Below are 144,179 nucleotides of genomic sequence, written 5' to 3' on the forward strand. Positions count from 1 at the left end.
GAGAACACAAGCTGTTGTCCACTGTGTACAAAGATGGTACTATTGACAGAGGTATTTTCTGGGCTTGCTTTAGTGTGAACTCTTATTTTGCCTTTTTTTTTTTTTTTCCTTTTTGCCCTCATCGATAACTTACATCACACTCCTATGCCCTCAGTCTTGAGTCCTGTAAATAGGAAGCAGATGAATGAAGAGAACACACTCCAGGAAAAAGGAATGTAAAGGGGTTTGGTCGACTTTGAGAAAGATATGGCTGTGGTTGCCTCTTCTAGATTACACTGCTTCCTAGGCAGTGGGGGGTGGTGGTGGGGGGGGTGTCTCATTGTCAGGGCACAGGCTCCCTCTCAGTTGAAAAGCTTGTTCTCTTTGCCCCAAGAAAAGAAATTCCTAAAGAGTTGGTGGGAATCAATGATAAAAAACACCCTGCCATGTAGAACGCCCATGCTTTGGCCAGGCCAAACTTAATTTGGGTCATCTCTACTGATCACTTCTTCATGGAACAGAGACCCCTGGGTCCCTCCATTTTCCTGAGGTCTACCGAGTTCCTAACACACCGGAATGTCCCTTCAAGACCCCTGTAATGGCAGTTGTTGTAATTTCCCGGCAGGGAACTGAGGCAGAAAATGGCATCCAACAGGCTCTGATGTGAACGATTAAACAGATTCATGTTCTAGGCGTGTTCTCATTAGGTGCAACCTTCATTAAAAGTAATTAAAACTTGGCAAATATTCTTTTTGGATGATTAATAGGCCATCTCCTCTTCTCCTTTTGGGAGGTCAGATGCCAGTTACCAAAAATGAAACACCTGCCTTTACATCAACGTGGCTGCTGCCCGAAATTTAGCAGCATGCAGCATTCCCAAAGCTGTTAAATACGCCCATCGTGCCAAAAATAATGGGGCCTTATGTTTACCTAAGTCCTGAATAAATATGGTGGATTTTGGGACACAAATCTGATTAAAAACTTCTCCCTAGGCCAACATGAAAAACTAAATTAGCTTACTTAGTTAGGTATATGTAATTTTAAAAGAATATAAAATTGGATGGTAATGAATGGTCATTTGGTGGTATAAAACATGTCTAAAAGAAAGCGTCTCTCAATTTGAATTCCAATTAATGCAATTAATATTTTCCATGCCAGTTTTAGGGAGTACCAACTCCTCATGACTTTTGAATGAACCAAATGAGCATTATGTATGAAATTTACCACTGAAGGGCTTTAGGAACAGATTGCTGATTAGACCCATGGTAGGAAGATGAGGTTATAAGATAGAAAACCCTGCTTAACACTTTATGACTTTTTTTTTTTTAGATAAAGCATCTATCAAGGAAGACATTATATTACCCAAGCATCTTATTCAGTGTAGGGTCCACAGAGGTTCCAATTCTTTCAGTTGACTCTTACTGTCCCCTCTGGGCCAGACCTCATCACAACCATCACAGCTTTTGACCTTCAGATGTCTGTAAAGGATATGCGTTATCTTTAGTTTATATACGGATGAGGAAAAAGAAGCTCCAGGGTTTCAAGAGAATTGCCCAGGTCAGAGTTGGTCACCTGTATGTAACCCTCTCAGCAGGAAGGGTGGATGAGGGTCTGAGGCCTACACCCTCCACTGAGGTCCTGCCCCACAGCAGTAGTAGAGCACCAAAAAGGATTTCCTCTCTCTGGCCTCCCAGACACAAATGCAGTTGACAGGTCTCCTCCACTGTTTCCCAGGGATGAACATGCGTTTTTGCGGAAAGACCACCCAGAGGAGTTGGGATGTCTATGCTGTTTTCAGATCTGGCCTGCATTGGCTGTGTAGCCTGAGTCGAATAATAGAACCATGGTCACATTCAGCTGGAAGGAATTTAGGGATTGCCTCTGCTCGTTCATCAGAACTATGGACAGCTGGTTAAAGCACAATTCCTGGCCTCACTCCCAGGACTCAGTAGGTCTGGGGTGGCAGTGAAAGTTCTGCTTTTCTAGAAAACTTCCAAGACACTCCAATGCTGCTGATCCATGAGCCCCACTTGAGTATCATCGGCCTAGGACGACCCTATCTTAAAATGGATCGGCAAACTCTTTCCCAAGGGCCACTCGGTAAATTATTTTAGGCTTTGTAGGCTGTACACTTGTCACAACTACTCAACTCTGCTACTGTAGCTGGAAAGAGGCCATAGGCAGACAATCTGTATGTCAATGGGTGTGTCTGTCTTCTAATAAATTTTTACAAAAACAGGAGGAAGCCCATGGACTGCAGTTTGCTGACCTCTCACCATGTGTTTGTAACAGTTTGGGTCTTGAGTTCTTCCCCACCGCTCTTTGCTTTCAGATCGCTACGATATTCCTGGTCTTATTTTTCTCCATGGCTCTAGTAAAGATGGGATGTAATCATATAAACATTCAGAAGAAAACATTCTAGATCAGGTTCAATCAGTCCCGTATCGTCAGCCCTCCTATTTAAGTATGGCACCTCCATTTATTTTAATAGTCATCAAATTTATCTTTATAAATGTTCCCTCTAATTATTAGGCATCACAAAGATGTTAAGTGATGAGGAGGGGATCACTTTGAGTGGTAATTGAGGAACTTTCTCGGTGTCAGAAAATAAAAACCTAGAACTTTTCATATATCAACAATGCCTCCATGAGGTAGAACAGGAAAGGATTCTTTAGCAATGTTACTAAGACAAATCAACAAAGTTTATGATGGTCTGACGTGCTGCCTACATAAAACACTGTAATAAAAAACATTCCATTAACAAAGACATAACCAACAAGTTATATTATTTTTTATTCATGTTAGAATTTCTATCAGTGTTTGAACATTAATATTTAGAGAGTTTGTACATTTTTGCCTTCCAAGGTTTAAAATGAGAACCACACTAGGTCACAAATGGTAACTAATACACAATTGCATGAATATTTACTCCATCTCACTCTCTTAACACTGTTAAGCATTTTCTTTTCCTTGCTGTACTTTACAATGAAAAGCGTGCCCCACTCATGTCTCAGCAAAGTTCCAGACATCATGGATTCATCACATATAAATTCTTTAAAAATATACTTCTGTCAAAAGACTCGATGACTACTATGTACACTACAAAAATAAATTTTCATATAAATAAATTATATGGCATACTTTTATCTTTGTAATTGAAATGACACAAACCCATTTCTGCCAAAATTGGCAGACAATGAGACCCAGTTTGAATATTTATTTCCTTTAAACTCCTTACACTAAAACCTACCATGAGTCTTTAATGAAGATGTTATATACTCTGAACTATTTAACATTAGTAAGCACTCTATACAAATAAAAATTCTGTTCAAAAGTAAAACATAGCTGTAATAGTGTTTCCAATAGAAATAAAATCCCTGCATTTTTTGTTATAAACTGGCATGACAAATACTGTAGGAAAACATTCTTATGATACAAAATTATAAATATCAGCAAAGATTTAAAAAAAATTAAAACATCCAAATGAACAAACAAGACAGACAAAATAAAACTATTTTAAAGAAAGAGAGAGAGAGAGAGAGAGAGAGAGAGAAATTCTAGTTGCCTGCCAGCCCCCGAGTTCTCCCTTTGCCAATGTGACTACGGGAGAAAGTTCTACACTGTGCAGAAAGCAGGGCTGTGCAAACTGTCATGCGCCACACAAGCTGGGCTCAGGAAAGGAGCGAGGAGGGCATGCCACGAGCCAGAGGGAAGCAGACCTCAGAATTTTGCATCATCTCTCTCCTGAACGCAGGACCTAAGTTTTCTGAGCAGAGCTGGCTATTAGGTGGACAGACAGTGTGGCTGACAGAGGCACCAAACAGTAGACGTGGGCCCGTCGGGGCCCCTGGCACATTAACACACACACCTGGCGGCCACAGGTGGCTTACAATTAGTATCTTACAGTTTTGTGGCAAGTTTTAGGGTCTGAGGTCACTATACTGCTCGGTACTACTGGGAGCCCATTGACTTTTGACTGAGATTTTCCGTGTAAAACAGGAGGGCACAATGGAAGCTGCCATTTTTGTGCTCCTACAGTAGCTTAGTCCGGGTATCCACTGCTTCCCCGACAGTTGCTGGTTTCTGGCTAAGAGCTGAGGAAGACCAAACCTCAAAGCAAGACAACAGAATCGATACAGAAGCAAATCTTTAAAAATAATGCCTGGTTGATAGATCTGCCTCCATATACATTCTTCAGTGGGGTGTATGCAATTAACATCTCCCTGCTCTTCGATCAATGTCACATTGAAAGAACACTAATAAGGTTGAGAGGAGGGACACAGTTTATTTAGGAAGCGTGTACTCATAATGTTAACATTAACGCACTGAGAAGGATCCTTCTGAAGCTCTCATCCTGTAGAACTTCCAACTCCATACCACCACACTGGATGCTCACTACTTATTTTTAAAGAAGATACAAAGAGATCTAGAAAGCCCCACCAACTGTGCAATTTAGGAAGAGGGGAGTTTAAATTGTAGGAACTCAAAACATCACCTCCAGGTTTATTGTGGACCCAGAATCAACAGGTTTTTCCACTCATAGCAGGATCATTGTCTCCAAAAGATTTCCAATCTGCTCTTGAACGTTTGAGGGTGTGTGGGCGTGTGTGTGTGTGTGTGTGTGTGTGTGTGTGTGTGTGTGTGACGAGAGGTACAATGATGCTGCCTACTCTAGAGTAACATTCATGGCTCAGGTGAGGCTCACCACTAAGCACGTTCTAGAACTCTTTAACACCAATGAAGATGAACAGATGTTAGCTCTAAACCCTGAGGTTCCAACGTCCACCACAATGACCCACACAGCGGAGCCCATCTCCTCTGAGGCATGAGCTAGGAGTGTCTGGATAGCAGCCAATGATCGTAAGAGACGCCCTGTACCTGAAGCAAGTCGGGCAGAGGGATAAGGCGACATTCAGGGCTAGCTTTCCACCAGCACCAAGCAATAAAGATATCCTGACTCTTCCAGCCTAACTAGGGCGGAGCCCACGAAGGGTTACAGACAGTAAAAAGAAACAAAAAAAGAAAAAAAAAATCACAGTACAGTACATTGGGAAACCACACACGTGTTCACACGCACAGCCAAACAGAATCGCATCCAACTACACCTGGAGAAGCCACCGGGGTTAACGTACTTTCTTCATATCTGCTCATTAAACAACAAAATTATCACGCATAGCGTGTTTGAAAGTTAACAGTAACATTTCATACTACCACAGGGTTGTGATATGCAAATTTAAAATATTTTAAACAGAAACCTTTACAAAATAATCCTATTTCATAAGCAATATTTGCATAGAATTATACAGGTAAATTATACAATATTTAAGCAGCAGCAACATATGCTGAAATTTAAGACTAAGTTAAGCTTGGTTGTGGCACAGAGACCAATGTACAAATCAGGAGGGGCCCCGCTGTGGCCTCCCCACCGCCCACTCGGGGGGTAGGAGTGGAGAGAGCCCAGATCTCACTACTTTACATCGGTTCCTTCGTATATTACATATGTGTACACCTCTTAAATATTTATAGAACTATTTCACAAAATAATACAGTCGGTTACAGTAACACTGAACTGCTCTCCCGGTGCGCACATCTGTATAACTCTTAGCAGTTCTCTTCAAGCAGTTCGGGGGGGTTGGGGGGGGCTTCCAATCTTTGGCCTCTTTGCTTCAGATTTTACTCACCCTTTGAAAGAAAAAAAAGGAAGTCAAACTAAACAATGGGTATACGAGTCTGTATATCCAGAAAGCACAGAAGTAGGCAAACTGCTCAGTGGTATTAGAACTCAGGCTGGGGGTGCTGGGTGGAGGGCATGAGAGGCTGATCTGGGGCCTGGCGACACGGATGTGTTCACTGTGTAACCGACGCATCGAGCTGTATGTGTGGCATACATACCTGTGGCGGGGCTTTATAAAGCCTGAAAACCAGGTGAAAGGTGCAGCTGTTAGCGTCTTTGTTAACTTGCACTAACCCTCAACAGGTGAGCAGCGAGGTGAGACACCCAGCTTGGGGCTCCATGGGTTCCCCGAGGATGGCAAAGCTTGGACATGGCATCCTTGCCAGGGAGATGAGAGGTCCCTGGGGCTCAGTGTGGGACATGCCAATGCCGAGGGGCTCACCAAGGATGCAGCCTAAAGAACCCCCAGGGAGCTCTGCCCTCCGTGCCCCTGGGTGCCCCTCCATTGCTGCCGAGGCCCACCCACCGGCCGCACATACCTCAGTTGGAGCTCCTGCCCCGGGGCCTCTCCTCACATTCCACGTCCTGCAGCTCTATGACTTCCACCTTGGAATCCCTCCTCTCGCACCGGACGTTAAAAGGCACGTGGGGGTCCTCAAACAGCCCGTGGTCAGTCTCAGAGTAGTCCCCGTAGCCCGGGCAGAGACCCCCTCGGGGGTTCCGACCGGACCCGGGCCCGGGGGCAGGCGGTGGGTGCACGGCAACAGTCACAGACGCCGAGGCCGTCACAGTGGTGATGGGCTGGCAGTAGCTGGGCGCAGAGCTGCCCATGGCAGTGAATGCTGGGTGCCGAGGGTTGTTAGAACGGGCTCCCCGGGGGCCCGCACGGTCCCTATTGCTAGGGCCAGAATGCCCGTCAGTAGAAATTTCAAAAGCGTCTCTGCGCGGTCTGTAGGGGGGTGGCCGTGAGCCTTCTCTGGGGGGTTCTCTCCGGGGTTGCTGGCCTGGCCGTCCTGGAGGCAGGGACTCTGAGTCCAGGTGGGGCTGCTGTCGAGGGTTTGAGGGTGGGTGATGTCTCGCTTCGGGATGGACCACCTGCAGAGGGCGAGGGCAGGTTAAAACAGGCGGGGTGCTAACCCCAGGCAGGGCATCGCCCCCCGCCGCTCCCAGCCTTCCCTTCTTGGCTCCAGTTCCCGCCGGCCACCCACACACAGCTCTTCACCAAGTGCTCAGTCAGCCCCACAAATGGCTGGGAGAGGCCCCCGGGAGCCAACTGGGCCTTCCACCCACAAAAGAAAAACTTGTTCTTTTAGAACCTCCACGACGTGGCAGAGGCCTTATTTGGACCCTATGTCTAGGCTTTCTGTAGCACAGCTGGCCAGACACATACAGCTGCTGCCCATAAATGCAGGGCTGTGGTTGGAGAGCACCCGGGCTGCCCCCCTCTCGGTTTGCCACTCCACCCTGTGCCGCACAGTCAGATCCCAAGCTCGTCCTCTTTGTGAACTGCTGAGCATCTGGCTCCGGCTCGCGCAAATGCAGCACGTCGGCAGGACTGTCTATACCTATGCTGTTGAGGGCGGTAGCCATTAGGAGCATATGCCTATTTGCATTTAAATTAAGAACAATTCCAAATTCAGTCCCTTCGTGGCACTAGCCACATCTCAAGTGCTCAACAGCCACATGTGGTGAGTGGCTACTATACTGGCAAGCACAGAGGGAGCGTTTCCATCATCGCAGAAAGTTCCATGGGGCAGTGCTGCTCTGTCCGGTTGTTAGGAATCTGGTTTCTGGGTCTCTATACAAAGCATGGAGCAACACAGTGGCCACATCAATCAAAAGGACCGTGACCAACTTCAAAGTCGTTCAGCTTGTACCTATTTTTAGGCTCCCGCTGAACAAAACCAGATTCACACTGCAGCTCAGCAGGCATCGTCACGGGGGGTAAGAGGAGGAAAATTTAGGTTATTTGGTTGGCCTCTCTCTCTTTCATGGAAGGGCTGCTCTGGCCTGGGACTGGAATACCCATTTCCTGGAGGGACAGCAGGAGGCCCTGAGTTGGAGCAGCACGCGCCTTAGAACCTTCCTCGGGTTTTGTGTGCTGTGCTCTAGGCCTGGGGGGCTAAGGACATCCTAGGGAGCATGGCTGCGGCTCTTAGAGCCTCTGAGAAGGGGCTCCCAGGCTGCTTATGGCTGTCCTGAATTACTGAAGGCTAAGCTTCTCTGCTCCCTCCAGCTCCTTCTGGTAAAATCTTGGACATTAATAATTGAAATAATTTTGTACCAAGGGCAATTAAAAGTAACAGAAGTGAGAGGAAAAGAAAATCATTCTGTTGGCAATAAAAATACCACTACATTAAAAAAAAAAAAAGTATTATTCTAAAATGATATACGGCTTAAAAAAAAAAAAAAAAGCAAAGCATGCTTTACCTCTGGCCCTTAAACTCAAATTATACTTAGCCCAAACAAGACACATACCAATGCTTTTTGTAGCTACTGTTACTGACCCCTGCCCTTTTTAACCTATATGAGATAGAACCACACGCAACTCATGTTTTTATAGTTGGAGTCAAAGATCGGCAATTTCATAGGATTCTACCTAACCTATACTTTATTTTTAAATCCTATCCGTCTGGGATTTGCTGCATAGAGGAGGCAGGGGCTGGCCTCTAGGGTGACTTACTGTAGAGCGGGCAAACACAGGGTTTTCTGTGGCTTCCACGATCACTTGGTGGGCAGGGCCCCTGGTGCCCTGCTGGGCCTCATAGTGCCGAAGCTCTTCGCTGATGCCCGACACTGTCGTCTGAGAACTGTACTCTGAGTCAGAGGAATCGGACCCATTGTTTGCATGACCGGGGGGCACGGCAAACCGGACCACGCTGGGGGGCGGCTCAGGGGAAGGGGTGGGCAGTCGGTTCAGCCCATTGGCTGGAGACACCTATTGAAGGAGATTCCATGTTAAAAGTGTGATCATCCATTTACCTGCTGGTCACACTTAAAGTGCAAAGCACAGTATTTGTTCAGGGGTCTCTGCACCCATCCCCCGACTGCCCCAGCCTCTCCTGCTATCCCCTCCCCCACTCTGCCACCTCGAGGACCATCAGGCCTGACAGCTGGAGCAAAAGAGCTGCCCTCTGCTTTTACACTTTGGAAAGGCAGGCTGTGCCCCTCTTCCTTTGATTCAAGCCCAGATATTCATCTTGAGTGGAAAATGTTTCACTGATACCGAACTACACGACTCAGGCCGCCAATCAGTTGGTTTAAAAAACCCAAACAAAACTAGTCCTGCATCTCCCAAACTATTAAATTGAAGAGGAAAAAAGCCATAGTTTTTCTATGAAAAACTTCATAATTACTGAAATATTTTGAAAAAGTAAACAATCGGCAATGTGGGTCTGCCTAAAGATCTAAACGAACAGTGACACAAGGAAAAACAGCATTCAGGTGGCCTGGGGACTGTCCATTACAGCCCGGCATAATTACTGACCTCAGGATACGGTCCAAAGAAGGACAGCAGGACTGGAAGCAAAACCAGTCCATTGAGAACACCCAGGATTGTTAGGATTGCCAGGACAGCAAAGAAATACCTTGAAGATAAAAGGGACACAGGAACATTCACTGTGGCAAAAGTAAGAGCAGCAAGCCTTCACGTGCCCAAATATTACACAGCGCGTCAAAACCCAAAATTGACAAAACCCACACAGTTTAAAAGACTGTGGTTCAGCACGACATTAGTTTTTTTTTCTCTTTTTACCTTGTGACTCTCGAGGACTACATTCCACAACCCAAAGTGTTAGTTCGTGAAGGGAAGAGAGAAAAATTAGTTTGTTAATTTGCTGAAATCTCCTGGCATGTAATGTTATTTATGAATGTGTTACACAAACACAAAAATATGGAATGTGAGCTGAATGGCTGAGCAGATTGGAAGCACAAATACAATGCAGAGGGGCCCCGTCCGTGAAAACCCAGCAGAAGCAAACAAATGAAGTGAAGGGTGTAGAATTTAAACAATTTAGCTCAGGAGGAAAAGCAGCCCACTTCTGCAGGCAGCTAATCCACTGTGAAATGCTTCAGCATCTTAGAGCAGAATCTCTAATTAAGTCTCTAGCGTATCAGGTAAGGCTTTCCCTGGGCTTTCATTAATCACAACTTTCTGCCTAGAATTCTGTGAGTTCCAGTTTTACCAAACAGCTCCAATTGCAACCTTTTTAGAACACAAGAACCAGCTTTCTGCAGAGAAAACGCTGCCCATTCTGTGCGGGGGAGGGCGGTCCACAATGAGGGGGCTGCTCTGCGGGCCAAGCTTTTGTTGAACAATTTAGCATCTCTGAATACTCTTGTTTTGCGTCAGCCAATTCAAACATAAAGGCCGCAGCACCATGAAGAAGGGGAGAGTGCGCAAGTGGCCCTGCTTTCCCACCATTGAGGGCTAAGGTCTGGGATCCTTCATGAATACCAAGGTAAACCTGTCAGCCCGGGAGAGCTGCTGGAGGACACTCCACACAGCTGGAGGGAGTGGGCTCCACGCAAACGTGCATTTCTGGAACTGAGTGTAGGGCGATTTTGCTGCAAGGAGGGGCTGCGGTGGGGGGCGGAGAGCTCAGGATGTTCTGGGAAGAGGGAGGGCAAGATATCTATCTGTTAAGGGTCCTCTTGATCATAAAACAGAACAGGCACCAAACTTTGCCATGACTATATATGTTTCGACATTAGATGAAAGGAGAGAGATTCCCTATAAAAACACAAATACCTTGCAGCTATTGTAAACACTAGAAACTTCTGAACTGCATTAGTAAAAACCAAGCCGCCAATGTCTTGCTCTAATGTAAACTGCTGGAACTTTCGGCTGAAGCATATATCAGCAGCAGGCATTAAGACATTTGCATCCCATCCATCTAACTGTAGAATAAACAGACCAATTAGATTTCTGACGGCTTAGCGTATACAATGTCTGCTCATTTAGTTGACCTCAGTGAGGGCTTTATCAGGTTAATCCATCCAGTTCTAGAAAATGGGAAGCCCTTTTAAGTGCTTGAAACAAGAACCCTGATATCTCTGGGAGAGAACAGGAAGCTATGGGTTGGATGAGAGCTGGGATTCTGCCCTCCATCGTGGTTCCCAGCTGGTTGCTCTAATTCTGGCTACGTTTCCCCTCTGTGTCTCACTTGGCGTCCCCACAGGGCTGAGTTAGATCCTCTGAGACCCCATCACACTCAGTGTTTCCCATGGTTCTGAAGTGCCATGAACTCTCTCTCCCCCCAGAGACTGTAAGCTACATGGAGGCCGTCGGGGTCCACATTATTCGTTGTGTAAAATGGCACTGAGGTGCTTGTAACTGCATTGTGTCGAGTGAGGAAAAACACAGAAGAAACTCTGCTTGACACAGGGGTTTTATACCATAAAGAAACATCTACTAATGCCTGAATATGTGTGTGCTAAGAAAATAAAGGAAAAGCCAAAGTGAAGTTAAGAGCTGAAAATAAAACTCAGGCCAAAACCTTGATCTAATTTAGGCATACATCTATCTACCTGGTATTGGCAAACAAGAATGTACTAATTGGCTTGTCAGGTGATTAACAGTGTGTGCAGAGAAGACTGGCAGCCTGGGTTATCACCTGGGAGCTGGCTGGAAATGCCAATCCCACTCTACACGCTCCCTGCACCCAGTGCAATCCGACCTGCATTTGCAGAGAGCCTTGGATGATTCATAAGCACTCTGTGGTGTGAGAAGTACTGGTCCACGATGCAAGAGCTATTTTACCTCTTCATTTACCCTGTACTAAACTACACACAGTAAACTCCGGCACTCCTTCAAGGAAGGCTAACTCTCTGTTGCCGAACTGCCCAACGGGTTATGGGGTATGCCACAGACCAATGGATAGATCTTTTTTCTGTAATAAGGGAACTTGGGCTGAAACTTTAAACCCTCTTCTTTTTACTTGAAAATCAAAGACCTATTACAGGCATGCACACCAAGAAAGCCTTTTTCTATTCTCTCTCCAGATTATTTGAAGCATCCCAAACAATGCAGTCATGTCTCACATTTGGTTCTGCTTTACCACGGTTCTAATTCTGGCCTTTCACTTATTGATGATTCTGGCCTTGTCCCTCCACAGAGCAGCACTGTCACATCCAAGAGTAGCTACTTTACGATGCTGTGGAGGCTCTTCAGACAAGAAAATGGTCTTTCCCTGCAGTTGTCAAGTTTTTTTCAGAAGGAAACCTTGGCCCTTCTTTTCTACCTCACAAACTCGCATTCTTCATAAATCTACCAGAAACTGCCTGCCTTGGGTTCCAAGGAGAAGTATCCAAACTAGGCCTGGATTTCAAACACATGGCACCAGAGTCACATACCCAAGACTCCCTAAATCTTAGTGAGAACTTGAATGTGAAATCTGGGCATGCCACCTTTGCTTCTTGAAAGAATGAAACGTAGGTGACAATTTCAGGTATTTTTAAGTTTTCTATAGTTTCGGAAGAGAAGTCAAGGTCAAAATTGGGCAGTTGAGGGGAACCCAGGTCAACGCCGGGGTGCTGGGTGGCCCTCTGGTTTCAAGCTGTGGAGCTGTCTTTGCTGCTGGCCACAGACTCTCCGTCTCTTCTCCCCAAGATGTTCCCTAAAAGGCCTCTAAAAAAGACCTTTTCCTTATACCTCTCAGCATATCTCTGAATTAATAAATGCAAGAGAAAGTGGAGTCACAGACTGTGGTAATCATTTCACAATGTACTGGTTGGCATATCAAAACATCATGCTGTATACCTTAGACACTACGATTCTGATTTGTCAGTTATACCTCCATCAGTCTAGGGGGAAGGAGAGTAGAGTCACAATGAAGACATGCTGCTGTCTACTGGACACACAAGGAAGTAAGCAACAGAGATCCTAACAGTGGTAACAATTCTTAAAAATAAGGATTCTCTCCCCTTCTGCTTACCTGACAATGAAATCAAACTCAGATCCTGCCAGCATGAGCACTCCCAGCAGAGTGGAGACAGCGCCATCCAGGACAGGTGCAAACATGTGCTCCAGGGCAAGCACGGCCCTGCGGTTCTTATCACCAATGGCTGTTAGGAAGGCCTGTGCAAGGAGAAGACGTGGGGTGAGCAGATGCCCGGACTGGGCCTGGTCCATGGTCAGCTTGGTCCAGCATGCTACATACAAGCTGTTTTAATTGGTCTGTATGGACCTGTACGGACCTCCTCACAGCTTCCCATTTAGCTCCCGGGCTATTTAATCCGGGCTGCTCTGGTACCTAAATCTAGGCTTACGCTAAAATGACCTGTTCATGATATTGCATCATATTTGATATTGACGCAAATCTTGAACAATGAGAAAAAAAGACAGAAAGCATATTTACTTTAAATTAAAAACCAAACCAAAACTATACAAAAAGGAGCAAAATGTCCCTTTATTCACTGCTACTCCCCTTGGGTTCCCCGCCCCCCCCCCCAACCTGAATGAGCACACAGCATTCACATGGGAGAGCTGTGGTGTGAGAATGACAGCATTCTTTCTGATTTTGTGGCAGGTCAAGATCTTACTTCCAAGTAGGCTTAGTTGAGGGTTGCGTGCAACTGGGTGCTAAGTACATATTTCCTCGTGGATGACGTGGCATTTCTGTTGCTGTGTTCTCTAAACACCATGGAAGTATCACAAGAAAAATACAGGACTTGAAATTCAAGCCTATTTTGGGGCGCCTGTGTGGCTCAGTCGGTTGAGCATCTGACTTCAACTCAGGCCATGATCTCGCAGTTCGTGGGTTTGAGCCCCGTGTCGGGCTCTGTGCTGACAGCTCAGAGCCTGGAGCCTTCTTCAAGTTCTGTGTCTCCCTCTCTCTCTCTGCCCCTCACCCACTCATACTCTCTCTCTTTCTCTCAAAAATGAATAAACATTAAAAAAATTAAAAAAAAAAAGAAATTCAAGCTTATTTTAACTCCATGTGGTTATATCCCCACCTCCTTTACCTTCCTAAAGCTCTGCTAGGTCAAGAATGCTGTTGACACCAATCAGACTATTGGCTTGACAGTGTGACCCAGGACCATTTTAACATGAGTCAGTTACTGTTATACCCTGCCTGGCCTTTCAGCGGGGCCCCAAAAGACAGGACTGAGGCTGGCACAAGTCCTTTCTTTGCCTGAAAGTTAAGGGCTGCCCTGGGACATGCCGAGATGACATAGCTCGGGCACACTGCAGGTCACAGCCCCTTAAAAATCAAGGTCTAGGGGCGCCTGGGTGGCTCAGTCGGTTAAGCGTCCGACTTCAGCTCAGGTCACGATCTCTCAGTCCATGAGTTCGAGCCCCGCGTCGGGCTCTATGCTGACGGCTCAGAGCCTGGAGCCTGCTTCCAATTCTGTGTCTCCCTCTCTCTCTGCCCCTCCCCCGTTCATGCTCTGTCTCTGTCTCAAAAATAAATAAACGTTAAAAAAAATTAAAAAAAAAAATAAAAAAAATAAATCAAGGTCTATAACACACTGGGGGCATTCCCATCCCTTGGGTAGCCTGTGGAAGAACACTAAGGTTGTTCTTCTGAGCAGATGGAGAAAGAAACGTTTACAAAAATGTGCTATGAGTGTCCATACTTTCTCTAAAGTGTATCTGCTCTTTCAGAGTGGGGTTGACTTTAGGGTCAACACAATTACCTTTCTTCTTTTGGGAGAAAAGCAACAAGATGGTTTGGAACCATGTTATTTTGTGCCATACTTGGGCCATGAGGCCACAGGGGTCAAGCAGGGTTTTATCATCTCATGTACAACTTAGGCTGTGGGAATAGCTAGCTGACAGGAACCACTGATTCCCTGAAGAGTGCTCCTCACCAACCTTATTCCATCATTTTACACACCTTGGAAGAGCAGTAACAGCCTGCTTTAAATAGATCTTCACATACAGGATCAGGTAGGAACACCATATCCTGAGTGTAGAGAGTGTCTCAATGAAAGTGTGGGCTACCAGCACTGAGTGGGGGGTTACTGCTCGCAAAGCTGAGTTGGCTCTTGAGAGTCCTTAAATTCTTGGAATTAAATCTATACAACTGGTAGAAGCATTCCTCAATTGTTTACCCAGCACCGGTATGGACATTTATGTTCACACTACCTCACGTGTGAGGCCCAGGGCGCCACAACAGTTTGAAGGCTGCAGTTTTCATTTTTACTGTAACAACCTGTTCTAGAATGCTCTTATTTGCATTGCTAGCTACCAAAGTTTTTTTAAAAAGGTGATTTTCATTCACATCAGAATAAAATGACTGGTGGATTCTTAACTCTCAAGGTTTTCTCTTTTTTGAAGAAATGATACTAAGAATTATTTACATTCTAAGCTCTAGGTTAGTGGGCTCTTCTTTTTAAAAAAAAAATCCCCTCTCAGGGGTGCCTGGATGGCTCAGTCTGTTAAGCATCGGACTTCAGCTCAGGTCATGATCTCATGGTTTGTGGGTTCGAGCCCTGTGTCAGGCTCTGTGCTGACAGCTCAGAGCCTGGAGCCTGCTTCCGATTCTGTGTCTTCCTCTCTCTCTCTGCCCCTTCCCTGTTCATTCTCTATCACTGTCTCTCTCTCTCTCTCTCTCAAAAATAAATAAATAAACATTACATAAAAAAAAATACCCTCTCCCTCCTCTCAGATCAATGGAGGAAAAAAATTTGGGTACGCTCCAAATTTAGAGAATATTGCTTCTGTATTATCAGCTGTTCCTTATACACTGAGGAAAAACAGAACAACCTCAACAAAACATTTTTTTTGAAACACAAAAGTTTACAGTCTCCAAAGTGCATAAAAATGGCCCTGAAAGACTCCTGTGGAGAAACTAAGAAGGTACAAGACACAGCATATGTGCAGATGTGCACACATATACGCATGCATATGCCACGTGTTGAGCCCAAAGAAAATCAATGCTAGTGACTGAGAAAGCAAGGCCAAAAGGACTTTGACCCAAGCTCAGTGCTAGGTTTCCTAGGTAGGGCATTCCAAACATGAGTATTTACTCAGTCAGCAACTATTTATTGAGCACCTATCAATAACCCCAAGGATGAGGGTGTAATAAGTGCAAGTGTGCACAGAACTCACACACTGCTAGGAGGCTTTTGAATCATTTTCTGAGAAATATACACAATTGGTTTGCCTCTTGGATTAAAGACCCTGACGTTTAACTTCCTCCAACAAACCATTCACGGGACTAGGCACAGAATGAGAGTGGGGAGAAATGCCATTGAGAACAACCCCAGTTCTCTTACTTTCTGCTTTCATGAATTTGGAGGCCAGGAGGTGGAAGGAACTGGGTGGGCTTAACTGGGAGAAGGAGTTCCTCTGCCTTATTGGCCCCAGGGTATCTCCTTGGCTGCTGACCTGCTTCACACTCAGTCACGCCATCCCTGCCAGGCCTATGAGTGTGGTCTCACCTTACCCATGCATATTCGTGTGTGTGCGCGCGCGCACACACACACACACACACACACACACACACACACACACTCTCTCACAGCATGGAACTTAGGAACCAAGGTGACAACTTATGGACCTGACACTAAGGGCACCAAATAAGCAGAATCCTTCCTGGCCCACGCTGACCCGGCCCAGTATTCTTTCACCGTCCGTGCCCTTCTCCTTAGTGGGCCTCCCCCCTTCCCAGTGGGGAAGGACACCGCCTAGATTTCAGCCTGTCCCAGCACAGGACTGCCTGTGCTCTGAAGCCTCTTCACTAGGACATGTCATTATGTGTGTTCCTTGACACTGGAGAAAATGGAAAGGTTTCCAACTTGGGAGACTATGAGAGCAAGAGGAAACACGCTGCCTCTTCATAAAGTTCTCAGTGAAGAGGTCCACCATACCAGAGCAACGTGAACGGTGAACTCCACTCCGATGCCCACGGAAGCGATCAGGATGACCACAGGCACAGCACTCAGCTTGATTCCAATGAGGCCCATCATTCCAAAGAGCTCGACCGTCATCAAAGCCAGGACCGTCACCTTCAGGAAGATGCACAGCATGAGTGGATGGGCACACACACACACTGGAGGTGCCGAAGACAAAGGAGGGAGGGGCTCGCTGCAGGTGGGGCATGGACAAACACCCGGGACCCAGACAGAAGGCAGGCGCTGACTTGCTTTAACTTGGACACCTGCCTTTACTTCACCGTGTCCCTGCTGACAAGGGAGATTTTGGGACAGTTTTGGGACATCAGCCTGTACAAGGAGTACATAGAGGCAACGCTTAGTATTCTACCATGAATTGTTTTTCCAACACACCTGCTCTAGAAAGCGAAAAAAAAATGACAATTATTCCATTTTAGGCATATAAGAATTACACAAACATGGACTCGTCACTAGCTACAAATCTAATACAGTTTAAAACAAGGTATTTCCTTCTGTTTTGATCTTAATCATCAGAAAGTGTCCTTCCAAACTTACAACAGAGTTGAAACGTTAGTGTTTTGGGTTTCTGTACCCTGCATCCTAAAGAAAGCAGACAGGACGGGTGAATAAAAGTTCTTTTACGCAAAGGCAGCCTTGCTTTTGTTTGGAGAGCCCATGGGTTAAGAGAGGATGGCTAGGGAAAAAGAGGACCTTCTGGTCAGCTGACATGGGTCAGGTTACAGGCGCCTTCACTTTGAAGAAATGAGGAGAGAGGCGGGTGGACACGGCAGACAGTTAAATCCAAGGAAAAGCTTTTATTTGCCTTCCATCTGCCTTGTAAAAATTTGCGCAGAGATGGAAAGAAAATCTGTGAGGTAGACACTGGAGTTTCTTGAGTCAAAGGGGAGAAAATCCAAATAAAATGGTAAACTGTCCCCAGGCGGAAGACAAGGAGTGAATGGTCTTTCCTTGTTGGGGGTGGGGCAGTGGGCAGTGGTGGCGGGGGTGGGGAGCAAGTACGATAAAAGTTTCCTTTGCTTTCTTTTAGTAAGCTAATGAAAGATGGACAACATCAATTGCTTAAGTACCATGAAAACCCCTGCAGACTAAACATTTACCTTTTAACATACCTGCTGCACAGACTTATGGTACAGAAACCAGCCCTGGTCTCTGTTTTTATAATTTTGGCATTTTGAAGTCTCTACCACAGTTCATGGAATTTAAACACTGCCATGATTTTATTAGACTCTCTATGAAACTTACTTCAAATCTGAGAGTATTAGACTTGGAAGAAGGATGCCAAAATATCGGTCAGCAATACTAGTTCATCATTATCCTTCAATGTTTGAAACACATACCACCCACAAAACCATCTCAAAACCCATTTTACCTCTGTACCCCTGGTCCTAATTTCTCTAATTACTCCCCCTCCCCTGTTTTAGAAGAATCTTCTCTATGTTAGGTCTGGGATGTAGTCACAAAAAGGCCCTTTAAGTAAAAAAAAAAAAAAAAAAAAAAAATTAAAAAAAAATTAATTACATTTGTATTTAATAAATGCTCAGAGTGTTTGTGTTTAATAAATGCTAGGAGCTGCTATAGAACATGTGTTTAAAAACTCCCCTATCTTTACATGGAAAGTTTAAAGTCTTAGGAGAAGGGACACAAGATGAAGGCCATTAAAGGCTCTACTACCTAACCACGAACCTCGCCACCTCCAGCAGAATAAATATAGTAAGAATGATGCAATCTATACCCTCCTCCAGAGGCCCAGACATAAACACAACTTCCCGGCTGCAGCAAGAGCTAGGCTGAAAGGAATCCGACTTCCCCAAAAACCCTCCGAATGAACTCACAATGATCCCGGCCGTCCAGGGGTTCAGGAGGAAGACGGCGCACACGAGGAACGTGCAGGCCAGCACCACGCTGATGGATAGCAGGAGCCAGTGGCGGAGGCCGATGTACTGCTCCCAGAAGAGGAAGGGGTAGCCGTTGGGGTAGCTGGAGAGCCCCAGGCTCGTGTAGTTGTTGCAGATGGTTCTGACCTTTTCGATTGCTTCCACGAAGTCTGAGGTGTCCCGCAAGCCGTTGAGGTAGAAAGGGAACTGAGCGTATTCAATGGGCTCCGCTGCTGGGACTGGACAGACAAGACAGGGGGAAGGGGCTGTGGCTGAAGGCTCTGGTCAACAGGCATGCCCCAGGCATGGAAGAGACGTGGCAAACCCTGCTGGCGGCCATCCCCAGATCTGTATCCCGCATTCTCCGCCACGGCAACGGATAGACAGGGAACTGTGCAACAGAGTTCCTCACTGCACTTCTCCCCTAACGAGCTACCGAGGGCAGTCTTCGGGCCTTTACAGTTTTAATCTTTGGTTCAAAAAGGTTTCAATAATCAACATTTGATTTTTTTTTTTTTTTAATTTGCTTAGGGAGAGGAGGAGCCCAGGATCTGTGTATTTATTTAACCTTTGATTTTAATCTTCTAGAAGCAGTCACTTTTGTAAGAATTCAATGGTGGGAGCATTTTTTTTGTTCAACTGACACAAGAGAAAATACGAAGTTCAAACTGTTTTACTCAATCACTTATGAGAACAAAATAACTCAAAAGTCATGCTTTACTGAGAAAAACGCTTAACTTTCTTATCCTTTTAGTGATCTAACACACTTAAACCTTCCATGCTTCTTTTTTAATGCAATGCTAAGTCTTCAGCAGCAGGGGAAGAAATCCTCACACAACAAGCATTTAGTTACTGCCGTTGTGTGTTCCAGACCCTTTGGGGTCATTCAGTTGACTTGCTAAACATGATTTGCCCTATTATAATCTCAACTATAAATTTTCATTAACACAAGCCTTGGCTGCTTGCCACAAGGCTCTGGGGTTTAGATACAGAGAAGCACAACCCGCTTCCTCTCCAGCCATGTCTGCAAAGGGACCGGTCTTCTTTGTCACATCCTCCCTCGGCCTCATATCCAAGGTATAAGCTACTAACGCCTCTAAACATAAATGCAAATTAAATCCGTATGGGACCACCTCTCCAGGTCGGGGCTGAGAGAGGAAAGGAAGAGGACGCTGCTGTGTACAGAACTATTCTGCTCCAGTTTCAACAGATTTGACAGAATACAGGTGCTTGGTGGCTTATAGGAATGACCCAACTTGCCAAAAATCCCTTCAACGCCAGAGTTGACAAAGTAAAGATAAACATATAATCCCCAGCGATAAAACTCTGCAATAGTAAAATACCACTCAACCTGGAGGTGTCCCCAGCTTTCACATGGAACAGCTGGCATTAAAGAGAGCTGCCTGGTGGACATCCTAGAATGCAAGCTACAAACGGAGGTTAGGGGCTCTCACGTCCCAACGTGACAGAGCACGGGTTGTATCCCATTACACATCCTCCTGTGTCTCCCAGAGTTTTAAACTCAAGGAAATATATTGTTCTGTTTACACTTTTGAACCCTGGGTAGCGTCAGCAGATGAGGGCCATGACAGAGCTTGGGAGAGCAGGGTAAGGCCCTTTGCCGGCGGGCCCCACTGGAGGGCTACTTACTTCTGAGCCTGGTTTCCGGCATGTAGTCAGCTTTGTCGTGCACCCACTCAGGACGGTGAGGCCGGATGTTGGCCTGGGAGGCGGCATAAGCCACGGGGTCATTGCTGACCCAGGCGGTCAGATAGATGTAGAAAGCACTGGGGTTGATGATGCCGTCTGCATCCACCAGGCGCTGTTTGGTCAACTGCGAAATGGGAAGAACAGGGGTCCTTCAGAATGGGGCTGGAGGTAAACATACTCCTCCCTGGAGGGGTTGGGGGGAGCAGAACCCTGCCCCAGCATTTGCAATAATGACTAGAATGCCCCTTCTTTGAACATGTACAAAATCCCATCAGAGCACCTTTGCTTTCTTTCAAAACGCACTTATCAGAGGGTGCAGTAATCGGTGTGTTTATAACACACACACAGTCCTGCAGATGGTCCAGGAATTGACTGAACCAATTAAATCTGAATGCTAAAAGACTGTCTGCAGCCAAGGCAGAGAATGAACAATCTGGAGAAACATATTTATAGGAGGGGAAGGGGGAAAAAAAACCTGGCAAGAATCCCCATACACGTCTGTGTGCAGTTAACCTCTGCTGTTAACACTGAAGGAAATGCCACCCAGTAAATGGAGGAGAGCTATAAAAATAAAACAACATCTGTATAAATTTTGCTAACACTAGCCTCCTATGACCTGTGTATTCACAAAATGCCCATCGCCAGAGAGTGGAAGGGGTTGTGCACGGCTCCACTCTTTCTGGGTAACCTGATTTCTGAGGGATGTGGTCACGTTTAGCATGCCCCATCCCGGGCATGGCAAATACTAGGTCCTGTGGGCTTTGCTTAGGTGAAAACACTGTGAGAGAGACACACATACACAAACACACAAATATATTGTTCCTGTTTACTTTAGGTGCAGGCCTGATTCCAATGCTTTGGGCCTTCTTAACAAAATGAAAAACACCAGTGACAGCAGTTAATAGAGAAAGAGTGAAGGAAGAAAGAGCAGAGCAAGAAAACGAAATTTCAGGGGTCTGGATTCAATTAATCCCCGGGATATGTAACAACTGCATGTCTTCAAGCCGTCTCTGGAATTACATAGCACAGCTCATGGCCTCCGTGCACGCAGCACGCTTTTCTCCCTCCCAGGCAGAGGAAGTGATATCCGGGGGCCTGGCCCAATCAAGTTTGCTCCTCCCTGTCCCTGGTCCCTAAAGCCTGGCCCAGCCCCTGGGCATCCCCCTGCTATCTCTCCGACAGGCTCCTCTGCCTACATCCTTGTCAAACCTGACAGCCTGCTGCATGCGGCCATAAAGCACCAAGTTCACACTCCATAATAACTCTGAACAATGTACTTTGTAAATCTGTCACCTTTAATGCCAGCAAAAAAGGGGAGACAATAAACAGAGCTGCTGGGAAGATCATTAGCATGACGGTTTTCTGCCTGAGGGAAGCAAGTAAGCTGCAAGGAGCAGAGGGAATGGGATCCGGGGAGAGCCGGTAGTAATGCTGGACTCATGTGAAATCTGAAGGGTCCGAACACACTCCCAACACGCCTGAGGAATCAAAAGGGATATGCCGGGATGCAGGCATCGCCGAAGATGCAGATGTAGTTGCAGAATACCATCGCCAAATTGAAACAGCTCCTATTAGCTAGCGGGGTGATCAGAGCAGTGGGTGCGCTCAGGGTCCAACAGCCGTCATTTCTGTTTGCCTCACCACAGAGCCACATGCCTAGCCTCCTCCTCTACCTGCTGGGCCAGGGTGACCCCAGGAGTCGAATGCAACCAATCCTCCCCTCTAGTAACCTCTCTGGTCTCCTAACTTACACATCCGCCCCAAATTCTGCTCATTCAAATGACTGCTACCAGCCCTCCAAGTCGGAATATAATCAAGACCAACATGGTAACAAGTACTATTTTCAAAAGAGAACAGTACAACACAGCTTTTCTAGGATCCAAAAGAGCCTGCACTGCCTTGAGGGTCCTTGGTTAGAACAACTGCCCCCGAGGGAGGGTAACACACTTGTCCCCACTTGACAGAGGAGCAGAGCGAGGCACTCTGCCTGCGGTCACACAGTTAGCTGATGGGATGAAGTGAATCAGAGCCATTTCAGTATTCTCTCAGCCCCTGATGCCTCAGGTCTCCAGACAGCGCAGGCTGGGATGGTAGGCTGTCGAACAGTCTTCAGTATAGCAGCTTCCCCAAAGCTCTGCTCAACGATGCCCTCTGAAACCCCCAGGGTGTCAGGCCATGAGAGTACCTGACTGATGTCGATGGGTTTATCACGGCTGCCGGTTTGCACCAGGAGTTTGTAGGCAAGGACTCCATCATCGGATCCATTTTTGTAATTGTTTGGCATGATTTTCCCAGTTTCCCAGTCACTGTCAAATGCATCCTGAAGTCCTAGAAAAGGCAAACGTGTATAACACATTACACTTCTTAACCAAAACAATCCACGGGATGGGCTGAGGACGCTGAGCAGGACAAGGAAGTACTTGACGTCAACCTCAAAGACTCTCTGTTCTACTTGTTTTCCTATATCAAGTTCAAGTGACACTATTAGACTTGTCATGAGTGAACTTCAGGTTGCTAACAATCCCTGCTTCAAAGGCGGAAGAGGGGAATAGTCATTTCTGGGAATCAAATATACGTGTTTTACCTTTACATAAAAAAAGAAACCCCTGCTTCTCCCCCATGGCTATTTGGAAAGAAAGCGAGAGAGAGAGAGCTTGGGAGAGCCGGCTGGCTGGGTGAGGACGACGCATGGGCTCATTGGCCACTTCATGCCACGGTCAGGTGCTGAAGCTGTGGGTTCTTTAGTACATTCAGAGAAGGAAAAACACATTCAAACTCACAACTTCAAACAGCAACTCAGCTGCTTCTCGAGCTCAGGGTGAGTGAACACGATTCTGTCAATTTGTTCCATCTGTTCGGCTTGTGGAGCTAATACAAGCTGTGGGATCGGCTGCCAGGTTGTGTAAAGATCACAGCCAACACCTATTCACTCTCGACTGTTCCTCTTTGCCACCCTTCCTCAGAAGGGGGGTGTGGGGGAGGGGGAGGGGAGGGATCTCGGGTGCGCCTGTGTGCGCAGGGAAATGCCTCACGGGGTAAATTTGGATCAGATTGAGAACAGGAAGCCACAGGCCAATACAAGGGGGCTCTGTGAGAACAGATGACAAACCGCAAGCACAGGGAGGGGAAGGAAAGGGCTTTCTGGGGGTGGGGGATGGGCGAGCCCACCAGCCCACCACACACAGCTGTGCTTGGCCTCTGTAATCAAAACCATCATTACAGACCTGATGGTTTGGCTACAGCTGTAAAGAGATAAGCGCGCTAGAAGAGAAAACAGGGCCCTGGTGACCCGGCCTTAGGGGCTGAGTGATCCCGTGTGCACACACTCTCCCCCCACCACACCCTCCTGACACCCCACCCCCTTCCCACTGCCCTGCTTTCCCCAAATCCCCTCCCAACTAGAACTCCCCAGCCCCGGCAGCTCAGGAAACCACATCTTTTGAACAAGCTGCGTATGCACGGGTTAGACATAGCCAGTAAGAAGGGAGAAGGGTTCCTTTCATTTCACGACATGCCTCGAGTGACTTCAAAGACACCACCCCCCAAAATACTGGCTCCCTTAGTGCTCAAAATAATTAAGCTCTTGGGGTATGAAGTAGGGTGAGAGGGCGGCACAGGACCCTGTCTCCTTGTCTCTCTCTTTAAACCTTCCTGCTGACATTGCTGTGGGCATTGTTTTTACATGAACAATGTGGGGATGAGGCCCGTGGGCTCGGTGGTGAAAGAAGGCCCAGTGTGGAGGAGCGGTGGGCGGGGGGGACCACCGGAGCAGCCGCGCTCCCAACTCTCACACAGACTGTTTTTCACAGTGAGGCATGCACACAACAAGCCGTATGGAACAGATGTTATTTTATTACCTAAAGCCTTTTTTTGTTTTTGAAAAAAAATAAACAGGAGAGGAAAAACAACCCCTCCTCTCCCCAGAAAAGAGACCTGGTCTGTTTTCCTTGCCTTAATAGAAATTTCATCACTTCATGGCCTGTGTGGTACTTTAACCCTTTCCCTCTTGATCCTTTAATCCTAGGGAGCCACTCGTGCTCAGTGAGCACTGAGCTGTCTCGCATTTTACACTGATCACTGCTCATGTAATTCTTACAACCACCTCATGAGACAGCCCTGTTAGCATTATGGTTCCACTCAGTTTCCTCATCTGAGGCTTGGAAAGCAACTTGATGAAGGCTACCTAGCAGGCCAGGCTGGAGCTAAGCTTTGGATCCAGGCAGCAGGATCCAGAGTTCCAGGGTTGGCTTCAACCGTGGATGCTCTAAATTGCCCTGAACACAGTAAGGTGCTCAGGAAGTTATTTGCTAAAGGCAGGAATAAGATCAGCAGAGTTATCGTGGGCACCGATGATGTCTAGTGGCAAACAGGGTGTTCCAAAAATCTGAGTGTAAGTTTAAGATACTTATGCACTAAGGATCTGGGGACACCCTACAGTGAACCAAAGTAAGAGAGATTGGATTTGGGGAGGTCAACCCTGTCAGCAACTCAGCTCAACTCATCATCCATGCTGCCGGCCTCCCCATGCCATTCACTCTATTTGGGAGTACAAACACCAATGAGAACTAGTCACTGACCTCATAGAAAAGTTAAGTCTGTATACTCAGATTATTTTATTTTCTGACTAATTACTAAAAAGCTTGAGTAACAATGAGTTGGCCTAAGATGCATGTATAACATATGATTCTATACACAAAACGAGGCACACGGCTTTTGCCTCCACTGCCATCTTATAGCAAAACGTAAAAGTTTCAGCTAGAACCTGTCTCATTTTAAATTTTATACTAAATTTCATTTTCTAGTGAGAGTTTTGAGCTAATTATCCCAATTGTCAATTTCTCCTTGATATGGAACCCTAAAAAGAAAACATTAATTTAAATTTTATCTGCATAATTCAGTGTGAAATATAAACGAACACCACTTGGACATGATGTACAGTGTGGTTTTTACCTGCAACTTAGCCTTCCTTGCATGTGCATTTAAAGATAACATGTGGTATTACCATTATGTATTTTGTATGAGTTAACTACTCCTCCCAAACTACTGGAATGTCGATAAAGATTAACAGCACGACATGGTTTTTAGTGATAATTCCACTAAAAACCAACAAGGTTCCCAACACTTAACAATCGCACAGTAAGTTCTGAATGATTCAAGGAGAGCTGATTCCTTGCAGGAAGTGTCCAAAGACCCAATCAACCACTTGACAGGCCTGAAAAGTATCTAGGCAACCCAAGTGTCCCATTATCTGGCCATTCTGTGTCCAGTGCTCTCTGTGAGACCTCCTAAGAGTCACAAGCAGAGTTCTAGAGCTGGCTGGGACCCTGACTTGGGAGCATGAACAGGTCTCACTTGGTTTAGGTGGGTGCTGTTCAGTTAGCAATCAGAACATGATTCAATGGCACCTTTAAAAAAGTGTGATTATCAAGTCCAACTGCTTTAGGTCTTTAAATGGATGAAAGCATAGGGATAATTTACAATACGCTATAAAAAGGTTAGCCCTCAGCACTGCCTGCAGACAATACCCCTCTGCCCTCTTCCCAAGCTCCGCCTAACATGCCATATTGAGCTTCCAAAGGAATGGCTGAAGACACTGAAATCAATTCTACAACAAGCCTCCTTTGCTCAGATACTGGCAGTGCACTCTTTTGTCATTCGTGGCAAGCTATTTGCATGTCTTTGGCCAACGGAGGAAAAATGAAAAGCAGGGAATCTCTCAACTGTCTGGTCCTGTTTTGACCCATTATCTGAAAAACACTACCTCCCAAACTACTGTCAAAAATAAGACTTGGAACAAATTTGAGTTAATCTCAGAGCATGTTAAAAAATAGTATTAAGATCATGTGGTTCTCTTTGCCTTCCTCAAAAAAAGAGGTCAAATCTGGTATATACGTATGAACAAAACTGTAAGAACAGAAGTCAAGGCCAGAAAAACTGTACTGAAGAATTTTCAATCAAACTCAAGTTGTTTACCATTCCATGCAAACTCACAGGGAAATTGGCTGCCTAATCTTTACATACAAGTGTATTGACTTAAGACCAAAAAAGGCACTCAAATCTGTGTTTAAACAAGCCTAATTAAGTGGGAAATTAAGACAGTCATTTGGATAACTTAAGCCAAAAAATGTTGGGGGCCATAATTATTTGGGTATTTCAGTAAAAGCATTTTTGCTTGAATTGTGTGGATAATTATCTTGATTCCCCACTTCACTTTGCATGTGTCAACACGGAATAAATGAACAGATGTTCTTTGAATCACTGAATACATTCATATTCAGTCAGCAGTTAGGAGCATATTTAAGCCATTTTTTTCTTCAGCTGACTACCGTTTCCTAGAAATGTTTCTAAGAACAAGGTAAGAAGTAAGAAAGACATTTTACAGCAGAATTTGACTCATTATTACAGTATGAAGTACTGTGAGATGTGGTTAAGCACTGATAAGTTTATTTCATACGCCAAATCAAAAGACGGTCAAAATATGGAATTTTACATTATATTCACCAATGATGCAAAATCCGCTGGTATAGTAAGCCATAATCTGACAAGAAGTCAGTCTAGAAATTCCATCACTCTGGTTTCACTTGGTCATCCAACTGACCACCATCCAAAAAAGAGCACTAGAAGCACCCAGCTCCCTATTTTATAACATACTTTCCCATTTTCTAATGTGCACCCATAAATTCTTACGGAAGTTCCTGAGTCACCCGTGTGAAGTGTTTGCATCATTTAATAGGTGAAAGCCAGATTTGGGAGGCTGCCCCAGAAACAGTCTATATAAGAATTTTAAGCAACACTTAGGAGTCAATGAAACACGTCAGTGTTACATTATAATCTAACACTTTAATTAAGCGAACAAAGGGAACTTGTGGACGCTGAACACACCAAGGGCCAAAGGGTGAGTTTACAAAGGGCGAACGCCCTCTAGCAGTACCTTACCTTGAAGCCAGTCTCTGAAGTAGTGCAGCCACATTTTGGGAAGCTGTTTATTTTCTTCCAACATGACATACTTCACGCTGCTGAAACTCTTGTGAAGGTCGTAGAGTAAGTGCTGGATATTTGGGTAGTCTGCTTTCTGGGTGACTATATACATGTTGTAGAAAGAAAAGTATTTGAACTGTGCAGCAATAAAGTCATATTCTCTGGTTTCCCGAGGCACAATGTCTGTAAGGTCCAGCCCATCGCGCACTCGGGTGGTCCCATAAAGGCTGACCCCCAGCAAGCCCAGGAAAAGGAAGATCACCATGACCTGTAACACAGTAAAAGGCACAAGATCAGAGTCAGAGGATGGGATCGACTCTCCCTCAACAAAAGCAAGCTGTTTGGTTTAGACCTCACTTTTTAATTTTTAATTTTTTTTTTTAACGTTTATTTATTTTTGAGATGGAGAGAGACAGAGCATGAACAGGGGAGGGGCAGAGAGAGAGGGAGACACAGAATCTGAAACAGGCTCCAGGCTCTGAGCTGTCAGCACAGAGCCTGACGCGGGGCTCGAACTCACGGAGTGTGAGATCATGACCTGAGCTGAAGTCAGACGCTTAACTGACCAAGCCACCCAGGCGCCCCAGACCTCACTTTTATCACCACAATGGCCTGGATGCAGCATGTAGGGGTCATTCTCCCGCAGGGAAAAACAAGTAATCATAGTAAGCATATTTTAAAAATAAGCTCATGAAGAATGAAATGTTTATAATGTAAGAAGTTGAACTAAATTCACAGAAGCACTTGCTGCATAGAGATTCACTGCTGTAGAAGATGAGCTCATTAAAATGGCCTCACATGCTAAATGGATGGACTCTTTAGAAGGCCTGAAAGAAGCGACACCCAAAGAAGCAACCTGATGAATTCCAAAGGAGACTGTTTTGCCATTTCTTGAAGACAAGAATCTTCTGTTTTGGTAGATTACCTTGGCTTTTGGTTTCAAGAGAAAAGGAGCATAGTGTTTCTCGGCAAAAGATGAAAGTGTCCACTTGGTGCAGGGGGGCTCAAGGCAGTGAAGGCTGGAGTCTGAGAACTGGGAAAGCAGATCCCTCGTGGAGCTGGTGCTCTCGGGGCTCTGGCAACTGAGGGTATCCTGGGTCATGGTGACGGGCTGCACGGAGATCTCAGAGCGTGGTTCAGCAGTGGTATAGTACACATGCGTGTGGGGGTCGTACTCTGTGCGAAGCTGTACTGTGGACTGCATGGTGATCTGGGTTTCGTGGGTGAAGCTGTGGCTGCTGTAGGGGGGCGGGGGGCTGTAGCGGGTGTTATCGTGAGTCTCCGTGTAGGCCTGAGGTTCAACCTGAATCACTCTGCTGACGCAGGGGCTGAGAGGGAAAAATATGTTGTAGTGGTATAACTGAAACAGGGAAACAAAGTGCTTTCATTTTTGCCAATGACTGACAAGATCCATTTTACATAGCTCTGATTTAGGAGGAAAATATCGTACTGCTCAACTTCACACATGTCACCTGATTTAACCATCTGGACATAGACACTAGTAAGTCAAAGGAAGCCAAATGGATGGCTGAACCTGAATTTGGCTGACAAAATCAAGTTACACGCTGATGAACCCCTTCAAAGCATAATTCCTAAAAACTGCCCCAAAACACCCCCCCCCAATCCCACAACACCCAAAGGGCTGTATTTTTTCTGGATGGTTGGTTTTCAAACCTTTGTTCTGCCTGAATCCATACAGATATGACACACTCCTGATAATCAGCAAAACTGATCCACAGGAGAAATAATGGCCATGCACATCACAACCCTGGGGCTGTGATTGCGTCTTCTGTTGGCAGGGGCAGGGTGGAGGGGGCGGGGAGAGCCCCAGTCTTTCAATATCCCTAAAAAAGCATCCTCCGTCCATTATCTCCTCTGCCTCCATCACGCTGGTACAAGCCCTGTTGATTACATTTTCTTCCAAGTCCACAGACTAAAGACCTCTCTAAACCCTACCACTTTGTACCCAACAAATAAAAGTCACAGCAGCCAGAAATTGTACCTTGTAAAACAGCAGAAAATATCCAATCTCCTGTCTTCCCGTCGATACAAATCCATGCTGAGAATTGCAGGAAAAATTAGCAGAACCATAGCAAAATTGAATACCACTACTACAGCCGCCTAGAAGCAGGGGAAAAAAAAGAAAAAAAAAAAAAGCAGAGGTCACCAATATGCCAGAGGACTGCTCTGAAAATAAAGATGTTTTAAACAACATCTTTCTGGGCGACCTGTGTGGCTCAGTCAGTTAAGCATTCGACCTCGGCTGAGTTCATGATCTCACGGTTTGTGAGTTCGAGCCCCACATTGGGCTCTGTGCTGACAGCTCAGAGCCTGGAGCCTGCTTCGGATTCTGTGTCTCCCTTGCTCTCTGCCCCTCCCCCGCTCATGCTCTCTCTCTCCCAAAAATAAACAAACATTAAAAAAATTAAAAAAAATTAAACATCATCTTTAAACACTTCAGTAAGGAAATGAAAGAAAGTTGAAATAGATGTTGGAGTTTCTCATCCTTTTGCTTCTCTTCCATCATTAAGAGACCATCTGACTAGAACAGGCCCCATCGTTCTGATCCTTTCTATCTCTTAGAATTTCACGAACCCATGATGTACAAACACAGGAATGAAATGAGTGTCTTGGTAGCAACCTAACCAAACCAAATTTACAAAGGCAGAATACAGAATATACTTGAGATGTTTTAATTTAAAACAAACATTCCCCTTTCAGAACATTTCTAAGAGTTTCACGCAACTCTGATTTTATACTTAGAATATTTATATGTAAAGTGGATTGGGTATATCAAAATGTCACCTTTAAAACATGAAATAAAATTTCAAACACATCCCCTGAGGTTTTTAATAGGCACATTCCAAATAGCCTCTGGAGCAGCCTGTGGGGTATGCGAGCACAGTAACATAAAAGGTCAAGGAGAGTAAGGCAGAAAGAAATTCCTGCGTGTGATTATAGTATGCAGAATAAATAAGTACAGATTCAAAAGTCACTCCATAACCTAGAATAAACATGGGGCTAGATTCTGTAGTGCTTTGGCAAATCTCCTGCTGACCTAGTAAAAATTACACAATTGGGCTGTTAATAGGGGAAAGTCAACAGAGGACAGTTGAAAGGGCTCTCCCCTTCAGAAAAGCGTGGAAAGAAGCGGCACAATAAAGAAAAAAAGCAACTGGAATGCTAAGTAACCAAGAAATCATCAGAAAATTTTTTGCAAATTAAAAATTCTTAGGAAGCTTTCTGAAGAACTACTTAGTTCTAAAACGTTCTCCAACTGGGTAAATCTCCAGGTGAGAAAAGAAAACCTGACTGATTATAACTGATACCTTACAGAATTAGAAGAGAACTTTGCAAAAAACTTTTCGTAGTAATTGTGAATTTATGCTCAAGGCGAGAGAGCAAGTGTAAGTTCTGGAAAGGGACCTTCAATAATTTATTCCCTGTCAAGTCTACAAAACTGAAAAATAATCAAGTCTTCTGCTAAAAATTACATAACTTCTCTCTTCTTAGTCTGCTTTGAGATTCCTCATCAACTCAAAACATATGAAACCTGTGGACTTAACCACTCTAATGTATGGAAGGTCAGACTTGTTTTAATAAGCAAATCACTATTTTGCCTGGAGGATTCATCCAAGAGGCAAATACTTTAAAAAGAAAAGGCAAGGTACTGAGCTGGGTACTAAAGACAAAAAGAGAAATAAGACAAAATCCTGGTGCTCTCCAAGGACCGACACAGCCAGACCTTTAAACAAATTATGATTCAGGCTGATATATACAGTAGTAAAAGCTTGCACAGGGTTTCAGAGCAGCTCAGAGGAGGAAAGAACGTGCAGGTGCAGGTGCGGGTGCGTGTGGGGATGGCGGGCAGAGGGTGGTCAAGGCAGGTACTTGGGAGGTGTAGAAGACAAAAATAGGACTCTGGGGGGCAAGGAGGAAGGATGTACCACGTGGAGGAAACTGACAAGCAGTGTCTGAGGGGGGACATGTAAAATTCTGTGGAGGGAAAGAGAAAGGAGTAAAAGGGGGAGTAATGAGAGACCAGGGAATTAACACATGATTCATCTGGTCTTCACAGCAACCAGGTCAGCCATTATTACTGCTCTTGACACTATTACCTAACAGAGAGTCCGAGGTGCAGAGGATGGTCACCTGCCTCAGGTTATGGAGTAAACAGAATTTAAATACAGGCTTGATGTCAAAGCCCTCAGCCTGAGACCTGGGAGTTCTTGTCACCTGGTCACCTCCTGAGGGGATGGATGCAGGTGGGGTTAGGACTCCTGACCAATCTGACCACAGGGGTGCTGGGAAGAACGGATTTGATTCTCAAGGAGATTTTTCAGGAAAATTCAGTCCAAGAGGTGGAATCCCTTCAGCTTTTCTTTCTATGATAGGCATGTTCAGAATTCAGGGGTGGAATGCAGATTGAACACTCTGGGCCTCACTCTGGACAGAAGTTCCTGAGGATGAGGAACGCAAGTGGCCCAGGTGCTCTGGGCTGAATGACACCGATGCTTCCACAGTGACTGTGGAACACATCTGGTATCAGCCATATCCACTGGAGGAGTCTGTGGGGGAAATGAAGAACCCCAGAACTCCAAAGTGTAGCATCTCGCCCATGCTTACTGTCAAGTGGCATATTACATACATAGGGAGCACATATTCTGACAAGAAAACGACACAGTTTCAATGCCCTGTTCAAGTGCACTAAAATAGTAAAAATAAATAAATAAATAAATAAATAAATAAATAAATAAATAAATAAATAAATAACTGCAAGGTCTCTCAGCAAGGGACATGTGTCATTGCTGGAGCAAAGGGGAGTTTAAGAAATTGTAGAAAATCTGAAAAGATGATGGGGATGATCTGCACTGTCAATCAATTCTAATTCCGGTGCTTAAGGGAAATGTCCCCATCCTCTGTGTTCCACCCTGCCCCCTGCAACGCACCCATGGTGGCCCTGCTGTGACACGAAGACAACTGGGCCCTGCCTAGGGGGGCCCTCATTGAAACCCTCATACTTCTGGAACAATACGACATTCTGTTCTGGGAGTTTTCACTGAAGAACAAACACCACTCAGTTACCAGCAAAGCCCAGTGCGGGGCACTGGTTACCAAAGCCACTGCTTTCTGGCACAGAGGTGGTATTTGGACAGATGGATGGACATTGACAAGGAAGTCTAAGATGGTTTCTTTGGGGAAAATTTTTCTATTTATTTGTGTAAAGTTAGACAGTTGGAAAATTTCCATAGGGAAAAATCCTAAATTAACATGGACTTATTATTAGGCCGAACCACTGTGGATCTCTCTCTTTTGAGGCTTAATCTGTAGTATCCTGAAAATATAAACACAAATGAATACCCAGAGGCACAACTTAATGTCATTCACTAAAAGAAAGAGAAGAAGCTACATAATGGTCAATTTTGAATGTCAGTGTATTTAAAAGGAAACCAATGTAAATTTCTGATGGCTACTGCAAAACACATTCTCTCTCTTTTCTTTTTACATTATCTTCTTCTTTCTTTCCTTTTCTTTGCTTTTGTTAGTTTTTTGACAGAGCATGAGCCAGTGCTATGGCAGAGCCAGTCTTTAATAAATGAAGACTCCTGGAAGTCCTCAATTTTCTAAAGTGGTACCCCAGTGGCTCAGAATAGAAATGCAAAACTCACAGTACTCCTCTCTTCTTGGTAAGGTGCTTACCTTGGGAGAATTTAGCGCACTGGATTTTCTAAAAGACGTAAGGAAAACTCATGTAGCTTTTCAGCACCACACCATAGGATATCATTAAAGGAGAGTATGTCCTGATGAATCATCAGTGTATACTGAGAGAGGAAAGGAGAAAATGAGAGACACACACAAGAAGAAAAGAAGGAGTGTGAGGCAGAGCGGAAATAAAGAACAGTGAGAAAAAGGCAAGCAGAAAAGGAGACAGGTGGGAGACAGGGTCCCACTGTCCAAGGAGTACAACAATTTTTCAATACTAGAATCTGCTCTATATGTAATAAGAACGGGAGACAAAATGCGGGGGCGCAGATGCCCATGCAAAAAGGCATTCTAGAACTTTGGTTGCACCCATAATTTAGTGGCAATGTTCACTCATCTTCCACATTACTGAGCACTTATATTTTCATTTTCCTGTGCTTTGGTCATTAAAGGCTTACCTTTATTCATTAATTCACTTACTGCTTCTATTTTTATATATATTTTTGTAATAAACCCTTTTTCTTTTGGGGGTGGTGGTCATAGTGACTGGTATAAAAATTTTTTTCATGTCTTGTCTTACACTAAATATTAAGTAAGTCTAGCATCCCAAATGCAGTAGCATCATTACTTGCTTAGGTCTTTATTAGCCATTAGTGAAGTGAAATTCAAATATGAAGACTACAGAAGAGCGAAGCGTGTTGACAAAGTATAAAGAGAAACATAATTTATCATCTGTCCATTTCTCTTCCTGGTCACAATCACCTTTTGGTGATTTACAAGAGTAAAGCAACATGAAGAAGACGGATGTAATAAGGCTTAAAAAGTGACACCAAAGGTAGTTTCCTTTAAAAACCTGGCCATCTCATAAATTACGCATCACACTGTAAGAGAAAAAGAAAGGTAAAATTTGAATTTAATTCACAAAACTGCAATAACGTCTTTGAGACATCAAAACCCAAAACCATCTCGGGCTCAGGAAGGCCACATCTCAAACTGGGCGGTGAGATTTCACCTGCTGTGCTGATCGATTTCCGGATCCCTGGGGGCTTCAAGCAGCTGAAGGGCGATACCGGCACTGCAGGCCAAGCATAGAATGGACCATTGCTGTGGCCCCAGCCCAGGGAGCTCTCCATTCCTACCATTCACATAAGCTGGCTCTTTGTTCAAAAAATATCTTGGTGCTTTGAAAGGGCCTAGTTTGGAAGGAGAACAATGCAGAAGCCAAACTGCTCCGCATAAGGAAGGGAAAGGAATTCTGAGTCTTTTTGTGCAGCCTGAGAGGGGACGAGGAGACCAAAAGAAGGCAGAGGAGAGGACAGAAGAGACTGTGGGGGAACTAGGGAGAAAGGTGGCAAGCAAGGGCCCACCAATGAACCCCCTGCAGGCAGAGGGTGGCCAATACATCTGCACAGTGGAAGCTAATACAGCCGGCCCTTGAACAACTAAAGTTGGAACTACACAGGTCCACTTGGAGGCTATTTTCAATAAATAGAGTACAGCACTGTAAAAGTACTTTCTCTTCCTTAGGATTTTAATAACATTTCCTTCCCTAGTTTACTTTACTGTAAGAATACGGTATATAACACACGGAACATAAAATATATGTTAATTGACTGTTTATGTTATCAGTAAGGCTTCCAGTCAATAGCCGCTATTAGTTAAGTTTGGGGAGAGTCAAAAATTATACACAGGGGCACCTCGGTGGCTCAGCAGGTTAAGCATCAGACTCTTGATTTTGACTCAGGTCATGATTGCATGGTTGTGAGATTGAGCCCCATGAAGGGTTCTGCGCTGGACGTGCAGCTTGCTTAAGATTCTCTCCCCCTCTCCTTCTGCCTCTCTCTCTCTCAGAAAAAAAAATGTTATGTGTAGATTGGACTGCAGGAGTGGGGGAGGATCTGCACCCATTATAACCCCCATGTGTTCAATTCTAAGTGATCGCCTAGCCTGGTCTATACTGCAAGCTCGTCTTCATAGTCAATGAAGTGTGTTCTGTACAACTGCCTTGTGTTGAGGCTGCTTTAGGGAAATAGACAGAGGGTGGCATGTTGGGGTAAGCACAGAAACTGAGTGGGATTTCGAAGCAGGGATGGCCAGAAGCTGGCCACACTGTGGATGAGACCAGAGGACTTCTGGATATCTGGAGCAGGGGCTTCCTGGCATCCTATATGGAGCAGCTCTGGTGTCATTTTAGTTTAACTGTAAAGGAAAGAGCCGCTCCCTAAGGCACCAGATCTTGAGGACACCCAGGCCACAGGCATCTGGGCTACAGGACTAAAAGGAAGGGAAGAACCCTGGGCTGTATTTTAGGGGGACTGTGAGGGTTATGGCTTAAAGAAGCACCCACCCACACGAGCTCCATATGGTATATGCTACAGTAGGACTGGAGGCGTGTTAATGGAGAAAAGTCAACGTGGGGTGCTCACCATAGGTTTCATCACTGGAGACTCACCTGTAGAGAGAACGCCCGCAGAGCGGGAATCGGGATCAATGCAGCCATGAAGAAGGCAGTGACGTTGCTGATGGATGTGAGGGCCACGCTGGCTCCTGTGCGCTTGAGGCACTCCCCAGTCCTGTCCTGAGCATGAGAAACCACAGTGCTGAAAACTGCACAGGGCAGGGTGCCCTCAGAGCACAGACCGTGTGAACAATTCACATACATGACAAAGTAAGACAGCAGAGAGTCGATAATGCTGACATTGGGGTATAAGAAAGAAAGGGCGATCTCTGCCTTACCCCCTAACACTGGCATTGAGAAAGTTCTCAGGATTATCTACATGGTTATGTGTTGTTCATGGCTCTGACATCCAAAGCACAGAGCTGCAAGATAATGATTTAAGTAAAATTTTCAGATTTAAAAGGTGTGGGGGAGGGGCACCTGGGTGGGTCAGTCAGTTAAATGTCCTCACTTGATTTCAGCTCAGGTCATGATCTCAAGGTTAATGAGTTCGAGCCCCACACTGGGCCGTGTGCTGAAGGTGTGGAGCCTGCTTGGGATTCTTTCTCTCTTTCTCTCCCTCTGCCCCTCCCTCGATTGCTCTCTCTCAAAATAAATAAACTTGAAAAAAAAAAAAAAAGGTGTGGGGGAGGGTGTGATGGGGACAAAGTGAGACACACACACACACACACACACACACACACACACACACACACACACAAAACAGAAAAGCAAATTTGGGCCTTAGAATAAGTGTTCTGAGATTCTTCTAACTTCTTTTACTTATTTAGAGCCAGTACCACGTCATTGACTTGGGACTGAAATATTTATTGGGCCAGATTACAGAAAATTAGAGGACAAAAACTCAAGAACAGAGGGGAGTTTGGCTGTCCCCAAAGCTTTCTTCTTTTTCTTTTCTATTACCTCAAAAGGGATTCTTTTATTCTGTCCTGTTTCACTAAATGCATGTGCCAGAAGGAAAACATCATCCACACCAACACCAAGAGCAAGAAATGGCAAAACCTGCAGCAAAAACAAAGGGCAGCAGATTAGATGCGTGAAGCCCAATTCTGACCACTCCCGAGCCCTTGAAAACACTACCCCCAGAGCCCCCCCCCCCAAGCTCCCCAAAGGACAGCTCACACCATTGAATCCAGTTTTCTCTGAGGCTTAAATCCCCCAGATCGAGCTGTTTTAGCGCACAGGAGATCTTGTGCATTTCTATTTCTAAGCTCCGTTATATTTTTTAAAATTAATAAATGAGAAAGAATCTGACTCATGGAAAGCAGCAGATCTCAGAGCATGAGCCCTGGACCAGCATCACTGAGAAGTGATGATTGGAAACTCTGGGGGTGGAGTCGGGCAGTCTGAGTTGTCCAAGCCCTCCAGGTGACTCTAGCAAACACCTAAGTTTGGGAACCACGGCTCTAATAAATGGTCTTAATTTCACTGATAAGTGAAGTGCCTCAACCAAGCAACAAGCCCACTCAGACCCACCGCCCCACCCCCCACTGCCAAGAGCTCCACTTTGAGGCAGCAGCCCCCTCCCCCGAAGTGTGGCATCTTGGTGGCAAAGGACGGAAGACTCTTTAGGTGACAGGGACACATAGGAGGCCGCAGGGCTAAGCCTGGGGAGGGGTGTTTGTCAATAAACAGTGGATGGATGGCTCCTTTAGTACCTGAGTTGTTGCAGCGTTAAAGGAAATCCCGATCAATGAGCACAGGCCCAATCCTGCAGCCACTGACAGTGCAACCAACAGGACGCCAGCCAGCCCCACGGCACCCTGGGACTTGGAGCAGTCCCAGCGCAGCATGGTTAAACAGGCATAGGCAAGCTGCGAGCAGAACCACAGGGTGGGGGGCAGGTGAAGGAACAAGGGGGGATGGGGGGCGGTGGGGGGAGACACAAAACAAAAGCCAAACATTAGAATGTGTCAGGATTCTAATGTTTTCCCCCACCCATCACCCCAAATCAAAAAGTAGAACTTATTGAATCCAACAACAACAAAAAATTTACATTACAGACATCACATGAAATGATATGAGTCAGAGATGGGCAAACTACAAATGGGAGAAAACGCTTTACACGACCACTTTTGAAACCGTTATGAAGCAGAGCTCTCTCTGTCTTGGATGCACGTGTGTGTTAAGAGCAGTTAAAAAGCAGGAGCGGTCATGGAAAGATAAAAACTAAAAACCAAACCAACCGCCCCATCCCCCAGGAGAACTGAATTGACTGTTACCATCAGTAAGTAGCCACTGGCCACTCGGATGACACTGACATCAGAAAAGGACTTGAGGATGTCGTCCAGGGTCGTCGTGGTAAAGGAAAGCACCTTCTGTGTGGAGTTTGGGGCGACACTTTGATGAACTACCTGTGGTCACAACATAAGGATAAAGTCCGACATGGAATTAAAGCTTCAATGGGTTTTGACAGCACAGATCTTGGGGGACATGCCCCATCCACTCAACCCTCACTTTTTTCTGATGCATTAAAGAGTTCTACATGATCCAGGTTTGAACTTGGACTAACATGAAATGACCCTGGGCCTGGAACAATGAAGGCCATTGCTAATCAGGTGAGAATCTGGTGCTGCGGTGAGCCAGAATCCTTGAAGCCCACTCCAAGCTTTATTTACTCCACCCATTCACCTCTCTGCCACTGTACAACTGATCTGTGGGTCCCCTCGGCTCCCCACTAATCTAAAACAACTCATTCCTGTGGTGACTCCTCCCCACTTTGTTTGCTGGCCACTTTTAAAAGGTCACATGCAGCTCAGCAGAGGTCACTGCTTGAGAAACAAAGGCCAGCTCCTGTCATATGACCTAACCAAGGGGACTGCAGCTGTGAATAGATTCTATGCCTTGCTAATGTTTTCCAGACACCTTTTCTTGCTAACCAAGTGTTGTTGTTGTTGTTTTAAACACTGTTATGCCTTAGTTCTGGAGTTCACAACTGGTTACTCAGAATATTTCAGGCATCCCAATTAGAATTAGCATCACCCAGACATTAAGATTTTCAATGTCTATCTAGGAAAGGAAGAAAAGTTTCCATCCCACCAAGTACCCAAAATGACAATTTGCTTTGAAAATAAATTCTAATGAAAAAAAAATGTTTTAAAACATTACTACAATGAAGTATTTAGTAACTAAGGGGTTTGTACCCAGATTCAAAGGTAGGCGTCGGAATGCTGGTGATTTACCTCCACGTACGTCCTCTGCCAAGCCTCCAGGATGGCTGCTGCCTTGTCCTCGTTCCAGTTGATGTGTGACACATACTCGTACCCCTTGAAGTGTTCGTACATTTGCTTGGGAGTCATTAACTGAAACATGGTCTGCAAGGCATGGGCACTGTGATGGGTGGTAAAGACACAACATCAGCATTTCCAGGAAGTAGTTCTCACTGCTTAGAATCACAAACAAGCACCCCCAACTCACTTGTGGCCATTCTCTCCTTCTATGTGAGCACATGTTTCCATTAAACAGGACCTGATGGTTATTTTATTTAATAGATTGATGTACCATATTAAAGGTGTAACCTTACAAAACCTTTTACAGATATACCCCGAAATTAAATTAATAGGCAATTTCCTTTCTCAGTTTCTATTCAGTGAAACAGGAAGGGTCGGGGAGTAGATAGCTTGACCAGATATGCTGGGCTCAGTGCTGCGTGCTTGCCTGTGCAGAAATCCCAGACGACGGCTCTCCCAAGGGACAGATCTCAGACGGAGAGCCTGACGCTTGCCGGAGCAGAGTCCGCGAGTGCACAGAGGATCATTCTTGTTTAGCTGTCCCAGCATTTCACCCCACTGGCTATGACCAATGTTTTCTGCCCACTTTACACTTGTCCTGATCTTCTACCTGACAGGTCTTCTAAAAACCTGTAGTCACTAACTAGAGTCTCAATGAAAACAACAAATCTCCTTTTGAAAAATTCCCCTTTCAAGTCTGGTCTGGTCCAGTAATATTTCCTAAGATTCTATTACACCAGGCGGCTAGCTAGGATAACAGTTAGGTATTAATGCAAATACACTTGCAGATGTCAGAAGGGAAGTGGTTTCTGAGGAAAGGACAAAAAATAGACGGCTTGGATTTTTCCTCCATATGTTGGATTACCTGACAAGCTTCCCAGTGCTATTCTTGACTGTGCCACCCACAATCAGTTCCTCCTGCCAGTGCATATACTTTCTGGATAATCCATGACATCCACCGTTCAAAACAAGGGCCACATCAAGAGGCTAAAATAAAAAGACAGCCACATAATTACGGGAATCAGTAGGCAGGTCACATGCCTTGTTAAAATCCAGTGCTTTAAGGGCTTGTTTGTTTCAGAGAGAACATTAATAACAAGGCTAATGAGAGGCGTATGGCAAATCTTACAGCAAAATTTAGCTCTATAAACAAACTTAGCTCCATAGACAAAAAAAGTCGTTGAGAATCAAATCTTAAAAATGAAAATAATAGAACTCCAAATGGGGGAAAGACATCAAGTTTTTCTCTCTCAGGGAAGAATCGAGGACTGTACTCACTTTGGTTGCATTTTTGTTGGGAGCTGTGGCAGGGCAGTCTGGATCAGCCGGGTTGAGGCAGGGCCGGTCCATGTAACCATGACCAACTTGGGCCTTATTCAGCATTTCCTCCCAGCTGTCCACTTGATAGTTTATTTTCTTTAACTCTTCTAGGAATTCCAAAGGGTCAAAGTTTGTCCACTGCAAAGGAGGCTTACCTCTGTGAAAGAAATTAGGAGGCGAGACCATGAAAGGAGGCTTCCAAGCCTCTTTCCCAAGCCTCCAAGACGGCGTATATTGTATATATTGTGTCTGGATTGCATGAGGCTTTCTGGTTGTGCTGCAATTCTGGGACCCTGGCATACAAAATAAATGCTCCTTTCCAGTGTATCTGTATGCAAACCTGAGTCAGGAAAGTAATTCATGAACAAAAATGCCAAGCAGAGAGCTTGTAAATTAATGAAGCGATCAAAGAATCTTTACTGGCTGATATGTCATATTTAATACCTACTACAGAATTAGCCAAAGGGCACTTCCTAGCAAAAGACTGAGATCCAAAATTAGGGGGGTGGGGGGGTGGGTGGGAGAAGGAATCACAATGTCAAATTAGCACTTGCCAGCCTAATAAATGCTTTGTAAATGTCATCAATCAAAATATTTGATCTCCATTACCTTTAATAATCCCACACTTATGAGCTCTCTCTGACAGCCTGGCAGTCGACCCCGAAAGCCCCCCGCTGCCTCTGCCATCACCACCATCAAGGCCACTTCCCCCCACACTCACTTTTGAATTTGTGCTGTTGACAGACCAGAAAGGCTTTTGGCTGCCTGTTATGTGGTTCAAACCACACTGTAGCTGCTTAACCAGGCTGAAGTCATTATTCAGAATCTCCCAACCAGAAAACACAAAACCCCTTATTTCCCATCTAAAACTGTACACTGAAGGTCAGGGTATGGCCACTGCAAATTGCTTTTGCAGATATGTGCAAGCTAGGACAGAAACAATAACCCAAGCACGAACTCTTGCATAATTAACTGAAAATGTCTACACTGATTAACAATTATTCCTTAAATGATGTGGTATGTATAATATCCAACTGCTAAACTGTGAAGCATCCCCTGCCACGGCCTTCAAAGATAGCGGATTTCCCCCTTAAATGCCATTAATGTGATCCAAAGAAAGGTTAGTATTTTACTTCACAGGAAGATCTTGAACTTTAACTCAATATGTTTAATTCTGACATGCACACACTAATAAATTCTCTGCTTAAAAAATAAACTAAACCTATGGAAGGGCTTGGTCAGCAAAACTGCAAATATCTTATTAAAGAGTTAAAAATCATACATACTCTGAAATAATTTGCATTTTATTTGCATATAAATAGGTTGGTAAAAGTGAATGAAATTTAATGATGCCTTCAGAACTTTTTTTTTTTTTGAAAAGAGGAAAAACATTCTGCTAAAGTCCCCTCTCCCCCAACTATTCACTCAAAACATGCCCATGGAATCTCAATGTTTTTATTTCTTGTTCAAAACGGAAACAGAATAAACAATGATGAAGTAACATCACAGAAACCTTCTAAAGTTCAGAAATCAGACATCAGAAAATGATATCACACACTTACAGTAGGTACGCTGTCCCAGACTGTAACTTTGCCCCTTCCCAGAAGCAATCCAAAGGTGTGATAATTAAACAAGGGTAAAGATATTCTATTATCTGTCAAAGTTAAAAACAAAAACAAAAACAAAAACAGGCCACATATTAGGCTAATGCATACCATTGAGGAATTTTTGAGAATTATATGCAAAAAAAGAAAATATACCTGATCCATGTAACCTGTTTCTGTGATAAGTTCTCCAGATTTGTAACACAAATGTTCCAATTTCCACTGCCTGTTAAAATAGAAAGGAGAGACAAACATTTCTCACTGTAATAAAGTATGGAAATCCATGCAAAATCAGGACTACAGAACATATAGAAAGAACTGCAATTTTGATCACTTTTAGGTATCTGTCAAAACGAACACAACTTTTGGCAAGTAAAGACTCAACAAGCTTAATTTAATGAATAGATAATACTCAATTGTAATTAACATGTGGGTGTTTATGTAAATGAATGCTACCAAAGTACTTGAAAAGTCCTGTTTTCTTAAGTGTTCTCCCAATAATCTTGTTTACGCCATTATCTGCTTTTCTACATACACTGCACAACTTCAGGGCAGATAATTCAGTTGAATTATCACAATTTCAAAATACGTGGAGACTAATTAGTAAGGTTTATAATGTATTAACATATATTTAGGTGGGAAAACGTAACTGACTTATTTTTACTGGCAGTTAACGTCCTTATTAACAGTGTTCCAAACGAATTCTGCTCTGAACCATGAATGCTGTAAACAGCATTGTCAGGTAGACAGATTTCCTACTTTACAGTTTTTTATTCTTGTTCTATAGAAATGTTATTAAATATACTGATCACCAATTATCTGTATTATCTATCATCTATCTATAGAATACTATAGAACTCTGACATCTCTAGAAAAATGCTCTATAAGCACATGCCTTTCCAAGTGTATCAGGGAGTTTAACTTGAAAAAGAAGAAATTTGGAAAGTATAGGGATGGGAAATCCAAGAGAAAAAAATTTTTTTGAGTCTCTCTAAATTGCTCTAGTTTATTTATTCATCTCCTTTTTCTTTTTTTTTATTGGTCACCCAAAGCAATGTTCTGGACTTAGCCCTCTTCCCTGTGGAACCTTCGCATCTATCCCTCAGGGTCCTCACTGAAATGCCACACCTTCCCACTAGGCTTTTTTTTTTTTTTTTTTTTTTTTTTTTTTGCCCAGGGCTATAGAAAATGACCCCTTTCTCATGAACCACAGAACACTGCTGGTCTGATCTGTCTGATATGTGGAGCACCTGGACTTGGGAGTATCTGTGTTTGGCTTCGTACATGCCCATCTATGGTGTGATACTTTCCTCTTTCTAACTAGACCATTGGCTCCTAATGCAGGGCCCAAGTTATTCATCCATCCTTCCATCCACTCACCCACCCATCCACCCACCCACCTACTCATATATCTATGTGTATGTTTATATTGAACTCCACATAGCATCAACACATACCATCTAGCCTGAGTAGGTTGTCAATATCACTTGATCAGTGAACTCATTTACACTTGCTTGAGAGGTCATGGCTGTGCCTTAAAAAAGCCCCTGGGCTTGGAGCCAGAAGAAAGGGTTTGAAAACTGGCTCTAGTGTTTAAAAATTGTATGAACTTGGACAAATGGTCCAGTTAATCTAATTCCTGGTTTTCTCGTCTAAAAAATGAGATGGGTTTAACTAGGTGTTCTTTAAAGCTCATTCCAACACATAAAAGTTCTCTGCTTCCATCTCAGATTAAGAATATAATTTCATTGTACAGACACATCTTCTCCTTAAGTGTCTAAGTGACAAGTCCTTCAAGGTAGGGTCCCATTGTGTTAAGAATGGGTCACAGCAGCTTTCAGTGGCCCTGGAACTTATTTATTTCCAAATTCCCAGCAGGGCCTCTACTTGAAAGTTCTGCAAAACTGCCCTGGGGAGTTGCTTCCACTGCAGAATGGGAGGGATGTGCTGATAAGATCAGGGATATGCTCACTAGCCAAGTTTGCTTGACAAGAGTGCTAGAATACCTCCTTACGTTTTCCTTTTCATACATTATATATCTCGTTCTCAGAACCTCCTGAGGATAATAGACCACACTTGATCAGTAACTGACTTTACAGATGAGGAAACAAGAGCATGTCAAAGATATGTGACTCATGCTGGACCTTAGGGTGCTGTCTCCAGCTAGATGGGTCTTAGAGACAATCCAGTGAAGACCATGGGGAGTGGAGGTTACCGTAGCAGGGACAAGTACAGATTTTCCTTTTATTTTCTCCCCTCATTCTCCCTGGCCTCTGAATAGGTATACAGTGGCACTTCCTCACCTCCCCTGTGAAAAACTGTATCATCAACCAGTCAGTTAAGAGGTGAGGGACAGGTTGGGGTTAGGCAAATGCCAACTGAGTAAGCAGTCCCCTGAAAACAGGGTTTAGTGACAGTCATCCCAATAGTTCAGGGAGAAGATCCAGTTCAAATGTATCAATCTAGGCAGTTAGTCAATCAACAAATTCTGATCTAAATGCTGGGGGTGGAAGAACGGACACGATGTGGTCCATGCCCTGAATAATGCACTGTTTAAATAGAGAAGGACTGTCAATTTTGTTCCAGAACTCTTCATGTGCTTTTATTATACCCACAGCACTGTTAAGTTAGTTTTGAAGCTAAAGGGAAATATTTTGTGAGGCTGTATTATAATTCCACCATATCTGCCTACCCGTCAGTAAGAAATCACCATAGTGACTCAACCGCTATATGCTTTGTGACACATGCTGTCAATATCTGTAGTGAATACAAAGTAACCATACGTAAAGTCTTTCATTTTTCTCATTCTTTTCAAATTTTTTTCATGTTTATTTATTTTTGAGAGAGAGAGCGTGAGTGGAATAGGGGCAGAGAGAGAAGGAGACAGAATCCGAAGCAGGCTCCAGGCTCTGAGCTGTCAGCATAGAGCCTGATGCAGGGCTTGAATCCACGAACCACAAGATCATGACCTGAGCCGAAGTCAGGCACTTAACCAACTGAGCCCCACCCAGATGCCCCTCTTTTCTCAGTCTTTTTGACTAAACGCAATTCAAAATGTAACTGCTCCAAAAATAGCTTAAGCAGGAAAGATCCTCAGAATGGCTGTATAGCCACCCAAATGGCTGCTTGAAAACTCATACTCATTTGGGTATATAGTGCCAAGATACTTAGTGAAAATACATTATAACATATTTGATCTGTTACCAAACTCTAGAAATGAAATTCAAGATTTAAGAAAATCCCACTTATCAGAAAACTACTTGAACACTGGAAGCATATTTCCAGCACAACCTTATTTAGTAAAACCAGCCGCTTCTTCCCGCCACCTTACCTGTTGTACATATATACATGGACTCTGCTGGCCTGGAGGGCGGAGTCCAGGTGTTGTCGGAGAGCTTCCGTGGTCAGGACGTTAGCACCTTCTTCTTTCGGGGTCTGAATCATGAGCTGAGGATTAAACATAGCCTCCTCTCCAATCTTCTGGCGAGTATAGTTTAATTCGCGACTTACTCGTCCACCAACTGACAAACATGTACAGGTTTCAATTAGAACAGAAATATCCCCGTGAATTCATGTTCTGTTATCTCACTAAGAGGTGCAGGATACAGGATAAATTATCTCTGGTCATGAAAATGCAGGGCTGATGTTTGGGGGATAACATTCACTTTATTATTACTGGCAATGTTCATTTCACCAATTAAAAAAAAAAAAAACACGGAAAAAATACTAAGGCCATGAACAACTGTCCTGTCTGTTGCATATGCAAACCTAATGCATACGTGCTTTGTGCACCTTCTAACTAATGTGCCATATGTATAAAGGGGGAAGGGGAAGGAAAACTTGAGACACCTTTTCCTTGCAGACCAGACCAAATACCCCTGTTACAATTTCTTTCACTTGTGTAAACAATGTGCCCCTGCAGCACATTTCAAGATAAATGGCTTCAATTTACACTCTTCTCCTAAATAATCTAGTAAAGGTAACAAGGAAATGTTTCTCCTCGTTCAAAAAGAAACAAAGAAAGGTGGCAAATGTGTGCTCGGCAGAAAACTTGCCAGGAGAAGATAAATAATGTGATTTACATCAGATGTACTTGAGAGGAACCAAATGTCTCAGCTGTGGCCAGGACAGCCAGTCTCTGGATCCTGGCTCTATCAGACTCACCTGGTCAGCATCCGGAAACAAAGGTACCAGGTTCTGAGTTGCCTGTGAGCAGGCAGCCTGTGTTCCAGAAGCTCCCCAGGGATCCTGAACCTGCTGCAAGCCCAGAAGCCTTGCCCCAGTAGCACCGGGCTCTCCAGGAGGCTGGCCACAGTGGGGCATGCTACAGGCGAGGGCAACAAGGTACACTTTTTGTTTTGTTTCTCAGGTCTTAGGTTATATTTCAACTATGGCTTTAGAATAAGCCAAGCTCAGAATGCTGGACCTGGCTGGGAGGTATGGGGGGGGGGGGGGGGGGGGGAGGAGGGAGTGTCACTTCCCAACAGGGTAGGTGTGCGGGGATGCAGTTGGGAGTGCTCTGGAGAGCATGCTTTGATCCAATATGGTCACAGGGAAGGGGCTGTTCCAGAAGGGCCCAGGAGGGCAGCAGAGAGACAATCCTAGAGCAAGCAGCACCCCCTACCCTTCTCCCCCTCCCTACACACACACACACACACACACACACACACACACACACACACACTCCAAGGCCAGCTGATGAGTCTGAACAGTGAGTCTGAAGAGTTCCTAAAGTCACTGGTAAGTTGCATGTTTACTGGAAAACAGGCCTTCAGCTACAGTGTAGAAAGAGCCTTCAGCAATCATGGTAAGCTTTCCCACGAGGAGGAATCCTTTTTCTTCAAGTTTAGCATTCAAGGACATAAACATTTGGTTTGGGCAAGTAAGGAAGTACTGGGAACAGCGGGCTGTTTAGTTCTCTTGGCATATTTTATAAACAAGGGGGCAGGCTAAAAAGCAAATAATGCCCTCATTAGGAAAGCTAGTCCAGATTCACAGACTGGCAGGATCATGTGTGTGGGTCCACGCAGATGGCCAAGGCCCCTGCAGAATACTGTGAGGTGAGGCCCAACATACTGTTGGGTGTGTCCAAGAGGAGAGAGGAGGGGAAGGATGAGGAAGAAGGAGCGGGGAGGGGCAAGGAGAAATGGGGAGGGGCAGAGGGAAGGATATTATCAGTCAGTTACAGAAAGTATTAAGATTTCTTGTGCGGAAAACTTTGACAAATGCCCTGGGGAATTGCCCAGGATACTGCAATCAATTTGAAGTTAAAGAAAGACCACAGGAAAACATAGGAAACTTGCAACAAAGGATAAATTTACATGAAGTCCTAGGCCTTTTCAGGATGCTCTTATAAAGCTGCCTGCAGGCAGGGTCTGGCTCCTTCTGGCAGGAATCACAATGTATTATTTCAAGCAATTAACTAGAGAACTGAATTAGACTCAATCCACATTCTCTGGAGATAAAAAGGCTGTTTGAGGCTAAAAAGCCAATTATTAGTCCAGAGGTCACTTCTGAAAAGCTACAGACTGCCATGCCAAGATCTCCAAATAGCCTTTTTGAAAAAAAGCTCAACTCCTTCCTTTTTTCTGGCTATATGACATCAATACCCCACACCTATAAATCATTTATATTTCTACCAGCTCCTGAAGCATTGGCACAGCACACGATCCCTCATTCTGCTTACAAAGTCCTACTTCCTTTATTTTTCCTGACGCTTAGAGCTTCAGGTGAATTCAACCATGAGGTAAAAACAAACATCAACAGAGTGGGACCACAGACACTCCCTCCCACCTCTCCTGCTTTATAGCAGCTGCCTCTAACTATAACCCATAAGGTGAGGATCCAAGAGACGAGTGCACACAAAAATAGAGATCAAATGCAAGGTTCATGCTCCTGAAAAGAACTATCTACATCTTCCAGACCAACCTCACATTAGAGCAATTATTTTATTACAGGGGTTTTCAAAAATGATGCTATTTCCTGCAAGATATAAAACGTACCTCAAGGGCTTTATAGTGTCACTTTTTTAGATGTTTTAAAATGTATATTTAAAGATGTATATTTTTTAATAAAGGTGTCTATCATGTCTCTGGAACTGAAAATGTTTTTTTCTTCCTTCATTTCTTTGCTCTAGTGATAAATGTAATATTTTGCTAATGTGACAATCATTTTCAACCAAGACAAGACTCTCATCATAGGTAGATTGAGCAACTGGAGATCAAAAACCCTGAATGGCCTCCAGCACCTATGCTGTATCCTACTTTTCAGTAGCGTTCAATTCGATTTTACATATGACATGGCCATATTTTATTTAACATTCCATCTATCATTTTTGCAAAACTATTTGGTAACTTTTTAAAAAGTTTCGTCCACTTTACTTGACAAAGAGTCCTAACACTCACCCAGTGAGCATATGAAGGTGCCTGCTGTGTGCTACACAGCGGGGTGCTATGCGGGGTGAGAACCGGTGCGTTCTCCAAAAGGCTTGCTGGCCAGTGAAGCACACAAGCAGTAGACAAACAAATCAATAGGATAATCTCATGGGATGACAAGTGCCTTGGAGGAAACACAGATGGTAATGCCAGGATAGTTACTGGGTGGTGGGGAAGGGGGAAGCCCCCTTCAAATGGAGTAGCCTGGGGAGACCTAAATGGAAGTAACATTTAAGCTGACTGTGATGAGCTGGGGGGGACAGTGTCTGGGCAGAGGAACCAGCAACTGTTAAGCCCTCATGTCTGGCTTGCTGCAGGAAGAGAAAGGAGGCCAGTGTGGCTGGAGCTTGGTGAGACCATAATTATGTCATTCATTTGGTTGCACTGGTAGACTTAGCTCCTTCTCGGGTGTACCTGTGTCATAAGCTGCTCAGCGTTCGTATGGTCTTACATCAGTATTCACCCAAGGTGCTCTGGAACAAGCTACCAGAAACAGAAACCTCTCTGGACAGAGCAACTTTATGGACTCCCCTGATTTTTGCTACCCTAGCAAATGCCTATCCTAAATCACAACGGGGTGACAGCCCAAAGCTGTTCCTTTTCTTGTGAGTCTTCCTCATCACACATCAGCGTGATGCTCCATCAGCAGGAAGCCCCACAGACCCCATTTCAAGCGACCGAAGTTACAGGTGCAGTCTGGGGGAGATGGTTTTTCTCCCTTCTCTGTCCCATGTTCAAGGTCAAGGTCCTTTCTATTTAAAAAACAATCTGTTCATGAAATACTGCATAATTATTTCCGACTACTGAGCAGAATGAACCATACGATCCAGTATTTGTGATGTAGATGTATGAATGCTGACAGCCATGTGAACAGCCACTACTGCTGTGTGGTGGTTTATGGATAATATTTACCCATTTCCCTTTTTGAGGGTTATCACTACTTCTTAATTTTTCTGCAAAGAACCCATATAATTAAAGACTTCCATGTGACAAAAAGAGAAAAATAAGAAAGCTACTTGGTAGGGATCTGAATTAAAAAGCTCAACGCAAACAAAACAAAACATGCATATTCATTAAATTCTAAAGTCCTCTTATATTCTTTTCCTTCTTCCAAATGCAATAACTTTAAACAATAAAATAACAATCAAACTCTTTGAACAAGACTCATGAAAAATGTTATCTCAGGATCCTGGGACATGAAATAGCCTTTTACATTTGTGTATGTTTTTCATCTGCAAACCCATTTCCCACTCATTCTTTACCTAGTTATAAATATTTTGCTCAGTGCGGTGCTGTTCCCTCATCAAGCTGGGGCAAGCTGACTGGACAGTCAGGTGGTGGGAACCAGGACCAGAAAGGCAGCACTGAGATTTGGGACGAGTCCCTGTGACATAATTGGGCTTCAGTAACCTTCTCTATGAAATGGGATGAAAATGATACTACTAACCTCATAAATTGGTGTGAGTGTTAACAATGTGTTGTGAAATTTCCCAAACCCTGAACTCATCCACTCATTCGGTTGCTTATTCATCACAGGGCATGTATCATCACCCTTATTTTACAGAAGAGGAAAAGTAGCTGCAATTGCCCAAGGTCCCCCAGCTGAGAGGAGGTGGAACCGACCCTCAACCCTAGTCCAACTGCCTGGAGAGAGCCTTGTGGCTTCTGAGCACTAGTTGAGGATATGAGTTTAGAAGTCCTGAATTCCATATACCAGACTGTGTCAAGCTCATAGCTAGAGCTTTTAGAATGCACCTGCACCAGAGTATTACACAGGACAACGGATGGCATTTTTGCTTAAAGGACAACATTGCTTCCCACAGTGTTTACTGCCACTGTGAGGAGATAGTTTCTTCAGTAGAACCTCATGGGTGGCAGTACCAGCCCCCCATTTTCCTTGGGGTCCCCAGAGGGGCCTGATTTGGAGGAGGGGGTTAGAGAGACTAGGGTACACAGCTTTAGGCCTCTTTACCTGCAAATTCTCCAGAAATCTGAGGCTTAAACCAATTCTTTGAAAGAGCTGGGGTAAAAAGCATCACTTCCCCAAAGAAGTTCTTGCTCAAGCTCTGCTGATCCTTTCCTCCCTAAATCAAACCATTATGGTTTTCCAAGGTGAAGAAGGGCCAGCACAGGTGAGAAACCATTCCACCCAGGGGTCCATACCTCTGGGCCAGTGCTGTTCCATTCCATGGTAGACAAGAGATGTTCCCCTCATGATGCTCTCCCACCTTGTACCATTCTTCAGCATGGCCCCTGCACAGAGCTTAATAAACGGCTGCAGCATTCATGCACAAGACTTTTAGCAAAAGCTTATTGTGATCCACATAAAGGTGATCTGAGGGACCAAACGAAGTATTTTTCCCAGTAAATTCCAAGTCCTTTCAGGGAGGCACCGCCCGCTGCCCACTTATCTCGGCACACCAGGCGCATGCGCACACTCAGTGTGTCAGAGGAATAAATGAATGAACAGCCTCAATACAGAGCCTTGGGAACAGGCAGTCATCTGTATAAGATATTAATTCTCCCCAAAGCCTCAAAAAGTCAATCAGTCAAAACAAATGACCCTTTCAGCCTGAAAAGTACCCACTCAGAGTCCAATTAGGAAAATGGGGTCTGTGTATATGCAAGCGGAGCATTTGCATTTGATTAATCCCATGAATTATCTAACAGCCTCTAGAGAGATTTTTTTTTTCTTCCCCTTTAGTTACTTCAGGTCCTTCTTTCAATGTTGCGATTAGTTATTGTGAGGGTGAAAAACTACAAATCTCCAAAGGGTGTAACTGCAAAATTATTAGCACCAGCTCGTTTTCTAAATTGAAAAAAATGAAGATTCCGTAATTTGGGCAATTGGCTGAAAACTCCTGAGCTGTGAGTTTTAGTCAGTCTTCCAGCCATCTCTTTTATTCATGACTAGCCAACTGCTGCTTAAGCTTCAGGGCTGTTTTTCTCCTCGTGGGATTGTGCCCTTGGGTGTTGCCATGGGAAAATGCTAGAATCAGATAGCCCAAAGAGAATTTGCCTTCATGAAGTGAGCCCAGTGAGTGAAAACCACAAAAACAAGACAAGAGCAGGACACATCCCCACACCTCCCCAGGGACAGCTTGAGGGGGGTGGTGGTGGTGAGGAGGGCGGAACGTGGTAGAAGGGGTAGCAGGCCTGAGCATGTGCCCACCACAAGCCCCCACACCAGCTGTTTGTGGTGCCATCTGTTACCGCCCAGGCTGCTTCTCTGAATGGCTTTCCCTGAAGCTGCCCGCTCACCCTGTCGGACACGATCAGGTCAGCCCAGCACTGTGCCCACACTGGACCTGCTGCCTGCCACAGCTCCCCCCACCTGGTATTCTCTCCAGGGCCAGCAGCTCCCAAGATCACACTGCATCTGTTAGGAGACCCATTCTTCTTTGGTCACTTGCTGCTGTGGCAAATGAGGGCTGCGGTCAAAACCCCCCCCCCCACCGCCCCCTCAAAGACAGGCCGAGTGAAGCCACAGCCTGTGGACTCAAGAATGTTCCTGGCTTCCGGCAGGCTGGAACGGGATGGAGATCTGCTCTATCCCTAACTGTACACTTGCCCCACTGGGAACTGTCCCAGGCGCTACCAAGATTCACCTGAATGCTCCAGTCTATAAGCAAGTAGATGCAAACTCAAGTCCTGTCCTTTTGCAGGAGCTGAGCAAGCCTGGGAGGGTTCGACACAGAGCAGCATGCTCAGAGGCAAAGCTGGACCAAGAAGCAGAACCCAGGGACCAAAGACAGTGTTGTTATCAAGTTTTAAGTCCTTAGTTAAGGCCTCCTAAATTCTTCACTCAAAAAATAAAAACAGAACACAACACAACCACGACAACAAAAGCCAAGTGCCTGCCCGGGCTGCGGGCTCTCTACCCCAGCATTCGGGCTGCTGCATAACATTAACCCCAGCTCCCTTCTCTCAGCTTCTGTGGGGCTGACATCACCTCTCTGCTCTCAACAGTCTTCTTGCCATTATACGGCCTGGGCCTCTTGGCACCGGCCTCCTACTTGAGCACGCACAGGGGAGAAGACAATGTGAGTCCCCACCTCCACAGGCAGGCTCCCAGGGCCCTGAGGAACATCACGCTGGCCTGCTTTATCTCCCACACCCTCCCTGGGGGCCACTTTCATGATTTTGTTGCCATCAGGATTAGCTGGATTAGGGATTGATGCATAAGGACCCCCTGGTGCCTCGAGGAAGTTTCATCACCAGGTCAGCATGGTGTGAACTATATTCTGTCACCACCACTGCTCCTTATAGCCACCAACTGAAAAAAAGGGGAGGGGACAGCAGAGAAAATTCATGAACTCGTCACAGCCATAAATTCCCCCATCATGCATTCCCAAGGGTGTGAACCATTCAAGACTGTCCTCCTTTCCAGCAAGAGCCCTACTGATTCTTTTCTTATCTATAAAGGATGTCATGGGTCTGATAGTGGCAGTGAAGTGGTGAGCAGAGCTGCCCCAGAAAAACAACACAAAGGAACTTCTAGTCCTTTGCTAAAACCAGTCAAGCAATTTGGGAAGAGAGTCTTGCTGTTGGAACCTTATATTACAGTCCTATCCCATGGGGTGGGGGTGGGGGAGGTAGGGGTGTTCCCATTTAATTTGAAGGAAAACAATGTGGGCAGGAGTGGGGGGGGGGGCGGTCAGCAAGAGGATGGAAAGAAACAGAACAACTCTTAACGCCTTGTAAGAATTCAGTGACTGAAACTTTTCCTCCCAGAAAAATCACTTGGTCCTTGTACCTCCCCAAACCTGCATCCTGGCTGCCGCTTACGTGCACCCTGCATGAAGTAAACACGATTTGTAGAGAAAGCAACGGGATTTCTGCAAGTGTGTGCAAGGGTGTGTGTATGTGTGTGTTTTATAGAACAGTCCTTCTTGCACAGAACTGGGCTGTTCCATCAAAGCCGTATCTGTTATATTTCTGTCTTTCTCTTCTGTTTGGCGTATTCACCAACAAGAGAAAAGGAGGTAAGCTTTGGCGGCCCTGACCTGCAGCTGGAACACAATACTTTCGCACAGCCCTGCCGACCCCTGACATAAATTTTACACCGCAGCTGGCATTTACACACTCAGCATTACCATATGTATAGCTGCTCGGTGCTAATTATGCTAATCACCTGTCTAACTCGCTGCTGCGAAAAATGGTTGTATTTAGCAGTCCAGTGCCTACCAATGCAGCTTACTGTGTGGCTGAAATGTACATTCAGACGGCCCTGAATGGCAAGATTTTTCCACGTTGCTGGCTACATTCAGGCCTCAGAAAAATTTATTCAAGTCAACTGGTTTCGGTCCGCAACAAAAAAGTTACGAGAAAAAAGTGAGTGTGTTCTTGCCCTAACATTCTGGATCTGCTTGCAAGCAAAATGATAAATCAATTGGTGTGGGAAACAAAAAGGGAGAGAGATTTCTTTTGGGAGCCATGTGAAACTGTAGCCTATTTAAAAAAAAAAAAAAAGAAATAAAAAGGGTCATCCTATTCCCCAAATCTCTAGAAAGAGCAGTTAATAGATATTTAGCCCTAATCCCAATTCTCTCAAATTGCAAGCTTTGTTTGCAATTAAGCAACATATTAAACGTGCAATTTTTTTTTCTGGATCATGTGTAGCCTAAAATGATGGCATCATATTTATCATTTTTAAACTTAGTGCAACAATGTATGAACCTCATGGAGAAAAGTCAGGTAAGATAAGAAATAATTTCTTAGGCAACTAGGGAAAATTCTTTTGTTATTCTCTTAGAATGCTTTTATTTCAAAAGACACTGTGTGATATTTGTCTATTTTGTGAAATTTCCTGGTTTCCCCACTAAAGGAGCAAAGGAAATCAGGGAATGGGGGTGGGGAGATGGGAGAGTTCAAAACAGAAAAAAAAAAAGTGCTGGAGGGAGGTGGGGGGAGAGCCAGAGTCAAGAAGCCTGCATTTTCCTGAATCTCAAAACGCCTGTTTCCCATCCCTGTTTCTAAAAGCAATTTTCTCAGATCACTCTACAGAATGGATTTCTAAAATCAGGATAATATTATTGCAGGTTGCAAGTTGTTTTAACAACTCCCCAAATTCAAACTGAAACCCCATTTCCTCCTAACTCCCAAAATACCTTCATATTAATGTTTAAACATCCTAAAGTTAGTAAGGCTAAGGACTGCTTAGTATTAGATTATTTGGATGTACAGCTAATGCCTAGGTGTTCCAATTTCCTTGGGTTGCCCGCAGCACTGTAAAACAAGTTGTACTTGGAGGGGTGGCTCAAAGTGTCCAGTTACTTTCTTACCTCCAAATGAACATCATTAGTAGCTGCTTTACTGAAATCTAGGAACTGGGAGCAAACTGGAAGGCCATTTATTCTGCAACATAGATCTTGGGCTACCCCACCCCCCACCCCCCCAGTGCTACAAAACACCAGAGAAGCTTTGTTATACCTCTTAGGTTTACACACAGAAGGTGCACCAAGCCAGGAGGCTTTCTTATACATGGGAGAGGGGGGTGAAAGAAGCTGGTCTCTCCCTGCCTTACTTCACTCACCTTTCAATTGAGCTCACAGCAGATGAAAAGGGTGATGCTCACAGATGCTGCTATGAAAACAACAGCTTCGTTCCTATCAGCCCCTCCCCATTCGGTTCAACATTTTATAAACTTATCTGACCCAATGAAGCAACATTATCCAAGCCACATCGTGCTCTCTTTGGCATCCCAATTCAAGCTGCTTTTCTTTGCCAGTAAAAAGTATTAATTCATCTAGGTTTTTGTACTTCCAAATCTTGACTCTGCAGCCAAAAACACAAACAACACGACCACAACTGTGCCACTGCAGAGGGCTTACCTCTCTTTCCCTCTCAATCTCTCGCTCTTCTTTAATAGGAGATGGACCACCCTGCCTCATGGCACAGAGCAGTGTTTACATTGCAGTACTTGACTGTGTAATACATCTGGCATTTTTGGGCAGGATTCCTGAGCTAGGGGCCAGAAGCCCTTAAGCAATGATTTAAGGGGAAAAAAATCATGCACACTGACTTAACAAAGCCTACTTCCAGTTCCTTTTGCTTGCTTTTGTACGTGTTTCATCAATAACTGAAAACTATGTTGGTTGATAAATTGGGGAAACCTACTGCTTCTTTTCATTTATCCTAACGAGAATAAATCAAGCTTGTGCTGTGGTACGGAGACTTGCTTCTCACTAGCCTCACCTTCATAGCCAGTGGTGTTCTGGGACCCACATGCAGTGTGGACTATCTGGGTCAACTCACAACTGGGTTTCTAGAAATAGGGCCCTACATCCACATTATAAATCTCCCCAACAACTAACTTGTCACTCATGAGCAGGTGCCTGACTGCCCACAAACGACACAGTTTCCCTAACACATGACAGCTGTTTTTCCAGCTATGCTCTGAACCCAAATACAACAAAATAGTCAGAGTCTTGAAAGGTTGTGGACAGGATGCATCTTTCCTAAAAATCTCTATGACAGTCAAGCAGTTTCCCAACGCAGCATTCTACTGTTTTGGAAGATGAAATTATTTGTGTCAAACCTAAAGATACACACATGTAGGAAAACAAACTGCCATTTAAAGAAAAACACAATCCTAAATCCAGTTTAAGAGAAACAAATCCAATAAATAGGTCTTATGATGAAGGGCCCAAACTCAAAGTTCGAAAGCAGAGAACAAGTAATAAAAGTGCTTATATCCTGACGACCCTGATGGTATCTGTGTAGTCAGGGAAGCTTCCCACTAAGAAAATCCCAGGGAGCTTTCTCCGTATGAACTGCTGGAAGTGCCTTCATGAGCAAAACCCTCTGCTCTCTGGGACCTCTCATGTGGGATGGACCATCTAATGCTGCCGAGTCGGCCAAAGTTTGGATAAGGAAATCTGTCCTCTTCCATCTATGCCCAAGCACCATGTTCCTTTTGCCTTTGGTGAGGGTTCCATCCATGGAAAGCCTGAAGTATGGTGCCTGGGTTGGAATGTATTGGCTTACATTTCACTTACCATCTCAAGAAATGCTAAGGGGCCCAATTCTTCATACTCCATACAACACATTAAACACATGGGACCAAGACTTATTTAACACTTCATTTGTCAATGAATTCTAAGGCACTTCAAAAGTCCATAGGATGCCATGACTCTTCAACAGGGGAAGTACATCTTCTGCTGACAAGACCCAATCAGAGAGTAAGGTCCGGGTACCACCCATTACCAAGACAAGAACCTCAAGGATGCAAATGGCAGCTTGGGATTTGGTATCTCCCACAGCTGGTTTGAAATAATACATGTTCTAATTCCCTCCTGTCAGTTTGTGATTAACCAGATTTACTACCATTTCAGATTTCACACTAGTAACTCCAGAGATCTACTGGGAAGAAATGATTAGGGCAGTTTAGGAGTCTGTGGGGGGAAAGAAGGGTGGGAGGGAGCAAAGGGGGGTTGGGAGAAGAGGTTCTGGGAGCCAGTGAGGGGCAAAGGAAATAGTGTTATAATAACAGAATCACACAGGTATGGCGATTATTTAGGGATGTCTTTTTTTCAAAATAGTATCACACTAGTGTTGAGTCAAATACTATACTTCTGCAAAACGGCCCCTATTAGATATGGTGTCCTTTAAAGTAAGTTTAGGGGCACCTGGGTGGCTCAGTCAGTTAAGCGGCCAACTCCAGCTCAGGTCATGATGCCACGGTTTGTGAGTTCGAGCCCCATGTCAGGCTCTTTGCTGACAGCTTGGAGACTGCTAAGGATTGTCTCCCTCCCTCTCTCTGCCCCTCCCCCACTTGCACTTGGTCTCTCTCTCTCTCTCTCAAAAATAAATAAAACATTTAAAAAAATTTTAAGTAATTTAAAAACATTTCCATATTTGTTTTAAAAGCCAAAAAGACTTTTAAAATCAAACCCCCCTCCACCTCCCCACCTCCTACCCTCATAAAATAAGAGTACTTTTCTGGGGCTAAATCTGGGTGAACAGCTGGCATGGAGCTGGGTGGGGGGTGGTAAACCATGAAAGCAGCCCCTTCCGCTGCACAATTGTGACCCCCCAACACGAGAAGAAGGGCAGACAAGTTACAGCTTGGCCTGAGTGGACAGAGCTCTGGGGGTCATGGGGAGGTCAGCTTTGAAGGAGAAATCCCAATGAAATATAAACACAGCATTGTGGAAACCAGACAAATCTCCCATAGCTTGTCCAGCCAGCGTTAATCTCGCCATCAGCTGTGGTGCATAATCCAAACAAACGGATCCGGCGGTTCGTACATCTGGAAGCTGTCATCTTCTGGAGCCTCCAAGCGGCGGTCCGTGGATCTGAAACACCCCATTGCCCAACCTGGCTTCTACACTCCTTGGCAGGATCAAGAGTGGCAGGCAGTAAAGAGACACGGAAGATTCCCAGGGTCAGCTGCCCTGGGGAGAAGGCACCTGAGGCTATTTGGTATTTTCAAGCAATTATTGTTGGATGTAAATTTTTCAACTATTTTTCTTCTGATGTAAAAGAAAAACCACAATTCCTTGCACCTGTATGTGTGCGCCTGCTATTGCAATCTAATCAATACCTAGCTAATAAACATATTCTTAATTTTTCAAAGTGCTTAGGGGACCAAGGAGAATACGCTGCATTTCATTAGGTCTTGTGTCCCTTGTTCCTTGTGAAATGCACCCAAACTGACAGCCCTGCAGAGCAGAAACTGGCAGTAAAATCAGAGCTCATATTGCCCATATGGGCTCAAGGTCTCAGCCCCTCACTATCCCTTTGGTTCTGCTGCAAAAGGGCACCCGGGGAAAAGCAGTTTGTCATAGGAACATCTGGAGGAGAGCTAGACCACCGAAGAGCTAATGTACTGAGCGGGCTTCCAAAAGGAGCTCTTATTTCAATATGAACTAAGTTTAGTGGTGTCTTTTCCTGCTTTTTACAAAGTCACCTTCATGCTAAATAAAACTTTCATCCTACGCTTCTTGAAATGCAACAAGGTCTGTCTTCAAAATTAAGTTACCTGAAGAAAATCTATTCTAATATAAAGCTTTCTCTTCCTTGCATAGCTGGCCCCCACCCACACAGTGTCTTCCCCACCTCCCTCACTCTGTCAACTTGTCATGCATTTTATTTGATATTTAATGTAATTCTAAGAAAAACAAAAAACTTAAATTATTAGCATAAAAAATTAGTTACCTAGATCAGTAAATATGGAGATGGGGAGGGGACATTATCTTAAAGAAAAAAAATTCCTTTGCATGTAAGGCAATGCATTTGCAGCCACAATGTCATCATAATAAAAGCCCTCCATTTGCACAGCATGAGTCTTCCAATTGGAATCTATTATCTAAACCAGTGCTTCTCAATTGGGGTGATTTTGTGCAGCTCCCCCCCCTCCCCCCGCCCCGCCACATTTGGCAACGACTGGAAACATCTTTGGTTGTCACAACTGGGAGGCTGCTACTGGCATCTAGTGGGTAGAGTTCAGAGATGCTGCTAAACATCCTGGGGTGCTTAGGGCAGCCCCCATAACACAGAATTATCCAGCAAAATGTCAAGAGTGAGAAAACTTGCTCTAAACTTAAAGAAAGGTGGTGGAGCTCATTTATCTCCTACAACTGCCTGAGTTCAAGCCAAGAACAATGAAACCATCATACCAGCAAGAAACAAACTTGAGAGCACTTATAAGCATCAAGCAGGCATTAAGAACATCTTTTTAAATTTTCCTTAACAAAAAAAAAAAAATCAGAGTCACAACTTGTGCCTTCTTCCTTTGATGTTAATAACCAAACACAACGCAATATGGATTCATTTCAAGGCTGTTATAACCCCTTGCAGTAAAGGACACCAGGGGCTGGGCAAAGCTTGAGGGGAAAAACAAATCTCAAAGAGATAAATGAATGTTCTGCCACTGGAGAGTTGTGACAACAAACTTGCATCTGAGAGAGGGTTGGAGTGGGGGGTAGTAGCTATTAAGGGAGACAGGAAGATATGGGTGCTAAGCAAAAAAGGAAATGCCAACAGAGAAATGGGCAAGATTAAAAATAAAGTATTTCCCTTCTGTGCCCAGAGGAGAGAAATCCAGCTGAAGCACTCCAGTCCCGGGAGGGCACTAGAGGCCAAATATGCTAGTACAGATAATGAGACAGGCAAAGAATGACTAAAAGGAAGAGCTGGTAGCCCCTCAGCCGAATGCCCTGCACACAGCAGAGACCATTCTGCCATGCAGCTGAGCCTTCCAGGCCCCAAGGCTCCCCGCCTCAGACCGATGTCCCAACTGGAGTCAAGCACTGGGAGTTCTCCTGGAGGCCACACCCCCAGCCTCTGAGCCTTTGCAGGAGCTGTTCCTCTGTTCTGGAATGTCCCAGCAGCACCCCCACCTCTCCAGCCCTTGTGCCTGGCTCAGACCCCTGTCAGGGCTGTCCTGGGAGGCGTCCCTGCCCTAGTGCCAGTGGTCTATGTGCCTGCTGGGTGGAGGTCCTGAGGGCAGGGACTGTGGCCTCTCACTAACATCTCTCTGGAGCTTCATGCAATGCCTGGCACAGAGCAGGCATGGAGAACATGTGCTGAATATTTTTATTTATTTAAAAAGTTAAAAAATTTTTTTTTAAAAACAAATATTGACAGAGAGAGACAGAGCATGTGCGGGGGAGAGGCAGAGAGAGAGGGAGACACAGAATCCGAAACAGGCTCCAGGCTCTGAGTTGTCAGCACAGAGCCTGATTTGGAGCTCGAACTCACAGACTGTAAGATCATGACCTGAGCCGAAGTCGGACACTCAACCGACTGAGCCACCCAGGTGCCCCTAAAAAATTTTTTTTTTAAATGTTTGTTTATTTGGGGGAGGGGGGGGGGAGAGGAGCGACAGAGAGACGGAGACACAAAATCTGAGGCAGGCTCCAGGCTCTGAGCTGTCAGCACAGAGTCCAATGCAGGGCTCAAACTCACAAGCGGTGAGATCATGACCTGAGCCAAAGTTAGACTCTCAACTGTCTGAGCCACCCAGGTGCCCCGAATATTTTTATTTTTAAATAACAATTAGTCTCTCCCAGACCTTGCCACCACTGGCATGTGCTTCAGTAACAGCAGATGTCCACAACATCATTCCACATATTCTTTTACTAAACCTCATGACTCTATTCACAAGAGAGCTAAATTTGGTATTTCTGACTTGCAAATACTCTAACCCTGAGACCTAAGCTAACATCTAATGTATATTGAGTTTCTTAAAAGAAACTGGTTGCTGTTACAATGATGACAGCAATCGTTGTACGAACATTTTAACAAGAGAATCAAAAAATTCTTATCACCAATGAGATAAAAATAGGACAGAATCTTATTTATCTAGCTTATATTGGTCTGCACATTGTGGCCAATGTATTCAAACTGTCCTTATAAAGCCACATTTCCCCAGCATGTTAAAAGCATGAAAGTCAAATCAGTGATGTAGCCTATCAAGTGGATCCCTTTAATTTGCTGGCTATATTAAAAAGATAACAATTATCTTGGCAGATACAAAGATAGATGTAGTAAGTCTATGTGTACACACAAATACAAATATTAAGTGGAGATATATGAACAACACAGGTTTGAACTGTGCAGGTCTACTTATATGCAGATTTTTGGGGGATATAAATACTCTACCATATCTATATATTTTCTTCCTCTTGATTTTTGTAATAACATTTTCTTTTCTCTAACTTATTTTATTGTAAGAATACAGTAAATGATGTGTGTAACATTCAAAATATGTGTTGATTGACTATTTATGTTATTAGTAAGGCTTCCAGTCAACACAGGCTGTTAGTAGTTAAGTTTTTGGAGAGTCAAAGTTATACATGGATTTTTAATTGTGGAGGGGTTGGCGCACCTAACCCCACATATTGTGCAGAAATCACCTGGTATATAATATGTATTCGTGTGTAGGTATGTAGATATATGTATCTCTAGTTGCCTTTGTATATTTATCTATGTAGTGTGTGTGGTAGGTCATATTTTTAAATATCACAAGGGAAATAGCATTTTTTCCAAGCTGTCCCTCAGCATTCCCCTCCCCTTAAAATCTCTTATGCTTTCTCAGTCTGTTGCTTTTTAACTAGGGAAATACGCAATCTCTATTCATTTGGTTTATTTAGAGTAGTAAGCACCCATGTTTATGTTCAGAACATTTACAGTCTCCATTAAGAAAACAACCATCTAACAGACTTCTTGTGCTCATAGTGATGAAGAATTTATCAAAGAGATTAAAGTACAAATTAACCTAAATTCTGAGTTGCTGCTCATTTTAATCTGCTACAGTGTAGGACAGCAGGAAATTCCAACTCCTGAAAACAAATGCTTACACTATTTATTGCTGATATGAACACCAAGCTCACTACACCATAAACAAGACCTCCTCACTGTTACCTCTTCTTTGAATTTATGTTAAAATTATAAGATGGTATGGTGGCCTCATGGGATCCCTGGTGGGGTTTCCTTGCATTTATGAAACTATTGCTTCTTCTACCGGGAAGAATCTAATACCCAATGAATGAATGAATGAATGAATGAGTGATGACAAATCAAGAAATCAAGAGGCCAAGTTGACTTAAATCATTAGTAGGCAAAGTGGACATTTTGCCATTGTAAAATGGAACAAGAATTCAGCTATTACATGTAGAAATACCACATACACTATCATGTTATAAAAAAAAATATAATAGATGGCTACTTTATTGAGTTGTAAGGCTTGTGATAATAGATAATAAACAGTAATGGCAGTTGCTCAACAAGTGATAGCATTAAGTAAAATAACATTTGCTTAAAGAACTTGTGAGCCACGCTGAAAATACCAAAACTCAGAGGCCCAAAGTTGGCAAACTGAGTCCTGAGTGTCTGAGGTATCACTCCTTAATACTCTCTCACTAAGTGGCAGCTCAGGGAGACTGCCCCTAATCATGTTCCTCCTTCTTTCAGGACTTGCAATGAAGTGTGTAATGCAGAAACACAGTTGCTTCCAGAAATATACAATGTTAAGAAAATAAATCGCATCACTTCTCTTTACATGTATTAAAGGTCTACCTAAAAGTCTTGCTCAAAATAGCAAAAAATTATCTTTTGTCATCGTCACTGATACTGAGCAAATTCACTGGTCTGAGTGGTGCAGTGTGAACATATGGACAGAGCTGGGAGGCCCCTCTGCTCACCCCTTGTTTCGTCCAGCTCCCCACAGCCTAGCCAATCACATCATTTCTGAACTACAGCCCTGCGCTCCAGGGCACACATGAGCCATGGCACCCTATTCCCACTACACTAGGGGCCTCCACTCACTTGGGCTTTGCTTGACCCCCTTTCTGAGCTCTTGTGCAGAACTCCCTCTCTCCTTCTCTCTCTCTCCAGGTCACCCTAATTTGCCTCACTTCCGCAGAAGCTTTTTTTCCCCATTTGACTTTCATGGCCCACTTCAACTGTGAGCTCAAATTTACTGCAAGCCCATTCAACTCTAGTATTTTGTAAGTGAGTGGATTTGTGCACAGAGAGTGTCTCACAGACTTCAGTGACCCTTACAGTACCTAACACGTGCTGGGGACATTATTGGTGCTCAGTAAGCTTGGTGCTAAGATATCATAGGTGTTCAATAAAACCCTTCTTTTATCTACCAATGATGCTGAAGTGCTCAACTGAGGTAAATTACCCCATGGATTCAATCCAAAGAATACTTTTGTATTAATTATCAAGCTACTTAAAGCAAGAATGTTTTCTGGCCTTAATTACTTGGACTATTATTTTAATTGTCACTTCTCAATTAAAGACTCCACCATATGCTTGCAAAACACAGAGAGCTGAATCTTCATAAACAAGGCATAGTTAACAAAATATTCTCCAAGGTTAGTTCTCAGCATCCTAAAAGGAATCATTCACGTAATTACACATATAACTCTGAGGCTTCCAAATTTTGGGTTAGGTAGCTTTCCCTAGGAATGCTCAAGATATTCTGTTTTGAAAAATCTGCATAATTACCTCAATCCTTCCTTCCCATCCTATTGTCAGAGATATCCAAGGCAGTGTCTAGGGGTTAAATGTTTCCAAATAGCAAATCTGTTACTTTCCAGAAAATAATTAAAAAACAACCACCAATAACACCTCCCCCCCCAACAAAAAAGCCGTGCGACCAAAAGAATGTAAAATGTTTCCGTCGTGGGGGTGGGGGTATCTATTTTAAATTTACAACTGCTTAAAAAAAGACACTTCGAGAACCCCCAAATTGAGGAATGTGTATAAAAGACTGGCAGAAAGCCTTGGAGAGCTCCCGCGTGGCCCCGCCCTCCAAACCCGCGTTCTTAAAACTCATTTCTTTCAGCCTGCAAAACGCAGCCTTGCCCCCAAATCGTACCATTTAAAAAGCCCCCACCCGCGAGGAAACATTAATCTACTTTGCAAACATGCGTTCCAGTCTATGCTTTACTGTTTTTTTTTCAACTCCTTTCCTCCCCACCCCCACTTTTTTTTTTTTTTTTTTTGTACCTTGAGACAAATGTTTTTTTCCCCCAGAGTTGAAAGCTGTCCAAAAACAGGACCACACACGCCGCCGCCTCCGCAGGCCCGCGCTACGCCCGCCCCCCACCCTCCGCGGCGCTGCGGCCACGGCCGCCGGGGGCGCGCGCACTCCCTCCAGCCGGAGGGGTGGCCTCTCTCTGCCCCCCCCTTCTTTCTCTTTGGACGTGGTGGGTGGGGGTGGGGGAGGGAAGGACGCCGAGGAAGAGAGCCAGGAGCCGAGAGGCCTTCCTCCGACCGCGTCTCCGGCGCGGCGGAGGCGAGCAGCGGCGGCGGCAGGCCCCAGGGGTCCCCGGCCGCGCGGAGTGGTCCGTCCCGCGGAGGGGCCTGGCGCCCCCGCCGGCCCGCCCTCGCCACTCTCTCCCACAACACCTAGCAAAGCGCAGCGCCCCGAGTAGATTACAGCGCGGCCTTTGTCGGGCGGGCCTGGCTCCCAGCCAGGCGCCCAAACAATAAACAATTCCCCCTGGTGCGGGCAGGGGGTTCTCGCTCGCCACAGAAAGGCTCTAGGTGTACGCTGGCAAATATCTTTATCAGTTGGAAGGAGGACGGGAAGGGGGCCTGGGCTGGGGGACGAGAGGGCGCTGCGGCGGGCGCTAGGTCTCTTACCTTCCACCCACAGCTCTTCCACGTTGGTCTCGAGATTAGCTGCCTTTAATCCCACAGCGAAGGCCCCAAATATGAGGAGGCCCACAACCAAGAACTTGCCGCAGTTTTTTTGAATGTAACAACCCAGTTTAAACAAGAGTCTCTGAAACTTCGCTCTCAGCCACAGCGGCGCTTTCCGGCCAGTAGCTTTCCCCTGAGGATGAAGCAGAAGGGAGGAGTGAGCGCCGGGGAGTCGCGGCCCGCGCGCCCACGCCGGCTTGCGCGCACCCGCCCGCGGATCCCGCGACATCCGTGGGTGGGGGGTGCCCTCGGGACTGGAACCCAGGCTGGCCCCGGGTAAGGCGAGCGGCGTGGGGGGCGCCTGGACATAAATCAAAGTGGGGCTGCAGCGTGGGAGCTGCACCTTGGCGACAGCAGGGACAACCCCCCGCTCGACCCGCGCAACATCCCCGAAGGTGTCTTGGGGGCGTTGGGGAGAAGGGCTGCAAGAACAGGGGGAAGGGAAGCCGAGGCAGAGAGAGAAATCACTCATCACAGGCAATATTCACCCCGGAGCCGGGAAGGGAGGGGCTGCTCAATGTCTGCGATGGAGCCCACCATTTAAGAACCAGGAAGCCAAGGGTCCCTTCCCCGCAAGTCAAGCCCCATCTTTTACCCCTCTCGGGGTGCCCCGGCAGGGATGGGGGCTGGGGGACGAGCGCGCTCTGGGAACAATGTATTGCGGGCTCCCCGAGCCTGACCCCCGCCCCGCGTGGTAGTAAGTGGGGATCCACGTGGTGAGCGCGGCCGCCGGAGCTCACTCGCGACGCATTTCCATAGCGTTGGGAGACGCTGTGTGAGCTGAATTAGGAAGTGGGGCAGCCATCTGCAACTTACGACAACATTTGTGATCGGAAGAGGGCAGCCACATGGATCTTTCCCTCCTCTCCCTTCCCATCTGGTTAAACGTAAAAAGTAGCCAAGTGCACAGGGTAAGGGCCCAGGCCGGCGCAGGCGGGGGTCCTGGCTGGGCGCTGGCTGCTCCCGGCGGCGGCGTTTCCCCGGCGCTGGCCGCTGCCCCGGCGGGCCCCCGTCTGGGTGCTCGCCTTCCCTGGATTCCACACATTTCAGCGAGCCTCGTAAACACAATGAACCCGGCCGCTTGGCAGACAAGTACCGCGGATTTAAGGTGGCAATTTGTTTACAACTTTCCCTTTCCCCTCAGGCTCTGAGAAGAGGTGGCTCAAAAACTAAAAAGGAAGAGGGGAGATGCCCTCTTCCAAGGATAATTTTTAAGAGGGTAGAGATCTCATGTTCAACAAAAGCAAAACCGGCTGCCAAAAGAGGAAACCACCTTTATTTCGGCTCCCTCCCCCCCCTTCCTCTCTCCGCCTCTCTCCACTCCGCCTCCCCCTCCAAGATGTTAAGAAATGTGGCAGCATTACAGGGGTTTAGGTTGCAAATAGGGGCAGGGGCGCGGGAGCAGGGGGCTACGGGGCTGGGGGCACTGGGCTGTGCCGCGCTGAGGCCGCCCTCGAGGTGGTCCTCTGTGGACCGCTTTCCAGTGCTCCGGAAAAGGCTTGCCGGGGAGGGCGCGTACACACACACACACACACACACACACACACACACACACACACACACACACACACACCCTCCACCCCCTGCGGACCTCAGACAGCCCTTTCCTCCTAGGACCGGAGGGAGGGTTTGAATTTTTCAATCCCCACTTGTCTGCTTCTTTTCCTGGAGAGGTGTGTGTGTGTGTGTGTGTGTGTGTGTGTGTGTGTGTGTGTGTGTGTGGCGGGGGCGATCCCAAAGAGGAAGAGGAGGGAAGAGAGAGTGGGAGGAGAGGAGAGAGTCTGAAATGCACCTTGGAAATCTGCTCCAGAGCGAAGGCGGCGTCGCAGTAGCTGGGCCGGTGCAGATAGTCCCGGTCCAGCGCGGCGTTGCGGCGCAGCCCCCCGGTCCGTCTGCGCCTCCCGCCGCCGGCCGGCCGGCCCGGGGCCCCGCTGCAGCTGCCGCCGCCGCCGCGGTCCTGGGGCTCCGCGGCGTTACCAGCCGAGGCCATGTTGCCGCCGCCGCCGCCGCCGCCGCCGCCGCCGCCGCCGCGGGAACCGAGGCTTCCCGGGCGGCCCGGCGCGCTGCTGCCGCCGCCGCTGCGGGCTCCCGGCGCGCCCGGGCGCTCGGCTGGCGAGGACGCTGCTGGCCGCCGGCTGTTCGGGCTGGGGTTGACAGACCTGCTGCTGCTGCTGCTGTTGCCGCTGCTGCTCACACGGCGGGCGCTGCTGCCGCTGCGGCCGCAGCCGCTGCCGGGGAGTCAGACCCTGCGCCATCCATTGCCACATTGCGCGGGGGTCCCGAGGTCCCTGCGGCCGCCGCTGCCCACATCCAGTTCTCGGGAAGGCGAGAGCCGGCGCGCGGAGCCAGCCTGTCCTTCGGGCGCTCGCGCGGAGCTCCTCGCGGTCCCCAACTCCCCCTACCCGCCCCCCGCCCCGCGCCGCGACCCCTTCACTGCAGAAAGCGCCAGCAAATCCCCGCCGCTCCCGCCGGCCTCGCAGTCTCCCTCGGCGCCTCCCGGGTCGCCCGAGCGGCCGCGGAGGGTAAGCGCAGAGCCACTGCCGCAGGGTCCGTGGGTGCCCGGCGGGTCTCAGCGCTGCCGGGCCGGGGCAGCCGCCGTCGCCGCTGCTCCCGCGGCGGCTGCTGCTGGCGGTGGCGGCTCCTGAAGCTGCTGCTCGGGCTGCTCGGGCTCTGGCTGCTGGGTTCGCGGTGGCTGTTCGGTCCCGGACTCTGCTTTCTTGTGCTCCTCGCCGACCCGCTGGACCATTCTGCCCCAGTGCAGCGCGCCTCTCTCGCTCCCGGGACCTGGGGACTCCGCTCTGTGTGTGTGCAGCGGGCAGCGGCCGCAGCAGCTCCTTGATTCAATAGATGAGATGGAAGAAGAAAAAAAAGAACTCTCTCCATTTGGAGAAAGAGGAGGAGGAGGGGAGGGGGTGGAGGGGGAGAGACCGAGCGAAAGAGAAAAAGGCTGGAGCTCCCGCCCCCGGGGCTGTCAGATGGCTTGGGTTTCTGCGACGCGATTGGCTCGCGGAGGGCAGAAATTACTCAGCAAACATGACTATTATTAGCTGCTTAGCAACAGCTCACCAAAGTAGAGAGACCACCCAGGTAGGCAACCCCAGTGTGTGCATCCCCGGCTTCGGGGGAGCCTCCGAGAGCGCCAACCTTCTCGCATGCAATACTTCCATTAAGGAATGCTCCCCCCTCCCTTTTCTTTCTTATTTCTTTTCTTTTCAACAGTGTCTTCTTTTTGTAAGACGCCTTTTGCGCGCGCACACACACTCTCTCACACACACACATCCACGAGCATTTGCCTCGCGATAGACACGGGGGGAAATGTAATATTTTTTTAAGCGCTTAAACAATTTCTGAAATTCCTCAAAGAAAACCCTTTCAGAGGCACCTTGGCCTCAAGCTGCAGCAAATACTGGGAGGTCCGGCTTGAATTCCCAGGCCTGCACCAATAATGACAGGGTGGTGGATAGTGCGCCAGTGTGTGCCAGATTTTTTTTTTTTTCTCCTCTCTTTTCTTTTCTAACTAAAGAGAAGACTTAGGCTCTCGCAGGGAACAACGCCTCGCATTAAGATAAACAAAATGGAAAGTTAAAGAGGAAAGTAAGGACGTTGGGGAAAGCCACCCTTTCTTAAAATCCTCCCCCCCACCCCACACCAAAACCCACGGCAGCACAGTCGCCGTTTGAAGGAGTCAGTGTTTTAAAAACGTGGAATCCAGACACCGAAGTAGTCTTGTGGAGGCAGAGGCGTTTTTATTTGAATCTTTAATATGACATATGCAAAAGAGAAACAACAGAATCTTTTTAACAATCCGGAGCAACGGAACTGTTTCCTTAAGAGAAAAAAGTTTTCCTATTTGGGGTTCGTTTGGACGCCCCCCTTTTATTACTCATGTGCCTTTGTTACTTAAAGTCTGTTTTTAAAGTTTTATTATTTTTTTCAAAAATTGGTACGCATCCTGTTATATTTAATAATAGCGTGACGTTGGGAAGAATAAAGGCTTTGATGTTGGATTCATTCGAAACAAATTGTGCGCTGATTGCGAGGACTTGTCAGGACACTGCGGCCAGTGTCACCGAGACATCCCGGGGATTCGCTTCCCGTTGGGGAGGAAAACACGCGACCCTCCGAAGTAGATCCTGGGGCCATAGACAAATTAAACTATCTACACAGTTCCGCTTTTTATTGAAAAATAGAATTTTTGAGAAGTGTAATTTGTTTTTCTTAAGTTTGCAAGTTATTAAATTCCTCCCTGAGATAGGGACCAGACCCCGCAAATTCGATTCTGCTTCCTTTTAGTATTTTTCTTTTTTAAAAACGTGGTTGAACTGCAGAGGGGGACCCCGCGGCAGCTAGAAGCCGACCGCAGCAGTGAATTGGAGCAGTGTGGCTTTAAGATGCACACGGTGTGTGTTCATTGAAAAAAAAGAAGAAAGAAAGGAGAGGAAAGGAAAGAAAGAAACCCAGATGGAGGGAAATGGGGAGGAGCAGGGAGAAGGCGGAGCCCATGCGGCCACGTGACTCAGGGCCGGGCCAGCGCGGCGCGCACTCGGCTGCCGGGAGGCCTAGGCGCGCGCGTGCCTCCGCCTGCGCGCGCACCCGAGCTCCGGGACTCCCCGCGCGGCCCAGGCGGAGCAGGTAGGGAAGTCGGTGCGCTTGGCTCGAGCCGGGCGGACTCCAAGTCTCCAGCGCGGCCTCCCGGGAGCCCAGACGAGGCTAGCACCCCGCCGGCGCTGACGGACGTGCCGAACGCGCCGTAGTACATTCCTGAAGGCGGTCCGGCCCCCTTACGTTGCCCAATGTCCGCGCGGCCTCCCTGCAGCCGGCCAATGGCCGAGCGCACGGGTTCCCTTCCCATTCAGCTGCCGGGCGTTCGCGGCCCCTGCCCGAAGGGGACTGCAGCGGGGCGCGCCGGCCACCCGGGCGGCCCACGCGGTTCCTGCGGGGGGCTTGTCGGCAGCCCTCCCCGCTCTCTTCCTTCCTCTTTGGCGGTTTCCCCCTCCCTCCTTTCCCTTTTCCTTTCTTTTTCCTCTTTCACGTGAACCCTTTCTCCTCCCTACCCAGCCTCCCCACCTTCCTTCTAGCTTTTTCTCCGTCTTGGTGTCAGTGGGAGGCCCTGTCTCCTGAATCCCAAACCGGCGGAACGTGTGGGGGACCCTGGGCGGAATAGGGTGGCTCGTAGAATAGAGACAAAGACAGTAAAAGTGTCTTGAGGATGTTTTCGAGATCAACAGGAGGACCGGAGCACTCGGCTAGCGCGGAAATTCAAAACTCAAAACTCTGAAGGAGCACGTGATTTTGTGCGCAGCTCTGGGAGGGCTGCTAAAATCCAGAAGGGAAGGCAAGCACCGTGCAATTAAAATGACACTACCTTAAAATATAATATCAAAGGAAGATTGGGCTCGACACATAGCAAGTTTAATCTTGAAGCTATATCCTGATCTTTATTCTGTTTGATAAAGAACATAAAGCAGGAAAGGTGATTCATTCTACCTTTTTTTACTGACTGGTTCTGCAGACGTTTCAAGTCAAACTCTTAAGTGCTTGCCGCTGGAAATTATTTTTCAGAGAATTGGGGGTTGTGCCCCTAGTTTTACATGTCAGTCTTTTGATATTTGAGTCGTGCTGTATGTATGTAGCAAGGTAATCATGTAGCCATAGGTTGCTATTGCTATGTTTGTCTTTTCACATTCCTTTACAGCGTTTGAGACCAGAACATTAGTTGTGCCTCCTAATCTTTTATTTATAGCAATTTTAGTATAGCCACTTGGATTATGGAATTCTAAACTGAAATTATAGGCTATGTACACATCATGGTTACTTATTACTCTCTGCACGCAGCTGCATATCCTCTCGTTCTGACTGCTTCTACATGTGCACCATTTCAATGGTAAAGCCTCTTCCACTCGGGCTCATTTCCCTCAGTTTGACTTAATTCCTAAACGTTTTGAACATTGATCTCCCGGGTTTTCAGCGCCCTCAGCCTCCTCACCCGCTGTTTGATAGGTTAACTTTTCAGCATCTCAGACAATAGTCCAGGCCTGTAAATTCTACCCATCGGTTCCAGGACGCAGTCCCCAGCCTGGGCTCTAACAAGCGCTATCTTAATCTCCCCACCCCCACCCGCCGCTTCCCCTGTGGTCTGCTTTTTTCATACACAGAGATGAATTACTTTGAGGATCTAATTGGCCTTGTTTCTGTAACGTTTTAAGAAAGGGAAGAGGAGCCAGTGTAAAAGCCTGCTCGACTTGGGTGGTCAGGGCTGAGGCTGCCCCCAATTTGCCTCATTGCTGATGCATGCGAGTGCGACATTCCCAGCGATAATGTTGTTCCTAATCAATCTGCCCTTATTTACATTTGTAAGCGTTGTCGGCTTTAATATGCATGCCCTGTGCAGGGGACTGCTGTGCCACACCGGGTTTGTTAACTTCAACTAGCCATAAGGATTCTCCAGACCTGAAATGAGGCTGGCTGAAGCAGCCAGGCCTGGGAAGGTGTCTGCTAGGAAGACAGTCCCTTTTGGCCTTTCTGCAGGGTGGCTCCCCTCCTGAGAGTTACCAGATAAGTGAGAGCTTGGGGCCTTTTCAACCAGCAGGAGTTGCTGGCCCTCTTTGGAGCAACAGTTGAGTGCTGTCTTTCCCCTTTCCAAGTAAAGGGGGAATGTATCGTCTCTATCAATTGTCATTTGGGTCTCCCCATCATTATCCAAGACTTCATAGGAGTCTGTAGTTTTCAAACAGATATTCTTAAACTTTTAAAATCTGAATCCTTCGCATATTTTCCCTTCTCCATTCCAATACTTCAAATATCCATGGCCACACCACACACATCTCAAAATTGACATCCAATTATCCAAGTGATAACACTGGGAAATGAAATATCTGCCCTTTGTATCTGGACATTGCAATGATAAGCAATTGTGGACTTGGCTGAGTAATGAGAAACCATAGTGAGATTTGACTTTTCACTGGTTACTCAGATGAGACTAAATGGGTCTTTAAAATCTAGTGTGATTTAGCTAGTTTTTGCAGAGTAGAAATGAATAAAGGGGTAAATGTATTCCAGTCAATTGATCTCTGGGCCATGTTATAATTTTGCCTGAGTTTAATATTCTTTTCAAATGCAAAGAAGTGCAAGTATTATATTAAGTCCCACAGTATGCCTGTTGAGAGACTGGGATGGGGAGAGGAACTGGGGATTTGATGTAATGTCTGTTTCTGGGTGGGGAGCCCAGGGTGCAAGATGTGAGTGATGGGCCAGAGCCTGAACAGTTCAAAGCAGGTACCTTGGATAACTAGTCTATTCTATTCGAGCAAGTATGCCACCATCCACCACATTTTCTTGGCTCCCTAAGAATGCCTTATTATTTTCTCATTGGCAGCTTTTGTATTTATTTAAAAGGTGATGGTAGAAAATGAGTCTAAAAGGTTTCAGGGGTGGGAGTGAAAAAAAAGACTCAGCAGCCACAGAATGTGAAACCCCTAAGTATGACTCCCCTCCCCTTCCCCTTCTACCTTCTGTTTCCTCCCCTATTCCCCCCTCCCCAGGACTGGAGGAAAGGGAACAGCTCTAGCCAACTTGTCAAAATAATGCTGCTAATTACCCCTGATCTCCTTTAATGGGAAGCTGCTCCCAATTCCACAAAGGAGTAAATGAGGGGTCTACAGCACAAACCCAGGAACACTGGCATTTTTTGAGTCTGTAGTGAGCCTGGGGTGGGGTGGCAGAGGGGAGATATCCTGAGAAGATCCCAGAAATCTCCACATTTATTACTCCAGGTTCAAATACTAGTTTGAAAAGGGGAATTAGACTTTATGCAGCAGAGAAAATGTCCAGAGCCTACAATGAACTTGAAAGAAAACACAGCATTGATCCTTGTATTGATTCCCCCCTTCTCAAGTATCTTCTTACCCACATTGCTCCAGTGGATAGAGATGTATTCTGGAAAGACCCAGACTTTGAACATTTTTTCCTCCATCTCTCTCTTGCCTCATCTCTATCTCCCCATCTAATATATCTGTATCAAGCTTTGCATTTGGCAGAAGGCACACCATTCATTTCAGTGATCTCTGCCATTGGGTCTTGCATGAAAAAGAAGCTGAGCAACATGATCCCTTTGACCCACTGCTGGAGCAACAAATTTATTAGAGATATAGGCATGAGAAATGAAAGGGAAGTAAAACAATTCCAGCTTATTGTGTGTCTTTCTTTCATACTGCTAATCCGGTTTACACATCACGCCTACATGTCTCAATAGGGCTTTATACACTGTGGCAGAGGCGGGAGAAAATAAAAGGTGTGTGTGTGTGTGTGTGTGTGTGTGTGGTGTGTATGTGTGTTTGTGTGTGTGTGTGTGTGAGAGAGAGAGAGAGAGAGAGAGAGAGAGAGAGAGGAATGAGGATAAAAACAGGGAAGACAGATATTTTAATCCATATTGTTTTGCTATCTGTAGAAAGTTGAAGACAATTTGTAAAAACAGCCTCCCCCCCTCCCCCCCGCCCAAATCATTCCAAATGGTGTGAACTCCTATTCAAATAGCTTGTTAGATTAGGACTAGATTATAACCAGAAATTAGATACACTTCTCACAGTGAGTTTGAAATGAAGCTAATACCCCAAATTGAGAATGGGTCTATTGGTGTCCACCTTGATTCAACATTTTAATATAAAAAGGACTTGGACTCAAAGGCATTTTACAGCCTTGTGGAAGGAAGCTGGGTGACAACTGGAACACACACAAACTCTCAATTGAAAGCCCCTTGTTTTACAACATGGGTGCACAATGCACCTGAGGCAACAATTTATCCTGAGGTACCACCCAGAAATAATAAGTTACAGTAACAAAGGATGACACCAAAAAGCATTGTCTTTCTTTGTGGAGGCAATTAATTGCATGTTGAACTACTGGAGGAAAAACAAAACAAAAACGGAACACACACAGAATGCAATAGTCCTGAAAAAGCACTATTGTATTTCAAGACCTCAGTTACACAATTATTAAAATTTAGAGCCACCCATTGTGGGTCTTTATTTCTGTCTAGTCCTTTTAGATTTCCCCTCCCCGGGGAGGATAAAAGCGGAAGAAAGTAGTCTTCTCTCCCAGGTCTAGGAAAAGATTGGTCTCTGGGTGTCTTCCATAGACAACAATCCATATGGTTCTTCTTAGGTGTTGTAAATTGACATCTGAAAACTTTGGACTGATTGCTCATCCACACACTAGGAGTCATTTTTAGCATGAACTTAAATACCTGGAGGCATAGCACATGTCATCCCAGAGGTACAGTCTCTGGAGGTCCTGTGGGCCCAGTGTGGCATCGGGTCTAAAGGGGTTTGAATCAGCCCACCCCACTTCAGGACTCCCCTGAGGCCACACTCAGCACCCGGCTAGCCGGCGACCTCTCTAATGGGTGGCAGGCACCAGAACGCCCGATTCCGTGGGCGCAAGAGTCAACACGTACCTCTCTCCCACCCGTGCCCCCTTCCTGAACTCAGAAAAGCACCTCTGGCCCTTTTTCCCACCTACGGCGGAAGGAGGGGGGAATGTGTGAGCTCCGGGCTTTTAAGGTGCTTCTCTCCTAGCCCAGGGTGTCGCACTCCAGGCGTCCGGGTGTGGGTGCGGGAGCGTGCGCCCGTGCCCTCCAGCAGGTCTCCACCAGCGCCTCCGAGACGAGAGGACTAGGTCCGGTGCGCGCGCTCCCGGCCCGCACCCTCCCCCCGGCGCTGTCACTCTCCGCACCAGCCCTTCCGACCCAGCTCTGCCTCAGCTGGCGAGTCGGGAGCCACCAGCAGGCTGCGGAGCGGAAGCCAAGGTGGCGACCCTTTCAAGCGTGAAAATGGGATCCCAGGCGACCCCCTCCGTGAGAACTCCCCCCGGAGCCGTTCCCCGGCCGGGCCCGCCGCCGCCGTCGGCCCCCGCCCCGCTCCGCGGGGCCGGCCTCGAGGGGCGGGGGCCCGGAGCGAGCGAGCGAGCGTGGAGACGCGGGCCGGCGCTCCCGCGCCCCGGCGGCGCAGCCCACCCAGCCCCGCGGCCCCGGCGCGCCGCCCCCCCCCCTTCCCGCCCGGCGCCCGGCCCTCTGTCCGCCGCGCGGGGCGCCCGGCCCCGCAACCCCGCGGCCCCGGGGGCGCACGCGGCGCGAGGGCAAGGCGGCGGTGGCGGCGGCGGCCGCGCCGGCTGCACTCACCATAGCCGGCCGTCAAGCCCTGCCCGGAGCGCGGGTGCCGATGGCGCGGACGCTGGGCTTGGATTTCACATCAATTCCTTTTTTCCCCTCGCCCCCCTTTCCTGGTCCTCCGCTCCTCCGTCTTCTCCCCGTCTTCCCTCGTCTCCCCCTAGCCTTGTCGCTGCGGGTCTCTTTGTCTTCCCTGTCGTCTTTTTCTTCGTCTTCGTCTTCGTCTTCTCCTCCTCCTCCGTCTTTACAAAAGGAACGGAAAGTGTAAAAACCCCGGCGCGCTGGGCCGCCGGAGGCTTTCGGCGGAGTGCAGCGCGGACTCACAATTACAAGCCTGTTTCTATTAAGCAGTTCCATGGCCCTCGGCGTGGGTGGTCTGCCGCGCCATAGGCAGGACCTGTCAGGGTCACGTGACAGATCCGAAAACTTTACCCCTTTACAATAAACTCAAGGAAAGCAAAGTAAACTCGAGGAACGTGCTATCAGCACAGCCCTCCTGGGTAAACAGGCGCTCCCCTCCCCGCCTTCCTGGGAGGCGCCCAGCCGCGCGAGCTCCTGCGAGCCCCGGCCGCCCCCTCCCCGCCCCCCGCGGCCCTGTCTGCGGGGGGCCGCTGGGCGGGGGGTCTCGGCTCGCCACCTCGCCTTCCCCACCCCACCTTGTGCTCCGTCCCCACCCCCACCTTATTTGCTAACTTTTAGCCACTTGCCCGAACCCGGGGGCGGGGGTTGCTAGGGGAGCGGGGAAGCTCACTGCAGCATCCCCAGCGCTCCGGGAAGTGCGGGGTGCCCAGAGCGCGGCCGAACACCACCACCTTGCCTGTCCTCAATTCTCAAAGCCCTTTCCTGCTCGCATTCCCACGGAAGCCCTGAGAAGCTGGGATCATTCTGGTTGACAGGCCCACAGGCTGACAGGGAGGCAGAGAGCCAGGGAAGCCGGGCAGATAACAAGAGCCTCCCTTGGGGAAATGTTCAGTGCACCAAGATGTATGTAGATTCGCGTCGTTTCTGTCCGAGGTCCCTGGGAAGCTGCTGCTTCTGAAGAGCCCAAGGTGGAGTCCCTCGGAAACCAAGATTGGTAGCTGGCTGAGGAATTACTAATTGATATTTGCTTTTTTTCCCTTCCAATTACTGTGGTTTTTGGGGTATGCCACCCAAATGCTCCCACCCACGCTGCTTTCCCAAACGAGGCAAGCTTGGGTGATGGGGTTAGACGGAAGTGCCTCCATGCGGAAGGGCTCTCAGCCTCTTGCCCTAAATGGAAAGTCCTATTCCGGAGAGACCCTGCTACAGTGTTTAACATTTCATCTGCTCAAACCTGCAGGCTACACTTGTGTTTCACACACAGATGAAAGGTGCTATTTTAAATGGTCCACATTATGAATATAAATGAATTACAGATGAGGGGGAGGGTAAGATAATTTCTTGAAAATATAAAGAGTTAACTAGCTGCCCTTTAGGTAAAACCAGCCTTTTCTCACATCATTCTGGGCTGACAGTGTGATTAGGGAGGGGTGTGTGTGTGTGTGTGTGTGTGTGTGTGTGTGTGGTGTTATTTAAAAAAAAAAAAAAGCATACAACCAACCTAAGAGTCACAGTTTGTCTCCTTGTCCCAAAGATGATATTCCATTCTTTAACAGGGTTATTTGAGTTTCCAGAGTGCTTATGTTTGAGACGCACTAGGTAATTAAGCATTGGAATGCTGGGCAGCCCTGTGAATTAGGCTGGTCCAGAAAGTCACTTCATACCAATGGACTTAAGTAAAAAATGGTCTTAAATAGATATTATCCATTTATCCAAGCTGAGCAGGAATCCCAAGAGTCATAATAATTGGAAAAACAAACCCACCAACGTTTCACTCGGAAACACTACATTTTGGTGTCATATCAAAAGACTCTATTCAGAACCTCCTATAAACTTGGGTGGGGTGAGGAAGAGGAAGATATAAATACGTCTCCAAATAGAGTAGTCTAGAATTTGAAAGAGAAAGGGGGGGGGAATAAGAAAAAAGAGAAACAGCTTAGCAAAGGATATTTAAAAGGTCCACAATATAAAGTCACTAGGTATGCTAATTTTGCAGAGAAATTCCAGCAGACCTTGTGAAGTTTGCCTTTCCTCATTAAAATGAGCCCCTCTCCCCACCCTCAGCAAGCACACTTGGCCACATGATCCTTGAGCATGTGGCCAAGGCTGATAATCAGGGGTGGATCCACGTTTGGTGGGGTCTGAGCTTATGCAGTGTGGGATGGGGGTGCTTCTTTAGGGACTCAAAATTACAAACACAAAAAAACAGTCCTTGGCTTTGGACGGGGTCTGTGCAGGGAAGAGCCCTGAAGCTGCATGAGCCTCCTGTCCCCCTTTATAGTGCAGAACAGGGAGATTACAGAGCTACCCAGATTTTGTGGTCTTACATCCATTAGTTAATACTGAATGTGTTCATATTATGTTCTATTTCAGTCAAATGCTTTATAATTGGAGCAAAGACAGTTTGAGTGTAAATAGTTCGAATTGGCCAGTGGTGATGTAAAGAAACAGGGAGAGAAAGCCTGTGGTGTTGGAACCTAAAAGGTCAGCAAGGAGGGGAACTCACTGGAAATCCTTTCTCCCAAGAGCAGGAGAACTCCCTGCCGTCTTTTCCTTCCTCTGAAATCAGCCTTTGAAAATAATCTCGGTGCTGTCCCCCTCTTCCCTCTACTCCTAGATGCTAGAAATGTTAAATCATCAAGTCTGAAATATGTGTGTTCTGCAGGGCCCAGAGCCCCATATGTTGTTACCTTCTGGCATTTCTCTGAGACTCCCCACCAGGGCAGGCTCTTTGTCACCAAACAGTTGCCTCCACCCTTCTAAAGTTGTTTGTGCCCCATCCCTTCCTGCAAAACCAGCTCTAGCACTGTCCAGTCTGATAACCCACTTGGTATGGAGGTGTCCATGACTGACAAGGCTCCCAGGCAACAGAATTCAGCTCTAGCCTGTGAGTCTGATAAGCCAATTGGCATCAAGGTGTTAATGGTTGACAAGGCTACTAGGCAATATTTTTGCAAGTTAACTTGGACTTGTGGTCCCATATCCAGAGAAGTAATTCTAAAGTTGGAGATTTGAGGGCATTAAGGCAGGACCAGAGGGAACATTAAGGACACATCAAAAGAGGAGATAACAGAGGGACTTCTTTAAACAGGTCTGAAACAAATCACATGGGCGTAATCAAATCTGTTGATGGGCAAGGTCATCCCTGGCTCTGCCTTTGTGACTATCTGTCGCCACTTGAGATTAAGTTGTTAACCTTGTTACTTACACACACACACACACACACACACACACACACACACACACACACACATATGTATGCACACAGACATATTCTTTAGTTTTTAATGCTTGCATTGTAACTTTTTAAAAATTTATTAATTTTGAGAGAGAGAGAGGAGGAGAGGGGCAGGGTGAGAGGGAGAGAGAGAATCTCAAGCAGGCTCCACGCTGTCAGCGCAGAGCCCAACACAGGGCTCGATCGCACAAACTGAGATCATGACCTGAGTCCAAATCAAGAGTAGGACATTTAACTGAGCCACCCAGGTGCTCCCAGACACATTCTTCACTGTGTGTTCCCCTTTTTCCTGGCTCCCGCTAAAAGTGGGTGCCAAACATGTTCACTCAATCCCTCCCTCAGAGCAACCTCCGGCGACTGGAATGCTTCAGATGACTGATTGAGGGTTCAGAAGAAACATTTGTCCACATCTAAGAAGCTATCCACCACTCCTGCACAGTCACCTCAGGTGCAGCCATTCTTTGATCCTGGATAGACAGATCGAGCTCTCATAAAAAGCAATTTTGTTCAGTGTAGGGATCCCAGTTCTGAAATGAGCCACCTCCACCTTCTGCCTCCTTCCTGTCAGGAAGATACCCACAGCCAAGCCAACTTGAAGAGCGGGGGCTTTGAAGCCTGGAGGGGTAAGGAATATTTAAAGGTGGTTGGTTAGAATTAGGAGACTGAGTGAGCAATTGAATAGCAGTGCTGAGTATGCTGAAATAGTAAAAGGAGAATTGTTTAAACAGCAACAAGAAGTAAAACGGGATTGCAGAATAGAAGAATCCAAACAGTTTAGAAACAAAAGGGGTGGGGTGAGATCTGCAAAGTGTGAAACCAAAGGCTCCAGGGGACCCCATTACTGAGTGGAGAGGCTCATGTAGGGCTCGTGTAGAGAGTCCACTTAGGACTCCTGATGACAGTCCCCTATGTACAAGATCTGCAGGGGACAAGCCTTGCCAAGGGAGAATGTGGTAAGAAATGAACTGCCAAAGGAGATTTTTAAGCTGTGGGAGGCAGGTGTGGCCAGGCTGGCTGGTGGGGAGGGTGACGGTGGTGGCTGATGGGTCAGGGCCAGGAGAAACAGCTGATTGCAATCAAGCAGGTCCAAAAAGTTACCATGAGGTTCTAATTGTACCTAGGAAGACTAAAAGAGATATTAAATGTGGTATATACAAAACAAACAAACAAACAAACAAATAGCCTCTGTCTGACACAAAGGGCTGTTTTACACAATTGGCATTATTGCTACTCAGAATTCATCATTTGTCATGACTGAGACCGGTGGGAAGAGGCACAGAACCGAAATGCATTTACCTAAGCTACGTGCTTCAAAATCTGGGGGCATGAGCCACAGTTCATTTTTCACGCTGTGAGTGAGAGAGTTTGTGTGAATCAAGGCTCCGTGTGGGTGAGCTTTTAGGGGGAAGGGTTGAGGTGTAAGGGGTGAAACGTTCTTGAGCCCTGTCACGGTGCTGTGCTCTGGGGGGCCAGTCAGCCGCAGGCGGGACTGTTGGTAGCTCTGAAGACCCCTCCTACGTATAGACAGTTCTCCTCCTTGTGTTTGTGGGGTAGACCCCTCTGAGGAACAAGGGCCTGGAGTGAAGGTACGTTCTGTTTCCCAGCAGCCCCGTGGGGAGGGCCCTGGGGCCAGTGGCACCTTCTCCTGCAACCATGACCAGTTGTTGATGGAGGCCTGTTTTGTGGGAGAAGGGAGTGGGAGCCTGGGTCTGCCTGCCCTGCCATCTGACCCCACACTTGGAGCCTTCCCATCTACACCTGTATCAGATTGCTAGGGCTGCCATAACCAAGTACCACAGACTGGGTGGCTTAAACAACAGATTTATCTTCTCGCAGTCCCAGAGGCTGGAAGTCCAATATCAAGGTCTTGTCCAGGTTGGTTTCTTTGGGGCCTTTCTCTTTGGCGTCTTCTTAGGTCATCACGTAGTCTTCCCTCTGTGCGTGTCTGTGCCCAAATTTCCTCTTGTGAAGACATCAGTCATATTGGATTGGGACCCACCATACGGGACCTCATTTTAATTTAATTACCTCTTTAAAGACCTTAACTCAAAACACAGTCGCATTCTGGGGTACTGGTTAGAGCTTCAACACAGGAATTTGGGGGGTATATAGTTCAGCCCCTAAAAACACCCAAACGTTGAAAGGAGCTGGCTTGGATCTGAAGGGCAAGTTCCTGCAACTATCAGAGTGGGGAACAGGGTGGACAGGACCTGGGTGCTTCTTGGCTTCTGGGGCGAGGAGGACCTGACCCACCACTTCCCAGGAACCTGTGCACACCTCCGCCAATCTGACATGGGGTGACACATTTCCGAGGAATGCTGGTGGTCTAAGAAAATGGCTTTAGGCACGCAGCAGAACTCTAATCCCCCCACAAAGAATGAGCCCTGTTAGGCTAATTATAAATCTGTCTTCTTTATTTATTGCTGCAAGTTCCTTCAGGCAGTGGTTTCTAAGGCTGGCTGCTCATCAGAATCACCTGGGGAGTTTAAAAACAGAAACGAAGAAACAAAACGAGATTCTTTGCTCCCATCCCAGAGCTATAGAATCAGAGTCTCAGCCCTGGGGAACTGACATTCTTCAAAAGAAACTCCTTAGAGAAAGTGTGGTAAAATGCTAATGGTAGGATCCAGGTTGGGTATTCACTGTAAAATCCTTCCAATTTTGCTGTATGTTTGAAGTTTTTCATATAAAATGTCAATGAGAAAATAAAAGGATACCTGGGTGATCCTGATACGCAGAAAGATTTACAAATATGTTCTTAACATTCTCGTCTCTACTGGCACTTGTCACCTTGCATTGTTGCTGTTGATTCATCAGATAACAGATTTGTGAGCTCCTGCTGCAGAGTCTTCTGTTGGGTGCTGGGAATTGGGGAATGAAAAAGCCATCTTCCTTAAAAACGCCATGAAATACTATCTCATATCCATCAGATTGGCCAAAAAGTTAAAAGTCTGACCATATCAAGTTTAACCAAGACTGTGAGTAGTGGGAACTTTGGGGCACCACTGGTTGGAGTGCAGGCTGGAAAATTGCTTTTGGAAAATAATTTGGCATCCCCTGGAAAGGTTGAATCCCATTCCTAGATATATCTATGCGAGAAAGATGAGGCCCTGGAGGTGCATTCAAGAACGTTCATAGCATCATCGTTTGTAATAGCATAAAATGGACATGACTGAAATGTCCATCAAAGTAGAAAAGGTAAACTATGGAGAAATCACACAATGGAATTCTACCAAGAGGTGAAAATAAACGAGACCTAGCTACCTTAGAGCAACAAGGATGAATCTTACAAATGTTATCTTGGGTGAAATACCTAGGTCAGATGCAATTCTCATAAAAATGCATACATAAATTCCATTTATACAAAGGTCAAAACCAGGTAGTACCTAGAAAAGCAAGAGCTTGACAAACCCTCTCAGGGAAGTGGTTACCTCTAGGGGTGCAGGAGGCAAAGGGATTGGGAAGCTTCAAAAATGATTCACTTTGGGGTGCTTACCTGCCTCAGTCAGTAGAGCACACGACTCTTGATCTCAGGGTCGTGAGTTCAAGTCCCACCTTGGGCATGTAGCCTACTGAAAGAAATTGTAAAAAAATTTCATTTTATTATTGTTCTTTAAAATGTACATACAGGTGACAAATATACTTTCGAATGCATGATCTATTTCATAATAAAAACATTTAAAAAAAGACATTATCCTGGTCCTAGACAAACTCATAGCAGAACAGGGTATGAAGAAGAACAATTAACTGTAGAATAACATGACTGGTGTAGGACCCAGGAGCACAGGGAATGTGAGTCTGAGCCCTGTCTCCTGAGAGGGCAGGGTCTAGGGAGGGGGATGCTGAGAAAAGGAAGAGGGTTATTGACCAGGTCAAAGGAAGAGAAAAAGGGCATTCTTGGGGGGTGGGGGAGGGGGAGAGCCAGAGGCACCTGAAAGAAAACCCTATTCTTAGAAGTCCTTATTTCTGGACCCCGACTTGGTTAAGCTCTGTGCTACCACCTTCATGCTTTTCCTGTATCAACATGACACCCTAGGTAAAGACTAGAAACCCGAGCAATCTTTTCCAGGGGAATGAGGCTATACAAGCTAAAAGTCAGGAAATGTGTGTAGTTGATGGCACTATATGGGCTCAAACCTGGATTAAAAAAAAAACAAAACGCTGCATTATATAAGTCAACCAACTCTTTGATGCAATCATCTTACAATGACATTTCAGTTATTCTTTGTATGTAAGGCAATGTTATTAATTTACTATAAACACCATGAGGGGTTCTAAATGTGAGTAATAGTAAAAATCCATAAAATGGCGACCTCAACTCTCTTCCCTTGTGAATTTGCATGTTGATAGGATGTTTTATTAAGAAGTCACTTAGCTATGGGTAAAATGACAGACAGACTGCTTAAGAAATATTCAGTTACAAACAAGCATTGGCTTGGAGGAAGCCAAGGAGAAAGCAGCTTATGGATTGCAGTTCATTATTTGCTTATACAGGTGAACACTTCTGTTTAACCTTCATGATTTGAAACAGGCTACCAGCCCACCCACCACTGAGTGTTCCACTCATATCCCTGCCCCCCACCTCTTCTGCAGACATACAATTCTATCTGGCCCCACCAATCACTTCTTGATACTCTCTCTTCTGGTGTTTCTAGTGCTTTCCAACGTTTTCATGCCATGATGCACATAGAAAGAATTGGTACAACACAATGGAATAAACCGGCGGAGATGTGAAGGCACCTATCTGTGGGGGGCTTGGAATTTTTACATCTTTTTATGTTATGCAATTATAACAAAGATAAGTAACTAGATAAATAAATAAAAATTTAGGGAAAACATTATATATGAAATTTGTATAAAACTTTCAAATGAAAACTTTTCAAGTGTTTGACTGAGAAACCTGGACTGCCTTCCATGAATACCACTTTTAATGTCAGCTTTTATGCCTGAAATGACTCTGAGTAAGATTAAAATAATGGTCTCTTCAAGATGTTTAAATGATGATTTCTTAAAATTCTTCCTAGTTACCATGTTTTAAAACTTTGCATGAGCAAGTGGCAGAAATTTAAAACTGTTAAAAATTTTTTTGTTAATGTTTATTTATTTTGGAGAAAGAGAGAGACAGAGTGCAAGTGGGGGAGGGGCAGAGAGGGAGACACAGAATGTGAAGCAGGCTCCAGACCCTGAGCTGTCAGCACAGAGCCTGATGTGGGGCTCAAACTCACGATCCGCAAGATCATGACCTGAGCCGAAGTCGAATGTTCAACCGACTGAGCCACCCAGGCACCCCTAAAAACATTTTTTAAGCATGCAAAATTTAGGGGCACCTAGGTAGCTTAGTCGGTTAAGTGTCCGACTCTTGATTTGGACTCAGGTCATGATCTCACAGTTCTTGAGTTTAAGCCCTACATCGGGCTCGGCAGACAGTGCCGTGCATGCTTGGGGTCCTCTCTCCCTCTCTCTCTGCCCACCCCCCCCCCCTTGCTCACCTGTGTATGTGCACTCTCTTTCTCTCTCAAAATAAATAAAACAAACATTAAAAATTTTTTTAAGCATGTAAAATTTGTACCTGTTGAAATGAAAATCGGAACCACAATGAGATATCACCTATGTGTGAGGGGTTGGGATGGCTATTTTCAAAAAGGCAAGACATTACAAGTGCTGAAGAGGATGGGGAGAAAATGGAACCTTCGGGCACTGTTGGTGGGAATGCAAGCTAGTGCAGCCACTGTGGAAAGCAGTGTGGGGATTCCTCAAGGAATTAAAGGTAGAACTACCATATAATCCAGCAATCCTACTTCTAGGTATATGTCCAAAGGAAATGAAATCACTATCTTGAAGAGACATCTGTGCTATCCCCATGTTTGTTACAGCATAATTCACAATAGCCAAAGTATGGAAACAGCCTAAATATCTGTTAATGGATGAATGTATCAGGAAAATGTGGTGTATATATAAGCAATGGAGTATTATTATTCAGCTTTTAAAAAGAAGGAAATCTCTCTCTACATAAAATAAAATAAAATAAAATAAAATAAAATACAATAAAATAAAATAAAATAAAATAATAAAATAGAAGTGGTGCCTGGGTGTTTCAGTCCGTTGAGTGTCCTACTCTTGATTTCTGCTCAGGTCTTGCATGATCCCAAGGTCGTGGGATCGAGCCCTGCATCTGGGTCTGCACGGAGCATGGAGCCTGCTTGAGATTCTGTCTGTCTGTCTGTCTGTCTCTCTATCCTTCTACTCCCAGCCCCACTCATGCTCTCTCTCTAAAAAAAAAAAAAAAAAAAAAAATTAAGAAGAAAGAAATCTTGCTATGCGGGACATGGGCAGATCTTGAAGGCATTATGCTAAGTAAAACAGTCAAAGAAAGACAAAAACTGCATAGTAACACTTATATGTGGAATCTAAAAGAATAAATAAATAAAAGTGGAACTCCTAGAAACAGAGCAGAACAGTGGTTACCAGGAGCTGGTGGGTAGGGACGGTAGCACAGAGCCCAACGCCGGGCTTCAACTCCTGAGCCATGAGATCATGACCTGAGCTCAAGTCCAGTGCTTAACCGACTGAGCCACCCAGGCGCCCCAAGGAAGCTCTTTTAAGAGAAGTAGGAAATTCAGTCAATAAGAGGGGGGGAAAAAAAGACGTATTTTAACCCCCAAAATTCAATGTTTTTGAGTGGTAAAAAATATAATAAATTAAGTGGCCAGAGAAACACAAGCTTCTCTAGGGGAAACACTAGGGAGTGATAGTGTTGCAAACTGCTGCGTCCTGTCCAGAAGGACTGGCAGCTACTGAGTTCCAGCAGACAGAGTTTGGTCACGCAGGGGTGTGGGTGCTGTATGGCCACACGTTCTGGTCCTTCAATTCCTTTATAACTCAGGACTTTTATAATCTCTATCTCAGTTGTCATGCTCTAGCCAAAATATCGCTCCTCTCCCTCCCATCCCCCACCCAAAAGGCATCAATGTCTGTCCATGCCTGGCACTCTATGTACACTCGTGTTTTTATTCTTTTCTCTTGGCCGGCTTACTCCCTACCCCCATTCAAGCAGTCGCACGGCTCCCTCCACCCCACCACCCCTCCCGCTGTCCTTTCGCTCATGCTCATTCTCTTCCTCACAGGTGCCTCTTGGCCCCCCGGCACTCAGGACTTCTCTCACGACTATTATAGTCTTCCAGCTGGTTCTCATGCATGATGACAAAATCCCATTCCTCAGGCACAGGTTTTTCAAGCAAGCCCTATGCCAAAAACCTTCAATCGGTCCCAGCACTTTCTGAAGGAAGGCGAATGCCCAGCCTAGCTGCCAGCACCTTCCTGTCAATGTCCATCCACAACCTTGTCTAACTCAGTGCCTGCTCACTGACTGGAAGCCCTAACCCCAGGTGCTTCCCCTGGGTGACCTACTTTCTCACCTGTGCTCATGCCCAGACACCAATAATCGCTGCCTGGGTATTGCGCCACAGAGCCTGTAGGTTAAAACAAAACAAAATAAAACAAAACTCTAGGACTTTCTGGGGCTTTGTAACTTCCTGTGCAAAGGACAAAGGAGTTGGTGGAGGCAATGCGGTAATAGCTTTTCTCCAGACTGTTAAGCATTGGAAGTGTATGTAAATCTCACTCTCCAGTTTCTGCGTTGCTGAAAAGCGTCTGCTTGTAGGAAAGAACTTTTCTGTATTCTCATATTATCATGGGAAACCTTGCAACCGTTTTGTAAACAATTTTTAAAACAATTAGGCTTACAGATATTTAAACACTTTTTAAAAATCTTCATTGTTAAAAGTGTGGTAAAGTACACATAACCTAAAACGTGCCATTTTAGCCGTTTTTAAGCATTTGGTTCAGTGGCATGAAGTACATTCACACTGACGCGCGACCATCACACCATCCATCCCCAGAGCTCTTTTCATCTGTGAAACAGAAACTCTGTGCCCATGAAACACTAACTCCTTATCCCCTCTCCTCCAAGTCCCTAGGTACCACCATTTGACTTCTTGTCTCTACGAATTTGGCTCTTCTAGGTATCCCATCTAAGTGGAATCAAACGGTATTTGTTCTTTTGTGACTGGCTTATCTCACTTAACGTAATATCCTCAAGGTTCATCTGTGTTGTAACCTGTGATAATTTCATACCTTTTTAAGGCTGAATGGTATTCCGTTGTATGGATTTACCACATTTTGTTTATCCATGCATCCATTGATGGACACTTGGGGTGCTTCTACCTTTGGGCTATTACCGATCACACTTACATGAACATGGGTGTGCGAATATCTCTTTGTACGCTCAAAGATATTTTACATGTTCATCAATATGAGTTTTGGTCGAGCCAGTGTTTGCTGGTGTCAGTTCTTCCATAATAAAGCTAATTTTGTTTTTTATTTATTTTATTTTCTTTAAAAATTTTTTTTAACATTTATCTATTTTTGAGAGGTAGAGAGAGACAGAGCATGAGCAAGGGAGGGGCAGAGACACAGGGAGATACAGAATCCGAAGCAGCAGCTGTCAGCCAGAGCCCAGCACGGGGCTCCAACTCACAAAAAGCAAGATCGTGACCTGAGCTGAAGTCGGATGCTTAACCAACTGAGCCACCCAGGCGCCCCATAATAAAACTGATTTTAGAAGATAGATTCTGATCCAATTTGCATTATTTGAGGGAGTTCTGTCTACTTCAAATGCTTAGATGACTTTACGATTTGAATTAGTCTTCACAATGTATAGCTAACAAACCTTTAGAGTATTTCTGCCTACTCACCCAGAACAGCTTTGGTAAAAATTTTATGCCACTTTGTGAATGTTAGAATTCCAAAAATTATGAAGATTAGAAAGAATAAGTGAGATGGCATAGAATCTGGATTCATTTTAAGAAAACTTAAGACACTGATAAAACACCACTGGGGGGGAGGGGATGTTGTGGGAGAATATTGGTTCCCCAAAGAGGTCCATATACTAATTCTGTGAACTTGTGAATATGTTACATTCCCTGGAAAAAAGAGACATTGCTAATGTAATTAAGTTAGGGTCTTGAGATGGGGAGTTTATCCTGGATTTTTTGGATGGGTGGGTCCAAACTGGAGTCTTTAAAAGCAGAAGAGGGGGACAGAGAGGTCAAATGCCATTTGGGAAGGACCTCACCTGCCATTGCTGGCTTTGGAGGAAGGGGCCACAAGTCAAGGATTATGGGCAGCTTCCAAGAGCTGGAAAAGGCAGGTAAACAGATTTTCTCCAGAGTCTAGAGAAAGAAACACAACCCTGTTGACACTAAATTTTAGCCCCGTGAGACTTGAGTTAGACTTCTAATCTACAGACAATAAAATAATACGTGTGTGTTGTTTTAGGTAAGTTTGTAGCTAAAAATTTAAGAGCCAAGTTTGATAGTCTGTGAGTGGCTTCCAATCATCTGATGTTGAAGGGTACTTTGAGTCAGTTCAGGTCAAAGAGGAGAGTGACATAACTGATCAGTAGTGTTTTCTATGAGTGGGATGACAGCACAGGGACCTCGTGTTTGCCACTGCTGTTCTGGCCTCAACATTCACCCTTTTTTTTAACTCTTTTATTTCCTGTGTTGCTTTCCACGGATCCTGCTGTCACAACTTGTAAAAGCATAAACAAAGCTCCTGGTCAGATGCAGCCCCAGAAATGTTAGGAACCATCCACAGGTATCTGCCAGAGACACCCAGTAATGGTTGGTAGGTCACTACATTGACCTCAGAAATGGATGCCAGGAGGGGAGGCTGGGTGGCTCAGTCCGTTAAGTGCTCAACTCTTGCTTTCGACTCAGGTCACGATCTCATGGTTTGTGGTTTCGAGCCCCGCATCCAGCTTTGTACTGACAATATGGAGCCTGCTTCGAATTCTCTGTCTCCCTTTCTCTCTGTTCTTCCCTGCTTGTGCGCAAAAGTGCACGCGTGCGCTCTCTCTCTCAAAAATAAATAAACATTAAAAAAATTTTTTTTAAAGAGTGGTTGCCAGCAGTGCTCTGTCGTACCTCCATGACTCATCAGCGTGTTCTTCAGTTTCCAGCTGCTAGAATCTGCATCTCTGCGTGTGATATTGTACTGGAGCATATTTGGACTTTGCACAAGAGCTTTTAGAACGCTTGGAATTTTCTGAGTGACAGTGGTGAGAAGAATGTCTTATAATAAGCCCCTTTCAGTCACACCTGAGTTTATGCTAATGAGCTGACTCTTCGTGGGCCCCAGGAGGGCATTAGGGAGGGGGCTGGTTGCCAGAGGAACCAACCCTGTGATCAGAAGGCTGGAAGTTTTGGACCACCAGCCTCCCTGCCTTCATTTGTATCAGTAGCGTTTTACAGCCTGCGAGGAGAGGAGAGGGACTGGGGACTGAGTTCAATCATCAACGGTCAATGATGTAATCAAATGTGTCTATGTGATGGAAGCTCTACAAAACCCCTAAGTGTGGGGGTTTGGGGAGCTTCTGAGTTGGTGAACATATCCATGTGCCAACTCCATGGGAATAGAAACGCCCGTACTCTAGACCCTTCTGGACCTTTCCATATGTACCTCTTCACCTGGCTGTTCATTTTTATTCTTTATAATAAATTGGAAACAGTAAGTAAAACAGTTTCCTGGGTCCTGAGAGTCATTATAACAAATTGAGGATAGGGCTGTAGGAACCCCACACAAAGGTGTGCATGACCTGGGGACCCACTGCTTGTGGTTAGCTTCTGAAGCGGGGGGCAATCCTGTGGGGCTGAGCCCTTAACCTGTGGGATCTGTGCTAATTCTGGGTAGTTAGGGTCAAAATTGAACCAACTTGTAGGACACCCAGTTAGTGTCCATGGAGAATGAGAGACTTGCTTGGTGGGGAAACCGCACACATTTTGTGTCAGAAGTGTTGTGAGTAGAAACAAATCATAGTACTGTGCCTGAAGATTCTTCTCCCTCCCAGGAACCAAACCCACACTGCCCCACAGGGCCCAGGAATCAAACCCCACCCTCACCCCCACCCACGTAGCAGATCAAAGCGGTGTCTGTTTCAGACAGAATGCTGGAGGATGGTGCATCAACACCCCGCTATTTCAGCTTGGGTTGGATAATTCCGAGGCTTGTGTTTTGTGCCCAGAGTTTCCCTGCAGGGTTAAGCTTCATTCTCCAATCACTCACCCACCCAAGAGATAAAATCGCCATCTCCAGACCTTTAACTTAATTACATTGGCAATGTCTCTTTTTTCCAGGTAACGTAACATATTAATCAATAATTAATCTCAGGATTAGGATGTGGGGAACCAGTATTCTGCCTCTCACCAACCCCCCCAAATTAGTGTCTTATCAAGGTCTTAATTTTCCTTAAAATGAATACTAATTCCATGCCACTTATTCTTTCTAATCTGTGTAATTTTTGGAACCCTAACATGTGTGAGGTTGGATTTTCTGCTTCTCTGCTCCTGCTTTCTTTTTTTTTTTTATAATAAGGAATTTCTTTTTTTTTTTAAGTTTATCTATTTTTGAGGGGGGGGGGAGGAGGGGCAGAGAGATTCCCAAGCAGTCTCCATGATGTCATCAGAGAGCCCGACTCAGTGCTCGAACTCAAGAACCGAACCATGAGATCATGACCTGAGCCAACATCAAGAGTTGGATGCTTAACCAACCGATGCTCCCAGACACCCCTCTGCTCCTGCTTTCTAAACAGGCTGTGCATTTCCAAATATTCAGTATTTAAAAAGAAGAGATATATGGACATGATAAAAAGCCAAGCAGCATGAAAGGGTATATATAGAGAATGAAAAGTGTCCTTGTTCTACTCTTGACTTCAAATTCTCCAAATTACCTGCAGAGGCAGATGTCATTTTAGGATTTTATCTCTTAAAATTTTTTTATTTTTATTTTTATTATTATTATTAATGCTTACTTTTTAGAGAGAGAGAGAGAGAGAGAGAGAGAGAGCGAGCGCAAGTGGGGGAGGGGCATAGAGAAAGGGAGGCACAGAATCTGAAGCAGGCTCCCGTCTCTGAGCTGTCAGCACAGAGCCCAATGTGGGGCTTGAACCCATGAACTGTGAGATCATGACCTGAGCTGAAGTCAGGTGACTGACTGAGCCACCCAGGGGCTCCGGATTTTTTTAAATATAATTAAGCCTGTATACATATATGCCCCTTTTTTATACAAAAGGTAATGTATCAAACTGCTACTCTATCTTGTACATTAAAAAAATTTTAAATATTCCTTTCCATATCAATGTACATAGTTTCTAATGTTTTGCATTATCTTTTATCTGCTGAGCTTGAAGATAGGGAATTGCTTTTCTTTAGGTATGAGGTAAACTGCAGCTTTACCCTCACTCATTTTTAAAAAAACGAGTCTCTTATTTCTTAGCATCTTTTTTAGCACAGCCTAGTGCTTTTATGGCCACATCTGTGCTGATATGCACAGGTGATGTATTTGGCTGGCACAAGTCACAATCAAGACAACATTGATGATGGCCAATACCTCATGATTTTCCCCATACCACAAACTCTTCATCCACATTTATTTTTCTGACTGAGGTTTTATGAGTTAGGAATTATTATTTCATGTGAAGCCTAACCAGTTCGTCTCAAAATTAGAGCTATTCCACTGCTTTACGGAGGAGAACATTTTAGTAGAGAAAGGGCATCCTTTACATTTGAGCATGAACCACAGTGCGTTTGAATTAGTATTCAGAAGAGTGTGTCTCTAAAGGAAGCCTGCTGTGGCTGGGAGAAAAGGAGATGGTCCTTGGTTAAATGGGAGAGGACATCACAGAGACCTCAGGAGTCCCCACCACTGCATTTATGAAACAGTCATTCCTAAGGCCACGTTTTGGTGGTTTCCTCCCAAGGGTAGCTAAAATGTTCTTTCATGCTACTACACACTGGCCTTTTTACAACGTCTATGTTAAAAGAACAAACCAAATTCCCTCTAGAAGAGGTGATCTCAGGGGACTCCTTATCAGCTGGAATTCAGAAGACCCTAATGTTTCATGATCTAATTTGATTTCAAGTTGTTCCAGATGCCTTTCTGCAGTAACACTTCTAGTAATTAATTGTCGCAGACAGTGGGGTCCCCTCACACTTTTTTTTTTTTTTTGGCCTCCTGAGAATGCAAACTGTGGTAGAAACTTTGCATGACAGAGAAAGTTAACAGCATCTGGCAGAACCTGGAAGATTCCTTGGGTCAGCTGAGCTCCTAGCTCCTGCTTCTCCTAAACATTTGATCTTGTATTGGATGCGATTACCTTTTTAGTTGTTTTTTAATAGTTTTCTAGTTTTAAAAAGGATTATGGGACAGATTATTATTTTTTTCTTAGTAGTGGGCTTTCCATAGAGTCAAAGAATTTAGGGAGATTCTTTAAGCAATTATAAAAGAAAAAGTGAGGATTCTGAGAAGTTAGAAGTATAACTTCTGAATAATTCAACTTTTTTCCCAAAACAAAATAAAAATGCTATGACTTTAATGCATAAATGCATAGGAAGTTATTATCATACTTTCTCAGGAGGATGGAAATTTGGTTGGTTCAAATTCACTTTGAGTATACACAGCAAGTTCCATCAAATAAACCCCTTTATTACTGTAACAGTCTATTAAAGGGAGGCTATTTTAGGTACATGGATTTTTCTCTGTTGGAGGGAAAGCCTCTGAAAATAATTTCATGGTCTAGATCAATGCCCTAACTGGTCCAATTTTGTTGTCATGATCAGGGACTGGGGGATAGGAAGCATTTATGATGTGATTCATTGTACAATTACCAGCTATTTCAGGAAATTCCTTTCCAACTTCAGATAACAGTTACTTTGTGCCCTGAGCACTGGGACGACCCCCTTATAATTGTATTCAAGCTTGGGTGGTTCAGGCGCTGCTTTTAGTCATACGCCATGCAGATTCATTAGACCTTCTTTCTCGCTGAGCACTTGGCCACACGGAATGTTCATTTGGAAGTTTCAGTGAAAGGCCCATAGAGCTCTGCTACCCTGCACAAAGTTGTCCTGTATTTGGTCAACTGACTGTTGAATAATTGGCACAGCTCTCGATGCCAACGTGAAAGAACCAGTAAAGGCAAAGAGTGCAATGGCCCGACGGTTAGGAAGGCTACTCTGGTCTTGCGTGAATTCCACGGTGTAGGAATGGGTGGTATGTGTATATTTATTGAGGTGCAGGGATAATCCCTCCAGCATAGGGTAGTGGTTCAGAACTTAGACTTTGGAGAGGTACATTAGTGCATGACCTTGGAGACGTTCCTACCCTCTCCTTTTAGTTGTAAAATTATCATAATAATATCTACCTCCCAGGGCTGCTGTGCTTTGGAAAACGAAATCATAAATGTAAAGGACTCTGCCCAGAGCAAGCACTCAAGGCATAGGAATTATTTCTGTACTATTCATCAGTGTGGCAGATGCTATGAACGGGTGCCCCTGCTCTATCCTCTGTCCCTACCCCAGTAGAACATGCTAGCCCAATCCAACTGTTGGTAGCTGCATTATCTCTGCCAGAGGGCTTTCTCTGGCCACCAAACCTGCTCTGTTGCCCTCACAGCAGGCTGGAGAAGCTGAGGGATGAACAACTCTGGAGGTAGCCTTCTAGTAAGGTCAGACTGGTATATACATACCCCAGATCTCCTGCCTTTTGACTGGAATAAATTAGAATCCCATGCTTCTGCCTGGCTCTGGAATTCCCCTGTGGGACTGAGTTCCAGTAAAACACAGGGATGACTTTCTTGATAATGGACCTTTTGCTGGCTGTCTTCCCTTCTTTTTCTCTCTACTGCACTTCTCCACTTGCCACTCCTAAATAAGCTACTTGTACCCAAATCCTTCCTCAGAGTTGCTTCTGGGGAAACATACATTAAGACGTTCACCTTGAACATGAGGAAAGACTTTCGTTGTCAATGTTGGACTGAGTTATGCCTATTTAGACAGGTCCAGGTCCCAAAATTTCTACAAGAAACCTTCTTGCCAGCAGGATTTGAGGCCTTTTAACCAATTGAGTCATAAATTGTTTTTTTTCTTCTTCTTAATTAGCACAACTGATCTAAAGGGCAACTCTCCAGCGGCTGCTGCAGTGAAAAGACTACCCATCTCTTCCAGATTTGTTCTCTTGACATAGTAATTCTTGATGTTCGATTTGCCATCCTTCTTACCTTGCGACAGAGTTATCTGTTGTCAGGCAGCTTTGACCTTAGAAGGTGGTGCGAAAAACATCACAACTCTCTCTCTGATTAAACAGAGTATCTTTTTTTTTTTTTGAGGAATATAGGAAAAATAATAAATATAAACACTGAAGATTCAATCTCTGGACACTATTTTGAACTGAATGCCTTCTAGTTATTTTTGAAAAAAGAGGAAACATTTAATGAAAGTTTTGAAACTGGCAGTTATTTATTCCAGGAGCATTTATTGCTAGTGGGTGGTGAGCATGTGGGCCTGAGCCCTTGGCAATAAAAAGATCAGTGAGTCCTGCTCCCGCTATGGCTGAGAAAACAACCATGTGAAACACTGACTAAGGTATATAGGTATGGGTTCTTTAAAATATATTTACAAAGCTTGCCTAACACTTTTAAAATTCTATATTTAACCAGCAATATCCTGATTAACTTTCCATAAAGTTATATGGATTGTTCAAAGCAACATTAAAAAATATTTTTTTTTATTTTGACTTTAAAAAGTGTCCATATTATGTATTATAGTAAGGAGGGAATGAATTAGCTTTTGATTTGCCATTTCTCGTTGATTCCTTCTTTTTAGTGACAGAATGTTTAAGGGGAGGGACTCTGACATTTTCACATGAGTATTGATCTAGTTTTTCACTTCAACTTGAAAGGTTAAATCAGATGAATCACCAATAAATAAATGTTTTTGTCAAGGAGTAGGTGTGGGCATAGCTTGTATAATAACTGAGGTAGGTGCAAAAACATGTGGTACTTATGTTTTGGGAGATATTTTTTGGTTAATAATTCCCAATCCTCCCAAATATCCAAAATAGACATTGTAGAGAAAAATGCACAGACCTACTCATTCATGCATTTATTACTTCAGTGGATATTTATTAGCAGCTACTATGTACCAAGCACTGACCTAGGAGCTGGGTGTATAATAGGGTTCAAGAAACTGATATGAAGGCTTCTGGGTGGCTCAGTTGGTTAAATGTCCGACTTCGGCTCAGGTCATGATCTCATGATCCGTGGGTTCAAGCCCCACGTGGGGCTCTGTGCTGACAGCTCAGAGCTTGGAGACTGCTTCAGATTCTGTGTCTCTCTCTCTGCCCTTTCCCTGCTCATATGCTCACTCTCTCTCAAAAATAAATAAACATTTAAAAAAATTAAAAAAATAGAAACAGACATAAGACTTACGGTCCAACAGATATTATTTAATTAAACAAATGAATGTATAATTATATAGTGAAGAATGTGTATAGTTATAAAGTGACACGTGTTCTGACGAATAGCAGTAGAGTTCCGTGAAACCCCCTAATAATGGAATCTGACCTAGGCTGAGGAAGGAATGTTTGTGCTGAGACATGAAGGATAGTAGGGTTACCAAGGCCCAAATGGGTTAGGTTACAGAGTGGGGGCTGAGATAGTTCCAAATGGAGAGAACAGCAAGTGCAAAGACCCTGGGGTAGGAGGGGGATGGTGTAATTAGATTCTGAAGGGAAGTCTGAGCCCAGAGCAAGTGTGGGCAGTGGGCCAGTTGAGATTGGAGAGAGAGGCTGAGGCTGTGTTTTGAAGGCTTTCTAGGTCACTTAAGGAGATCTGTCCTTATTGGGTGAGCCTTGGGAAGCCAATGAAGGGTTTCATATAGGAGGGAAATGTGACAGGTTTGTGTTTTGAAAAAACAGAAATACTCAGATTGGCACCAAATACATTGGGGTGGAGGGAGGAAAGGTCAGAGACAATACGGGGAGGGATGGAGAATTACTAGGCTGTGGGGGAAGTCCAGGGGGCAGATGGCAGTTCCTTGGAGTAGCATGGAGTGATGGGGGAGAAAGTGACTTGGCTCTAGAGGTAGGTAAGATGTGAAGCTGACAGGACTTGGGGATAGTGTAGCTATGACAAGCAGGAGGGAGGGAGGTGTGGGAGATGGCTCCCAGTTTTCCGACTTGTGTTTCTGCATGCACGATGGTGCCATTCACCAGGAGTTGGGGGCAAGATCATAAATTCGCTCTTCAACATAATAATTTTGAAGTGCATTTGAGTCTTCTAAATGGAGGGTTTTTTTTTTAAGTTTATTTATTTATTTTGAGAGAGAGAGAGAGTGTGTGCACACAAGTTGGGGAGGGGCTGAGAGAGAGGGAGAGAGAGAATCCCAAGTAGGCCCTACGCTGCCAGCACAGAGCCTGACGCGGGGCTCGAACTCACGAAATGGAGATCAAAACCAAGAATCAGACGCTTAACCGACTGAGCCACCCAGGTGCCACCTAAGTGGATTTCTTGAGTTGGCACGAATACATAGATCTGGAGACCAAACTGTTCATTTTTATTATTATATAATTTGTTCTTTCCAAGTTTTTAAAAATTAGATGAAACACTAGGAGTTTGTGTTTGCAAGGGCTTGTGTGCGTTTCTCATCCATTTGTAATATCCACGTTAACTCATAAAAATCAGTTGAAATACATAAAATGGATTTGTCTCCCCACTGTAGATTAAGAAAATGCTTTTCTTGTGCTTTATTACTCTGGAGGTAATTGCATGACGGGAAGTACTGAAATTATTTTTTAAAATTTTTATTAATTTTAATTTTGAGAGAGAGTGTGTGTGCCTATGCGGGCAGGGGAGAGCATGTGGGGAGGGGCAGAGGAGAGGGAGAGAGAGAATCTTAATCAGGCTCCATGAGCCCAATGTGGGGCTGAATCCCATGACCCGGGGATCATGACCTGAGCTGAAATCAAGAGTCGGACGCCCAACTGACTGAGCCACCCAGGTGCCCCAGTAAGTACTGAAATTGTGATGTGTAATTTTAACTGGCAATTCCTTTGTAGTTTCTACTAAACTTGAAAGATAAAGTTGGTGTTGGCAGTGTGAGAAGTGGAGATGCTCAATGAGTATCTGTTTCAATGTGACTGTGTGTCCTCTGGCAACTTCTTATTCTGCATTTCTACCTAAACAATTCCCTCACTCCCATAAACTTACTGCTGTTCACCTGATAGTTACTTATGGTGTGCACTGGTCCAGGGGCTGGATATAGAGCAGTGAATAAAACACATAACAATAGACAAAAATCCATACCCTTAAAATGCTTGAAAATGAGAATGAGTCCCAAGTTCATGCTCAGCTCAGACTTCTCTTTAAAGATTTAGACACATCTACATCTAACTATTCTTCAAATTCAGGATACCTACAATCAAACTCCTTATCCTTTTGTTCTGCTATCTACTCTCTTGAATTCTGACTGTCCAACAGCCTGTGCATCCATCCTTCCACCCAGTTGCCCAATCCGGAGACCTGGGAACCACCCTTAATTTCTCCCTGTCCCTCACTCCTGAAACCTGTCAGTAATCCAGTCCTCCTAATGCTTCGAAAATTGTTGTCACATTTGCCCTTTTGTCTGGCTCCCAAGTGCCCCTGCCTAATGAAGTTGGTTGGCTCTCACCATCTCTTGCCTGGACTGTAAGAACTACCTTGCTGGTCTCTCTGATTCTGTATTATATCCTTTAAATTCTTCCTCCGTGCGGCTGCCTGAAGGACTAGTTTAAAAGCAGATCTGGCTGTGATCCTCTTTAATGACTCTAAGCTCCTTAATGTGGCATTCAAAGCTCTCCACGATTGTCTTCTGCCCACATCTCCAGTTCACCTCCTCCCACCCTGTCCTTTCTTTGAACGACAATAATAAGGAGGGGCCTGGGGTTACAATTCCCCAAACCTAGAAGGTCCTTCCCGGGATTCTTCATGCATCCCTGCTTCATGCATCCCATGCATCACTGCTGCTCAGCCTCTAAGACTAGGCTCATGTGCCATTTCTTCCATGAAACCTTACCTTGTCCTCTAACTCCCTCCCCAGGACCGGGCAGGTGGCTTCCACGGCGTCATGAGAGCGGTCCTTTATGTGCTGTCTTGAAACTTCCCACCAAGCATTGGGGCTGCCTGTCTTCCTCATGTTTTGAAAGTAAGAACTGTATCTTGGGGCACCTGGGTGGCTCAGTCCGTTGAGTGCCTGACTCTTGATTTTGACTTAGGTCGTGATCTCACAGTTCATGAGTTTGAGCCCTGCGTCGAGCTTTGCGCTGACAGCTTGGAGACTTCTTGGGATTTTCTCCCTCTTCCTCTGCCCCTCCCCACCCTCTAAATAAATAAATAAATAAATAAATAAATAAATGTATGTGTGTATATATATATATATGTAAAAGAACTGTGTCTTAGCCAATGAGTATAGCCTCAGTGCCTACCGTAATATCTGACACACAGAAGGCCAATAATCAATATGTGTTGAACTGTGCTGCTAAATGTACATTAGAATACTTTTCTATTGGGGAATTTTCAAGAATGTAATGTGTGATTTTTCTTTTCGTGGGAGCACGAGTGTAATGTAGCAGAGGCCCTTTAATCTAAACTATATTTGAAATAGAAGGGGAAATAAGACTTTCTGCAAGAAAAAGCTCTTGTCTGTGGCTAAAAAAAAAAAGGTTGAGACCATGAAAATGCTTTGGTATCTAGAAGTCACAATATGCTATTGTTTTTCTTTAAAAGAAAATTGACTTTTACAAATGTCTCAAATGTAATAGCAGCAGACGATATAGCCAGCAAGGGAGTCACTGATTATTTTACATTCTGAAAGCTTCGGCTTCCAGACAGGCTCACATTGTACTGAATCTGGCGTCGTCCTCTCTTGACAAAGATATGTACACAATTGATTCTATCACCTAGTTCTTTCCTGTCTTCAACTTATTTTCCTACAACAAAGGATGGAAAATATTCACAACTCAGAACATATGTGTATTTGGAATAGTTGGTCCTTTCTGGGTTTTTTTTTTCTCTCCTCTGAAAAAATGTACTTTGATCTTCAGTGTATCACATGAAGGTCCTTTGAATGCACTACCTAATGGGGAAAATAAATAAGCCAAGAGCTGCTGTAACTTAAGATGTTTGCCTTGAGAACGACTGGTCTTTCTGTCTGTCAGCCTGCCTGTGTTTGTGTGTGAGACTCTCCATTTTGACTGCCAGTGTTTTGTGTAAGTAAAGATTTTCTTTTAATATCTAAACACTAGCTTCTCCGTGCCCTTGCCAGTTGCTGTACAATTCTTTTGTCCCTTAGCAAGGACGAATTTTCTTTGTTTCTTGTTCAGCTTTGCTTGCTAGAGCTCTTAGACAGCTAAGGAAGACCTCTTCACAGACTACAAAGGATGACTTTTATCTCTCGATTGATTTAGTCAAAACATCTTCAAATTTCACATTGATTTGGCGAACATGGGAACATTTAAGGTAGAGTGGATGCTGTCGTATGCTGCCCAATTTCCCCCTTCAAGACAGGGCACTCATTCTCCAAGCTGCCAGGAATGTTGCTGATAACAACTCACAGGGAAGTCGCTCTCTGGGAATTGATGTCAGCCCAAGAAAGCTGCCTGAGCAAGGTATGCTGCTTCCTTGACTTGCCCACATATATCTGAGTCCCAGAAGTCTTTCCTGAGAAATCCAGCCTAAGACACAGGAATCAGACAATGAATCAGTTCAGGGGAAAGATTGGTATATTAGCCAGAGTTCTTCAGAGAAATATTACCAGTTGGAGAAACATCTATATCTTAATATATGTTTCATATAATGTATATCTCAATATGTTGGATATATATCCTTGTATATGCCATATAATATATATCCTTATATATGTAAATATCATATATTCTACATCATTCCATATATACTATTGACTTTGTTTCTCTGGAAAATATACAGTTGACCCTTGAAGAACACAAGATTGAATTGGGCAGATCCACTCACACGTGGATTTTTTTTCGATAAATACAGTATAGTACTCTAAATGTACTTTCTCTTCTTTATGCTTTTCCTAATAACATTTTATTTTCTCTAGCTTACTTTAGTGTAAGAATTCAGTATATAATATATAATATATAAAATATGTGTTAATCAATTGTTTATGTTATCAGTAAGGCTTTTGGTCAACAGGCTATCAGTGGTTAAGTTTTGAGGGAGTCAAAAGTTATACACAGATTTTTTTATTGAGTGGGTGGTGAGTACCCCTAACCCCCATGTTGTTTGTCAACTGTGTATATATATAATATATAATATATAGGTAGTGTATACATAACAAAATATACATGTAGTACATTACATACATAATACATGTATGTAATAAATGAATCTCTATCTAGCTTGCTAGCTAGCTATCATCTATACAAATCCATGCCTGGAGAAGGGGATGGCTAAGCAGGGACCAGGAAGACTCCAAATGTGTATAGGGTTTCTTTGAGGGACATTGGAAATATTCTAAAATTAGATTGTGGTGATCTAATTCAGTATATCTTTGAATCAGTGTAAGTGTCATGTCAAGCACAATTGCCTTTTTTCAGCTTAGCTTTTTGGAATGTTTGAACACAAACATTGCCTTGGAGATCATCTGGTAGCTTTCTGACTAGAGACAAACCATGGATTGAAAAAGTAGCAACTCTGTTGATTGGCTGAGACAATGATGACTGAGAAGAGAGCACTGGAGACTGAAGAGTCCATACTCTTTTTTTTTTTTTTTTGGTGGGGGGGAGAGAAGGAGAGTGTGAATGAGGAGAGGGGCAGAGGGAGAGATAGAGTTTCTTAAGCAGGCTCCATGACCAGCGTGGAGCCTGATGTGGGGCTTGATTCCGCCATCGTGAGATCATGACCTGAGCCGAAATCAAGAGTCGGACGCTTAACTGCCTGAGCCACCCAGGATCCCTGAAGAGTCCATAGTCTAAGGTTGTTCACTCACAAAAGCACTTTCAACTCTGAATTTTCTCCAGTTCCTTCACTTCTCTATGCAGGTACAGAGAGTGGAGGGAGATAAAGCCTCGCAGGACCAGCCACAACGCATGGTGAATAGCACATAGCCTGTTGTGTTAAGGATATGCTATTTCTGCTTTATTCATGGTTTCCGGTATCCTTCTAGACCAAACATTTGAACCTGTTGGTCCTTTTAGCTGTAGCAGCATGTTGGGCTAATATGTTGGGGGAGTAGTCTACTAACAACAGATATTTATGGACCATTTACTGTGTGCTAGGCACTATTCTAGCTGCTGTGGGTTTCTGGTGAACCAGTTTGATTACGGATTATAGAGTCAACATTCGTTCCCCAAAAACCATGTTTTTGGATGGATTGTGTTTCATGGATTGTGCTAGGCTCCAACTAACAATGAAAACTCACAAACAAAATCGCAAGTATAGAGAATCATGTTTTAACGAGTTGTGGAGTCAAATAAACCTTAGCTAGGCAATCCCAAACTTCACCTCTTACAAGTTGTGTGACTTTGGGAAAAATTACTTAAGCCAAGAAACCTCAGTTTTCTCGGCTGTAGAAGGGATATAGAGTGGGGCAACCACCTGTGTCATTATAGCTTGTAAAATTTTATTGAGATAACAGATCTCACTGAACACCCAGCTCAATGCTGGTCCTCACTATAAACAAATAATAATTCCCTTTTAATTTTTAGCTTACTCCCATGGATTTGGATTATGGTGTATGTAGAAAGCCATTTTATCTATTTACTTATGTATTTATGTATCTATGTATCTTTCTATGTATGTATGTATCTACCTATCATTGTTAAGAGTCTAACATAATTCTTTTACTTATTTATTCATTTTTATTGAAGTATAATTAACATACATTATTATATTAGTTTCAGGTATACAACATAATGACTCAACAATTCTATACATTACTCAGCGCTCACCATAAGTGTAGTCATCTTCTGTCATTAAACAACACCACTCCAATCTTACTGATTATAATCTCTATACTGTACTTTTCATCCCCATGACTTATTTACCTTGTAAATAAAGTAAGTTTGTACCTCTAAATGTAGAAACCCATTTTATTTTATCTATTATTATTATTATTATTAATGTTTATTTATTTTTTAGAGACAGATAGTGTGCAAGAGCAAGTGGGGTAGGGGCAGAGAGAGAGAGAGAGAGGGAGACAGAGGATCTCAAGCAGGCTCCAGGTTCCATGCTGACAGCAAAGAGCCCAATGCAGGGCTTGAACTCATGAACTGTGAAACAATGACCTGAGCCAAAGTTGGACGCTTAACTGACTGAGTACCCAGGTGCGCTTATTTTACTTTATTTTTTATTTCAAAGTTTATTTATTTATTTTGAGAGAGAGTGCATACGTGCAAGTAGGGGAGGGGCAGAGAGAGAGGGGGAGAGAGAATCTCAAGCTGGCATCACACTGTCAGCACATAGCCCAATGTGGGGCTTGATCTCATGAACCATGAGATCATAACCTGAACTGAAATCAAGAGTTGGGTACTCAACTGACTGAGCCAGCCAGGCGCCCGTATAAAGTCATTTTATTTTATTTTTTAAAAGTTTTTTTTTAATGTTTAGTTTTGAAAGAGAGAGTGAGTGGGGGAGGGCAGAAAGAGAGAGAGGGAGAGGGAGAATTCCATGCCAGCTCTGCACTGAGAGTGTTTGAACTCACGAACCATGAGCTCATGATCTGAGTTGACACCAAGAGTTGGACGCTCAACTGACTGAGCAACCCAGGTGCCCTAGGAGGCCATTTTAATAATTCGTAATTCAACTTCCTCATTTGTAGGTGAGAAAACATGTGCCCTGGAAAGGTTATGAATCTTACCTAAGGTCGCATAAGTAGTTAATGACAAGGTAGCACTGAAGGCCGGCTCAACTATATCAATTCCCAATTCAGTGCTCTTCTACCACAGCACAGTAACTTAGGAGATTTGTTTGTTTCCTGTCTCTGTTACTTGCATTCTTATGAGGGCTTAGCATTATCTTTAAACCTGGATATTTCACTGTGGAATTTCAGAACATTAAAAAAAAAAAATAAAGTCACTCAAATCTTATGCTGATACCAATCCCAGGAAACTCCTACCTCTACCTCTTCTCTGTCCCAGGAGGGGCTCATTTAATCTTTATTTTCAGCCTTATGTTAGTTCTCAATCCCTGACAGATTATTTATCCTGTTCCCAATGTAGCTTAGTTTTGCAGTTCAGATGTGGTGTCTAGAATGTCTAAACAGGATGGCAGGGCCCCTTCTGAATAGAAGAGCTCCTTGGCCACACTCAGTGGGTTTATCTCAGAGCCCAGGATGCTGGATGTTGCTCATTGGGCTTGCTTCTCGTGGGGAACACACCCAAGAGGGCACACCCAAGACTGTGCTCTGTTTGAGCTGCCCTCTGAGGATCCAGGGCATGACTGTGAGGATCAACACAGGCCTGGTTACTTTCTTGCATGGGGGAGAGGGTTAAAAAAAATACACTTAATTTAGTATCTCAAGATATTGTATGGTCACCCGTAACACTTTTACATGGGTAATAAAACTCTAAGGCCTAGAGATGAGTAAGTATTGCAATACAAAGAGCTCTGGTGAGTTTGTGTCTTCTTTCTTGCTCAAGCTAGATATGAGAATGAAAGATTTTGTTTTAGGGACACCTGGGTGGCTCAGTCGGTTGAGTGTCTGACTTCATCTCAGGTCATGATCTCAAGGTCTGTGGGTTTGAGCCCCATAATGGGCTATGTGCTAACATATCAGAGCATAGACCTGCTTTGGATTCTCACTGCCCTCCCCTGATCACACTGTCTCTCTTTTAAACATTAAAAAAAAAAAAAGAGGTTTCCTCAGACCCCAGAGGAAAGAGTACTCAGAATAGAGGGACAAAGGAGTGAGCCATGGTGCTGTGCCGTCGATGGGGAGGGGGTCTTTAAATAACCGTGGCTAACATTTGGGGAATGCTTTGAAAGAATACGGGTCTCCTTAGATAGACACATCACATGGACGTTAAAATCTTGTAACAATTTGAACAGCTGGCCACGCTGGAGTCCCGAAGCATAGTGCAATCACTCCAGTTGTGCAGAAGCCTATGGAAAGCAAAATCAGAGCAGTATGCATTCACGAAAGGTCTCAAAACTGGCCCGGCAGCAGGAGCAGAGCTAAGATGATCGTGTGGAGGGAGTGTTTAACAAGCACAAAAAAAGCAACCTTAGTTATTTTCTCTGAGCGACACCACATCACCAGGGAGAAGTGAATTTACTGGTCCAAGGAGAGCATCAGAGCCTGGAGAAGAACCCAGGTCTTGGACAACTTCCCTCAACTGCTCTATCAGCTACCAGTGTTCCTCCACTTGAGCCACACGTTAGAATCCCCTGGGGACCATTAAAAAGTATGAATGCCCTGGCACCAATTCAACCCCATTAAATCAGAATCTTTGAGGGAGGGGACTGAGTTTTAATTTTTTTTAAGAAGTTCCCAGGTGATTCTAAAGTGCAGCCAGGGTCCCAAACTGCTGTGCCACACCCAGTCATCACGTTGTCCCCTGTGCCAGCTACCTCATTGACCTGCTGATCCCGTCACACCTGCTCGCCTGACTTCAGAGCCTTCATTTAGCTGCTTGCTTTCTGGCTTCGTGCCCCTTCCTGTTTCTGTCCTGCTTCTCCCCTGCTTCTTACATGTGTGGGGTTGAATTCTTACTATGTGCAGTTACTTTGTGCTCGACATCTCACTTTATCTTGGCAACACCCTCGGGCTGCACTCCTGCTTCTCCCAGGTGGTGGAGGCTGTAACATCTACCATTTATTGTGGGCTGTTGTCTCTAGAAGTGTCCCTTGGATGGGATGAATTGTGGCTCCCAAAAAGATATGTCATATCTTGGAATGTCATATCTAAATGAAGGCTGTCCAGAGGAGATCATCCTAGGTTTAGGGTGGGCCCTAAGTCCAACAGAAGATCCTTATCAGAGACACCTTAGAGAAAAGGAAGAAGAGGCCATGTGAAGCCGGAGGCCGAAACTGGAACCACAAACCAAGGAATGTCCAGAGCTGTGGGAAGCTGGAAGAGGCAAGGAAGGCTTTTCCCCATGAGTCTTTGGAGGGAACATAGCCCTAGTAATACCTTGATTTCAGACCACCAGCCTCCAAAAGATGAGAGGATACAACTTGCTTATTTTAATCCACTTAGTTTGCAGCATTTGTTAAGGTAGCCTGAGGATACCAATAAAGAGGCTTGCTTTCTCAATACCCTGCTTCTTGTTTGGTTGTGTCTGTGGCAGACAACCATCCAATTCAACACGCTTCCTGTGGAATCATCAAGTTCAGCCTTTTATTACTATTAAATCCAGAAAGTTTTGGGGTGCCCACCAGGACAAAGCACTCCCCGTCCTCTCTCCCTTCCAGTTTTCTCTTCCTTATCCAGACTGAACAGCACCCACGAAGGACCACCTCAGAATGGTCATATCCCAGCATCTTCCAATAATTTTACAGGTTTTAGTTTTTTCATACCATGTTTCCTTTATTTTTTAAAAATTTTTATTTATTTATTTTGAGAGAGAGGAGAGAGCAAGAGAGAGAGAAAGAACATGAGCAGTGGAGGGGCACAGAGAGAGAGAGGAAGAGAGAATCCCAAGCACGCTCCCCGCTGTCAGTGCAGGGCCCTATTCGGGAGCTCAACCTCATGAACTGTGAGATTATGACCTGAGCAGAAATCAAGAGTCAGACACTAACTGACTGAACCACCCAGGTGCCCCTCATGTTCCCTTAAAAGGAACAAAATTTATGCCTGGTTATAGTACATAGTTGCAACAATTTAGAATAACTTCTACCCTTGCCTGCTGGCTTCCTCTATCCTCCCTCCCATACCCACCTATGATGACCACGGATAACCAAGGACAGTCTGGTGAATATCCTGCAATCCTTTTTCCCAGACAGATTTTTTTGCAAGCAATAACTGACTGACAGGGAACATAAGCTCTGGGACGCCTGGCTGGTTCAGTTGGTAGATCTTGCAACTCTTTTTTCTTTTTTTTTATTTTTTTTTTAACGTTTATTTATTTTTGAGACAGAGAGAGACAGAGAATGAATGGGGGAGGGTCAGAGAGAGGGAGACACAGAATCGGAAACAGGCTCCAGGCTCTGAGCGGTCAGCACAGAGACCGACGCGGGGCTTGAACTCACGGACCGCGAGATTATGACCTGAGCTGAAGTCGGAGGCTTAACCGACTAAGCCACCCAGGCGCCCCAGAGCTTGCAACTCTTGATCTCAGGGTTGTGAGTTCAAGTCCCACATTGGGTGTAGAGACTACTTAAAAATAAAATCTTAAAAACGAAACAAAACAAAAAAACAGAAGCTCTGACACAGATGGAAACAGAACTTACTTGTTCAAGCAAGCAGGGGTGGGTGTTTATCTCTCTGAAGAACCCTCAGGATACAAGGAACAAAGACCAATTGGAAACTACTGTCTTAGCCCTCTTGGGGTTCTGGTCTTGGGAGCCAAGTTCTGGACCAGGGTGAGGCAAAATTTAAGGAGCTGCTCACTCTCAGGGCTATGCATACCTTGAATCTTCAGGTTGGATTGCGAAGATCCCATCAATGGCAGAGGAGGGGTCCTGGCTCTCTCTGTAGCTTCTGGGGTTTCAGAAGGAGGAAGAAGCTGCAGCAGTTATTTCTTTTAAAAAAAAAAGTTTACTTATTTATTTTGAGAGAGAAAGAAAGAGTGCAAGCAAGGGAGAGGCAGAGAGAGAGGGATAGAATCCCTCAGGGGCTCCATGCTGTCAGCACAGAGCCTGATGCAGGGCTCGAGTCTATGAACCCGGAGATCATGACCTGAGCCAAAATCAAGTCGGAGGCTTAAGCAACCGAGCCACACAGATGCCGCTGCTGCAGTTATTTCTGGCTACATACATCAATCACACTGGGCTTGAAAGCCTCCAATGTCTTCTCATTTCACCTACAGTGAAAGCCAAAGCCCTGCTGGCCACACACAATCTGTCCTCCACGCTGCCTCTGACCTTATTCCTTCCATCTCCCCATCACTAGTCCCAGCACCTACCCGACTCTAGTCACCCTGGCCTCCTGCTGGTATTTTCCTCAGGGCCTTTACACTTGCTGCTCTCTCTGTGCATGCAATGCTCTTTTCAGGGATTCTGGAGACTCTCTCCCTTACTTCCTCCAGATCTCTGCTCAGATGCCATCAAGTCAGAAAGGACTTGCCTAACTATTCTGTGAAAACAGTTCTGGTCAACTTCATCACTCATTGTCCCCCTTAAGCCTCTTCCTTTTCGTGCATAGCACTGGTTATCACCTGACTTTGTAGCTATAGTCAGACTACTGCAGGTTTTATGAGAAATGGTACAAAAATAAGCCAGATGCTCTCTCCCACCGATTTCACCGAGGGCCGGCTGCTGAGTGCAGGATCCACTTTGTTGATTTTTGTTCCCATATGAAAAGCCCCAGAGATCTTTTGGAAATAGGATATAGGGAAGCCGCACATCCCTGAAAGCGCTGGTTCATATGTTTGTGAACTTTCTGTTCTAAGGTGCTAATTGTCTATCTGTGGGGCTTCCTTTTTCTCCTTGGCTTCCAGGAAGTTTGGGGCCAAATCTGAGATGGAACGATAACAACTTTATGGGACTTGAATATCTTATTCTCTCGTTGGGAGTTTCCAGGCTTATTGACATTGCCCCAACCCTAATTGCTCCTATTATGTTATGTTATACTGTATAGCTTGTTCTTTTTTGCAATCCAGGGATGAGGTGGGAGAGAATAAGCTAATTACTGAGGACACAAATGACTATACATGCGTGGTGCGCAGGTGGGACGCTGACCCAGCAGACATTGCTGGAAATTTAATATTACTTGGGACAGGGAGGGAAAAGATGGGTGGAGACAAGTAGCACAGTTAAGTCTTGAGGTCCAGTTTTTGCTCACATAGTCCTTACATGTAATAGAATACGAATAATGTGTACCCATAAATTTATAGAATTTCTGAGCTGGAAGAAATTGTTGGTAAATCCAAATGCTTCCTTGTAGAAATAAGGAAACCGAAGACCAAGCAATTTGCGTAAGGCCTCAAACTATTTATTGGCAGAAATGAGAAGAGAATCCTCTCTCTCGTCCTGGCCCAAAGCTTTTTCCAGGATACCACCCACAAAGTTGCAGTTCTTCCCATTTTGTGTATTAAATTTTTTCATTTGAGATCCTTGGAAAATGCGTTAAGAGGTTATGCTTGCATATGCATAATACTTTTTCCTTCACAGACTTTCCAAATTCAATAAAGCAATGGAAGCTTACTGCCCCCTGATCATTTTCCTCAAAGCCCACCCTGATTGTAACTCTCCAGCTTAGGAATACACCCTTTCCGGCAGCTTCCCTTTGCTTATGGGGTTATAGATGGGAGGGTGAGGTTGAAACACAGAACACAATCCTCTGGCTGGTGGGAAACAATCCGGGCAACAATAAGGCTTGGGAAGCTTGGGGTTGGGGACTGGCTGTGAGAGGACTCCAGGTGGCAGGTGGGATCATCAGAGTAAGGGGGTTTTCAGGGAAAGCTGTCCGCTCAGTCCAGGAAAGGAAAGATAGGGATTCCAGATGTGCCCAGACATGTCTGACTCCAGTCAACATTGGAGGAATCCTGAGCACAGGTCCTTGAAAAATCATAGAACCCAAGAGGGGTTGAGGAGCAGGCAAAAAATAAAGGGAAGACCCCACCGCGTGCAGATATCACAAGTCTCCAGGGAACTGAAGCACAACACAACACAACACAACACAACACAACACAACACAGGCTTCTTTGGTGAGTAGCATTAGGGATTAGGACCTAACTTTAAGAGGCAAGTGGTTCTGATGAATGGGTATATTTGGCTAGTTCTGGCTGAGTGGTTTTCAATGGTGACTTCAGCCCAGCAGAGTTGATCGGCAGCCTCCCTGTTATCACCACTGCTTGCATACCATTCTGTGAGGCACAGAGCCCTGCGGGTGCAGGTGGGGGTGGGGAGGGCACCTGGGAGAGGCCTGGGGCCCAGGAGCTGCTGCCCAGAGAGAAAGCTCTGGGAAGTTCTCTGTTAGAGAGGCAAGGAAACAATGGGTCTGCGCATTCCATCCGCCTGCATTTCCCTAGAAAACCAGTCTTTCCAGCAGGGCACAGCTGTACTGGACATGGGTGCTTGCAGATTTAACACCTCCACCAAGACGGGCCTGGTTTTCTATATCGCACATCGCAAGATCATGGCCCTTCGCACCTGACAAATAAGCAACGCTGAGCCCAGTGATGATTATAAGGCCACTCTTTTAAAAGCTACAAAAGTGATCAAATGTAGTGAAGAAACTCTGCAATGGTTAATTTTCTCATGAGACACACAGCTGTGACCTTAGAGACACTGCAGTACAATTCTGAGCTTCTCCCTCACTTTGTTTCTAAGTTTACTTAAACTGTTGCTGGGTTGCAAGTGGTCTTTGTATTTCTGTCCCCTACCAATGGGCTCCATGCCTGGATCAAAGGAGGGCTTGAAGGAAGGATCTTGAAGCCCCCGAGCCCTTCATGCCAAAGCGATAAATTGGGAATCTGGGTAAGCTTTCTGACTGTCCCTTAAAGTCCTTTCCAACTTTGAGGCTGTCAATCTTTATTTTCCCAAGCCTGGCCTGAGGACCACCTGCCTTAGAATCTCTCAAGTCCTTTGTTAAAAGTGTAGCTTCCTGGGGGCACCTGGGTGGCTCAGTCAGTTGAGTGTCCGACTTCGGCTCAGGTCATGATCTCATAGTTCGTGAGTGATCCCGCGTCCGGCTCTGTGCTGACAGCTCGGAGCCTAGAGCCTGCTTCGCATTCTGTGTCTCCCTCTCTCTCTGCTTCTCCCCTGCTCACACTCTGTCTCTCAAAAATAAATAAAAATTAAAAAAAAAAAGTGTAACTTCCTGGACCTGAGTTATACTCTTTGAATCCTCTCTGGGTCTCGGGCTTGAGAATTGTTATTTTTAGGGGCGCCTGGGTGGCTCAGTCAGTTAAGCGTCTGACTTCGGCTCAGGTCATGATCTCACGGTTTGTGGGTTCGTGGGTTTGAGCTCTACATCGGGCTCCATGCTGCTTGGGATTCTCTCTCTTTCTCTTCCTCTCTCTCTGCCCCTTCCCCACTGTCTCTCTCATTCTCTCTATTCCAAAACAAAAATAAGTGATTCTTATGCATATTTAGTTTTTTAAAACACCGTTCAATATTTACCCGAAAGCAAACACTTATTTAGCTACCACACTGGTCAAGAAATCGAACTTTATCAGCAATTAGAGACCCCCTCATGGCCCCACTGCTCCCTAAAAGTAACTAGTACCCTGATTTTATGACAATCACTTTCTTGCTCTTTCTTAGGATCAATAGGATCAATACATTTACATTTAAGCTTGTATCCCTAAACACCATAGTTTAATTTTGTCTGTTTTTTTGAGTTCTGTATAAATGGAATCATATAGTTTGTGACTTGAGCATCTGACTTTTTTTTTTTTTTTTGCCTCCTCATCATTGAGTTTGTGAAATTCATCCTTATAGTTGTGTTATACTGCATGACTAAACCATAATTTATGTATCTAGCCTACTGTTGGTGGTCACCGGGTGGTTTCCAGTTTAGGACTGTTATGAATAATTAAGTATTATTCCTGCATTCCTGCACATGCGTCTGTTGCTTATACAGTAAGAGTGGATTTCTGGATACATTTATCTGTAACATTAGTAGATAATGTGAGCTGCTTTACAAACTGGTTATTGCAACTCCAATTTCAAGGACCGTTATCTATATTTTTGAAGACTGGCAGGTGGAAACAACACAGAGTGAGCAGTATATGTAATTAGTTGTCATTTCTTCCCCCCAGCTTCTGGAGGTACTGGCCAGATCCGTTTTTCAACCAGAGTTTTCTTCATTTAAGTTTAATTCCCCCTTTGTTGCTTATTGCTAAATCCTTCTGAATTAATATCCTAAGCAGCTTTTTGATCTGTCCAGAAGTTAAAATGGATACACGTAAGAACCTGCTATGTGCCAGGCACAATGTTACATTTTAGGAACACAATGGTGAATAAAATAGGGAAAGGTCAGTCTTTGAGAAGCTTAAAGTCTAGTGGAGAAGTGACATAAGCAGGATAAGATACGAGTAAATATATGATTACAAACTCTGAGACAATCTGTGGGAAAAGAACAGGTGCTGGGAGAGTATAAGGGGCAGTGGGGTGGGACATACCATGAGGTATGGGGATATGGGGGAGGGGGTGGGAGAGAGCCTGGCTTGAAAAATGGCAGTTAGCTCAGAGCTGAGTGAATGCCACAAAGAGTCAGGGAAGGACATTCCAGGCAGATAAGATGTTCTCCTGTGTGGGCTCTGAGAAAAAAAGGAGGTTGGCCTGTAATTAATGGGAAGGGGAACGTGATGAAGCATGGTGGATGGTACTGAGATGAACCTGGCAAGGTGGGCAGGACCCAAGCAGGGTGTGGAGGCAGGTGTGGCCTGCTGCCCTGTGGCTAACGTTGGCTCTGGCTACTATGAAGACAATGGCTGGTAGGAGGCTTGGCAAGGAAGCAGGCAGGCTGGTCAGGAGGCTGCTTCGGTTGTCCAGGCCAGAGATGATATTCAGCTGGACTTTGACGTTGCCAGAAGACTTGGAAAGACATCGATGAATTCAAGAAACATGTTGGAGCTGGAACGGAGAAGTTGGGTGATGGATCATCTATGAGAAGTGAGAAAGGGACGGGAGTGGAGAATAACTACCAGGTTTTTGCCATTGGTAACTGAGCGAGAGGAGCTATCCTTTCCTAAGATGGTGAAATCTTTTTTATGGATATCAAATTCCTTTTCTAGTGCTTAAAACCTTCTCGTCCCCATCCTCCTGACATCGTTCTATACTCAGGCTCAAAATAAGAGACATCTAGTTTTTGTTTACAAACTCATACCTTCTTCCATAATTATTATTTATTTACTATTTATGTGCTCTGTGCCCAGAGCTTCTGGGTCATGGTTTTCACGTGTGACTCAGTGAATGAGTTTTTTTTTTTAAGTTTATTTATTTATTTTGATGTAGAGAGCAAGCAGGGAAGGGACAGAGAGAGTGGGAGAGAGAGAGAATCCCAAGCAGGCTCCACACTGCTAGTGTAGAGCCTGATACAGGCTCGATCTCACGAACCATGAGATCATGATATGAGCCAAAAATCCAGAGTTGGATGTTTAACTGACCGAGCCACCCAGATGCCCCATGAGTTCTTTTTATTATGTAAACCTATAGCCCTAGGTCAGCTTCCAGATTTTAAATAAGGTAAGCTGCCCTAATAGGGAAGGTAGCAGAGATAGATATGTTCTCAGAATAAATGCAGTTGCTTAAAAAAAATCTTTTGAGGAGAACCTCAATGAAACATGGAAACCCTATGTTAAAGCCTAATAAAAAGTTCTGAATTCAGAGATGTAAAAGAAGTGACAGGGGAAAGAAAAACAACTTATCAAACTCTTCACTAATGAATTGGACTGCATATTTTCCTTTAAGTGTTCTTTTTCTTAAAAAAAATTTTAACTATTATGAAGCTCATTGAAGTGGGCTTCCTGTATAAAATATAGGATATGATTAATTTCTTCAAGATAGGTTCCTTCAAACATAAAGATATCAGCAGTGTTTTCAGGATAGAGTTTGTGAGGAAATTCTGAACTTTTCACATTGGTCTTTCTAGTGTATTTTAAAGATTAGGTTCAGGTCTCTTAGCTGGCCCATCAGAATCATCTTTCAGATGATTCATCTTTCAGAGCCTTATCTGGTCATGTGGAAGCACGGGAGAAGAGAGAAAGATATGAATGGATTGTGCGGCCATTCCCTGCCACCTCATTGCCTGGAAACCATGAAGAGGCCAAGTTTTCTCAAAGGCAAACAACAGAATCCACCCAGCTAGTTCAAACAGAGTTAGTACAGAATTTCTGGTAGGACCAGGGAGCTAAGCTTGGACACTACATAGTCAGGAATAAGCAACCAGAAGAAACACCAACCACACAATGAGACTTTTCTAGCAGAAACCTCACTGCCCCCACTGCCAACTAACCAGACCACATGCTGCTGGGACCATAGAGGAGACCTTGGCCATGGCTGCCACAGATCCTTCTTCCCTCATGAGTGCTGCCTTCCATCACTCACTGACGCTTTCCAAGTCTCTCATGGATGCATCTGTTTGGTATAATCTAGAACGCTTGCTTACTCCCATAAAAATGCAGACAATAATCGGATCCAATTGGAGAGCAACAAATGCTTCTTCAGGGAGTCTGGGAAGGGTGGATTTCCCCCTTTTAAGCCTCTATAGAGCAGGGACCTGTACTAGACAGAGTAGGAGATGATGTTTGAAATAATATGCAGTATCTGCCGCAGACAACTAACAAAATTACCAAAAGAAACGGTCTTCTCGGATCACTCTTCTCCTCCCAGCACTAATTCCATTCAGAAGAAATGTTTACCTGGGTCTTGCTTGCATTTCCCAAACATTGTCCTTTCAGGCATTCCCTCTGCCAGAACCAGTCGTGTCACTATGCACAGAGCACACCAGTTAAGCATCCATGTAAAGCCAGTAGACTTTGACCATCCCTACTTTCCATGAAAGGCCCTTGGACACCAAAGGGTCAAGCACTTACTTTTAGCTCAGTGGCCTTTATTTTCCCTGATTTCTGTTAGGTTTTTTGATTTAGGTCAGATCATGGATCAGAGGGTATTTTTTATTTCTCAAGCATATTTCTAGAATGTACTCTAAGATAACATAAAATGTTGGGTGTAATGGAGGGGCGCCTGGGTGGCTCAGTCAGTTAAGCATCCAACTCTTTGTTTCAACTCAGGTCATGATCTCACGGTTTTGAGAGTTCAAGCTCTGCTTTGGGCTTTGTGCTGGCAGTATGGAACCTGCTTGGGATTCTCTCTCTCTCTCTCTCTCTCTCTCTCTCTCTCAGTCTCTGTTCCTCTCCTACTTGTGCTGTCTCTTTCTCTCTCAAAATAAATAAATAAACTCAAAAAAATGTTGAGTGTAATGGAGATAATTATTTGTAATGAAGCTGTTATAATTTTAAAAGTCATGCTTTCCCCACTTGCTGCAACTTCCCCAATACATTTCAAATAAGTACATCTTAAAAACAAAGATAACATAAAATGTGGATGGTGGTAGTCATGCTCCCTGTCTTGTTTCATGGTATAATGGTGGAGACAAAGGGGATTTAAAAAAATTCTTGGGACTTTCTGCTTCCAGCTCTTCATGGAAGGAGCTTGAGGCCACCACTCCATCCTAAGAACAAGTGAAAACCTGAACAGACTGGAAAATCAACAACTCTTCTTGGATCTGTAAGAGAAGTGAGGACACAGGGCAAACTAGAGCAGAGCCAAGTAGAAGCTGTATGGGAACCAGTGCCACCTGGGAGAGCAGGAACTGGAATTGGTAAATGGTGGGGGGCTCAGAGTAGACAAGTCTAAGAGTTAAAAACTCTCCAGGGGGAGAACTCTCCACAATTTTGTGAGATTTACCTCCAGGAACTTGACCAGGTCCTCACGGTAAACATCAAATATCTGGGAAAAATTCCCTTGCCCAGCAGGGGACAAGAAAAGGAGCCATTCTGAAATAGGCTAGAGCACTTAGCTCTTCTTAACAGGGCCTGCACTCAGTGGAAACTATTTTACCAGAGCCTGACCCTGGGAAGGAAATACCCAACTCCAGCCCACTGTAGCCATCCTGTCCCATCTAAGGAGAAAAAACTGAGAAACACTTGTGAAGTTCACAGTCCAGGGTCATAGTGTCACTAAAAGGCTTAGACCTAAGCACAAAATTATAGAATGCTTCCCTCCCACCCCCCACCCACACCCCCTGTGCCTCACCACCATGTTACTAAAGGCCTATTTATGGCAGTTCCTTTCATCCGGTACACCATGTCAGGCTATCAAGAACAAATTACAAGGCATAGCAAAAGACAAAAAACACAATATAAGAGATAGTGCAAGCATCAGTAGCACATATGGAAGGGATGTTGGAATTATCCAGCTGGGAATTTCAAAAAATTATACTAAGGGCTCTAATGGGTAAAGTAGACAGTATGCAAGAACAGGGGCAAGTGGAAAGATGGAAATCCTTAGAAACAGCAACAACAACAAAAATAAGTCAGAGACCAAAAATACAGTGACAGAATTAAAAAAATCTTGTATCCCATTGTGTCAGAGCCCCCAGTGCTGAGGCTGTGATGCAGTGGTTCAAGCAGTACTAGCATTTCCTCATCTGATAGGAAGAGAACAAGACTATGTGGGCAACGATTGATTTCAACTGGAGTTCAACCAAGAAAGATCTTGATGGCTCAAAATATTAATACCTCCATGATCTCCTCAAGGATGAGTCTGATGTCAGGTTTGAAAATATCACCATATATCCCAATATGGCTCCATAAATTTCATTCCATGAGATAGATGGGACAGTAGCAAATGTCTTATTGATCACTTCAAGCTTTTGAACCAGGAATGTGCTCAAGTTTATTGGCTCATCTTATTGAGATGATCTCATCTCATCTCAGCTGGGTCCGTGGCCGGCAGTGGAAATCCTCGATCGGATTTAGAAACATAAAGAATGATAAGACCAGTGAAGATCCAAGCTATTGAGACAGATGAGAGAGATCTTTGGTAGCCTCAGTCCTGACTTCCTATGTCTTAGTCATGGTTCAGCTTCCAATAAGACCTGAGCTCTGACATGTCTCCTCCCACCCTAACCCAGTTTCACTGAAGAGTTGCATCAGGCACTGATGCAAAAACCAGAATTGCTGCCAGGTTTCATAGTTGGGATGCCCAAGGAGAAGGCAGACAGGGCTGGGCCCCTTGAAAACAGTAAGATAGACTAGTTTTTCTATGCTTGTGAGAGTGGGGGATTCTGGGGACAGGAGGTAGTTGAAAGTTGATATACAGCCTTTTTGGCTTCTGGAAATAAATTACTGATAAAAGCTGCTTACTATTCAAAAAAAGAAAACTTGCAGGAGGAAGAGTCTTAGCAAACTAATAAATTTGGCTATCTGGCTATCTGGTACATATTTGGTATGTTCTTATTAACAAAAGTAGTGGTAATTAGGGAGAATTTAGGAAGGCTGACAAATCACATGTTATTGGATGTAGAAAGTCAAACTTGAAGGACACAATGTTCAAGGACTGAGGAGTCATAGTGCCTAATTCACCACATTTTGGGATGTGTTTGATTTTAAAGTCTGTATTTTAAAGAATGGCTTCCACACGGGGGCAAAGGTGGAAAAAGTGAACTCCTCTAAAAGCATAGTCTAGCAGAAACTCTTTGAATTTCCATTCCAGTTTTAGAAAAGCAGATGTGTTAAATCTGCTACAAACAATTCTTCATAAGCCATTGCTGGCTCCTATGACCACCTCCTTTGGTCTGATTTTTCTGCCCTAGAATCTTGCACAAAATAGAGTCAAAGTTCACAAGGTGGTAGGATCCACGACCTGCCCACCCTCATAAAACCCAGACAAAGATTTTCTATGTCTGTATTTTTGGCACTACTCCTATGTTTCACAGTTCCTCAGAAATTGGTGGCAGAGACTTAGTGAAAAATACCCATGTTCTCCTAGTCCTTAGGGTGTATGTCTTCCTCCAGGCCTCTCGGAGTCTCTCATCTGTGTTCCCAGGTTCTTTGGACCCCGGGACAGGAAGTGCATTCAGGCTGGCTGAGGTAGGTGAGAAGTATTGAGCCCACCATGTTAGTAAAGGAGCCAGCCTCTCGGGAGGTGAAAGATAGCGATCTGGGAAACACTTGGGGCTCCTTCCCTGATGCAGCATTGTTCCTGAGAGCACCAGCATCTCTTCGTGAGTGTTTTACATTCTCCTTCGTGGCCTTTCTCTCAGCCTTTGCTTCTAATGGTCTCTTCTTGCTCCTCTTTTATTTACCAACCAGCTCCTCTCCATTCGGCTCATGTTGTCTTCTTCCTCAAAACGTGGCTTCCTTGTAACTTCAGTTTGCTTATGGCCTCTTGTGGCTTCTACTGTACTTCATGTGTCTCCTCTCTCTGCATCCCTTCGGCTCGGGTTCTCAGCTTGGATTCTCTTGTCTCTCAAGTAAAGTTTGCAAGAGTGAGAGAATCTCACTGGCCCAGCTCCTTCTCACTTGGCTAGTCCAAGGAGTGGCTACACCCAGGTCCGATCATGTGGATGGTGGGGGTGGGAGCCTGTGATACAACATATGGCTCCTAGGTCTTTGGAGACAGTGGGTCCTGTGTCAGCACTGGACATTGGGATTCCTCAACCTGTTATTGCTTTGAAGCTGAGTCCATAACAATCCATAGACCAGGGTTGATGACAGAAAGGAAAACTAGACAGTGGGCCATAGTTTTCTAACCTAACCGAAAAGGGAGCAAAAGGTAAGGTAGGAATACTGATGACCTTATTCTCGATTCCTAGAGAATTTGGGATCAGATCAACCTCTTCATTTTCCTGGGCTTCATTCTAGTTCCAAGAATTCACCCTTCCCCGTGCTCATCTGCTCAAACTCAAAGTGTAGGTCTGTTGATTTTCTCTTGGGCACCATAAGTGCTCTGTTGGAAGGAGCCAGAACCCGTTCCCCACTACATGTCACCTTGGCACTTTCCTACTGTGTTGGCCCAGCTAAGTACACTGCGTTAGAAACTCCCTGAGATGAGGCTTGGGAAATCTTGACCTGCAAGTGTCTGCAAAGGGAGACTAAGGTGGGAGTTTCATATCATTTAGGTTTTAGTTACCCTCATCTGTCTGTGGCTCATACCTGACACTCACAAACACTCGACGATGTCTCTTCTTACCTGTGGGCATTAGTTTCCCCCAATATCTCCCAACCCGGTCCTGCCTTTTTGTTGCTGTAAAGGCTCCTCCCCTGACCTGACACATAGTTTTTCCATTGACAGAGCAATGAGCCAGTCTGCAGTGTTCAGCCCAGCAGGGAAAACCTATAACTGGGTGTGTAATGTGCCGGGGAGGAGAATTTATTAGATATACACGATCTTTTATTTCTGCTTACCTCCCGAGCTTCTCCCCTGCATTCGCATCGCCTGCTCCACCTGAACTATCTGTGTTACTGGCTACCTGCTGAGTTGCTTGCACGGCTAAGCTTTGCTCCTGAGTTCTGTCTGGGACATATTCTCATTCTACCCGACTTTTTTCAGTCTTAGATGTTGCTTCCTCTGAGAATCCTGACCTGATTCCCCTCTCTTAAGACTGGCCTGAATTCTCCGCCACCCACACCCATGTGCTCCTGAGGCACCTAGCACCTTTCCTTCTGCTGGAACTGCCGCTCCTTTCCTGGAGTGAGTACTCCTGGAGTGCAGTACCAGGAGCGTTTGGTGCATGGAAAGTGCTCAATAACTCCTTGTAGACGGCTGAGTGTGTGAGTGGAGTCTTCTTGTTCATTCTGGATTTGGGATGATATCATGCATTCTGGTGGGAATGCCTCATGGTGCTTCTTTAATAACGGTAGTCAATATTTCTAGAACAACTATTGTATACCCTCAGTGCCCCATTAAGTGCCTCTCTGAATCATAGAATTTTATCTCTGTCACTCTTTTCAACCGGTGAGGTAAATACTATTTTTAACTCCATTCTACAGACTGGGAAATCGAGGCTTAGAGAGGGGAAGGGAATAGCCCAGACCACCCAACAGGTAAGAGGCCAAGGTGGAGTTGGAACCTTTCCGCCTACAGTGATGTCTGCTGCCATCAAGCCCCTGGAGCTCCTAGACTCGGCTCAGAGCTTAGGGACCCACAAGAGACTTACAATGAGGCTCCCGGTGTCTTATAAGTCTTTTGCTTTCCACTAGTGACCTTGAAAGTGCCTTCGGCTTAAAAACACACAAAATACCAGGGCATCCTGCCGACTGAGGCATGACGTTTAAAAAAAAGTTGTAATTCTTATTTATGTGTGTAAATCCAATTTCTTTTTTCCCTCTATTACTTTTTCTTGCCTTTGTCATTTTGCAGGTAATACCAGAGTGAATTTTTCTTTCTTGGAGAGTCAAATGAATTAGGAATACTGTGAAAAGCCTCTTCATCACTGGCTTCTCCTCACTGGGGATTCCATTTCCTTTTTCAGAGATAACAGTTGTTAGCAGTTTGTGGTGGATCCTTCAAGTCATTTTTCTGTGCATTCACACACATAGATGTGGCCATGGAATAAAGTTCTCTTTCCTCAGAAGTGGGATGATAATCTGTGCATGGTTTTGTCACTTGATTTTTTTTCCCTGCTGGACACTAGATTTTGGAGATGAATCTCACTTTATTTAAGGGCTCATAGTATTTACCATCTTTTAACTCTTCCTTTAATGATGGAAACATAGGGACTTCCCAGAAAAATGGCAAATCACAGCTTGCCTCTCTAAAAAAGTGTTCATTTTGCTTTAAAAATGCTTGAGAAGAATGCTCAGCTTGTTTTGGGCTTTCCTGCTCCTTTTCACACACTCATACAATCGGTGCTGCTCACACTTTCTAGAATGTGGAATGCAGTCCACTTTGTTTTGGTAAAATTCGTGACTCACAATGTCTTCCCCCTTCTCTTTACCCCTCCCAGCTGAAAGAGGCCCAGCCTATTGTGCTCTTGGAAGTAGCACAGGATGTTGTTACACTTGGCTACCCAGTGGCACAAAGGTCTCCGAAATTAGGCCCCGCACTAGCTAAGCCCTTGTTCACTCTTCAGATACTGACCACAGACTGGCACAGTGGGGTTGCTACCTGTGCAATCAGGGCTTACGGGCACATGTGTGTATGTGTGGTATGTGTAGTGTGTGTATGTGTGCGCGGTCTGTGGTATACGTGGACACGTGGTATGTGTGGTGTGTACCTGTGTGTGTGTGTGCGGTGTGTGTGTAGGTGTGGTGTGGCGTGTATATGTGGCATGTAGTGTGTGTGTGGTGTGTGAATGTGTGTGTGGTATGTGTATGTGTGTGCTTATGTGTATATGTGTTGCTGTATATGTGTATACGTGGTGTGTGTGGGGTGTGTGTGGTATTTATATGTGTGTGGTGTATGTAAGTGGTGTGTCTGTGTGTGTGGTGTGTGTGTGTGGTGTGTATATGTGGTATGTGTTCAGTGCGTGTATATGTGCTGTGCGTTTAGTGTGTGGTGTATATGTGTGTATGGTGTGTCTGTGTGGTGTGTGGAGTGTGTGTGTGTGACGCGTATGTGCGTGGATTGTGTGTGTGGTTGCGTATGTGTGCTGTGTGGGGTGTGTGTGGTTGCATCTATGTGGGGTGTGTATATGTGTGGTGTTGTGTGGTATGTGTTATGGTGTATATGTGTATGTGTGGTATGTGTAGCGTGTGTGTGATGTGTATGTGTGTATGTGGTACGTGTGTGTTATGTATGTATGTGTGTGGTTTATATGTGTGGTGTGTGTAGTGCATGTGGTGTATTTCTGTGTATGTGGTGTGTGTGGTGTGTATGTGTGTGGTATGTGTAGTGTATGTAGTGTGTGGTATGTGTGTGTGTGTGTGGCGTGTAGTGTGTGTGTGTGATGTATATGTGTTTGTGGAGTGTGAGTGTAGTGTGTGTGGCTGCGTACGTGTGGTGTGTGTAGTTTGTGTGGTGTGGGTATATGTGGTGTGTATGTGGTGTGTGTGTGTGTGTATGTGTGTAGTGTGTGTGTGGTGTATGTAGTATGTGTGATGTGTATGTGGTATGTGTGTGTGGTGCATGTACACGTGTGGTCTGCCTATGCACGCACTGTGTGTGTGGGTGTGGATGCCGGCCCCTCCTCTGTGTTGGCCTACTTGTGTGTGAGGGGGGGGTCCAGGGGAAGGAGGGCTCACAAGGAATGACGCAGTAGAGGGACGTTGCTCTAGGACTCACTCCATTTCATCACTCTTTTAACAACTATTTCCAAGTCAAGAATGTACAAAGAAATTAACGAACAAATATTTCCCTTTCTGTATAGAACGTTCTGTAAGGATAATAACACCGACTAATAAATCTGCCAATATAGGATCTCCTTGTGAGAAAAGCTTGAGAAAAATGTCTCGCTAGGAGGTATCGCTACAGAGGAAACACTATGCAGCATGTAGCTTGCCAATGAGTTTTGGGGATTAATTTCACTCAAATCTGTCGCTTGGACATTTGGCTTCAAAGGCCTGTTGGCCACACTGTTTTCTGTGATTAGAGAGATACACTCTACTGATGTAACTAGCCCGATGCTGATCTTTTTTCTTAATTTGGTTCACATTTACCATTTTCTCTTCCATTAGCACCTAGAATTTTCCATTAGAAAATTTCCTTTCCGCTGGTGTCCGGAGATGTCCAGATGCCCATTCCATTAATATTTAGTGCCTGGAAGCCACAGCTGAGTCCACGTGCCGCTGAGGGCACTTACTTAAGGACCACTTTCCATCTCAGGCTCTTAGGATTCTAACTCTGAGGTTGGGTCCATTATGACACCAGAGCGATCAATCTTTTCAGTGAAAAACTATTGAGAATTTTACTTTGGGATTATAGTGACACAATTTTTAAACTTCCTTCCTTCTCTCCCTCCCAACTTTGGGATACTGTTTCTTTTCTCCAAGAGTCTAAGTGTTTACAATTAAGTGTTGCTGCTTTTTCGTTTCTTTAAAAACAATTTTTTTCCTATTACATAAATAATTCACCTCATTGTTTTAAAAAACTGTAGAAACACATAACATAGAAAGTGAAAACTTTTATCTCTTTCAGAGATGAGTTTGTTGTTCTTGGGTTTTATCTACTTTACTTTCAATTCTCTCAGACCATGAAATTTGAAAATAATCCATAAAAAGTACAGACGTAAATTCATGTATTAATTTAAACATTCATAACCCATAATGCAAGTTTCTGGGGCGTGAGTACCTTCTGAAATAATTATCAAGAGAAAAAATAGTGTACTGAGGTTGATTTCAGGGACTTTTCAGTAAGTTGAAGCATATAAGTTTCCTTGTATCATGTATTGAGGAAAGCGGAATTCTTTGTTCTATTTCCCTTTTGGGCTGGTAACTGAATGACAAAGCACCAGAAATCAGATGAGGGTGAAAAAGGCAGTATCAGCTTTAGTCCTCAAAACACAAGCCTTCGGGAATAGCTTTAAAGGCAGCTTCTTGGGGGAAAGCTCCATCTGTAGGGCAGACCCTGACCATCAGAGCTCAGCCTCCCATGGGGAGGGTCTCCTTCGGGTCTTAGTCTGCGCATCTAGGCTCACAGAACTGTCAGGGCCTTGGCTCTCCCTGGTGACCTTACTTCCCATCTGGGAGCAGACAGGCCTGTCTGCCCACTCTCGACTACTGTCACCCAACATGTAAGCCAAAGCTTCTGGAAGGGTGCCTCCAAGGGTCTCTTCTGGAAGAGATGTCTTCTTTCTTGAAGGGCCCCTGGAGCAGGGCATGACAATGCCCCCAGAGGTATGGTTTAGTTTATCAACTGAGTCGGAAACCATCAGCTTCATAACCCAAGACCTGACACCAATCTCTGGTTCCTCCAGCTTGGCTTCGGGGCTGAGCGGGTAGCTCTTTCCTCCCAGAGCGCCTGCATTTTTTGAGGATGGAGTGAATGTTTGTGTTTTCATGAGGCCATGCGAAAGGAATGTGAATATTAGAAAAGAGCCCTATTTGTTAAAATGATAATTGCTAGAATGCTCTGGAGCCGTCCATATTCACTCTTCCATGGTCTCATGAAAGCCCAAGGAATAGGGCAATGTCTGACCCCGATGACTTGGACTTGCCAAGGCCCTTCCAGATGATAGAAATTTGCTGTCATTTTGCTTATAATTTTCACTAACGACTTTGATTTCCTTTTGGCCACCAAATATTTCAAAGCAACTGATTTTTACAGCATCCAAGAGCTGACTAGCCCCATGGCACTTGCCCAGGCTAACTACATGGAGCGAGCGTGTGAATAAAATAATAAACGAGTGTATAAACATGCATAATTTATTTGAATCAATATTCATGCCTGATTACACCGTGGGCCGTTTCAGATGTTTGAAAGCCGGGCCTGGCTGGCCCCCGCAGACACCCCCTGCAGTAATTCCCTCAGGAAGTGAGCTCACCTCCCCTCCTGGAAGAGCATTTATAAAATGCTTGTGTTCCTCCTGGTGCCAACTCCACAGGCTTGGGGTCAACTACGAGTTTCAATTACTCCTTAAAACTACTGAGAGAGTCCTTGGGAACAAGCTTGCCTTCTTGTGCCTTGAAATTTGCTTTCTATCGTGCAGATAAAGTGTGGTGCCTGGACTTTCCAATTAGTAGGCACAAGGGGAGAGGGGAAGGGGAAGAACACGGCAGTCTGTGAGAGCTTGGCCTCTTGTGCTCTCCCTGGGCCCAGTGAACTGTCGGTGCTATGGTTTAGGGGAGATGCTCGGCGGATTCAAACATCTGCTTGTCTTGGCTTTAATAATCTGAAGGTGTCAGCCTCCATTAACTGAGATCTCCATGCCGAACGGCAGCATGGCCTGGTGGTCAAGTGTCAAGCCAGGACAGATCAAATCAGACAGACCTAGTTTGAATCCTGCCTCTACGTCTCACCAGCTGTATGGCCGTGGGCCACTGATCTAACTTCTCTGTGCCTTAGATTTCCCACCTGCAAGATTAAGATGGCGGTAGGGCCTTCCCCAGCATGTTGAAAAGAGTTTAGAGGAAGGCTGGACTCATAGAAGAACAAATGGGGAAACTACCAGGAATCATGAAGTCCCATCTCCACAAGGCTCTGTGTGTGTACACAATGTGCGATGTGCCCTGAGAAGAGAGGGTGGAGAGCCCCTCGGATTTACCCGTGACTGGTTCAGAAGTTTAACACAAGCTATTGTGTTCTTTTATGGGCTGGCCATCTCTCACCCTGGTATTTTTTTTTTTTTAATCATTTTATTTATTTATTTATTTTTTAATGTTTATCTATCTTGAGAGAGAGACAGAGAGAGAGTGTGATGAGAGGTCACTCTTGAGAGAGAGAGAGAGAGAGAGAGAGAGAGAGAGAGAATCCCAAGCAGGCTCCACACTGCCAGCACAGAGCCCGACGCAGGGTCTGATCTCAAGAATCATGAGATCATGACCAGAGCTGAAACCAAGAGTTAGACGCTTAACGGACTGACCCACCCAGGCACCCCACTCACGCCAGTATTTTTTACATTTCTTCTGTGGAGTATCAGGGGCAGTAGACAAGCTCTCATCTTTCAACAAGTTCTGGATTCTGGCCCAAGCGTGGCACCCAGACTTTCAGAGGCTTACATTCCATCCCATTTCTGGGTCATCCTAGCGACCCGTGTCTTCCCCCTATTGCAATAACGTAGCAAAAACATCTCTCCAGCATACAAATGGGGGTTGTGTTTTCAATGGCAGGCTGCTCTCTCTCAGTTGTCAAACATGCTTTGAGATCCCCTCATTCTTTTACTCCCCCTCTTCTGCGTTTAGGTCTCCCTAACCCCTCACCAGTGAAACAAATTTTCTTTCCCTAAAGCTCAGTGTTTCTCAACCTTGGCACTACTGACATTTGGGTCAGATAATTCTTTGCTACGGGGAGCTGTCCTGTGTACTCCAGGATACTTAGCATGCCTGACCTCTCCCCACTACATGCTACCAGCATGCTTAGCCCTAATCGTGACAGCCAAAAATGTCTCCAGATATTGCAAATATCCTCTTGGGCAGCAGAGAGTCCAATCACTGTCCTAAAGGAATGCAAACTGCATTTAATGTTCTCCTAAACACAAAGACTGGTAGCTATATGTACATATGTGTGTGTGTGTGTGTGTGTGTGTGTGTATAGGGGGTTGTGCCACAAAAATAGCTCTCTGATGCAATCCAAAACCAGATGGTTGGAAGTTCTCTTATTTCCATTCTCTTCCTTTCTTCCACCCAGCCCCATGTTCAAGCAAGTGGCATTCTGAAAACAGGTCAAGGACAAAGTAGATTCCTGAAGATCATAAAAAATGGGACCACTGCATGTGTGTGTGTGTGTGTGTGTGTGTGTGTGGCAAGTTTTGAGTTGCAACTTTAGGAGGATAGTGGCTGTCTCTTTGTTCTCTTACTCCCCCTTCTCTCTTTCCTCTCAGTGTGGCTGGTGAGGTAAGACTCTGGAGACACCTTCAGCTCTGGAAAGCCAGGAAGGCTGGCTGGGGCTCCAAGAAAAGGGGGTCTAGAGTGGGAAACGTAGGCAGGCTCTTCCCTCACTTTGTCCTCCTGCCTGGAGCCCGTTCTGATGAGGGGACCTCCATCAAGGTGGTGGAGGGAGCGCTCCACTTCGAAGAGGTGCCATAACCTGGAGAGATGCCCACCTCCCCACCCATTCGGCTCCTGTCAGATCAGAGCTGGAATTGGAGGCAGCCAGTGGAAGGGCGGGGGGTATGGGGAGGGTACACTTGGAAGGAAGACAAGAATGAGAAGCCATGAGGCAGAGGAGCATGGGGTATGACGCGAGGAACAGAGTAGACAGTAGCGGTGGGGACTCAGGAGCTGAGTAAGGAGACAAGTGGTTTTGAGAGTCTCCCTTGACCATTTGATTTGCTGCAACTGCTGACCAGCAGGAGCAGGGTTCCTTTGCTCACTGAAGTGTGACTAGATGGGTTCTTATAAACTCTCACTGTCCAAGTCAGTGCTTCTCCAAACTGCAACCTATGGGTCTCTGGAGGTCCACACACATATCTTCTGCAGTTTGCAAGCTTTCTGAAAGTAAGCCTGGCTTTTGGATGAGTTGATCATTTCGAGTTATGTGAATACCTGTAGCCATTGTCTGCATATGGCTATAGAGAACTTGAAATGTGGTTAATAGAGATTGAATTGTAATTGAAGTGTAAAACACATTTTAAAGTCTGAGTAAGAAATAAGTACATAAAATATCTCATTAGGAAGTTTTCGTACTTGTTATCTGCTGGAAGATAACATTTTGGATATACTGAATTAAATAAAATATATTATGAAATTAATTCTACCTGTCTCTTTTTATTTGCTTAATATGGCTAATAGAAAATTTAAAAATTATATGCAGTATGCGGCTTGTATTAGATTTCTGTTGGGCAGCACTGATTTAGATTATGCATTATCAAAGGGCATGATATTGTTCCTTAGGGGGTAAGAATTGATTCTTAGAGGAGTGTGATGAAAAATTTGTAATCTTTTAAAATCTTTAACTATACATATGGCATATAACGGATATACCGTATGTCTGTGGTATTAAAATTTCATGGATGGGATTAGGAGAAAAATATGTCTCAAGAAGCTCATTGAGTGGGTAATAATGAAAAACTCGAGAAACACTGATCTAGGTCAACACCTTATAACCCAAGAACTACTGTGTATGTATAGGCCTGTGTCTGCATTTATGTTTGGGGTCATATTAGTGCCAAATAGAATTTTCATTACCTTGAGTTAATAGGGCAAGAATTGAGGTAGTCTTATTAATGATGAATTTGTACTCAATGAAGGCAAAATGATACCAAGGTGTACCTTTCAAGGAAAGTGTCAAATTGGTAGGAAAGAGAATGATGGAGTGGGTGGGGCTCCCTAGGGGACCATGCCAACAAGAGCGCCAGTGGTTTAATGTCTAGGAGACAACAGAATCCATCTCTCACATCATGTTAATTAGTGTTGCTACCTTGAATTCTATAGATTTTTATGTATAATTTGTTAATTTGTGTAGCATATTCCTATAGCATCAAGTACTCCAAACTCAGTGGAGGAAGAGAGGTGTGATTCACACCAGTAAAACCTAACAAGTATAGATAAAGCAGGAGTTAGACAGATGATCAAAATGTCAGCTCTGTAACGATACAAGGTAGATGGGAGGTTGTGGCCTGGATGTGTTACATGTCACCCCAAAATGGAACTTGGCCACCTGGCCTTAGACTCAGCTGGACAGCATCACAGATGCCGCAGAGCAGCAACCCAGCCCCTGCAGACACCTTCAATTCCAGCAGATGTGGGGGGGCAGCACCGAGCATGCCCAGTTCTTCCCAACCAACCAACCCTTTCCCCTCCCCCGCCCCAACCCTTTCCAGACAGGAGCCAGGGACTCCCAAGTGTTAAGCTAATGGATGAGTCCCTGGTTTTATGCTTGTACTTATTTATATAATGTAAAAGAGGTAACTCAGGTTGTCATTTAGGTTTGTAAGACTTTTTTTTGTTTTTGTTTTTGTTTTTATTTAAAAAAATTTTTTTAACGTTTATTTATTTTTGAGACAGAGAGAGACAGAGCATGAACGGGGGAGGGTCAGAGAGAGAGGGAGACACAGAATCTGAAACAGGCTCCAGGCTCTGAGCTGTCACCACAAGCACAGAGCCTGACGCGGGGCTCGAACTCAGGGACAGAGAGATCATGACCTGAGCCGAAGTCGGCCGTTTAACCGACTGAGCCACCCAGGCGCCCCTGTTTTTGTTTTTAAAGCATTTATTCTGGGGCACCTGGGTGGCTTGGTCCGTTAGGCTTTGGACTTTGGCTCCGGTCATGATCTCGCGGTTGAGATCTAGCCGTGTATCGGGCTCTGTGCGGACAGCTGGGAGCCTGCTTTGGATTCTGTGTCTCCCCCTCTCTCTGCCCCTCCCCTACTCAGGCTCTGTCTTGCTCTGTCTCTCAAAAATAAATAAACGTTAAAAAAAACCAACATTTATTCTGAGCCACTGTCCAATCACAGGGAGATTTGGGCATACTTCCTGTCAGTGTGAACATGCATGACTTACTTCTCTGTGGAACAAGCCCCGCTTGTCTTGCTCTCCATCCTGGCCTGGTGGGGCCTGCTTCTTCTCTCCACTTCAGTGATTCTTTTACAGCCTCACCCCTTGAAGTCTTTAACAATATGGCAGAGGGAAATGTGGAGGGACGAGCACACGTGGGTTTGGAATTGACAGCTTCCTGTTCAAACCTGGGTGTTGCCATTTCCAAAAGCTGTGAGATTCTGGGTAAGTTACTTAACCACTCCCTGCCTCACTTTTCTCACCTAGAAAGTGGGCTGATGCCTTTGCATCAGAGCTGTTACATGGCTGAAAGGAGACCACATAGGTTAACTCATTCAGTGTTCAAAACCCTCTCCTTTCCCTCCTTCTAGACTGAGTTTCTGGGCCTTTTCTAGTGCTGCATCTGTTCAACTTTCAACTCTTTGAGTGCTTATTTGCTTTACATAGGTATCCGACTAGCAGCAGCAGAAGGAAGGGTCTATGAGATGAGCCAGGATCGAGCCCTAGGAAATTTCAAAGTATCATTTTCAAAAAGTTAAAGGACCCTCCTACACACATTGAGTGTGATTAAATAAATCTTTGTGTTAATGAGAAAACCAAGCAGATAGTAAAGCAGGTTTGAGGGAGGATAGGAAAGACTGGTGTATACAGTCAGTCAAAGAAAATAGTGCTGAAATCATATTGCCAAGTTAGCTACGAAACTGGTTAATGTCCTACAGCCCAGCAAAATGGCAAGCTTTGCAGGTATCTTTTTTCCTGGATAGAGATATTTGCTTTTTTAGTGGACAACACTAATTTTCAACTCTACAACTTAATATCTTACTTTACAGAGTCTAGGCCCCAAACTGTAGTAAATATTGAGTCAAACATAGATTACCAACTTCAGAAATCAGGTGGGCTGGTTAGATAATGCTCTGCTATGACATTGAAAGAATAGGAGTTATGATTTTGCTTTAAGTCTGCATTATGGATACTTTTTTAAAAAGCATAAGTGAGATTTGATAGCAAAAATCAACGGTGGGGAGGCTATTAACAGGTTGGCATGAAACCTGCAGTTATAAATCTTAGTGATGCTTAATGAAAACTCTTCTTCAAAAATGGAAGAACCACCCAATTGCCACTTAAACTAAATTTCCCTATGGGGCCCAGTGATTCTAGCACAATTTTTCTCTCACAAATTGTGTTCTACCATTCTGAACAGTGTCTTTGGAGAGTAACAGCAGATTCAGTCACACCCTACACTTGACGGTGATGTTTTAGGACAATTCCTAACCGCTAGAATCTCCAGGGTGTAGGGTCTTGTCTTGAACCATATTTGAACCTTTTGGTATGAGAACCCTGCTGTTGGCTGGCAAACCATAGCTTCCTGGTTTTTAGAAAAAAAAGGCTCAAGAGAGGCGCCTTGGACTTCAAATGACTATTACAAAACAACATTTTGATGAGTTAAGTGTAAATGAATCAGAAGCATATGGATTTAATTAGCCTCCAAACACAGCCATTTCAAAAATCGGAGAAGGAAAAAAGCATGCTTGTGTCAAAACACATCTTGGGGTTTTCCTGCTAAATTCAAAATGATGGAAAAACAGATGGAACCATCTGCCAAACATTCAGGTTGTACTCTCCACACATACTATCTTATCAGGGAACACAGAGCAATGGGAAATTTCTACCACAGAAATGGACAGCCTTTCGACGTCATGTTTGCCAGCCCGTTTGTGGCCTACAGTTAATTAAACCAGGCCTACGCATGGCTGCAGAGCGTGCAACTTCCATGTTTTTGAAGAGGGTCCAGGGCGCAATCCACATGGGACCATGTGTGTGGTCTTCTTTTACAGCTGAAAACCTCCATATTATTCTCCTCATGCCCCTATAAGTTTTTCCATGTTACCCTTCAAGCTGGCCACGCAGACGTCCAAGTGCTGAACACAAGCTACTCCTGTTGCCTGTTCTTGGTGAAAGTGAGTGGTGTCAGGCAGAGAGTCAAGGAATATACATGCGTTTTCACTTAAATGTGGAGCTGTTCTTTCTCCCCAATGAGGAAGGTGCTAAAAGTTCAAGGGTCAAAACTGCCTTCACATTGAGTGAAAGGAGGGGACTGGTGGTCTGAAAAAGGACATGCCTCAAGATGAAGTCAACAGAATGGAAATACGGGGGCAATTTTTCCCATAACTTTGCTAGAAATCACATATCAGATCTGAGCTTTTTCATGCAATGAGGTTGCCCAGATTTGCTGCGGAATGGACAAATAACAACACCACCGCCCATTTGTTGGACGAGAGCCTACAAAGTGCTTTCTCTTACATCAGTCTTTGATTTCCACAACACCCCCTGTGAATGGTGGGGAATCACCCCCATTTTACAGAAGAGGAAATTGGGTTAATTGAGGTAAAGAGATCTGCCCAAGTCCTGTCAGTTAAGGAGGTGTAGAGTTGGACTTGGATGCTGGTCTTTTTAGTTCTAAGACCAGCGCATTTCCCACATTTTCCACTATTCCATACCTACCAAGCAGGAATATGGGACTTACCACTTTTATTTAACTGCAGATCCTAGACTTTCACTTGCAGCTAAATATGACTTCCAGTTTGGGAAGCAGAATGTGCCCTGGGTCCTAAACTGATGTCACAATTTGCCTGGAACGTCCTGGTTTGTGCCAGTTGTCCTGGCTTAATTATTCATAGTTCCCTGTTTCACTTTCAAAAGTGTTCCAGTTTAGATGATAAATTGTCTGGATACTCTACTATGAACCCAGTCTCATAGGATTTATTTGGATAAGTCACTGAACCTTTCTATATCAGGTGCTTCCTGCGTTTTTCAAATCAATGTTTTCCTCTATGGAAGAGGAATGTCTGTGTTTTTAGAGTTTTGGGGTCCCCAGATATAAATACCTAATGTAGAATAGAAGCCTTGGTTAGATACCCACACAATCCTTTGCCATCTAATTCTGACCAGAAATCCTACAAATCGTGCCAAAATGTCCCCCAGATTGTCCTCTGGGCTTCTATAACCTCTTCCATCAGCCCTCACTAAATCTCTCACTATATCCCATTAAAGGTCAAATTTTATCAACTTTATTGTCCCCAGACATACCTTAGGAAAGCGACAAGATGTCCTTATTTCTGTTAATCCTCCTATGTCCCTGTTAGTGGAGATGTTTGGGACAAGAGGACATTCCATTTGTTATTTAAGTCACAGAGTTCACACATAAGGCCAATCCTTATAGGGGATGGGACAGGAGAGAAGAGACAGAGTCACATTTTTTTTAATGTTTATTTATCTATTTTGAGGGGGAGGAGGAGAGAGAGAGAGAGAGAGAGAGAGAATCCCAAGCGGGCTCCGATCATGACCTGAGCTGATATCAAGAGTCAGACGCCCAACGAACTGGGCTACCCAGGCGACCCAATCACATTCTTATTCCAAGGGCAAGACAGTCCATAAAGTCTGAGAGTCACAAGTGAGAAGTGGAACAAAACTGCAGTATGGCCTCCCTGAAGAGGCATTTCTTTTTGTATGGGCTTGCCCCAATCTCTTCCACAGAGCAGCCTCCTCTGTGGCTTCACTGTTATGTCCCTCCACGATGCCGGCTGGCACTCAGACAATTGTGGCTCTCATACTCTCTCTCTGTCTCCTTTCTACACTCTATCACTTATGGTTCTTTGCTTGAAAGCAAAAGAAAGCAACTATAGTTAATTTACCCAAGAAAGGAATATTTTGGGAGAATATGGGGTATGTGTTTGGTAGGTTCTCTCAGAAGCAGACTTTGAGAAAAGGATTTGGGTGCAAGTTTTTTTTTTTAATTTTTCTTATTGAAGTATAGCTGACATGCAGTGTTTCAGGTGTACAATATAGTGATTCGACTGTTCTATACATTACTTAATGCTCGTCATGATAAGTGTAGTTACCCTCTGTCACTGTACAACCTTATGACAATATTATTGACTATAGTCTCTCTGCTGTACTTTTCATCCTTGTTACTTATTTATGTTACAGTTGAAAGTTTGTACCTCTTAATCCCCTTCACCTGTTTTGCCCATCCCCCCAGTCCCCTTCCTTCTGGAAACCACCAGTGTGTTCTCTGTATTTATGAGTCTATTTTGGTTTTTTTGTTTGTTTGTTCAATTGTTTTTAAACTTATATAGTATTTGTCTTTCTCTGCCTGATGTATTTTACTTAGCATAATACCCTCTAGGTCCATACATGTTGTTGCAAATGGCAAGATCTTGTTCTTTTTTATGGCTGTGTAATATTCCATTGTGTATATAAACCACATCGTCTTTATCTATGGACATGTAAGTTGCTTCCATATCTTGCCTACTGCAAATAATACTGCAATAGATGCAGGGATGCATATATCTCTTCAAATTAGTGTTTTCTCAATTTTCTTTAGGTACATACCCAGTAGTGGAATCACTGGATTATACGGTATTTTCTAGTAATTTTTTGATGAAGGAAATTAAGGATGAGACAAGCAAATGGAAAGGTATTCAACCCTCATGGATTGAAAGGACCAATATTGTTAAAACATACATACTACCAATGCAACCTACAGTTTTAAGGCAATCCTTATCAAAATACCAATAGTATTTTTAATAGAACTAGAAAAAATATTCTGAAATTTTTATAGAATCACAAAAGACCCCGAATAGTCAAATATTGTTTCCCACAGTGGCTGTACCACAGTCTAGATTTCTGCCAATAATGCATGAGGGTTCTCTTTTCTCCCTATCCTTGCCAACACTTCTTATTTCTTGTCGTTTTGATACGAGCCTTTCTGACTGGTGTGAGGTGATGTCTCGTTGTGGTTTTGAACATCTTTTCACGTGTCTGTTGGCCATCTGAATGTTTCCTTTGGGAAAATGTATATTTATTAAAATGTCATCTGCTTGTTTTCATTGTTTTTTTTTTTTTTTTTGTGTTGAGTAGTATAAGCTCTTTATATATTTTGTATACTAACCCTTTATTGTATATATCATTTGCAAATATTTTCCCATTCATCAGGTTGCCTTTTTGTTTTGTTGATGGTTTCCTTTGCTGTGCAAAAGGTTTTTATTTTGGTGTGGTCCTATTTGTTTATTTTTGGTTTTGTTTCTCTTGCCTTGGAAGAGGTATCCAGAAAAAAGTTGCTAAGAGATTACTGCTTGTATTTCCTTTTAGGAATTTAATAGTTTCAGGTCTTACATTTAGGGTTTTAATCCATTTTGAATTTATTTTTATATATGGTGTGAGGAAATGGTCCAGTTTTATTCTTGTGCATGTAGCTGTCCAGTTTTCCCAGCACCACTTATTGAAGAGACTGTCTTTTCTCCATCATATATTCTTGCCCCCTTTGTCAAAGATTAATTGACAATATAAGCATGGGTTTACTTCTGGACTTTATAACCAGTTTCATTGATTTATGTGTCTATATTTGTGTCAATACCTTATTGCTTTGAGTACAATACCTTTGTAGTATATGTTGAAATTGGGATTGTGATATCTCTGTCTTTGTTCTTCTTTCTCAGGGTTTCTTTGACTATTCAGGTCTTTTGTGATTCCATAAAAATTTTCAGATTATTTTTTTTAGTCCTGTGAAAAGTATTATTGGTATTTTGATAGAGATTGCATTAAATCTGTAGGTTGCATTAGTAGTATGTATATTTTAACAATATTGGTCCTTCCAATCCGTAAGGGTGGAAATATCTTTCCATTTGTTTGTCTCATTCTTAATTTCTTTCATCAGTGTTATAGTTTTCAGAGTACACGTCTCTTACCTCCTTGGTTAAATTTATTCCTAAATATTGTATTATTTTTGCTGCAATTGTAATTTTTTTTATTTTTTGTAATTTTTTAATTCATTTTTGAGAGACAGAGAGAGACACAGTGTGAGTGGGGGAGGGGCAGAGACAGGGAGGCACAGAATCTGAAGCAGGCCCCAGGCTCTGAGCTGTCAGCACAGAGCCTGACATGGGGCTCTAACCCACAAACCCTGAGATCATGACCTGAGCCAAAGTCGGACACTCAACCAACTGAACCACTCAGGCGCCCCTTTGCTGCAATTGTAAATGGGATTGTTTTCTTAATTTTTTCTTTCTGCTACTTCGTTATTAGTGTACAGAAATGCAACAGATTTCTGTATATTAGTTTTGTATCCTGCAACTTTATTGGATTTGTGTACTAGTTCTAATAGTCTTTTTGGTGAAGTTGTTTTTTTTTGGAGAGGAGATCTCAGGAGGTGCAGGTAGAACAGTGGGGAATTGAGTTGGAGAGGGTAAGGCAACCACTGTGGGTATGGCAAGAAGCAGGTGTCTACTCTGGGTGATTGTGGCTCAATCACTCTGGGGACTATGCAGATTCTACCTCTGATTTAGCTCAGTCAAGTGTGAGGAAGTTGGAACATTTAGACTCCCTTTGAGTTGCAGTTAAGAACTGCTCCTGGGAGTGTGAACTCTCTGGAATGCCATCTGCCATAGGCAGGTAATGTCTCAAATAGAGTTGTCAGTGCTTGAAGTAAAAAGCCAGTAGCTATGGGATGGTTTGTCTCCAAGATGGCTACCCTCCCTCAATTTGCTCTTTCCCTGTATGCATACATCCCCTCATGGAGAGATGGAAGGTATTCTATCCTTTGAGTCTGAGCAGGTTGGTGGCTTTTGAGAAATAGAATACAGTGAAAGCAATGCTTTGGCACACTCACTCTGGGAGAAACCAGCAGCCATGGAAGAATTCTAACTTCTCCAAGATCACCATGCTGTGAGGAAGCCCAAGCTAGCTATATGAAGAGGCCTTAGAGAGAGAGAATGAGAGATGCCCAGCCAGTCTCAAGCGTTTTCAGCCATCTCAGACCAGGCACCATGCGGGTGAGTGGAGAAGATTTCAGATGAACTTAGCTTCAGCTATAGGCTGGCTACAACTGTATGAGGGACCTCAAGTGACAGGTAAGGTGGGAAAGCTCAGGCACATGTTACAAAAACCTAACTGTGCCTCCTGGCAGGGCCATGGGTAGGGCAGTAACCTGCAGAAGAAGGTGTGACTGGGCAGACATTCTATATTGGCCACATATGCAGAGGTTATAACCACAGAGTTGAGGCTGAGATCCCAGCTTTACCCGTGGCAGGACTCTGCAGAAGCTCCTCAACTGTAATGGCCAATTAGCTTGTCTGTAATCACAGCATCTTCCCATAGGTTTGTTGGGAGAACCAAATAGAAAGCATCTACATTGCCTGATACAAAAGCTTTTGGTGGTGATAGTACATCATTTTATCTAAAGATCAGCCACCGTGTATGATGCTCAATCATTAGGAGGACCAGAGCCCTCCATGCAGAGGCTACAGCAGTTGCTGTGTCCACCTTGCCCATACCCCCTCACCCTTACCCTTTTCAGTGCATGTTCATCTCAAACTGCCAGCCCTGGCCTCTCTTTGCCTGAGGGCTTTTTTTGGTCTTCTGGAGTGAGCTCTACTCAAGCAGGCCCAAGTGCAGGGAATTCATGACCACTCTTCACCCCCAACAGCCTCCAACCAGTGATTGTTGGAAGTTGGTGTGTAAAGTACCCCAGTGCCCTTGCACGTCAAGTGAGATGCTGTGGAATCATGTGTTCTATGGTATCTTCCAGAATTCCCCAGAGACATCAAGCTCCAGTTGTTCACTGTGGTAGCTTGCTTGACTATGCATGCCTAATGGATGGCCTATCTTACTCCATCTCACTTCTCCACTCCCAATTGGTGTTTCCTAGGATCCCCTACTAAGTAAACTGCTTGCGTTTGAATTCTTATCTCAGGGTGTGCTTGGGGCAGTGGGGGAGTGGGGGCTCAAACTAAGAGAGAGAGGAAGATTCCCTGATCTACTACAAGAAAGGTCCTGACTCTTGCTATTTATCTTGTTATGGCTCCTGTACCTCATCGGGATAATTCTTGGAACACCTGGACTCCAATCCTGGACCCTGTGTTCCTCTGAGCAGCTTCTTGTGCTGCTCAGCTACTCCCCACCCAGGCCTCTGCAATATTAGCATTAATTTTCTTCTTTAGGCCCCAACTCCTTCCTGGCTCTGTGTTTCTAGGGGATGGGCTATGGCCCACTAAGATGCTTCTCAAACTTGACTTCTGGAGGAAGGGATGCACCTGCCAGCTGTGAGACTTTTAAAGGGATACGTTCAAAATTTGTTGCATTGTTCCATCTCTCTATAAAGGTTTATGTGAATTTTACATTTAATACAAAAGAAATATATGCATAATATTTTAGGTACATACATTAGGTGTGTACATTTACAGAAAATTAAGGTATGCGTTAATATTTTCAAGTGCTTACCATCAGATAAATTGATGGCTTGATAAGATGGTCCACACTTACTCTTAGAATTGAGGGTTTTCTGGTAGTTCCCAGCTTCTCACCTTGACCTGTTGGGGAATCCTGGGTCATCAGGTAACTTGGGACCTAGGTCTTTTCCAGGCTATTTACTGTTCAAGATGAGAGCCAGACAAAACAGTGGGGTTTTTCAGTTCCATGGCCCTGTGTGGGGAAAGCTGAGCCAGGTGATTTGTTTCTTGGGCGCCGGTGGTGGCCCATAACTCATTCCTCCCAAGTCTCAAACTCAGCTCTTTGCTCCAGGCAGACATTTAAAGCATGAAAAGTAACAAAGTCTTCATATTTCCTCTTTCCAGTACTTTCTATCTCTTGGAACTACTCGCCTCTTTTGAGGAGGATTGGGAGAGGAGAAAGATGAAAGGAGAATGTGGTTTCCTTGGTGACTCAGGGAAGCTCTCAGTAAACCTGCCTTCCTTGAAGACCTTACATTAGCATCCCTAGATATGTTCTGTGAGATTTAGCCCACTGCTGCTCTTCTCTAAAGATGTATAAAAGTCACCCTTCCTCTCACTTTCTGAAAGCAGAACACCAGGAAAATTTAGTATTTGTTGAAAAAGACATTAATAAGTTCACGACATCCCTTGTCAATGCCTGGATGACTGGGAGAAAAAGGTGAATGGGAAGTATGCCTCCACACGTCACGGGTGTGTGGGAAGTGTTAAATCAGATCTGGGGACTTGAGAAGGTATCCTGTTTCTTAAAAAATGCACCCAGACAGCATGTTTAACTGAAGTCATTACCTTTTAAAATTAATTCAAGACGCTAATAGGATTTAATTCCGTGTTATCCTCACACAGCCAGAGCCGAGTCCTCTTTTTCCAGTTTCCACCCCAAATTTCATTCAAACACAATGTGCCAAAGGAGACAAAGGACAAAGGAGAGAGAGGGTGGGGTTGATGAGCAAATTAAATGGCCTTTATCCCTTTAGTGGGCTGGCCAATTTACAGCTGAAACTTCACAACAGGGGCATTATTGCAACATCTGTATTTTATAATGTGCCCTGTGACAGCGGCTCTACCATTATCTGCTGTGTGTGTTAGAATATGTGCTGTGCCGAGCGCCCAAGGCATGGTCAGGGAAGGCCTTCTTTGCACAGTGATTAGATTTATGGCCCTGGTCTCCATCTGAGGAGAGATTAGCCCGACTAAGGCTGTTTAGTTTGGCAAAGACGAGAGGAGCAGGGGATGTGATAGGTACATTATAGAAAATGATAAATGAAGAAAAGGAAGGCTTTGGGGGCCCCTTATTTGCCATTGCAAAGACACTTCACACACTCGGGTCCCCACCCGGAGCATGTCATTAACCCGGGTGGTTGGAGGCTGTGGAGGGGGCAGAGGCGGGAGAGCCAGCCTCGGGGAAAGGCGCTGTGCTGATGGGAAATGTCTGGGTGGATGTATTTATATGAAATAGCACCTATGGTTACATTAGCGAGGATCGGCTTACCGGGGCCATCCATCCTACTTTAGGGCATGGTGACAAGGCTGGCTGTGCTTCCTGCTTCCCCGGGGGAGGGGGCCCCAGACGACTTGGCACCAGTCCCCTCCACGGGGCGTCTGGGTTTCCAGCAGCCTTTTCTCTGTAGGAGGCGGAGAGGGAATCCAAGCATTGAATGGATGCAAATATTTGGGGGGCTGCGGGAGGGCATGCCGGGATGTTGCCAGTCCTTAGGAATTCAGTAAGGGTCGGTATCAAAGTGGGCCACCGAGACAGCCCGCCTTGAATGGAAGGGGCCTGGAAACTACTGGATTTTTATTATTCACCTGGGACTTCCTGTATCTCTGGCCGCAGAGAGAACTGTCTCTTTCAAGCCCTGGGGCGTGCAGGCCGGCGGCTGATGACAAAGGGCAGTAACCTTTGATGGCTGGTGTTAGTAATGGGTCTTGGCAGAGTCGCGGAGCTATCCCCACTTTCTCCACTGGCTCCTTTTTCTTCCTCAGTTTCCCCGCGGCAGATTGCCACCCCCCGAGGCTCCACGAGGCTGGGGGTGGCAGGGGCGGAAGGATCAGTATGTTAATGTCCGGCCGGCACTTTGAAGTCTGCGCCGCAGGGTGCACTGCTCCCGCCCTGGGGTCTCTCGCGGTAAACAGTTCCAAAGTGATCCCCGGCCGGCAGGGAATTCTTGGGCTTCCACCCTTTCCCTCCCAGCAGCTCCTGGAGCAACTGCCCTGTGACCTCTTTTGCAAAACAGCTTCCTGGGACTTCCCCTGCGCTTCTTCCTCCCTTCCTACATTTCTCTCCGCCCTCTTGCCCTGTTTCGTCTCTTTCTCTCTTTTTCGTTTTCGGTCATTTTTTAAAATGCAACGTTGTGTAAGAATCATAATTCAGAACTTCCTGTTGTCTGTGTACAGAAAGTCTTTTGTGTAGTGCGGCACTGTGGTGGATGGATCTCCCCTCTGAAGTGAAAAGCCAGCAGTATCCAGATCTGAATGGGCGCTTCTCAGACCTCCAGTGTTCTGAGGACAGCAGAAGGGACAGTAGGAAGAAAGCATTTTATTTATATTTATTTATTTATTTATTTAGGCTTTTTTGTTCTGTGGTTTTGGACAAGTCTCCTGACCTCTGGGTCCTTCTCTTCGCAAGAAGGCAAAGGCTCAAGCCCTACGGGATGCCTTGTCAGGCAGGGTTCCTCAGAGCCCCCAGTGGCACCTGTTCTGAGATGCTGAAGGGAGTGTAGGTGGGGAGTTAGGACGTTGAGTGCAGGGTCTGGCAGACCTCAGCTGAGAGTAGATAAGACAGATTATCTGCACAGCCAGCCACTACTAAGTGCTAAATGGCTTGGGAAATATTATTTTAATGTATACCTCCATGTGTTATTTATACGAATTCACACAAAATAATATGCTACTGTGCTTTTGTAAGTGGCAGAATTGAAAGAGGCAGTCGTAAAGTAGATTTCGTAGGTATCTGTAACCGAACTGAAAAAGCTGAATGAAATGCATTATGTAAGGGGGCAAAATCACCAGGCGCAGAACACTGAGATTGCCTTTCATTATCAAAGGCTCTTGGCATTGGGAGGGCCTTTAACATCTCCTAATCCTGGTCCTGTCTTAATGTATTTAAATGTGGTGTTTAAGGCCTCAGACTATAGGGGGAAATAACAAAAAATGTTTCCTTTTAAAGGACCTGCAGAGAGAAAATGTAAATGTCATTCCTGATCTTTGTCCTCGTGAAGGTGTAAGGTGAACTAAGAGTGTCGTTTCAAAAATAGCCCAGACAGCATCCTGAGCAACAGTCAGTAGGTCTTGGCTATTTGATTTTGAATACTTTGACATTTTTTTAGAGCCAAAACTCTTGGTTTTGGCTCACGGTTCATAGGTTCAAGCCCCATGTCCAGCTCTGGGCTGACAGTATAGGGTCGGCTTAGAATGCTCTCTCCTGGTCTCTCCGCTCATCCCCCACGCACAGGCACGTTCTCTGTCTCTCAAAATAAATAAATAAATTTAAAAAAAAAGTCATGGTCACGATTGTGGTTAAATCTCAAGTCATATGTTGAGCTCCATTTATACAAAATGACAGATAATGTTAACCTAATTGTCCTCTGCAGGTACCATGTTCCTCAATAGAGAGGAACAGTATTTCAAGAGACAAAGTCTCCTTTTCAAGGCATTTCTACATTCCCCTTCTCAGTTCTATGTGTCTGTCCTCCTGGTTCATCTCTGGGGCCCTAACCAGGAGTCCAAGCTGGGGCAGGGTGATGGAAGTGTGACGGGGACCTTAGGAGCCAGCTGCCCCATGTTCTACTCACAAGGGGTGCAGGGCCTCCTGGGCCACCCACCCTGGTTTTATTTACTTCCAAGCCACTGTGAGGTCTGGGGAGTCACTCCCAGGCGGGGCCCTCTCCCTGGCAAGCAAGTCAGCTGAGGTAGGTGGGAATCGCCCAGGGCAGTGCCTTTGAGAGATGTGGCTGACTCTGTCTCAGTTCTCCAGGGTGGTCAGCCTGTAATTTCAAGATTTACTGGCCTCACGGAGATAGCCACAAATGGGGCAACAGCAGTAATTACAAGAGGCTGCTCTGCTAATCCCCAGTTACAAATGCTAGTTAGAAGCTAAAGAAGCTTCATGCAAGTATTTCCTGGACTTGCATGGGCCTTGTGTCCTTTAGCTTTTATTTTCCTTTCCTTAAAGATGGGAGAAAAAGTAGAGAGAGAGTGGGAGAGATTGAGACAGGGAGTGAGAGAGAGAGAGAGAAAGAGAGAAAGAGAGAGACTGATTCTTATTTAATTTCATTGTGGCCACTAGGAATTAGAAAGAGTCTTTGAAGTACAATTATTTTAATGCTTTTTTGGTTTGTTTTATATTTGGAATTGGAAAAAATTAGGAAGCTGGATTCCTAAAGCTCATGAGAACCATGTTGTAGGTTCTGCCAGTTGTGGCTGAAGATGGGCTGAACAGAATGATTTGGGGGAAAATGTCTCCAAACTGAGCAAAAGAAATGAAACTTCTGGGGGCTCTTCCCTCCTTGGAGAAGCCTGGAACTTGAGTGAGTCCTGATTGGTGTTTCCCCCCCTTCAAGCCCAGTTGCGGGGGGGGGGGGGAGAGGGGGAAGCCCTGTTTCATATTGCACTCATTATCCTTGGAGAATCTTCCCTGAGTCAGTAGGAATGTTAACCCCATGTGCTGTGTGAAAGTAACAAGAGACGCCCAGGACTTCTGGAGACGGTTCATGCCCTTTGCCAGACCACTTGCCCTCCTGGTCTTGGCCTCTCTGGAGGCAGTCAAAGGTCATTCACTGGACCCAGGAGGGCTCTGAAAATGGAACTGACCCCAGAGGAAGAGAAAAGCATCGGCTGCTTGCCTCTGATTCTTATCTTAGTTTCCAAATGTTTAAACTCACCCCAGGCACTTTTGATGTGCTTCTGAGGGCTACAGAGACCCACCAGTGAGGCTGCTTCACAGCACAGGAAATAGTGGGAAGCCACCGTCATAGGTCAGGCCATCTGCACTCCCTTCCCTTGAAAGGTCCATCTCTTTAAAATACTTGTGGTCTAAGGCTCACCTCTAGAGATCCCCTGTGTCCACCTTCTGCCCTGGAACAGGTCTCTTCCTCTCTATCCTTGGGTCCTCCTCTGCAGAGCAGAATCCTGACTCCTGCTGTGGGCTGCCTCGCAGAGAAGCTCTGAGTTCAGGTTTTCTTCTCTCCCACAGAGAGCTCTTAGGTGGGGAGCAAGGCAGTGCAGTTACCATTAAAAACAGCTGGTATGACAGTCAACCTCTCTAGCACGTCCATCTGATTCTGGAGTAGAGTAAGCATACAGGAAGGGGACAGAACTTCCCTCAGGTTGTTTTTTTTCCTCTGTAACTTTGGACGATACACTGATGGACTAGAATAAGAAAAACGTTTTTTACTGAAATAACTGATGTTTTTCCTCTGCTCGACTGAGTAGGTTCCAAAGTGGCGATTACTAAAACCTGAACCCATGCATATTTATTTCGTCTTGACCAAAGTGAGTTTGTGGAAGGTCTTAGGGCAAGATCTTAGCCCTGATTTGGGGTGCATTTGCCAGATCCTTGGAAACCAGGTAGACATCTTTGGCATAGAAATGAAGGGACATATTTTGCGGATCTGAACTCAAGTGTTGACTCTATCACTTATCAGCTCAGAGATCCTGAGTAAGGCACTCCAGCTCTCTGTGCTTCTATCTCTGTCTGTCATGTGGGAATGATGGCGACTTGTGCATGGGGCACTGTGAAGATTGCAGGAAGTGAGCAGATAAGATTCCAGCACATTGCCTGGCAAGCAGCAAGCACTTAATAAATGCCTGCTGAAACTTAGTTTGAATGAATGGGTGACCCTTCTCTCATGGCCTTCTCATACCAAATATTGGAAGTCTAATGTCCCCTGTATGGATTTTTCTGGTCTAGGAGGGCGTCCCAGGCTGCACATTTAATAACAAATGAGTAAAACCCATGCCAAACCCTGAACCTCAAACCTACTTATTAATAATGAGGCTGAGTCACTCACCTCTTTTTAAACTTCTTTTCTTTTTTTTTAATTTTCAACTTATGATGCACTTATTTATTGTGAGGCATCCCCATTATAAGTTGAGTAAAATCTGTAGTTATATAATACATAATTAATAATACACATACATTAATTTATAATATATATTTTTAAATTTTATAATTGGACAACTCAAAGTTGTGTGTGCATACAGTCTCATGAATGCATATATTTTCGATGTACCTAAGAGTCATTACATTTCTTTTTTTTTTTTACTTTCTTTTAACTTTATTTTTTATTTTTAAAAATTTACATCCAAATTAGTTAGCATATAGTGAAGCAATGATTTCAGGAGTAGACTCCTTAATGTCCCTTACCCATTTAGCCATCCCCCCTCCCACAACCCCTCCAGCAACTCTCAGTTTGTTCTCCATATTTATGAGTCTCTTCTGTTTTGTCCCCCTCCCTGTTTTTATATTATTTTTGTTTCCCTTCCCTTATGTTCATCTGTTTTGTCTCTTAGAGTCCTCATATGAGTGAAGTCATATGATTTTTGTCTTTCTCTGATTGACTAATTTCACTTAGCATAACACCCTCCAGTTCCATCCACGTAGTTGCAAATGGCAAGATTTCATTCTTTTTGATTGCCGAGTAGTACTCCATTGTGTGTGTGTGTGTGTGTGTGTGTGTGTGTGTATATATTTGTGTATATATATTTGTGTATATATATATATATACCACATCTTCTTTATCCATTCATCCATCAATGGACATTTGGGCTCTTTCCATACTTTGGCTATTGTTGATGGTGCTGCTATAAACATGGGGGTGCATGTGTCCCTTTGAAACAACACACCTGTATCCCTTGGATAAATGCCTAGTAGTGCGATTGCTGGGTCATAGGGTAGTTCTATTTTTAGTTTTTTGAGGAACCTCCATACTGTTTGCCAGAGTGGCTGCACCAGCTTGCATTCCCTTCTTTTCTTTTCTTTTTAAGCTACCATTTACTGATCACTGTTTGCCAGCACCCCCCCCCCCCCGTTTTTTAAACGTTTGCAAATAGTGTCTCATTTAATTCTTAAGTAGCACGTGTGAGACCTGATGGTTAACTTTACGGTCAACTTGCCTCGCTCATGGGCTGTCCAGATATATATAATCAAACATTCTGGGTGTATCAGTGAAGGTGGTTTTGAATGAGTTTAACATTTAAATTAAAACTGAATAAAGTAGATCACTCTCCCTAATGGGGGTGGGCCTCATCCAGTCACGAAGACCTGAATAGAACAAAAAGGTTGACCTTCCCCTAAGTAAGAGAGAATTCTTTCTTCCTGACAGCCTTCAAACTGGGACATCAGCTTTTTATAGCCTTCAGACTTAAACTGAAACATTGGTTCTTCCTGCATCTTGAGCTTGTTGGCCTTCAAACTAGAACTACACTAACAGCTCTTCTGAGTCTCCAACTTGCCACCTCACTCTGCAGATCTTGGGACTTGTCAGTCTCCCTAATTGTGTGCCTCAATTCTTTATAATAAATCTCTTTTTGCATGTCCCATTTGTTCTGTTTCTCTGGAGAGCCCTCACTAGTGCATGAAGTTAGAACCATAATGGGAATGTGGATTCAAATCCTGCCTGCATCACTTCTGAGCTACATGAGCCAGGGTAAGTTTTTCACCTCCCCTTGCCTCAGTTTCCTCATCATTAAAATAGATACTTATCTACTTGGCTTATCATGATATTAAACGCTGAGAACAGTGCCTTGTACACGGGAATTTCTTAGTAAGTATTAGCTGTTATGACAACTGAGAGGCTCAGAGAGGTTAAGTTAGCTTAAAGCCACACAGGTTCTGACAGAGCTGTGCTGGCTGATTCAAGAACATTCCCTCTCCTTTTGACCAAATTCACTTTCAAAGGCTCCCCTCACCATGGAATGACTGTACCTCATGAAGCAGGCTGAGACAGAGCCGTGTTTGAATCCCCATCATTCAACTTCATGGCCATGTGGGAGGCTTTGGTACAGGAGCAGCTGTTACCCATGGCCACCACTCTTTGTAAGGATGAATGTGACCATGAAGCTTGCCTTTGCCCTTTTGGCGGCATGCTTCTGTTTCTTCGTCTATCTCCTGCCCTCTCCAAAGCCCTCCATCAGCCTTGCTGTTCACCCTCTGGGCAGCCTGCTCGAATGATCTCCCAGCAGTAGTATCTGGCTGTGCCCCTGAACGACCGTGTCTGGGGCGGTATGGCACGTGGATTGGGTGGCTCAGGACTGGGCATACAACAGAGGGCCAGGTCCTGGGGTTGTGTGGAGGGAGGAAAACATGGTCCAGCTCTTGAGGTGCCACAACCAAATGAGGGAAATAGGGCATGCCCAGAACAGGCCTAAGAATAGCATTTAGCATCTGGGGGCACATAGGCATAGAGCATGGCAAATTTTCCTTACAGATAAGTGATAGGTAAAGTTTTATTAAAGGCACTGAAACTAGATATGACCAATCAGGAAGGATACCAGGAAGAGGTGTGCTGAGGACTGTTCTTGAAGAATGGATATGGTTAAGAGTAAATGAGGATGCATGCATGCAAATTTCTTCAGTAATTATCATTTTCAGCCTAAAGCTAATAGTCATAATATTAATGTCCACTTATTAAACACTTGCTATGAGCCAGGTATACACTGTATACCTGTAAAGGACCTTTTATGCTTTAATTTATTTAGTCATCTCATTCCATACAAATGCCTTCAGTTATTAGTTTATGTTCATTAGGGGCACCTGGGTGGCTCAATCAGTTAGGCATCAGACTTTGGCTGAAGTCATGATCTCACGGTTTGTGGGTTCGAGTCCCACATTGGGCTCTGTGTTGACAGCTCAGAGCCTGGAGACTGCTTTGTCTCCTCTCTCTGCCCCTCCCCTGTCTCTCTCTGTCTCAAAAATAAACAATAAACATTAAAAAAATAAAAAAAAACCAGTTTATGTTCATTAAAATAGCAGTAATAATGATGACCTTCTTTGATCAAGCACTTGTGGTAGACCAGATGTCCAAGACTGTGTTTGGTATCTTTGCATGCAGTATCACATTTAACCAACATAGTGGTCTGGGGGATGGGGATTAGTACCTCCATTCTATATATGCAGCTCCTGTCGCACAGAGAAGTGGAGTGACTTGCTCCACATCACACGGGTGATAAGTGGCAGAGCCCAAATTTGACCTCATGGAACTGGACTCACAGGAATGACCTAACCTACCTCTTCTATAATTTGCCACTCTTGTTTTTGAGAATTACCACATTGCAAAATGTGTCATTCATGTATGCAAATTGTATGCAAGGTGGCGTGCTGGTGTTGAGTTGTAAGAAGATTATCTTTGTGCTCAAAGAACTTTCCATTTAGTTGTGGTGCTCGTGATGAGCATCATTGCTTTAAGTTGAATAAAACCATCAATAGAATAGACATTTCCTTCCGGTAAGTTTTTTTGGCATATTAAGACCTGGATTTACATGAAAAGTATTGACAAAGAGCTTCATTGATAAGTTCATTTCCTGAGTAGAAATAACTTCCTTGTTTTTCATTGTTTATATGCACTAAAGAAATGCCAGTCAATGTTGTGTGGGCTCCCACCCCCCCTCCCCCCAATTCCATTTGGAAGCACTGGACCTGCTTGTGGTGGGCAGTTTCTGTCATGACCTGTAATGACCCCCTGCCTCCTGGTACTTATGCTCCAGTGTAATCCCTCCCCTTGAGTGTGGGCTCAACCTAGTGACTTGCTTCTAACAAAGAGAATACAGCAAAAATGCTGGAATGTCAAAAAGAAAAAAAACCCCATAAAAACAAAATGACATACAAACCAAAAAGTGCTGGGATGTTACTTTTGTGATTAAGCAACAAAAAGCCTGACTTCC

General features: G+C 44.8%; 1 protein-coding gene across 5 annotated transcripts; it reads right to left on the reverse strand.

Annotated features, from left to right (window-relative positions):
- Positions 1 to 2,748: 2,748 nt before the first annotated feature.
- PTCH1 (patched 1) lies at positions 2,749 to 65,984 on the reverse strand. Of its 5 annotated transcripts, none has more exons than XM_042964146.1 (24): positions 65,787 to 65,984; positions 63,935 to 64,127; positions 44,725 to 44,914; positions 41,550 to 41,619; positions 41,352 to 41,443; positions 39,748 to 39,946; positions 39,335 to 39,456; positions 38,422 to 38,569; positions 37,462 to 37,593; positions 36,898 to 37,053; positions 36,143 to 36,241; positions 35,234 to 35,359; positions 29,081 to 29,199; positions 28,004 to 28,406; positions 27,037 to 27,346; positions 22,286 to 22,428; positions 20,041 to 20,224; positions 18,349 to 18,629; positions 16,472 to 16,609; positions 12,589 to 12,731; positions 9,141 to 9,240; positions 8,337 to 8,591; positions 6,193 to 6,748; positions 2,749 to 5,661 (listed from the first exon to the last, which is right to left on the reverse strand). In XM_042964146.1, the coding sequence occupies exons 1-23, from the start codon at positions 65,982 to 65,984 to the stop codon at positions 6,194 to 6,196; spliced, it is 4,356 nt and encodes a 1,451-aa protein (XP_042820080.1). In that variant the 3' UTR covers positions 2,749 to 5,661; position 6,193. The 5 variants fall into 5 exon arrangements, with proteins under 5 accessions (XP_042820080.1, XP_007089071.2, XP_042820081.1 ...); XM_007089009.2 differs by lacking the exon at positions 65,787 to 65,984 and adding an exon at positions 64,811 to 64,991; XM_042964147.1 differs by lacking the exon at positions 36,898 to 37,053.
- Between the last annotated feature and the right edge of the window lie 78,195 nt (positions 65,985 to 144,179).

Source organism: Panthera tigris, chromosome D4, assembly GCF_018350195.1.
Source record: "Panthera tigris isolate Pti1 chromosome D4, P.tigris_Pti1_mat1.1, whole genome shotgun sequence".
NCBI lineage: Eukaryota > Metazoa > Chordata > Mammalia > Carnivora > Felidae > Panthera > Panthera tigris.

What these genes read in the sequence shown, in the direction of transcription:
- PTCH1 (XM_042964146.1), bottom strand. Translation starts at nt 65,984, where the DNA reads ATGGCCTCGGCTGGTAACGCCGCGGAGCCCCAGGACCGCGGCGGCGGC. An exon ending in CCAACAAAAATGCAACCAAA is followed by an intron (nt 39,457 to 39,747) that starts GTGAGTACAGTC and finishes TTTTTATTTTAG; the next exon opens with CCTCTTGATGTGGCCCTTGT. An exon ending in TCTTTGGACCGTATCCTGAG is followed by an intron (nt 8,592 to 9,140) that starts GTCAGTAATTAT and finishes CTCCTTCAATAG; the next exon opens with GTGTCTCCAGCCAATGGGCT.